The 129,420-nt window shown below is 32.2% G+C and overlaps 7 protein-coding genes across 8 annotated transcripts; 3 read left to right on the top strand and 4 right to left on the bottom strand.

Moving 5' to 3' along the window:
- Window positions 1-7,727: 7,727 nt before the first annotated feature.
- Window positions 7,728-13,692, bottom strand: LOC148619254 (CCR4-NOT transcription complex subunit 6-like). Its single transcript, XM_088577027.1, has 5 exons — window positions 13,653-13,692; window positions 13,057-13,188; window positions 9,732-9,995; window positions 8,557-8,655; window positions 7,728-7,801 (listed from the first exon to the last, which is right to left on the bottom strand). The coding sequence occupies exons 1-5, from the start codon at window positions 13,690-13,692 to the stop codon at window positions 7,728-7,730; spliced, it is 609 nt and encodes a 202-aa protein (XP_088433153.1).
- A 2,716-nt stretch (window positions 13,693-16,408) lies between these two features.
- LOC148619253 (uncharacterized) lies at window positions 16,409-27,117 on the top strand. Its single transcript, XM_088578937.1, has 9 exons — window positions 16,409-16,437; window positions 19,565-19,736; window positions 20,483-20,687; window positions 22,165-22,254; window positions 23,414-23,485; window positions 23,954-24,077; window positions 25,862-25,974; window positions 26,211-26,295; window positions 26,673-27,117. The coding sequence occupies exons 1-9, from the start codon at window positions 16,422-16,424 to the stop codon at window positions 26,855-26,857; spliced, it is 1,062 nt and encodes a 353-aa protein (XP_088435063.1). The 5' UTR covers window positions 16,409-16,421; the 3' UTR covers window positions 26,858-27,117.
- A 2,259-nt stretch (window positions 27,118-29,376) lies between these two features.
- Window positions 29,377-45,280, bottom strand: LOC148619252 (glutamate dehydrogenase, mitochondrial-like). Of its 2 annotated transcripts, none has more exons than XM_088578935.1 (12): window positions 44,763-45,280; window positions 43,179-43,379; window positions 42,625-42,711; window positions 41,958-42,046; window positions 40,985-41,083; window positions 40,587-40,724; window positions 39,658-39,795; window positions 39,149-39,229; window positions 36,049-36,172; window positions 35,574-35,665; window positions 33,111-33,173; window positions 29,377-31,639 (listed from the first exon to the last, which is right to left on the bottom strand). In XM_088578935.1, exons 1-12 carry the CDS (start codon window positions 45,148-45,150, stop codon window positions 31,520-31,522), a joined length of 1,620 nt encoding a protein of 539 aa, XP_088435061.1. In that variant the 5' UTR covers window positions 45,151-45,280; the 3' UTR covers window positions 29,377-31,519. The 2 variants fall into 2 exon arrangements, with proteins under 2 accessions (XP_088435061.1, XP_088435060.1); XM_088578934.1 differs by lacking the exon at window positions 41,958-42,046 and adding an exon at window positions 42,086-42,174 and having other exon boundaries at window positions 44,763-45,245.
- A 2,226-nt stretch (window positions 45,281-47,506) lies between these two features.
- On the bottom strand, window positions 47,507-71,384 carry LOC148619251 (tetraspanin-5-like). The gene is made up of 8 exons (XM_088578932.1): window positions 71,148-71,384; window positions 65,575-65,769; window positions 58,449-58,523; window positions 56,581-56,679; window positions 56,148-56,267; window positions 54,918-54,968; window positions 54,172-54,288; window positions 47,507-51,726 (listed from the first exon to the last, which is right to left on the bottom strand). Exons 1-8 carry the CDS (start codon window positions 71,253-71,255, stop codon window positions 51,643-51,645), a joined length of 849 nt encoding a protein of 282 aa, XP_088435058.1. The 5' UTR covers window positions 71,256-71,384; the 3' UTR covers window positions 47,507-51,642.
- Window positions 71,385-71,416: 32 nt separating this feature from the next.
- LOC148619250 (uncharacterized) lies at window positions 71,417-73,894 on the top strand. The gene is made up of 2 exons (XM_088578933.1): window positions 71,417-71,736; window positions 73,496-73,894. The coding sequence occupies exons 1-2, from the start codon at window positions 71,606-71,608 to the stop codon at window positions 73,788-73,790; spliced, it is 426 nt and encodes a 141-aa protein (XP_088435059.1). The 5' UTR covers window positions 71,417-71,605; the 3' UTR covers window positions 73,791-73,894.
- Window positions 73,895-74,415: 521 nt separating this feature from the next.
- LOC148619249 (uncharacterized) lies at window positions 74,416-107,339 on the bottom strand. Its single transcript, XM_088578931.1, has 15 exons — window positions 107,159-107,339; window positions 99,269-99,715; window positions 98,122-98,262; window positions 96,204-96,395; window positions 93,175-93,317; window positions 92,204-92,381; window positions 89,377-89,524; window positions 87,900-88,064; window positions 87,610-87,703; window positions 85,752-85,946; window positions 85,216-85,269; window positions 84,311-84,368; window positions 81,996-82,142; window positions 80,863-80,937; window positions 74,416-80,256 (listed from the first exon to the last, which is right to left on the bottom strand). The coding sequence occupies exons 1-15, from the start codon at window positions 107,181-107,183 to the stop codon at window positions 79,961-79,963; spliced, it is 2,358 nt and encodes a 785-aa protein (XP_088435057.1). The 5' UTR covers window positions 107,184-107,339; the 3' UTR covers window positions 74,416-79,960.
- Window positions 107,340-121,350: 14,011 nt separating this feature from the next.
- Window positions 121,351-126,460, top strand: LOC148619248 (noggin-2-like). Its single transcript, XM_088578930.1, has 2 exons — window positions 121,351-121,491; window positions 124,859-126,460. Exon 2 carries the CDS (start codon window positions 124,883-124,885, stop codon window positions 125,645-125,647), a length of 765 nt encoding a protein of 254 aa, XP_088435056.1. The 5' UTR covers window positions 121,351-121,491; window positions 124,859-124,882; the 3' UTR covers window positions 125,648-126,460.
- The last annotated feature ends 2,960 nt before the right edge of the window (window positions 126,461-129,420 follow it).

The raw sequence follows: 129,420 nt of genomic DNA, 5'->3' as shown, positions 1-129,420 counted from the left end.
TCCATGACATGTATAAAACATCCACTGAAACCCTTTTTAAGTATGGACAATGCCCTTTCCTATCATGTTTTTAAATTTGATGAATGATAATTTTCATAAACCTGAAATTCCACTGTGCTTAAACAGTCATGCACCTTCCTGGTCAGAAGCACAGAAAGGTTGATGCTCTATTTTCTCTGGTCATCCTTGTCAAATTAAGCTGTCACATATGTTGTTCAGCTATCGGTAGTGTCATAATATCATTACAAAAGGGTTCAATCATTTTTTTTTAAATACCATTAAAGAAACATGCAAAGGTTAAAGATCAATGATCTCTCTGACATGTTATTTTTATGATGTGTGATATTTCATATCTATCAGTTAATATGGCTTCAAGCTGTTTAAAAATATACCTACATAAAGATTTAGACCATAGACTAGTTATCCTAGGCAGTAGAGAGTGAACTAAATGCAACTGTTAACAATAAAGGGATGAACTTTTGATTCTACATTGATACCTATCCATAAACAGTCACTTTCAAGTTTTCATATATAATAAATACCACTGCAGAAATGTTCATTACATGCTGGTGAATATTAATATTTAATCAAAGAAATCTTAACATTCTCAGGCACCTGTAAATATCATGTGGTTAAACTGTCTTTACTGAATGGTCACTGGCTGACAAATATTAACATAGAAAAAAATCTCACTAAATTACTGACCATAAGTACAGGTCAACATACTGGATAATGGGGAAAAAATAAATAATTACATTCCAGATTTATCTGACCAACACCACTATGTTTTTCTTGAAAGTTCACTGACCAATAGACAAATCAGTGATTCACAGACAGCAAATCTTTTATTCACCAAAATTCTCACAAGGCCATTGTTATTTCTTACTATCTGTTGATAATTCTTTACAGGGGTGTCACTTTCAGCTTGTCATTTTTAACTTCAAAATTTCAAGTACCTGTACCAATTCAAGGCTCCACAACGTGTGTCAATAAGCTTAATCAAACAGTAACCTTCTCAATACTTCCTAAGTACATACTTTTCTGACAATTTTGCTTGTTATTGATTTGTTAAAATTTTTTCTGAGCTATCTCACATATGAAATAATTTTATATGGCAATCAAGTTTAAATTCTTACAAAATTTTAAGTAATATAGGCATTGAAAATGACTAATAATTAAACACTATAGGGAACGCTCATCAGTAAAAATCATCAGACGTAACCATAATGGGACTCTAAAATTGTCAAAATTCGAAGAATCATATGAAAAACTTCAAGAATGTGTTTCCCCTTTAGCTAATAGAAAAGATCTTTCTTTCTAACATATATAAATCTTAAATGAGGACAAAAGTGTGGTTGGTGAATGATATCAAGAAAATTAAGATAATTTTACAAACCACATATTTACAATTCAAGCAAGGATGAGATTTAACAGAATCATACAATATAGGAAATTATCAGTGCTACAATTATCAAGACAGTACCTACTGGTTTCCAATAGAAGGAAAGATATGTCAGAATTAGTAAACTTCTAACCACAGGTCTTCGATCATATTGCATTGGTGTATAATGTTAATATTTACTACACATTAAAACTAGAAAATCGTGAGCATTGCTCACTAACTTGATACACCACTCCCCCATTCGATAACATTCACCTTTTGACCTTCATAATGATTTGGATAAAAATAAACAAGTACTATCTTAAAAAAAAAAAGACAGCCCATGCAGTAAAATTTTACTCTAAGTTTCTACATTTCTATCAAGGAAATAACACATGGCATGCAATTTCAAATTTTCAATACCTATTTTGGAACACCAAAAAGTTATCAGTATTTGGCCAATCGGGAAACAGATTGCGATCAGATGACTTGAGTTTCCATAGAAGAGCGTCCGTAAGGTCAAAGAGAAAAAGCGAGTTGGAAAAATTAAGAGGTGATAAATGGGAACACATAATGAAGATTCTATGATAGTTTCATTCAATTTCATTCAGTGGTATAGGAGGAGCAACAAATAAGAGCTGCGTCCCCAATGTCCCCACTTTCACAAATAACAAAGTCCATGTTTTGATTTGTGAAACACTCAAATTGATCCAGATCAATATCTAAAATACGAGGAGCATAATGGGAACATGTAATAAAGATTCTGTGAAAGTTTCATTCAATTCCCTTCAGTGGTAAGAGAGGAGTAACGGAACAACGTGTAACATAAAGAAGGAAGAAAGAAGGACTGACACCGAAATCACTATATACCCACCTGCAAAGTGGGGGTATCATAACAATAAATCTTTTTTTGTTTGTTATTCCCATGAATGCCAATTTCAGTTTCCCAAAGTGAAATCTAAAAATCAAGCAATTATAAATGCAATATTCAAAGAATGTTAAAAGACAAAGTCAAGAAAACAACTACAGAGACAATGATCAACAAACAGAACTGATGGATATTGATACACATAAGACTGATTTACTGATAGATATTGATACACATAAGACTGATTTACTGATAGATAATGGTACACATAAGACTGATTTACTGATAGATAATGGTACACATAAGATAGATAATGATACACATAAGACTGATTTACTGATAGATAATGATACACATAAGATAGATAATGATACACATAAGACTGATTTACTGATAGATAATGATACACATAAGACTGATTTACTGATAGATGATACACATAAGACTGATTTACTGATAGATAATGGTACACATAAGACTGATTTACTTATAGATAATGATACACATAAGACTGATTTACTGATAGATAATGGTACACATAAGACTGATTTACTGATAGATAATGATACACATAAGACTGATTTACTGATAGATAATGATACACATAAGACTGATTTACTGATAGATAATGATACACATAAGACTGATTTACTGATAGATGATACACATAAGACTGATTTACTTATAGATAATGGTACACATAAGACTGATTTACTTATAGATAATGATACACATAAGACTGATTTACTGATAGATAATGGTACACATAAGACTGATTTACTGATAGATAATGGTACACACAGATTTTGATCAGACCTACAACTATTAAGTACACAGGAGGGCTGTAAAACATCCACTTAGAACCTCATGTAGAAGAAAACAATGTAAATTATGAATTTTTTTTTCTTTATCTGGACAGCATCTTTACTTAGAAGTGGACAAACATATTTAAAAAAAAATATTAAAATAGTCTGGAGTTCAGACAGCAGCATTGGGTAACTTCCTTTCAGATTGATAGGACAAACTTATTGATAACAGGAAGGAAGGATTTTATTCATTGTTTACCTGAACTTCCTTAAAAGCAGATCAGGTGAGAAGGTAGACCTGGCAATACTGGAATTATAGGGATGGAGCATTAGTGACAACATCCTTAAAAGCAGTTGAGGTGAGAGGTAGACCTTGTAATACTGGAATAAGGATGGTGCATTAGTGACAACATCCATAAAAGCAGATGAGGTGAGATGTAAACCTGGTAATACTGGAATTACAGGGATGGAGCATTAGTGACAACATCCTTAAAAGCAGTTGAGGTGAGAGGTAGACCTTGTAATACTGGAATAAGGATGGTGCATTAGTGACAACATCCTTAAAAGCAGATGAGGTGAGATGTAAACCTGGTAATACTGGAATAAGAATGGTGCATTAGTGACAACATCCTTAAAAGCAGATGAGGTGAGAGGTAGACCTGGTAATACTGGAATTATAGAAATGGTGCATTAGTGACAACATCCTTAAAAGCAGATGAGGTGAGATGTAAACCTGGTAATACTGGAATAAGGATGGTGCATTAGTGACAACATCCTTAAAAGCAGATGAGGTGAGAGGTAGACCTGGTAATACTGGAATTATAGAAATGGTGCATTAGTGACAATATCCTTAATACATATCTGAAACATAAACGGCCCAAAATTGTTCTGTCAGAAAAAAATACAAGTTATTTGGAAATAATTGTCTGACTTTTAATAAACACAATGGTAAAGAGGGTGTTCTACATAGACTGGCATATTCAAATTTGTCAAGATGTTACCCATAACATGATGGAGGTCAAGATACTGCCCACAACATGATGGAGGTCAAGATATTGCCCATAACATCATGGAGGTCAAGATGCTGTCCAGAACATCATGGAGGTCAAGATACTGCCCAGAACATAATGGAGGTGCATCATCAAAGTTGTTATTTAAGTACAAATTATATAGCTTAGTTCCTCATATGTAAAGCCTATAATTATATTATAATAAGGTGAATGCTGCACTTCAGGTTGTAAGTTTTAATTCTGAAGAACTATTTAATACTACACTGAACAATGGGCAAACTTCTCAATACATTCTAAATGTGCATAGTATCCCCATATAACTCAAAAAGGAAGTTTTGGCCAGAGTAGAATATGACAATTGACACATTGTCTGACAGATGAACAAGAATACTCCCTTGGTTACATGATATGAAGGCTCAGGGCAATCAATCACTGACCTTCATTCAGGTTAATGTCACTATATATTTTACTATTTACAACATGGCTGAATAAATAAACAAAACAATATATAGTAGATATAACACCACATAAGAGAAAAGCCTACATAATAGATGAGGACAATAAATAGCTGAAACATATGACCAGAATACAACTGCACTGCTTACACAAACAGTTAATTATTTAATGCTTATATTCTTTCAAGGGAAAATTATTTAGTGCTTTCACTGAACTTTTTGACAGTATAACCTTATGACCTTACATATATCATAAGAAATAAGTCACTGCATTATATCTGTTAAACATATAAGTCAAGGATAGCTGAGGAGAGACTACATGTAATACATGTACCAAGCAATAAATGCTTGGATATAATCAACAAGGAATTATAATTGGGGGATTTAGCAGACAATCTTGGAAATTTTGTTTGATTTGAAAACAATAATGACTGCAAAGTGACTGTGTTTATTCCCCATAGATCTAGCAATAGTCTATGTTATACACATCTTTATTTGGTTATACCACATTACCTGTTAGTACCTTAATGTTTATTTAACTTTCAGAAAATAAGTTTTAATTATAAGGTCTTTAATTTCATTAATTTCATCCCACCTTTTCATTTGTTTTTGCAAATAAATAACAAATCCACTTATTTCAAACCAACTTTGTGAATAGAATAACACTTGATATAGGTAAAGCTTCATCTTGTGATCTATGAATTTCTAGATTGTAATACATGTAATTTACTCTGAGCAAATAGTATTTAAGACAACATGAGTTAGCTCCCTTACAACAGACATTTAGTTAATAGTTTCTTCTCATATATATATATACACACACACACACACACACACACACACACACGGGCTGATAAATTCACAATTGTGGCTTGCCACATATACACAAGTACATGTACCAACAATGTCAGATCCAATATTGTGCAAATTGAAGTTTACTAAGCTTTTTTGTTAAATTTGTTTTCAGTGACAGTCTAATGAAAGATTTCACACACAATGTTAGAATAGTCATTTGACCATCTATGAGTGATCAGTACAAATATCAGAAAATGCTTAATTGGCAACAAAATGTCTACATAACAAAACATTTTTAACAAATAAGACACTTTAATACCCTGCTGACTAATTTCTAAAATTTGAGAATAAAAATTACTCTTGCAAAATTCTAAGAACCATAAATACTTCATTAATAAGGAACTTTCATAAAAAGGAACAGAATTTCAAATTGTTATATAGATAACAGTGATTTATTTAATGCTCCCCGTGTAATGAATTTTGATAATTCACATTGTGAAATTAATTCTGTTCTTTCACTCTCAGATTTTCTATTGCCAAAACGTCACATATTGGTCCGGTGATCACTAAATTTAAAAATCAATAAATATTGGTGGAAAAGCAATGAATCATTAGGAGAATCTATATAATAAATAGGATGATCAATTTGTTGTCATGAATAATCAAAATATAGTTACATAGGTCAAGAATGCTTTAGGATTTAAGTATGATTCTGCCTAAAAACCAGGCAGGGGGGGATTCATCATATCTTAAAACAATCAATGAAAGTGTATAAAAACATTTTTTAGGTCTTAAAAACAATTCTTCCTATGTTCATGTCCTTGGATCTGCTACTTACCATGAAATATTTTTCGACTGGTTATAGTGTAAAAATTCTGGAGGGAAGTTTTCCAGTACTTTTTCTGTAGTAAAACATAACCAAAATTTAAGTGTTAATATCTCCAGTGGGCAATTTTCATTAATACAGTTTCTATGGGGTCTACCAAAAGATTTGCAATAAAAATATTTGGTATTAAGAAATGCATGAATCACCCTTTATAAGCATCTTCCTGGTTTTAAGGCAGAGCTGTACTTAACATGTGTGTGGAAAAAAAAAGTTCTTCACACTCATTAAATCTGAGCAGTATTAAGCACTCATAATCATATTCTGGTTATTTACTCTTACCAACTAATCATCCTATTATTATACTGTTATTGATTGGTCAAAGTAATGGTAAACCATTGGATGCTTTTTTTAAGTGGAAGACATCAGCATATGTAGCTACCATCGTCAATGAGACATCTAAAACTTAAAGCGGTCATATACGGAAGAACTATAAGATCATACCCATATGTTTTAACATCAATAAAAGACTTTTTACTAAATAATTTCAGGGTAATACATAAAGTTGCTCTCATTCAAATACAACATATAATTAAATATGATAGGTCAAATGGGTCAAATACAATGGATTTATGTATATATCTAGAGGTACCTATAATAAAGTGGTTTATATTGAATGATTATATCACATCAGATTTCCTCTGTGCATAAAAAAAAACAAAAACAAAAGAGGTAGACGTCTATTTCAGTGAATAAAATACATGTACATAGAAAACAAAATGCTACCTGAATAGCTCACCTGTTAGTTCCAATTTCAAAAGCAATGATTTTTAATTTAGCTACAAAGAAGACACAACTGGTTTTCATCTAACAAAAAAAACAAAAACAAAAACAAAAACAAAACAACAACCAAAAACTTTTTGGTAGAAAACTAATATAAATTTAAGTATAGCTTATAGTTCTGGAGATTAAAAAGTGATAAATTGTGATCTAAAAAAGCTATGGTGGCTTTGTTCAAAGCTTGATCAGCATAGTCAACATAATTTTTTATGTATTTATCTAAAGAAAGCTTGTGACCAAATTTGATTACAAGTGGTTTTAAAGGAAATTATTTAATGTAAATAAAAGTAACCTTAATTATAGAGGATGACGGATGCTTTGAGATGGCAACATAGTTCCAAGTGAACTAAAAAAGTTTTCAGTTTTTTAACACCAACACCAACAAAATGAAAGGTACAGACAAGTATATATCATGAATGAGGAAATTCTTTCAGTCTTCACAACCAAGGGAAATGATGAGATGTAGATAAAGGGGGGGGGAGATTCTTTAAACAGTGAAAACAACATAACATAGATCTCTTACAGTACTAGTGAAAATAAAGAGTATACTCGCTTGACTATCTGTATGGCAGTACTTACAAGATGTGTTGGATACTGTAAGGAAAATGGAAGGAAAATATAGGTAAAATGAACATGAAATTATAATAAATACTATTCTACAATTAAAATAAAGCTTTATATATGAGTGACAGATGAAGAAGATTATTTAAGTACAACCTATAGCATATTTGTATACATTTTTTCCTATCTCATGCAATTGTAACTTTCTTGACAGAGGGTTCCTTCTCATACTTTTCATCAATATAGCATATCAATATCAAATCTATTAAAAAATATTGCTATTTAGAAATATTATCATCATTTTTCTTCAACTCATTTTTTTAATCTCGTAGAAGTATATAACAGTTGCATTGGTTTTCATAATCTAGATTTCTTTATTACTGTAGAATAGTATCTATCTAACAAAGTAACAAATGTAACAAAGATCTTTTGTTCTAAGAAAATAATTCTGTAGGTCATGCTAAACATGATCTTTTACAAAGCAATGGTCAGTTTTTACATTGTCATGTATGTTGCCCTATTATACCTAAATAATAAGCTTTTCTTCATGAACAAAAGATCTTTACAAAGTACTTTTGATGAAAATGTTCCTAAGGTATACAAAATTAAAAGATGTTTTTATATGTTGTGTTATGAATTTCAGAACACATCCATGCTTAATTTGAATTTGTCTTAAGCATATCAAGCTACATAAAATGGCCAAAAACTTAACACTTTTGCTTAAAACTGTTCTATTATTCTTTGCTTCAGAAAGAATAATAAAAACATGCAGAGTTTTAAAATGTAATACTAAAGCAACAAAATCAAGGAAATTCTCAATAAAAAGCAACATAACTTGGCAAATAAATGGTTTTAACTCTAGCTTGACAACAAAAACGTGTAACAGAAAAAATTAAAAAACTTTAATGCAGTAATATTAAAACCATGCGAATGATATCTATGACATATTTGACTGTATATCTGTATAATATTAAATACATGTCAAGCTAGGTACTATAAAATACAGACAACACTCACCAGCCAAATTGTCCAGCATGTAACTCAGTAACTTCTGTGTGCCATTGGTAGAGTTATAGAGGTTCATTATCTCCGGGGATAAAGGATTTCCCTGTAAACCTGTTAGCAAGAAAGGATAGAGATAAAAGATGTTTAGTTTCCATAAATAATGCCAGAAAAATTGATTTTCAATAATGTATTTCAAAGTGCTCTACATGGGATAAGATTTGTGTTATCATAAACTAAATAAACTGTGTGCAAGCTCACAAAGAGAACACCCCATCCCCACTTCAAATAAAGTTAAATATATAGCTTGCAACTTCAGTTATCTCCCTTTTGAGTCCTCCACCAGTAACAATGTTCCTTCATGTACATCAGCATATGATGCCAAAATTTCCTATAAAATTTCATCAAAATCCTTTCAGCAGTTTAGGAAGAGTTACCCTTAAAAGAAATGTAGATGGACAGAAGGACAAACTGACAGGGTGATTTTTATATACTCCCCCAAACTTTGAATTCAGGGGTCTAAAAACTTTTTTTCAGATTCATGTACAAATGTATTTACTTCTCAAAAACTATTGAAACTTTATTTTCATTGAAATATGTAAGTCGATTATTTTTAACCATCTTGAAAGTACAAATGTAGTTAAACACTGATATATCTGGTAGTTTTAAGTAACTTTCACTTTATTTCTACAGGATTACTTTCACTGAAACCAATAAAACATTAATATTGACAGTAAGAAAAAAGATAAAAAAAAATTTCTGATATATCTATGAACATTGTAATAATTGGAGCTTTTTTTGCCAATATTTAACAAATTCTGAGATATCTTTGTTCACTACTATCATTGGTGTTATACATGTATATATTCCTAAAAAAAAAGAGAAAATAATTGAGCCAATTTTATAAATCCTTTTTTTTTAATAAATACAAGAAAATTTATTTGAATTCATAGCAGAAAGTATCAGATTTGAGTTCTAAAATGTTTAATGTTTATGTGTCTCTATCTGATACTTTCTGCTTTCAATTAAACAAATCTAGATTGTATTCATTTTGAAAAAAAATAAAGATTTTAAAAAGTGGCCCTTAACTTTTTTTGTAAGGTATATTTCCTGTGCTACATAAAAATCTGATTTGATCTATTGTTATTCCTTAAGACTTCATCTTATATTTTATGTATGAAAAAGCATACCAAGGCTTTGTAGATTGAACAATTTGCCCAACTCATATGGAAGAACTCGCAATGCATTATTGTTAAGTAGGAGCTCCCTCAAATGTGCCAAGTCTCCAAGTTCTGCTGGTAAGCTTCTTAGTTTATTGTATGACAGATCCAGGTGTGTCAGATGAACTAGTTTGCTGACATCAGATGGAATCCGTGATAGGTTGTTGCCATTCAGGTACAGAGAGGTCAGATGACTTAGCTTAAACAGATCTGGACTCAAGTTCCTGACAACTCCTGCAAAATAATTTTCACATTAATTATAACATTGTGAATGAAGTGTGTGCCATGAGGAAAATATATGTTTGTGAAATAACGTTTTTTCTACAAGTAACACGGAAGAGATGACTGAATGTTTAGTAATATGTAACATGAATATACTGCAAAACACATTACCAAGTGATGCATTATAACTATAAAATAAATTATACTAAGTTTCCTTAGTTATCTTCATATTAAAATCCTCAAGTGACATAAAAGTACAAAAGACTGAGATGTGAAATGAGAAATAATCATTCTGGTTAGGTTACAGCCATAATAAATTCACTAAAACATACACAGAGAATAAGAATGCAATGTAGTACACATGTGTAATAAAATCCAGGAAGTCTTTCTTTGAATCTGAGATATGTTTCTGTATCATTTTTATGATTCGCCGTTTCTCCAAACAGAAACAAATGTATCATCACTCCTTTATGTTTCACATGTTTTATAAAAAGAACCGAACGGTAAAATATTAAAATAAAACACTAATTAATTAATAAATACATACTGGTAATCATTTTTCAGATTCATCTAAAAGAAAGGCTTAAGAACTGTGTTATCGAGAAACAGAAACATGTTAGGTTTTTTAAAAGCATATTGTTTTCAAGACACTGAATCATTGTATTTGTAGTATTGTTCTATCATAGATATTCAGAATCATTATCACATGGTAATTATTCCCACAATCTATTTTACAATAATTTTTTTTTACACTTAATGACCCTCAAGTAGGGTATGAAGTATACAATGGGTATATGATTTTCACTTCAGTATTCAACTGACATCTTAATACATTTGAACTTCACTCACTCAAACTTGAACCACAATTACTCAAATGCAATTCAAAGTACCAAACTTTTCTACTTTACATACAATATTTTTAACCCTGGATTCCTCGAACACTTGAACTAACTAGTCAGTCCACTGATAATATATCTCAGAGAATAACCCTTACTTACTCAAAATTGTCAGTCATTTTGTCAGCATGGGTAATAAAAGGTGTGAAAAGCTGAAACCCTATCATTAATCAAAGTGTCATGTTAGGTAATTACAGGTAACTTTCAAGTCATCACTTATTAGGTAGTCCTATTCTTACATTTCGACAATGTTCCAAAGTCGACATGATGAAAACATCGAAGAAAATGACATGAAAACAACAAAGGAACTCAAACTGAAAGTTTTTTTTAAAGCAAACACAGCATTTTTAATGTCCTCAAATCAACATAACCTTCCTAAAGAGAATGAAAAATATCCAAGAACTGAAAAAAAACTTAGGAAGTAAACAATATAGAATGATACTTTGTAGGAAGTAAACAATATAGAATGATTAAGTCAAACTTGGACCAGCAATGAAAACAAATCAGAAATCTATGAACTTCAATTACTCAAACTCCCAATAACATTTGAATGTACCGTATTTTGGTGTATCGCCTGAATATAGCTGAAATATTGCTGCTCGGCAGTAAACCCAAACAATCAATCAATCATATTTTGGTGTGTATTGTGCACATTTTTTTCACCAGGAAACTGACTTCAGAACATGGGGGTTCGTATAATACACCCATACATCCTTTCAACACATTTTTACAGTCCTAAGATCGATCGAAAATTAACGACTTCGAGGGAGTCAACATCGAATCAGAGACAACCTACGAGCTGCCAAAGCATATTTTTTGATTTTTCACGAGTTTTTTTTCTTGACTTGTTACCTCTGTAAACATAGATTGTCAATAAAATCTTCTTGAACAGAATCTGGTTTTAATTTATTACCTCCCAAAAGAACTCAGCAGATTATGTTTACAAATGCCATACTTTTGTTTTTGTGTATCGATTAACTAATGTTGTCACATGGTTATTGAGGCGTTGCAAAGGGTATTGGGATGTCACTGATTATGGTTTCACCAGTTAATTTTATATCTAACAAGCAATTGACATGTTTATTGTGGAGATTAATTAATCATGATGAGGACACAAGACAATTAATTACCGGTATTATCAAAGGAGATTGTAAATTGTTTTGCAATGTGTATATAATTATGTCTTTATGATGTATACGACTTGTTAACAATTTGAAAGAAGTAATTAAAAAACTCACAAGTTTAAACAATTTAATTACTGAATTTCAAATCTTGGGCACATTGCTCATAGAGCAGTAAAATATTTCCTTTGGACAAAGTAGTTGATTTAAAAAAAAATATTGTTATTTACTCATCGTATTGAACTCTACTTCATAGATATTGGATATTCTACTTTTTGATAATATTTGGCTTCCTTTTTTCAGTGAATTAATATCAAAATCCTTATCCAACATAAAAACTATTAATTTTAAACATAAACCCTTTATGTATCCCCGATACACATCGGAGAAAATTCAGCATCTCATTAGATCATGCTTGGCTGAGCTATCAACACACATGCCCTATTTGATGACCGTCTGCATTGTTCGCTCAAACCCCTTAATTGTAGTAAAAACAGTCCTTCTTCTAGAATTAGCAATCTTCAGAAATTTATTACTCTCTATAGAAACCTTTCAAAGGTAATCAAAACATATGTCCAAGCTGACAATTTCAGCTATTGTCTACGTTACGCATTTTTTACCCAAATAGTAAATGAATACACATAAACACGGACAAAACAGATAAATACAAAAAGTGACAAAAACAATATTATTTTTTGTGATAAATAAATACACAAAACAGACGAAATGATCCCTTCTATTTACAAATAAATTAAAGCCAGAAATGTTCTTTGTTCTAACAAGTTATGCTATTTTCACAGTGTACAATACATATATACATCAGTAAAAAGTTTTTTACATCAACTTCTAAAAGAAAAACCACCCCGCGCATTATACACAAATGCACACTATACACACCAAAATACGGTACTCCCTATGTAAAATATGAATATCTGATATTTTAGTCTAGCCAAACTTCATGAAGTTCCAAGTTGCTAAATAGTCTAATTTATATCTGAACATTACCAAAGAGAAAGCAATTTAGTATTTACAAAGCATTATGGGAATATTTCTCACCTGTTACTTCTAACTCATACCACTGGGACTTCTTTCCAGCAGCTACATCTTCAGCAGACATGAATGTATTGGCTCGGTTGGGAACAGGTAGGTCAAGTTTATCATACTTTTCCTTCTTTTGCATTTGATCTCCTGAAAATATATTACAGGAAGTTTGATATATTCAATTTCTACAGTCACAAATATTAGTGTCAAAGGTCCAAGTTTACTTTTAAGAGTGAATGATCCTGAAATTTTCCAAGTTTCAAATCAATAGGTCCACTTAGAGAATCAAAGACAGAAGTTTTTAAAGTTGCTAATCGTTTAATAATCTATGCCACTGATTTTGGCTTGCTTTCAACATCCAGGCCAATTCAATGCCCTATTAAACCCCAATCTCATTTTCACCATAAACCCTGGTGTAGATATGTAAGACTCGGAAAAGTGGTGGGAACGCTGAAGTGCGATGGTTGCATTGTTCTGTGATGGTTAACAATGTAGTACGTTGGGTGTGTGAGGCTAATAAACGAAAGTGCGTTCATTTATATTGAACAAAGACGCAGAAGTGCATTGGTATCCCATTCAACGTTGCAACGAAATTGCACATGCATAAGCACTTATTGCTTGAATCGACTTCTTTTCTGCCTCACTAGCCATTATACAATCATTTTTTACCAAAAAATATATAAGAATGCAAAATCAAAAATAAAGGATCCTGGATTGATTATCGAGTTAAGTAAATTTTAAGTAAATTTTGGAGGGACATTTATATAAAATTGTAGATTTTTCTGTAACTGTTTTAGTATTCCTTAGTGAAACTATAGTAAAAAATGGAAGTAAACTTAGTATTAATTTTGCTTTTATAATGTCCTAAATACATGTAATTGGAAGTATGATATTGAAAGGAATGAAAGAAAAGTTCTTACTAGTTGCATGTAGACTAGTATCCACCTGTATAATCACTTTGTTAACTAATTAAGGCATTTTAAGATTTGCGTATATTTACGATATTAACGGAAAAACATGCGAGTCAAAACATTTAAGCGAAGTACAAAAAGAACTTCAAAATGCACCTCCATGTAATGGCCGCAGCATTTCCACGAAGCTATAGGCAGTCAACAATCACTTCTAACCATCACAGTTCAGCGTGATCACAAACGCACTTCTGTGCGATCATTTTCCAAAGCTTTTTTTAATCATGTGTCATATGTTACTTACATGCACACAATATAAGTAGGAATTTTTATATGTTTTATTGAGATTTCTTAAGCTACATGTGTACCGGTAGGTAACTAAATATTTTGGTGACTGAAATCAGCCTGCTGACTGAACGATTGGCTGTATTATATATTCATCAAATTGAATTTCTAATCTATATTCTATCCCTTACCAAATTTATTACTGCAAAATTAATATATGATTAAGTAAACCAAAACTTCTCGCAAAGCATTGTCCTACTGATTTGTCTTTTTTGGGCAGAACTGGAATACAAAATTTCAGGCAGTGCCATTCTGTTGGAATTCTCATTTTGTTGTTTTTTTTCCCTGGTCCCACTTTATCTATAATGATTTCTTGTTCAAATTATCCAGTCTCTTGATATAAATTGATCAAGAGTATCAATAATCAGGTTCAAAATTTATTACTGAGAAATCAAGACTGAAACTTTATTGACACATTGTAGCGGTCGGTACGAACTTGTCTCAAGTTAAGGAATGTTCCACTAAAATGGAGTTCAGTTATGAAGCAAGAAGATCGAAAGAAACGCTTTGGGTTTTCTACTGAATTATCAATAATAAATTTAACCCATGTCACAAAAACCTTACAACAAATTTGCACGTTTTGTAAACTGGAGTGAAGAATGTTCATTAGCCTTGGGACAGGTGAGCTAAAAATCACAAATTTTAGTGAGCTGAAAGTAAGACTGGTGCAAATAAGTTCCCTTCTCTGGCACAATTTAAACAATTAGAAAAAAGATTTATGGTACAAATGATACATGTAGCTCTATATATTAGTAATTGTGGCAATGTTCAGTACTTCCTAAAAAAAAAAAAAAAACAGATAATTTACTAACATCTAATAAACTATAGATATGAGCCATTTCGTGTAATCAAAGACTTGATTATCTCTTAATGCATCCTACCATCCAGACCTCAACGGCCAACATGCGCAAGGCTTAATCATAAAATGTAACAATAAGGTTTTCAAGTTGGAAGTTTGAACATTCAATTAGTTTTACAGTTGTGCATGTAAATATTAAACAGTAAATTAAAAGAAAATAATGAGAGACTAATTTTAACTAGAGATTTAATTTGTTTTTATTAATACACCTTATGACCTTAAAATGTTACCAAAATATGTAGAAAAGAATGCAATATAATGTTACTGAGTCTAATACATAATGTGATTGTTTAATTTTTATTTTAAATCAGGAAAAACAATGCAATACTGTGTAATTATCTTAAATGATCTTTAATAAAAAAAAATATATAGATATAAAAAATGGTATTCAATGATGTAGGACATTAGAAATACTGCTAGTTAAGTAGTACATATATATTGCTTGTCATTAAAGACCAACTCATAGTCATTCAAAGGTCCATGTACAACTGTATTATTAATTGATAGCAGTAGTCTTCAGTAATTTTAGAGGGAAATTTGTGATGTGAATGGCACATGAAATTAAACCCCTATGTCTCACCTCTTATTCTTAGCAATAAATTTAGACCTTTTATATTTGATAAGTCATAAAGAAGATCCTTTAAAATTATGTTAAACTACAATAAATATGAATGGCAAAGGAACTTAAGAGAAATATTATTAATTCTGGTTTCGTGTAATTGACAGTTTGGAAATAAATTGAATAGAACCGTTAATACCTTAAATATAGTCATAAATGTATGATCTTCTATATTTGGATGGGATACTGAGAATGTAGCCTTTATTACAGCATCAAAAGATTACTCATTTAAAAAAAGTGACACAGAGCTAATCAACGTGATGAACTCAAAAGAAGTTAAACTTTCTATCAAATTCGGGCATATTTCCACTCTCATGTGTTATGTATTAATGGATACTACATGATAGTTTGGATACCTTCATGGATACACTTCAACTAAAGGAGAAAATATGGTTATTAAACCGATTTCTATCAACAGCTGACAAACTTTCCTCGAAGTCTTAACAAAATGGCTACTAATAACCAAACCAATACATAAGGGGCCTTTTAATTGGTTGATAGAAATAATAAATAAATGAAACATTGATGAATAATTTTGCAGCTCTTATTTTACTAATAAAAATCATTTCAATATATTATTTGTCTTGTTGGTCTGAATATTGATTCATTTGAAAATAATTTCTTTCATCATTTGCTGCATTTCTACAACATGGCAGCGTCCATTGGTATAAAATTTTAAAAGTTATAGTCTCATATTTTGGCTTTAAATATATTTTATAGGGTGTTTTTTTTTTTTTTTTTGGCAACACAACCTGTTACTTTCCATCTAGCGAAGTTCCCTTTGGCAAGACTTGTTTAATTGTCGTACTAGACGAAAAAAGCCTTTTAAAGGTGGGGGGTTACTGTTCAAGCAAGGGCAGCATATTATTTACTAAAACTTAGAAGATTGAATCAATACAGCTAAGTTCTGCCAGGTTCTGTAATTCATTTCTAATGAAAAAGAGCAGGCAATGTACTTACATGTTAAAAAAGATTGACATTGATATATAATACATCAATTGTTCGATTTTTGAATGAGAAAGGTCATTTGTCATGATTTGATAGGGGAATTCACCAATCTAATTATTGAAGTTACACTCCTTGAAACATTCACATTTCCCATTTTAGCGTTCATGCATCATTTATCGTACATGTAAACATCGTTTGCGTTCGTTTAAACACATGATGAACGCATGGTAGGAGCTTTTGTTTAAATGCACTATAAGAGCATTCGTTTAAACGCACAATAGAAGCATTTTTTTTGTACTCTGATAATTTCTTTATTCAACTGTTATTTGTATATCTTTCGCTATTATTAATTCAATTTTCTACTTTTTCTCATATCATTATTTGTTAATATTATTATTTTTCATCATACGTCTATTGTGCGTTTAAACGCATGTTGGGAGCGTTCGTATATCGTTTGTTAAAACACATTATATGAGCGTTCTTTTAAACGTATGATAGAAGCGTTTATTTTTGTTCTGTGATAATTTCTTTATTCAACTGTTATTTGTATATCTTTTGCTATTATTAATTCAATTTTCTACTTTTTCTTATGTCATTATTTGTTAATATTATTATTTTTCATCATACGTCTATTGTGCGTCTAAATGCATGCTAGGAGCGTTCTTTTATCATGTGTTTAAACGCATGCTGGGAGCGTTAATATATATCTTTCGTTAAAACACATTATATGAGCGTTCTTTTAAACGCATGATAGAAGTGTTTATTTTTGTACTCTGATAATTTCCTTTATTCAACTGTTATTTTCATATTTTTTGTTATTATTAATTCAAATATTTTCATTAATGCAATTTTCTATTTTTTCTTCTGTCATTATTTGTTAATATTAATTTTCATTGTTTGTCTATCGTGTGTTTAAACACAATCTGTGAGAGTTCATTTTTTGTGCATTTAAACGCATGCTGGGAGCGTTTGTTTATAGTTAACTTAAACACATGATAGGATCGTTCGTTTAAACGCATGATAGAAGCGGTCATTTATCATGTTTTCGGTAAATATTTAGCGTGTGTTTAGGTATCGTGCGTGCGGGAAACCTAAACATCTCAAGGAGTGTACATTCACCTATTTGCATCTCATTAAGTGTCAAAGTGGTTGGCATATAAACAATTAACAATTTTAGGATATTCAAATTTTCAAAAATCATTGATGTTGTTATTTTTATATCTTATATCAAATTCATTGCTTCTGTAATTTTTTTTATTTGGATGCATGACATAATTTTATTTTGTTTGTGAATTTAAAGCTGCATTAGCTGTCATTTTCGTAAATTTTCATTTCTTTATATATATTTTAACTTTGAATTATTTCTACTAATTTGTACTTTTCCTGTACAATTTCATTTGATATCCACAAATAACATGCATTCAATACATGAAATTTGTGTCTATATATTTATTGTCTTGCAAGACAAAAAATCGACCTAGATAAGTTCGTATGCATGCGACGTCTGGTGACCTTAATCCACGCATGTGCTATAAGGGTCGCTTCTTCATAACAAATCTGATTGCAAAGCGAAAGTAGTTATTCAACGGCAAGGAAGACCGATGGACTCAAGCCGTAAAAGAAAAAAGTTTGAATATAACGCAAGGATCCTTTTGAAATTTACGTATTGTGATATAATGCGGCTCAAATATGGTCATTATTTATTTGAAAACTAATCAAGAAATAGTTGAAATGAAATGAAAACAAGACACATGCTTACCTGTGTATCCGTTTTTGTTATTTTTTAGCCAAGGTTAAAGTATTTTTAACCCTGGTGAATGTCCTGTCGGCAATCTTCGGAAGTAATGGCGAAAAATAATCAGATTAGATCAGATCGTAGTAGATTGATTTAGATATTATCTGTCAGAAAGGGGTACTGGTACTATCTTCCTGATGACAAAGTCGATTCATTTAGATATTATTTGTCATAAAGGGGTACTGGTACTATCTTCCTGAAGACAAAGTAGATTAATTTATGTCAGTACCAGTATATGCTATGACTTTTAAGTCGATAAAATTGTAATTTAAATTGTTTTGACTCCGTTTTTACTGTAAATATCCTGTACTGGACCAAAAGGCATCTTTCATGAACTTGTACATGTATGCATGTCAGTGATCACTTATATACTTGCACCCCGAATTTTAGTGGGCTTTAGGTCACACAATTTGTTCTTCATGTATTGTCCTGATATTGTTTTTTCCACAGATTCTTCTTTGGTTTTTATCTTCAGTATTTCTACTTGTTATCTTAAGTTAACAAGAAAGTAAATTCATGCACACAATGCATTTACAAAAGGCACTGTAGTTCTCTTCCTAAAATATTCTTTTCTTTAAAAAAAAAAAGCTCACAATGTGATTTGTATATGAACAAACACATTTTTCTCATGGAATAAAACTTTGAATCCCGTCATGTGAAAATTGTGTGTGTCTGAAGTAAATCCTCTCTGCCTTTACATGTATATCAGAAAATCTTATAACTTAGAAGCCATATACTTTTCTTTCACCAAAATTTAAAGGATCATAGTGGTACATTTTAATAAAAGGATAAAAACAGGTTTAGCAAAAACATGGATGACTTGATAACACCAGTCTATTATATTCCAGTAAATTATATGGCAGTCTCTTTGTTTTTTACCTTCATCTGGCCTCCATGATGCCAGAATGTTATCTTTTTTTAACTTAAAAATAGTTACAAGTAATTGGTGTATCACCTTATAATATATTTTGTTTGAGATTTTTTTTAACAGGCATGTATTTTAGGATATGAGCCTCTATTATTGATTCATTTTTCATTTTTTCTTGTAGTGTTTTCAAAGGTAAATCCTAGTCAGATACTTTGCCGTTGTTTTGAAAACAGAGGCTTGATATCACCTTTTATAACACAGAAGAGATACAAAAACAAAAAACAGAAATTGAAAACAAAGACTGAAAGTGGTGTGAATGACAACAGGAGTCTTATTAAAAAAACAAAGAAAGTGTAAGTATCTTAGTTAGAATATACCAGTGTGTGATTAAATACTATATGTAATAAAAGATTAAGGCAGTGTCCTGAAAGCAGGACGAAACCCCCTCCATATTAAGTCAGGGGTACAAATAAGCTTTTAAAAGTAATAGGTTCAGGACTTTTTCTAATTTCAAGTCAAAGGTTTTCTTGAGGAAAATGAAATGTTCTTAATAGTAGGTCAATCTAGGAGATTGGAGGCTTAGGACTTATGTTAAAAAAGAATTCAAATGACCTGGTTAGAAAGTGAGGGTCCTGGGCCTTGGACCTAACAGTTTTATTTATATAGGTAAATCCAGAATTTTATTGTCGAGGCTTGAGTGTTCTGAATTAGTTTAACTATTTGCCATTTCAGGATACTTCAGATTAGAACATGAATTGAATAATGAATTTTGTTTTATTCCACCAACTCTTTTATTGCTATACATTAACAAGAGTAGAAGACATACAATATACATTTATGTTTTAACCATAAGGGTATATTGCAAAGATGACAATGTGTAATGCTTTCAAATACAGTCAGGTTGGTGCAGATGCAGAATAATGTCCTGGGTAGAGTTTTATGCCTTCTTGTTGCTTTTAAGAGTTTGCTTGTAAATGTTTCAGTATGAAGTGCTGATCTAATCAAAATGCAATAGGGTAGGCTTGACTCAAAATGAAGTCCAGAAAATTTCCAATATTTTCTAATTGTTTTCAGATGTTAATTATTGTAATTTTTTCAGCCATGTAGATAAAATTGAAGTGAGAACTTTTGATGCAGATAAACCTTTGGATGATGTTTGGATCAGTACTGACTACCCTGAACCCAAATACTCACTAGGGGAGGTAATCACTAGACACCAAGAGTATGCCCAGCCTGCAATGTATAATCTATTACACACTAGAATATATGCTGATATGGATATTAACATGAGGACCAAGAAGCAGGTGACATTTTATTCATATACAATTAAAAACTACATGTATGTTTAGTAATGTGTACAAATTAATGACGGAAGTAGAGGGACTATCAGCCTCAGGCTCATTGAAATATCATTCTCTCTTATCATCTGTATTTGCCGGCACATGCTAATCTTCAAGGATATTTAATGATGATAGCAGTTCTGAAAAGTTAGAAAAAGAATACAATGTATTTAAAACTTTTTTAATTCAAATATATTGCTACATGTATATCCATAAAGCTCAGGTCCCAATAAAAATTAAGATAAACAAGTTATGACAAGCAATAGATGCTGTGACAATGACAGTTCAATCACACCACCCGTCAGGGTGTACATTTCAATAATTTGGATGCGAAGACAAAAAAAGGTTTTATGAAATGACAAAGGAAGGATGCAATGACCTTAAATGTATTTTCATTACACACAAATGAAAGAAAAAATATTTATATTTTGTTTAAAATTTTGTACAACAAAATAACACAGTGAAAAGTAACGGAAGGTCAATGGGCAGGACAGTTTATTGTCATGTGACTGCCATTAGAAATTTCACCAAGTTACAGCCAAAATTACTTCAAAAAAAAATCTGAAGAAATATAATTTGATACAAAGATACAAATTTTATTTCCTTCCCCATAATATAGATAAGCAAAATCATACAACAATGTTATACGTTCCCAGTTGATTATGTGGGCTAAATTTACTTTTCTTCTACATGATTTTAAACCGTGATTCTCTGAGTAGTATTTTGTGGTTACTTATAATATTTTAAACTTTTCTACTAAATTAGCCCCATGCGGGTCTGGGTGTCAAAAGAATAGGCCTGTAGTACTGCTAAGTTTGTCGTTAAAGGCAACTAAATAGTGCTCAGAGCCCTGGCCTGGGACTAAGGCACTCTGCCCACAGAGCAACTGGGTAGTGTGCCCCAGGTGGTGGAATGGGGTACCCCTGGCATGCTTCATGCTGGGGTTGTAAGGCCATAATACAGAAAACCTCACCGCAAACCATAGTGGTACACCGTGTTGGGAATGATGTCACGTTCCTCGCACATTAAAGATCCCTTCTGTGGTATTCTCTCGGAGTAAAAACCTTTTGGCTCCGCTGCATGATTTTAAATTGCCCGACCTTACCCACCTCTCCCTGTTTCCAGTGGCAATCTAAATTTGTCGATCCCATTACCCTTGTGTCCCATCCCTTTCTTATGTCATCATCATTTCATGTTAATCGCCTGAATATAGCTGAAATATTGCTGCTTGGGCATTAAACCCCAACAATCAATCCATCAATCTACTAAATTAAGGCAGAGTAAATTTTCAAAAATACTGTTTATTGCATTGTGACCTAAAGAATTACTTATCATAGTTTCAATATACATGTACTTAATTGCTCTTTAAGTTTATCTGTATCTGATAGCTGCATTGTTTATGATTGCATTAGGTAATTGATTCGTTTGTATTATTTTTCAGACCAAGTTTTTATCCATTGTAAAGAACACTATGCCTTTACCCCATGTATTTGACTTAGGTATGAGAAGAAGATGTATAGTTGTATGCCAGGTATGTTGTATATTATTAAAACATTATGATATTATAGAGTTTGTATGGTATCATTCTTTGGTTGGATAACAAAACCTAAAATAAAATGTGTAATTACAAAATGAATATTATTTTAAATGAAATATGAAGTATAATTTAATGGTCACAGAAAGGTTTGGGATTCAATTCCATTCTTAAGATATACATAAAAATAAAAGTGCCTGTATTTATTCAAAGATGAAAAACGTTTAACTGCATTTTTTGGTTGACACTGAAAGTGAGAGCTGATTTTACCACCCAAGGACCAAAAAATTAAAATCATGGGGATTCATTATACTCATGCTCACACTTAACATTTCTCTTCGAATCACCTTTTGATCAATGTAAACCTATCAATTTAATTTTTAATTATGACATCATTAATCTATAACTTAAAGATAGTTTCAGTGTAAAAACAACAGGATAATGTGTTATTTTATAGAATGACTGACACATATGCAAATACAATTGTTATAAGCATTCATTGTTCAAGGATGAACAAACTATGAATTAAAATTGATTTGTGCTGTTAAGTACACATTATTCCTGTTAAGTAGCTGTCTTAGTAAGAATCATGCAAAATCTGAAAAATGTGATACACCCCAAAAAAGGCTACATATTTTCATTTTTGTAATTAAGTTGTTTTATGGGTCTATACTATGAAATGTGTAATTATTCATTCAAATCTGCCTGCTCTTAGGAGATAATCAACATTTAAAATCCAATAGATCTATTGTATTTGGGTGTCATTTACAGCGTTATCTCCCTTAATTTTTAAATCTACAGTGCATTCTATATAATTTTTATCTCCTAAGAACATGGGTTATATGAAAACCTTAATGTTAATTTCTGTTTACTATGGCAATTTAAACAAAATATCAAAAATAAAAATATGTAGGCTTTTTACCCATGAATCACATTTTGCATGATTCTTAGCTGGAGTGCTACTTAAATACATTTAAAATATGTTCAAACATAGGTCATTAGCAAAATTTTTTGGTTAATTACCAGCATTGTTTACCGTTTCCGGAGCCTTGGTCTTGATTATTGTGTACAAATTTGCCTACACCAGATATTCAGAAGAGTTCTATGTTTATCACTTTTGAACCCTAAAATTACTCTGTAAGTTCATTTATTATAGGAGAAAGCACAGATTAAACTAGCAGAAGAACTAGGTGCATACAGGGCAGGAGGACCTGAAATAATACAAATGGTAACATCATCTATGAGAATTGTATTGAGTGTGAAGATCAAGAGACAAAATACAAGTACAATACAGCTCTGTCCAATACAATGTAACTGGTCAGATACATCTACTATGAAAATGGCAATTTAAAATATGTTCCAGTGTTTTTAATTTAGGTTGAAGACTGTAAGGAATGATGATTTTTTTTTCCAACTGCCTTTATCAAATAAATATAAGATTTTGTTAAGGCATCGTGTAATCCTGATTAGTTGTGTAGGAGATTTATTATCTTCTTTACCTTTTAATTCGTTAAGGGTTTCTGTTATTTACAAAATCTTTCTAGTGTGTATAGTATTTTCTTCAGGGTATATTGGGAATTACAAATTATCAAACTATGATAATCTCCCCGAATTCCAATACTTTTCCTCGATTAAAGTAAGTTGAATAAGATTGTATAAAAATCTTGTTTATTCAGGTGTTTATTTTGACTTGCAGATAGAGGATGGCATTATAAAAAAGACAGACTTTGATCACCTCATTTCCGTGCCAGGTTTTGAGAAAGAATGGGGTTCATTAAAGGGAGGAGTGTTAAGAGAAGCTACTCCTAGTGTTGCTAATGGTATGGGAAAGTTGTATTCCATAAAAATAGCTTGGCACATCAATAAAAATCTACAAAAATATATTTATTAGAGAATACTTTAAATTGACCAGTAAGTCAAACAATCCAACCATTTTGATTAGTTTTACCTTGGAATTAAAGAATATTCTTTTGAGTGCAGAACCCCTTACTGCAAAATTAACTCAAGTGTAAACAATTTTGCTTCACTTTTTCATTTGTAACTTAAGCAATCTTCATTTGAGGACAACCAACCAATTAGATACTGTTTCATGAGTGGGTGGGACCAAACAGGAAATTATCAACATTTCAAATAGTGGTTGTACCAGTGAAGGGAATACCTTTGAATGAAGAAAAAAATTCTCTATATGAATAGGGATGCTGGTATGACAATATGTATTTTTTCAGACCATAAGTTGATATTTTTTCAGCAAATCGTCAGCCTTGACTTATCACCCCTTGGACTTATGTAAAGATTTTTTAAGAAAATGTTTATCTGCAATGCATTTCATTAGGTCGTAGTTTCTGTATCAGGTTTTACAGATATACAGAATTGCTTGTTGAATAAAAGTCTATTTCAGTCAAGTAAATTATTTACTGTCCAACTTTTGTTTTGTAGAATTTGAACTTTCAAGCCTATTGGTTTCCCAACCTGCATTGTAAAATGATTTTGATTACATTATATTGATTACATTCATTCATAAGTTTGGGTTAACTGGTCTTTGTAAAACCAAAGCAGCTTAGCTGTCAATCAAACCGGCATTCTAAGATAATTAATCAGCACTGCTAATCCATTTTTACAAATTCTAGAAGGCACATTTACAAAATTTTTCATTGGATCCAGAATTCCAGTAGGTAAAATTTGTAAAAATGTGTGACCTAAATGGCTAATTGTAACTATATTTAAAGGTAACAAATTGTATTGTAATTAAAAGTACCAGGTTATGATTTTTATGACCAATTCATCAAACTAATTTTACACCTGGGTACCCACACACAGGGCTTGCCCCCACTATCAAAAATTACTATCCTGAAATGATATGCTGGGGAAATAACGCTCATACATGTCGGAAAGTTTCGAATTTGTGCAGCAATAAATAAGTTCCTGGTCAGTCCATCCAAAAGCAAGAAAGTCTTGATCCCAAATAAAGTTGACAAAGGAAATTCTTACATTTACAGAGTATCAGAAAAGAAAGAAACCTAAAATATATTGTAAAGAAACACAAGCACAAGTACTCAAAAGGAACAAATGCATGGATGATGCTGTTCTATCAATTAGTTTTCTGTACTTGTCAATTATCAGTGAAGTTTACAACAAAGATTTATATTGACTAATCAAAATAGTGTTTACTAGAACAAGGAATGCCCACTGTCAATATTTACCAGAATTTATATTTTTGAACGACAAAGTTGTCAATAATAGTCGTTCACACCTCAGTTATTTTTGCAGTAATCTTTGTGACACTATGCTTTTGCTATTTGTCCTAGAGACTTGTCAAAACTGCAATATTATCTAAAAGCACAGTAATTTGATGTTTTAGTGGTGAAAAGTGAAAAATAAAGAAGAAAAATGGTTAGTATATACACATAGAGACTCTCTCCATATATCTACATACTTAAGATTCTTCTTAACTCTTTCATAACCAAAGCTTCAAATTACTGAACTATATATAATTTATTAAATAAAATATGAAATTTTAAGTACTGAAAAGGACCAATGGGAGTATTTAGTATTTCTATACTTAACTAAGCATGAATGTTTGTATTTGTTTACATACTGATTACAGGTACCCTTGGTGATGATATAGAGAAAATGATTACCTTCTTCTTACATGGATTGTCATATGAAACAGTTAAAGTCTCTGATCCTGTTGGAAAACTCACTGTCCCATTTGGCCAGGTACGGCAAAATAACTGAATCAAATATCTTAAAGGCAAAATTCATATGGGTATTCAGATTTGATCAGAGACATTTTATCAATTATTTGTGTCATGATTTTACTGATGAGTAAATACTAATTTTTGTAAAGCATAATAAAAAAAATGGTCTCTTGTGCTACATTTTTTTAGACATAACAAAATACTTTTTTTAAAATATTTTATATTGACAGTAGTATATATTTATCTGCTTTACAGTTAAGTATGACCCAAGAGAGCATTACAGAGAATTTCCATGCGATTATCAAAGATATTCATAGTAAAAGACCTGGTGGTTGTCCTGGTATGTTATGTTAAAATCTCTCTTTTTAACAACTAACCCCTTTGTTAGATAAAACATATGAGAAGGGTTTGAGGGGCTACAAGCCCAGATGTCTGACCTCAGGACAAGGTAAACAAGGTAATATGGTATTTGTGAAAATCATGTTGAATTGTTAAATGATGTCAAGTAAACACAAAGTCAGTAATTAAGTAGAGCAGAATGATATGACATGGCACAATTTTACCAAATTGATTTTAACTCACATGTTTAATACATGTATTGCAAATTATATGATATTTAGCATTGCCTATGAGAGACAGAGCTTTCTTTCGTATTCATTGATTTTCTATGACAGTCCCAATTATGAACCCAATGTTTTTTTTTTTAACTTATTTCAGGGCAATTTATAAGTAACTTGACTATCATAGCACCCCCATCGCCATTCCGTTATATTGTTCATGCGGAGGAATACTTAGCCAGTGGGAAGAAAAATGCAACAAAACCTAAAACAGTCTTTGAACAGTCTGTTAACAGTGATAATGATAGTGACACTGAAGAGGGGTTGAAAGAAGGAAGAAATTAGACATCCATGTTATAATAAGTTATTGTAGGCAAATAAAGCTGTATCAGAAAAGTGTTTGTTCAGGCTACCAAGTGTAACATTATCCAAATATACTGTCAATTGGAATATTTTGCCATCTGGTTATTTTGGCAGTTTCCTGTCAAAATGTGAATGTTTTAATTTTGGTGTGTTTAGTTTTGGTACATAAAAATGAATCAGAAGTGTTTTACTTTTGCGTTATGTTTACAGTGGAATCAAACTATTAAAAGAATCTAACAATACCAGGGTCATATTCATTGTTAGGTGTTACCTAGGTAAAACAAAGGGTCAGTTTTATTGCTATGAAGACACATTTTAAGAAAGAAATCTTGTGTTTTGTACAATAGGACTTGTAAGTGTTATTCATGTACATGCATCACATTGTTTTATAGTCTGCTGTATTTTTCAGTCCTTCATTTTTCTCCATTTTATGGTTTTAATTTGAACAAAACTAGTGGTGTCATTTTTACAAATCTCATCTGCAATTTCGATAGGTAGTACTGATATGCCTGAGGGTGAATGGGATGACTATATAGAGTCTAAATCACTCACCTGGAAAAATTAAGAAATCTAGTAGCCACATTTAATCAAGCAGGACAAGATTCGAATCATAAGATAGAAACCCCAATTAACTAGTGGTGCACAGAACATCAGGAATATTGAGTTATCAGTCATTTGGGGAGCTTCGATTCGATTATTGATTTCAATATATCAAGATCGATTCACTCATGTCTTAAAAATATGAAGATTTTATCTTTAAATCCTTCTTTAGAAATCAACAAGTTGCTTTATTGATGACAATTTCACACATTTGCATAAGATATAATAATATCCAAACTAGGTAACGGAAGTATGTTGACAATACGGTTTTATAGGGTCATCCTAATTAAAACTCTTAACATCGATCTGGAAATTTTGATTGTTTCCCAAAACTTCTATTAACATCATTCCTATTAATTTCTACTATATCAATAAAAAGTTTCTTCTTTTTTATCTGTAATTATTTTCTGGAAGTATTGACCTAAAAGCCTTTTTTATCACTCAATAAATCTAAAATGGAGTATGTGTACTAATACAACTTTGATCTAGGAGACTTTACCATTTTTATAAGTTGACAGTTTTTCTCTATTTTGTTTTTTAAAGTTACTACATGTAGCTGAAAACTGCAAAAAAGGTCATTTTTGCACTCCAAGGGCAGTAACTTTGATATGGAAAGGCTCTATAATTTTTACCAATTTAAAACTTTTGTAGGCCTTATCAAAAGGATCATTTCATCATTTCATGTATTACATTAGTTCAGATATTAGTTAAAATCTGTATATCCACCTTGATTTACTAAGAGTAGCCATGTTTTTGACCAATCAAAACCTAAGACACTATTTCAAAAAAAAAACATACTGGTATCATTAAAAATACTGGTGCAAAGTTAGGATCAAATTCCCTCTGTAGTTCAAAAAGAATGTATTTTTAAAAGTTTATAGACAGATCAGGGAGGCCAAGTAATGGCAGGACAGGTGAGCTAGAAGAACAAGATGTTGCATGCTACATCATGCTAAGAATACCCCACTTCAACCAGTTCTGTCAAACCTGGAAAAAGAAACACAGTAGAAGTTATCATGCAAAACCAAAATACCTAATATCTAAGCATTCCCTCAAATAGAAGCAGAGAAATTGTTATATATATTTTCTTTAAGCATCACCTAAAAAATTTTGAATTGGAACGGTAAACAGAAAATAGATTAGGAACCTGGAAAGAGGAAACACGGTACTAATCATCACGTGAAAGCAATATACCCAATATCTTGGTATTAAACCAAATAGAAATGGAGAAATCGAGTAAAAAGATGAAACAGGTGATAGCTATTAAGGGTAGGATTTAAAAATTAATATTATTATACCCCACAAACTAAGTTTTGGGGTATGTAAGAATCACCCTGTCTGCCTGTCCATCTGTTCACATTTCTTGTATTCAGTACAACTCCTCCTAAACTGCTCAAGGAATTTTGATGAAATTTTACAGGAATATTGAACATCATATGTAAATCTAAGATGTGCATGAAGGAATATAATAACTGTTTAAGTGTTTTACATGTTAAAACCTTGAAAACAACTCTTAAATGAATTTTAAGTATAGGTTGGGCATCATATGTAGATGTGCATGAAGGAATATATTTACTGTCCAAGGACTCCAAAGGGAGAAAATTTTATTTATATGGGTTATACATTAAGTGCTTTTGAAATGAGGGGTTTTCTCTTTGTGAGCTTGCTCACAGTATTTCTTGTTTAAAAAAATGTAAGCCATATGTTGTTGACTTAAAGCATATCTATTTTAGAAGTTCTCAGTACTATGTCTTTAAGATCAGGCCATGCAAACTGTGTAGATGATCTAGATTGATTGGCAAAATCTTCATCAAATAAACAAACTCCGTTTATGAAATGTCAAATCATGATAAATATATATATATACATTGCAAGCATGGTAAGCATAAAAATTATGTAAATATTTTTCTGATATTATTTATTACTAAAATCAGCTGCATTGGAAATAACACATTAATTGGACAGTTTCTGGATTTATAGCAAACATATACATCAATAAAATCTCTCACAGCAGGTTCATTTTCAGTAGTAAGAGGTAAAAAAATGCTTTAGGTGACTTTTAAATACATTTCATACAAGTGCAAAAAAATAGTAGTAAAGGGAAGCACATAAATTTGACAAAAACTGATCTAACTTTTTGAAATTATTTTGCAAATAGTTCAATTTTTGTTATAAAATGTAAAATGTGACTTTTTTTTTTACGATGACAGACTTTTCTAGCTTTCATATTGAAAGGTTAACAGTGATACATTTCTATGAACTATTCAGAATAAATAACAAGTAAATTTTTACATGGACTACATCAGTGAAATCTCAATGCTTTTCCCTAAAATCACGTCAATATTGCAAATTGATAGATTTCACAATAGCACTATGTTGTGCAGATAATGGATCAAAACATATTTGAATTTAACACTTCAATCTCATTTAAATATATATAATTACAACTTGAAAACAACCAACATATAATGACAACGGGTAATATTGAGAGAGATAATGAATTAGTATTGACTTAACTACTATACAACAAGGCTTTCTAAATGACTTAAATATTCCAAGTTCAATCCATAATAAACAATAAACAAGTTCTAATAACCCACAATATATTTATATGAAGCTTAAGAGAATCTAATGATGTAAAATTTGTTCTATGAGACGATGGACAAAATGTTTTATCCAATAAGAAAGTGTGTTACCTAGATTACATCAATATATCTGGCATTTACTAAAAAAAGCATAAAAAAATTTAATCAAAAGTAAATGTACCTTAGAAGAATTATGATCACTTTTAACTCTTGTTAATTTGATTATTACTATTAATATATACCATCATCATCATCATCATCATCATCATCATCATGTAAGTGTTGTATAATTTATTTCAAAAAAATAAAACAAACCATTATACAAACACAGCAAATATCATCTTCCCTGAGTGATGCAAGAGCAAAAGGTGTGAGACCTAGAACTAAATGCCTCTATTGATATAAGACACATGTGCAAGTTTCATATCCATCAAGTCAAACATAATTCATGAGGTGAAACAAATTAATAAAGGCTAAAAGCCAGTGAATGGACTGATTATTAAGCCTCTGCTTTCTAAAAAAGATGCATAATTGTATGGGGAAAAAACCTTATCATCAGCACTAATCATAAAATTAATCAGTATATAGAAAAATGTTACATCTAAAAAGTTTAACATTCCAAACTTACAATTCAGTCAGGGATTTGTAACAATATACATGGACAATAAACACAGCATCCTAGGAAAGAGTACAAACAATTCGTCCTTATGTATGGTAGGAAAAAAGGGAATAAAGTATCATTTTAGTGGTGGGGTACAAAGAATGTCCAATCATAAAAATTTATCACACGTATCTTTGATCTTTCAAACATACAAGCCTTTTTTTTTATATAAATACATGTAGCTTATTCACTATAAATGAACATAACAAATCAAGCACCCATGAAATGAAAAAAAAAAAAGAACAAATATAATAAACAAACAAAAAAACTAATATGAAAGGACAGAAGACTATAATTTTCACGTTACTTTCTTAATAAGTTTAATAGGTAGTGATAAGAAATATTTGTTTAGTATTTTTTCCATAATAAATAAAAATATGCCTTTAATAGGTCTTTGATCGTTGCTCAAGTTTACTATAGTCAATTTGTTTTATTTACTATGAATAACATTCCTGCATACACTCATTGCATAATATAATATTATGTTAATATTTCCAAACTGATGTAGAATTATTAAGCTCAAAGTTCAGCTACTAAACAAAAATATCAATAAAAAGCTACTTTAAAGGGGTACCTACATGTACCATTACTAAATATAGATGGAGATTCAAACATAATACATGTAATAATTATAGTGAATCAAAAAGCTAAAACTAAAAACTGATTTAAATTTTCAATAATATCCAATAACAGTATCAAATTACAAATATTGCCCCAAAAATTTATAACAAAAGTAATCTTGATACTCAATGATCATCCATCCAGCATTCAACAGAGACAATTATACTATAGTTAAGTTTATGTAAATGTAAGTCCAGCCTCTTCGTAGACTTTGAAGATTTTTTCTACAGACATAATATAAGCTGCTGTTCTCAGGTCTAATCCAAGGTTATAGCTCATGGCAGTCTTCATTATATTCTAAATAATAGAAACAATCTTGTCTATAACTGATTTCTGTTAATTATTGAAAATTTCAATAACAAGTACCTTTGAAAATGTTTTTTTTTCAAAATGATGCATTTCCTTCTGGAAAACAATTATCTTTATATTTGATTAATCATAAATAGAAAAGTTAATGTAAACAGACATGCTTAGAACAAGGAACAAGATATATATCCAGGGACTAGGACAAGACCACCAAAATAGACAACATAGATAAAAGCAAAGAGACCATGGTTAGAATGGGGAACATGATATAATGATCCAGGGACTAGGACCAGACCTGGAATATAAACAAAACATCATAAATAACACAAAATAACTAAAAAATGAATGAGCAATCTAGACTCCATTTAAAACTGGGATTATGACCCAGGTGTGCCAGTAGGGTAAACATCTTCTGCTTTTCTAGAAGCACCCTATGATTGCTCATCGAGGTAAAAACAAAGGAGTGAACCACAACGTTGTGAACAACATACAGTCGAACCTTGTTAAGTCGAAGTTAAAAGGACCATGCAAAAATGTTCGAATTATCCGAGGTTCGAGTAATACTAGTAGTTTGGTCCATGATTGTTTCTGCATTAGCATCATTTTTACTGAATGGCACCGAGCATTTCAGTGTAATTTGCTGCTTTGTTTGACTCACAATCAGGAGTATCATCACACCATGTGCTCTATATTACTGCGATAAAATTTCAAATTCACTAGCGAAAGGAATGTAGTCGTTACTCTTACTATCGTCTGTTTGATGTTTCAATAAATAGTCAGATACCATTACAATTCATCTGTATTTTTCAAAATATCAATATATCCGATATCACTGTTAGTGTGAATTCTGACTTGTGATTAACAAAATTCGTTTCTTTTCACTACACATGCAATTTTAAATTAATTGAATAAACAAATCAAGTCATAAAAAGTGTCAACAAATTAATTTTAAAAGCCACGCTAATCGTTGTTAAAACACATATTGATCATGGTTTGTAATAAAGCAATCAGTTTTCCGACTAATTAGTTGACTTCAAAACATCAGGGTTAATTAACCTCAAAGTCCTATCGAGGGGACTGATTGATTACCCTTTGAATTATCTGAGGTTTCGATTCATCCGAATTAAAATTGTACTGGAGTAAGTGGAGTTTTGCTGGAACTTTGTAATTAGTTCAAGTTCTCCAAGATTTTGACTAATCCGTGTTCGATACATCGAGGTTCGACTGTAATAAGAATGGATGTGCCAAAGAGACCACAACCCCACCAGGACGAAAAATGTCAGCTCAAGACGACTCATGGGTATTCAATAAATAACGTGGAAACTCTGGTCTAATGGTTAAGATGACTTCTAATCAATATATATAATCATACACTTGTGTCAAAAGTATCGATTGCAACTAATTTCTAAGATAACCATAGGTCACAACAATAAATTTCACTTGTTTTGTTTTAGAAACATACCCTGGCAGATCTCTCCATTGTGTATTCTAATCCTGAGTGTACTATATCCTTCTCTGAAGCTCCCTGTCAAAAGACAAACAGTCGTTACTATAAATAAAATTATTATTTGTTCTAACTGAAGGCATGAAGTATTCATGACATCACTTGTTTATCATACTGACCATTGAGACAGTTATTTTCACAAAATTTCTGTATTACCATTGTCAATTATACATTCTTGCGATCATCTTTACAAAATAAAGACACATTTCTTAAAAAAAAATGAAACCTGTATTAATAACTTCTAGCAATAATTTCCTTTCTAACAGTACTTAACTGATAGAGAAAATTGTCCATTAGATCCAAGTAAAAACACAATAATCGTCCCTACAGGTATGTGAAGTTTTATGTTGTAATGCAGTGTTTTTTATTTATAGTCAGTAATAACAATACAAGCTTGTTCTAGAAAAATATATGTATACTGTGTATCAAATATATACCAAACTCTTGAATCTAAGTTTATACCTGACTTTTAAATAACTTCAAACAATCTACAAGTTGTTGCATTATTTCCATGTAATTTAACAAATGTTAGTACTAGTTTACTAGTCTCTAGAAATAAACAGTGTTTTGCATAAAATGACATTTTTACATTCACATAATGACATGAACATTAGCTGACACAACCAATATAATGAACATGAATTTGGAAGTGCAAAGGTGTAGAGGCATTAGGCTATGAATATTGCCATAAGTATCAGCTTAGTTGTAATAAAATACAAAATGCTCAAAACATAGTAAAATGTTTAAATATTAGGAAAAAGAATGTTTTATGGCATTAGTTCATTGTAATGATGTCATAATGGTGCCACAATTATATGTCATTTAACAACAAGAGGCTCTCAGGAGTCTGAATTGCTTACCTGGTAATTTTTCACCATTCAAGGGCAATAATTCTTACAAGGAGAAGTCTGACAACTTTTATCCCTAAAGACTTTTTTAGGCCTTACAATAAGGATCATTTCAGCAATTGAAAGAATTTGGCTAAACCTAACGGTTTTGGAGATAAAATATGCGAAAAAAATACAGCCTGACCCCTATGTTCTATTTTTAGTAAAAGAGGACATGTTTTTCGACGGATCAAAAATCCGCATTTCAGTTTTATGCAGAATACCCTATGGAACATTCATAACAAGTTTGGTTTCACTTGGTCAAGTAGTGTTAAAGGAGAAGATTTTTGAAAGAAATAACATTAAAAATAGCAAAAAACATTGAAAAGGGGCAATAACTCCGACATGGCTTAATGGATTAAAACCAAAATTTGACCAATGATAGATCTCATCATGCTGAACACTTTTACACGTCCCAGAATTTATCTAAACCTAACAGTTTTGGACATATATTTGAAAAACTACTGTCCAACTCCTATGTTCTATCTTTAGTGACAGTAACAGCAGCCATGTTTTTCGACAGATCAAATATCTCCACAACAGTCCCAAGGTACATTCATACCAAGTTTGGTTCCAACTGGTCAAGTAGTGTCAGAGGAGATTTTTGTAAGAAAATAAATTAAAAATAGCAAAAAACAATGAAAAAGGGCAATAACTCCAACATGGCAAAATGGATTAAAACAAAAATTTGACCACACATAGATATGGTCATACTGAACATTTTAACCCCACTCAGAATTTAGCTAAACCTAACGGTTTTGGATATATATGCAAAAAAACTACTGTCTGACCCCTATGTTCTATTTTTAGTAACAGTAACAGCAGCCATGTTTTTCAAAGGATCACAAATCCCCAAAAGAGTTCTATGCAGGATACCCCAAGGAACATTCATACCAAGCTTGGTTCCAATTGGTCAAGTAGTATCAGAGGAGAAGATTTTTGAAAAATTGTTAATAATGACTACAACAGATGCCAAGTGATGGCAATAGCTAACATGGCCTTAGGCAAGGTGAGCTAACAAGGAGTTGTCCAACAATTTTGACTCAAGAAGACTTTGGTAGGACTTATCATAAGGATCATTTCCTTTGGCCAGGTGAGCTAAAAACTGATGAGAATTGTAAATTTTGATGTTTTTTTTTCCAGACATATTTACACCCAAGTAACTATACATTTTCAAGAATGATAAACTTTTTCATAATGAATTTATGCCCTAAATATTACATTGCTTCCTGGGTGTAGACATCAATTTCTTGGCAAAAAGTACAAAATTGACAGAATATTTGAATTTTGGTAAAGTCCAAGCAATTTTTTTGTCCTTTTTATGCAAGAATTATTGGAAGTCTTTTTAATATCTTTTCTCCTTTGTTATGCATTCAAGTCTCGAAATTCCCAATTATCTCTTTCAAAACTTTATGATTTAGATGTATTTCATGCAAATGAGAGCCTCTATTGCCCCTTTTCCTCTGACATTGCTTGATAGTTTTTTTCATCTACCTCTGCATCAGTTACTGCAAAACCAACAACTCAAACTTACGGAAATTCTCTTTTCAAATTCATCAGATGGTAACACTGGTATGGTGCCTCCTTGCTTGCCAAACTTCCTCTCTAAAGATTTTTGCACACTTTCTGTATTTCAATATAAAGCAAAAATTAATGAATTGTGGAAAGGATTGGGGTAATGACACAAAATACACTACAGGACCAACTTTCATAAAACAAATATATCTCAGTTTGAAATTATTTCTTCAAATTCTTCTACAGCTAAAAATTCAACTAATCAGAATACTTGAAAAAGAAATTTTGATGGAAAATCCAAGAATTTTGAGAAAACATTTTTTTTGTATGAACCAGGCAATAATCCGAGATCATATACAGGATAAAGAGTGATATAGGGTTAATGCATAAATAATATCCTGAAGAATATTCTATATTAACATGAAGGAAAACAATTTGAAGTCCTTGCAAAGGTAGTATTTTAAAAACTGATCTGGTACAGTCAAAAGCCTTACCCAAGAGGTAGTAATTTGAGTCTTTCTCATATTTAAAGGTCAGTCTACCATAACTGACATGGTTCAAGTTCTTTAGCCACTCAAAGTATGATACAGTTACACCACCAGCATTGATATACATATCCTAAAAATTAAAAATTACATTGATGTTTTTCTTAGAAAGTAATACATGTCATAGTAGGGAAGATGTACATCTTCTAGAACATAGTGATCATACTGATGCACATGTTCTAGAATGTAATGATTACATTGATGAACAAGTCATAGAATGTAATGATTACAAGATGGTAATGTCCTAGAATGCAGTGATTACAACAAGAGGCTCCCAGGAGCCTGAATCGCTCACCTGGTTGAATTTTGCCTTTCAAAGGCAATAAATTTAACATGAAGTTGTCCAACAATTTTGACTCAAGAAGTCTTTGGTAGGACTTATCATAAGGATCATTTCAACAACTGAAAGTTTTTTTTTAATAAATCATAGTTTTCAAAATATTGACTGAAAACTGTAAAAAAAAATATCATTTTTCCCCTTTCAAGTGCAATAGTAATCAAGGGAACCAAGGTTATAGCGGTAATCAAAAGAATGTAATCCATGGACAAAGAACCAACATGGAAAACAGACATACACAACAAAGAACATACAGTAACTAAAATCATACATATTAAGTAACAAAAACTCAGACTCCACTAAGAACTGGGAGCGTGGACCAGATGCATTGGTAGGGTAAGCGTCCTCTGCTTTTCTAGAAACACCCGCCGAGTTGCTCATAAAATGTCAAGTCTGGGGTAGACAAACGAGGAAAGGAAAACTATGACCCGTTGAATAAATCAGTTTTCATGGTGCAGATACACCATAACGATCCACGAGTTCATGATGACGACCATAGAACTTCTGTAGTGATGACTTCAATCTTGTAGCAACATAACCCTGTTCCAGAAGCCTATTTGTTATTAGAGTTCTAGTGCGATACAAAAAGTCTGTGTAGTTTCGGCAAGCTCTGGCATAGCGTATGAGTTGTGATATGAACACTCCATACGCAGGTGCTGAAGGGATGTTGCCACAGATGAAGAAAGTTGACAATTCTGAATGGAAAGTCATCACGTTTGTCATAAAGTTTGGTCAATAGTTTTCCTTTACCATCGATTTCTAAGTGTAGGTCAAGCTAAGAGGCTGACTTCACAGTGTCTGTAGTATCTTTTATCTCAAGTTCTTTTTGGTAAATGCGATGTATCAAATCCCCACAATTAGGATTGTTTAAAGATAATATGTCATCTATATAGCGGAAACTGAGATTGAAGGATCTAGCCAAACGATATTCTTTCTTTCTGATCAGATCAGCTATAAAGTCAGCCTCATAAGAGTGAAGGAATAGGTCAGAAAGTAAAGGAGCACAATTTGTTCGCATTGGACCAATAACTCTTACAAGGAGTCATCTGACAACTTTGATCCCTGAAGACTTTTGTACTCCTAATAATAAGGATCATTTCAGCTACTGAACAAATTTGGCTAAACTAATGGTTTTGGACATATATGTGTAAAACTACTGTCTGACCGCTATGTTTTATTTTTAATAACAGCGGCCATGTTTTTCAACGGATCAAAAATCCCCACATCAGTTCTATGCAGGATACATCAATGAACATCCATACAAAGTTTGTTTCCAATTGATGAAATAATGTCAGAGGAGAAGATTTTTGAAAGAAATAACATTATCTAAACCTAACGGTTTTGGAGATATATGCAAAAAAACTACTGTCTGACCCCTATGTTATATTTTTAGTAACAGTAACAGCGGCCATTTTTTTCGACGGATCAGAACTTCCAACATTAGTTCTATGCAGGATACCCAAAGAAACATTAAATACCAAGTTTGGTTTCACTTGGTCAAGTAGTGTCAGAGGAGAAGATATCTGAAAGAAATAACATGAGAAAAGCAAAAATCATTGAAAAAAGGCAATAACTCCAACATGGCTAGACGGAATAAACCAAAATTTGACCACAAATAGATCTCATCATGCTGAACACTTTTACTCACATCAGTATTGATCTAAACTTGACAGTTTTTGGAGATATATGCAAAAAAACACTGTCTGACCCCTATATTCTATTTTCAGTCACAGCAGCCATGTTTTTTCGACGAATCAAAAATCCCCACATCAGTTCTATGCATGATACCCCAAAGAACATTCATACCCAGTTTGGTTCTAATTGGACAAGTAGTATAAGAGGAGAAGAGTTTTGTATAATCATGATATACATGTCCTAGAATAGTATAATATTAGAAATCAATTTCGCGGATATTAATTTTCACAGCTATCTGTTCACCTTGAAAATAGTAAAAATTAGTACACCACGAAAATAACTACGTTTACTACGTTTACCATCAGCACCATGAAAACTGATTTATTCAACGGGTCATAGTTTTCCTTTCCTCGTTTGTCTACCCCAGACTTGACTTTTTATGAGCAACTCTGCGGGTGTTTCTAGAAAAGCAGAGGATGCTTACTCTACCGGTGCACCTGGTCCTTGCTCCCAGTTTTTAGTGGAGTCCGAGTTGCTCATTTACTTTTGTTACTTTGTATGTATAATTTTAGTTACTTTATGTTCTTTGTTGTGTATGTCTGTTTTGCATATCTGGTCTTTGTCCCTGGATTACATTCTTTTGATTACCGCTATAACCTTGGTTCCCTTGATTACTCTTACAGTACATTTTCTTGAATGTAATAATTGCAATGATGTTCATGTCCTTGAATGTATTGATTACATCGATGTACATGTCTTATCATGTAGTGATTGCATTGATGTAAAAGTCAAAGAATGTAGTGATTATATTTATGTACATGTTCTAGAATGTTATGATTACATTACACTTTTTATGCACAAATTATACTGTTTTGCAAACCAAAAGGAATCTAAAATATTGTATGTTCACTGTACATTGGTACATGTATTATGGTGTTAGAATAAATGAAAAATAATTAATGTTATTACTGAAAAGGATCAAAGCATCTTTAAATGGGGAAATAAACCAATTTCAAACCCGAGCCAATAACAAAACATACCAAAAAATCATTTTAAACCAAGCAACAGAGTACTTACAGGGATAACAAGAATGTTTCTGTCTAGGAAGATTTTGTCAGCACCCATTGTGGTTGGTCCATTGGCACCTTCAGCTATAATCTATGTATAAAAATAAAATTTAATTAGATAATATTCCCTTCATTATTTACTCATATCGAATATAAATATGCTTCATTCATACATCATACTTCCGTACATAAATATACAAAGAGTAATTTTTTAAAACAATTAGCAAAGTTTTCACTACTTCAATGAACTTCTATTCTAAAAATCACATACTGCAAACCAATTTTTTACTCATATACTTATTTCCATGTCAATGATGTCAAACAAATTTCACACTGTTTCATTCCACATCTAACTCTCTCTCAAAAATGTATTCTGTTATACAGAGGACTTATTCGCGGTAATTTGTTTTTGCAATATTTTTATGCTAATGAAATAAGCAAAAAATAAGTTGCTTTACAGATTTTCATATGAATTAATTACTGAAACTATAACTAATTTCAAATCAAATTTACAAGTACCTTTGCCTGTACTTGATGTGCATTTTCTCTGGTAAGTTGTCGTTCACTGGCAGCTGGAACTAAGATGTCACATTTTTCTAACAACAAATCACCATCATACTCTGTAGCTCCTGGGAAACCTTTCAATGTTCCATTTTCCTAACAATATATATATACATGTGTATATATATTTTTGCATAAAACAGTGAGATACCATTATTTATTATGAACTCATGAGCTGCATACAATCACATCATTTCTCTTTAGAGAATAAAAAGATGAATTTATTATATATTTACAATATTTTGTAGGTTTATCAATTACATGTACATAATTCTTTTTCTGCATTAAAGTGTCAAACTTTCATGCAATGGCCTTAATAGAGGACAATAACGGTATTTAATGCGAACTGAAGTCATAGCTTAGAAGCGCTGAGAGCCTTATTTTGGTCTAACAGGAAGTCATATCTTTCTGATCTTCCCATACAAAGTTTGGTATTTTTGTATTTTTTTCACTAAAATATTTATTATACGGTATTCAATTATCATTTAAATCCAGATACTTTTTTTTCATTTCCAAAATGCCATAAGGGTAGGCCTTTCTGGCTTTTCCAAGAAGCTTTGAAGTACAAATACTAAGCAATACTGATATCACTAATTAGTGACAAGAAGTGTAAAGAAGCGTAAAGAAGTGATAAAAGCCATCTAGATGTCTAGAAAAAGTAACAATAGGAGGAAACTGTTCAATTTTCATCCTTTTACAAGTTACATCCATCTAATATCAAGTTTCAACTTGTGTAAATTTTCTTGACATTTTATCTAACCCACCTTTGGACTTAATAACATAAACATGTACATATGATAATTTAAGAAGTTAAATACAAGTTGATAAGTAACAGAGATCATAAAATGAATTCATGCAGAGCAATATTATATTTTATATACAATTACAATTTTATAATCTTCAAGCTCTCTGGGACTAATGCCTTCAGGGTTGTATATACTACAGTCTATCTCCTTGACACCAATACACTTAGCTCCAGCTCTGTGAAGGTATCTCATGGTGTGTAGACCTACATTACCAAAACCCTACAATTTACAATCAAATCTTATGTATAGACTTTTAATTTAGATCTTAGAAAAAATTATGTAGTCTCTATTTAAGAGTTTTTCAAGTTGAAAGATTCAATGTATGCAGTTTGGACAGATTCACCTTTACTGGTAGGATAAATTTTTAAGGGTTTCCACCTATTCAGTGTCTTTGATTACAGTCATGATTAATGGTGTTTACAAGACATACTCTTTTTCACTTATGTTTTAAAATAATATTCAACTATCAGAACACTTACTTGGATAATGAATGTTTTATCATTAAACCCTGGAGTCAGACCAATCATACTGGTATAGCTTGCCTCCATAATGAAGTTCTCTATGCCATGAAATACACCCTAAAAAATAACACGATAAATTGTATCATTAAGATATAATAGTCTACAAGTACAATCATCTCTAAAACACTTTTCTTTATTCTTTTGTTGATATCAACTTGCAACAGTGATTTTCAAACCAGAATTTTAACTCCATTTCCGAAGGAAAATATGGTCCAAACTTCCCAATTTTAAGAAGTGAAGATTAAACATCATCACAAGATTTGTAAATGATTAAAATGGAGATATAAAAGATTTACAAAATCCTCTCTTCTCTCTACTGTAAAATAATCACCTCGCTAAGTTTAATACAATGAAAACTGTAATAGCCCTTGTAAAGGTTTTTTTTTTTATTGGAAATTCATAAATACTATACAAAAACCATGTCCTCATGTATATAGATTATTTCTAAAAGTCACAATTTTCACACAGTAGGAAAATAACTACAATAAAAATACAACTATATTGTAAAAAGAAAGTACAGAGGTTTCTATACTGATCAAAATTGAATGAAACAATAACATGAAGTATTCATATACTCCATACATGTATAAAAGTACATTTTTAAGGAAAACATCATTAAATTAATTAAAACTGCTATGCTTGTTGACTGTCAATCAGAAATTACTACTGAACTTCAATTATGTAAGATAATTACTTGGCCAAAGGAACTCCTTTCCAATATAAAGGAATATTATTCTGCAATGATCTGACTTGCAGTGCTTAAACTTTTTAAATGCAACTTGAACAAAACTTTGCAGTTCTTCTAACAAAAGTTTGTAAGTGTAAAATTAGTCCTAAGTTATGACATCACAATACTTTGAATTATTGGGACGTCATAACCTATGACTAATTTCACACTTACATATTCACCTGAAAATTACTCTACACATACCCTTCCAGTAGCTGATGTCCTACCATGAATACCACCCTGTGTGATGGGCTTTCCAGTAATGCAGGCTGAGGAGTTCATGTCATTGTAGCCTACAAAAAAGCAAATATTGTAAGCTGAGTTTTACCTACCCTACCAGTAGCAGAAATCCTTCCATGGATTCCTCCTTGAGATATTGGTTTCCCGGTGACACATGCGTGAGAGTTTATATTGTGATACCCTGTAAAAGGATAAAACAAACATATCCTATTTTAGGTAGTTGACAGGAAAATTTGATTTTCACTGTATGAATATTGAATTCAACCTAAAATCACCTTGTCAGCATAATAAATTGATTTCAAAAATTATTTAAGAACTATTTCATGTTTAAAACACCATAGTTAAAAGTGAGAATGTCAGTGATGACAAATATGAAACTTCATGAATAATAAACTACCATCAGAACACCAGTAGTATGACACAAGCAAATATAAAATATTTGCATAAGAATTAAAAACAATGAGGCATGTGAGACTATTAGGAACTTTTAGTAAAACTACATTAAATGGGTGAAAAAAAAAATTATGCATACATTTTCTAAAGATTTTCCTTACAAGTTATATAATTCAAATTATTACTGTTTCATCTTCATGAATTAAATTTACATTTATGATAGATTTTTTTTACCAACCTAGTGTGTTTGCATATGTATCTGCTATCCAGCTCATTTCTCTTTCACCAGTACCCATATCAGGGGCAGGTACATCTATTCCTGGACCTAAAATTTAAACATAAAGTTTCAAAACCAAGTAAGTTACATTGCATGTTATTTGACACATATCTGAGTTAATAAATAAGTAATTTTAGTGCATAGTCAATATTTCTTTAAATAAACATTTTACTAAATGCATTTTGAAAAGTTAATTTAATGGTATCTAAAGCATAAGTTGTGTAATCTGAAAGGGAATGATGCAGTCCACAATTTACATTTTGTTGTCATGTCTGTCCAATATTTTCATCACTATCATGATTATGGTAAATAAAGAGTAAATAGAGGAAATTAACACTTCAAGAACTGGCAAGAGCCACACAGAGCAAGAAGTGAGATCAGTGATTCCATTAAATTAAATGTAGTTATGAAAATTTCGTTGTAGTTTTTCCTTCATTAATACTGTGGTCTTTCTTAGTGTTCTACATTTTTGTATCTCATATTATCTAAAATATAATTAGAAACAGCAGAAATACCAATGAATCCTTTCTTTGCCAACTCAACAGCCAACCTTCTTGTGATCTTCTCCAACTCTTTCTCTGAATAATCTTGTGGGTTGATCTTAACTCCGGCTTTGGCACCACCAAATGGAACATCAACAACAGCACATTTGTAAGTCATAAGACTGGCCAAAGCTTTAACTTCATCTTCATTCACCAATGGACTATATCTTATACCTGCGACAATGGTTAAATGATAATAATACTCATATATGATTGTACTTTGGTACTTCAGGCACACAAAACCATCACAAATATACCTTGAACATGAAAGTTTGTATGTCAAGATAAATATTTAGTCATGACTTTGCATACAATTAGTTTTTTTTCAGTGCATTATTAATCCTATTTATGATTTACTAATTACCTTAAATAAAAGAAATTTAAACATCTAAACACCTACCAGTGATAATATGGTTATTACTAATATGTGCACAGGAGAAACTTTCAACCATTAAAAGTGAAATTAGCTGACTTAATTGATTGGATATTAATTTCCAAGTCTCTAAAGACTCAAGGCATATAAAGCTAGTACCAATCCAGGTGTGTTCACCTTATACTTATTTTACAACAGGATAGTTTTGCATTAACAAGAACTTGTTTGCTTTCAGCTGCTTGGCATTATATATTTCAGTATTCAATGTAGTTATCATACTTCAAATAATAAAAATATAAAAAGTTCCTAAAGAAATGAAAATGTATCTTCAGCCACTTGTTTTTATCATGTTCTGTCTTTTTAATTGATCTTTGTTGCAGCATTGATTGCAAATTACATTATGATTTTATACTGCATACATTTATTTGTCATCAAATTATTGTACTGAAGTAAAATATCTTTTATTTTCTATGATTTTTTAGTTCTTTCTACTACTTTGATGGCTTAATGTTTTGGGATATCATGCCATGGGATGTGACATGAAAAAGTTATGTAAAAAATTGCTGTTGTAATTGGTTGTCGTGTGAGTGTGTCACATTGTTAATCAAAACTGATAGGTTGAAAGCAAATGTATTGACATTTCTTATGTTGCTCTACCCTAAGACATACTGATGACATCATAAACAGACAAGTGTCATGATCAATATCTATAACTATCAATTTTTTGGGCTAAAAACAATAATCAAATATATAATACAGAGTTTAGGAAGGAAGTTTTCTGTTCCATTTACTGGTCCTTAGCTTTTGTTGTATCCTTTTAAACAAGCAAGGATTTTAGAGCACCTTGTAGACTACTTTATAAAATAAAAATTAATTTGATTTATTTCTCAGTTATATTTTTTGTGATAATGTATTGGATATGACCAAATAGTATAACATGTTCTACATTTATATTATAATGCAAAACCACTTATGCAAAACAACCAAGTGAGAAGGAGAAACAGGATGAAACCACCCATATGATGAAATGTTCCAGCCAATGCAGTATAGGTATTCAACAATTAACAATAATAACGTGGGGATACTCAAAAGAGCAAATGTTTGAAACAGTGGAATAAATAAAATGAATAAGACAAATTAATAACAAAGAATAAAATAGGGAAGGCATTTTAATGCATAATTACCTCCTTTGCATGGCATTCTGTGTTGACTGTGCTGAGCTCTCCAAGCTTCAATAATCTCATACTCTCCATTGTCACGTCTCAATGGAAATGTTATCTCTACCATGTGATTGCAAGGCTTGATAATTTTCAAGATCCCTTTGACCTTCTTTCGCTTGTCTTCTTTAGACATTCTTCCCCTCATGTTATCAACAAGTTTGTCCTCTACAAGAGTTGCTGCTTTATCGAAAAACTTGTCCACAGTTTGAGAAAAGGTCAGACTGTCATCATCGAATTCTGCATCAGTGGAGAACGTACGGCCAGTCAAAATTCTACCTGATTTTGAAAGACATTGGTTAAAATCTGCCTTTAGAGCAGAACGAAAAAATTCACTTGATAAAGATCGCAACATTTTGATTGCTAAATTTTACTGTCCTCGATTACTTCCAACACCAACAGCAACCTGTTGTCGTTTGTTACAGTTGTTTTGATTTGATAAAACGTGACCTTGAAACGGACTTCCGGAGGTGTGTGCCCTGATGATATTAATCAACCAATCAGAATGGAGTAAATATTGCATCATTTCTGTGAGGCAACCGAAGGGAAAATAGCCAATTGGGGACTCTTTAGTACTTCCCACAAAGTCAAACTATCAAAGGTTACTTATTCCAAGCAGTTAAAATAGAAATATAAAAGATAAATCAAGGAATCCAAGGTTCTTTAAAATCCTTGCTTATTCCCTGAAAGATTATTTGGCAAACTTATATATTTATTGTAATGTCCACATAAACTACTTGGAAAAATGAAAAACGTACAGTCTCCTTTATAGTTATGTTTTTCATGATTTTTGAGTTACTGTCTAAAAACTGTGAAATTCCCCATTTTCAATGAATTAAGTCCTCTAACTCTAAATCCTAAAATCACAAATGTCAAAACTGAAAGGGGGTTTTATATCAACGTATCACAAAATTTTCTTTGAAATTGCTGCATCGGTTTATGAGTTGAAGTTTGAAAACAGAAAACCACCGTTTTTGCATAAATAAAGTCCGAAAAGGAATCTTTTAAAATGTTTGTTAAAACAAACAAATAAGAGGCTCCCAGGAGCCTGAATCGTTCACCTTGTTAAATTTTGCCTTTCAAGGGCAATAAATTTAACAAGGAGTTGTCCAACAATTTTGACTTTGGCAGAACTTATCATAAAGTTCATTTCAGCAATTGACAGTTTCTTTTTATCTATTATAATTTTCAAGATATTGGCTGAAAACTTTAAAAAAAAAAATGTGATTTTCACCTTTCAAGGGCAATAACTCTTACAAGGAATTGTCTGGCAAGTTTGATCCCTGGAGGCTTTTGTTGGCCTTATAATAAACATCATTTCAGCAATGATGAAAATTTGGCTAAACCTAATGGTTTTGGAGATATAATGTGCAAAAACTAATGTCTGAACCATATGTTCCATTTTTAGTAATGACAGCCAAGTTTTTTGGTGGATCAAAAATCCCGACATCAATCTATGCAGAATACCCCAAGGAACATGCAAACCAATTGGTCAAGTAGTGTCAGAAAAGAATATTTTTGAAAGAAATAACATTCAAAATAGGAAAAAAATGTCAAAAAAAAGGGCAATAACTTCAACATGGTTTAACAGATTAAAACCAAAATTTAACCTCAGATAGATCCCATCATGCTCAACACTTTATCTAATCAGAATTTGGCTAAACCTCACTGTTTTAGAGATATAAGCAAAGAACTACTGTGTGACCCCTATCTTCTATTTTTAGCAAAGGTGGCCATGTTTTTCTACGGACCAAAAATCCCCACATCATTTCTATGGAGGATACCCAAAGAAAAATTTACACTAAATTTGGTTCCAATTGGTCAAGTAGTGTCAGAAGAGAAGAGTTTTGAAAAATTGTTAGACAATGAAAACAGACACCAAGTGACGGCAATAGCTAAAATGGCTTTTGACCGGGTGAGCTAAAAATGGCTCGCATAAATCAAAAAAAAAAAATTCACCAAACTTTAACAAAATTGGGTGGCAACAAGTGTGAACGGCATCCTGCCTTAATAGACAGGTGATTTAAACTAAACATCTTATAGCAATTTGAAATGCTGAAACATTGATGGGCAGGTCAACTTTCGAGACAATGGTCATGGTAATTGAATGCTATTCACACTTTAAACTGAGTCGAAAAGAGAATACAGGAGTCAAGTGGTACAAAAGTAAGGCCTGTAGTCGTTTTTCATATTCACGGAATGCAAGCCATTTTAGCAAGTTTTCAAAGGGATGAAACCCACTAACACCCGACTACCTAGTTGGTGGTCTCATTGGGGAAAGAAAGAACAGTAAACATTTTTTTTGTAAACAAACTATTTACACTTTGGTAAGTAGCAAGATGGTTTGAAATTAATTATTCAAAAGTAACCAAGTACTTACCGCAGCTACAATAAGTCATATACCAGTATTTGAATTTTAAGTCTACTCCTGTCCATGGCTCCAATCGAACAGTAAACCAGTCTGTTGGGTTGGAAGGTTACTTCCCTTTACTCTAAATTTTTAAAAAACAAAGTTAAAGTTGGGAATATGATAGAGAGCTACCTAGAGAACCATTTATGTCATACAAAAACCAAAATAGATTTGTATTGAAAGTGGAATCTATCTATTTCTTTTAATAGAATCCATAAGCAAGAAACGGACAAAGTGCATTGAAATTATGTATCTTATAAAGTGCATTCTAAAAATCATTTTAACAACAAAAACAACACCATAGTAAAAATAGTTTATTTATTGTCGTTTGAAAATTTTCAAATACAGTACAAGGGTATAACATAATCATAGAAGTAAATATCAAGATATTAATTTTAAAATACAATCTTCAATTATAGATGATAATACATGTAGTGATTTGCTGTAAATTCAAAAACTTATGCATGCATTTACTGGGACTGACATTTTTGACAGGAACTTTGATAGATGGATAAAAATAACGCTTCGTTCAAAGCGTGAATACAACAAAGTCACATGTTTGCAATAAACACAAAAAACGTAAAAAATCATTAACTTAAGGTAAAAACTATATGTTGTTTATTAAACTCACAAAAATAAATATCTCACAACAATAAATTAAATTAAACTCAGTTTTTTGAGTATTTAGTCTACAATTGCACATTCAAAATAGCACTAAAATAAATTTTAACAATAAAGTTTAGATTTACAATAATTCATCAATATTTCTAGACAGTCATCACAGAAACTTATACGTAGGCAAGCAAATAAGACTTTTACAAACTACTTCCTCTGTTTGCTTAGATAATAAACTGTTATCACAGAGAAATGTCACCCCTGTCACATATGGTTGCTGTTATCAAAAATTTGATAGCAACTACAGGGGCATATGCATGAAATAGATAAGGACGTGTAATGTAGTGATGCAAATGCAACTATACAAAAATAAATGCCATTGACCTATCATGATGTATTCATGTTAAACTGACCTATTCAGAAAACTTTTCAAGAAAACCTTAAAAAAGAATTTCAGTCAATCGACTGTGACTGAGGGGCTACTATGATTGACCTAGCACTGAGGGGCTACTATGATTGCCCTAGCACTGGGGGCTACTATGATTGCCCTAGCACTGAAGGGCTACTATGATTGCCCTAGCACAAATGATTCATGTTCAACTGATGTAATCAGAAAACTTGACATTAAAATCTTAACAAGAAATTTAGAGGTCAATAGACTGTGACTGCAGAGCATATGCATGAAACAGATATTGAATTGTAATGTAGTTATGCTAATGCAAATGCCTACTAAATATGATTGACCTAGCACAAAAGATGCATATTAAACTGATGTATTGGTTATCAGAAAACTTAACATTAAAAAATGAACTTAGATGTGCTTTCCAACACTTTCGTCACAGGCAAGAGAAAAATGAAATCTTTATACCTGAAATAAATAATAAAAAATTTTCACAACAATAAGCATCTTATATAAACAATTGCATTTAGCTATTTCATATATTTTTTTAAATAACCAAAGCCTGCTTAATCATACTATTAAAATTTATAGTCTATTTACTGTTCACCTTAAAATTACAGTATTAAAATAGAAAATACAGACAGAGAAAAAATTAATTAAATGAAACAAAGAATTAAATGAAGTTTCTAATGATTTTTCTAGCCCACTGTGATGTCACATCATACATACACACAATGCTTATCTCCCTTGTTATATTAGTAGTAAAACTTGTAGACAGACATTAAAAAATTGACCTTGAATCTGGATAGATACTAATAACCATAAACTTATTGGTGACATCATGTGATTTTCAAATGACCAATTATAAAAGCAAAAAACAAGCATCATATAATTTATAAAAACAAAAAAAAAACAAAACAGAAGATGCATTGAGGCAGCAAATCTGACAAAACAATAACAACAAAATATAGAAATTAGCAAAGTAAATTTCTAAAATAAAAACAGACTATTCACACACCAAGATATGAACAAAATCAATAAAATATACTAATGTGCACCTTGTAAAGCAGGTGTGATTCCATTCTCTGGTGACAATTCTCAAGTAAAGACCTAAATACTTCTGTCATGTGAGTTGTTCAATTTGCAAGGTTAAAAATTTGGGGTTTCTTGCATCATAAAACCTTAAGTCTATCCTAGTATAGTTTATAATTCAGGAAATGATTGAAAATACCACAGAAAAATTGTGACACAAACCATTAAATCATATACAAATAAATAACAAAAGTACAAAAATATTCTGTCTTAAGTAACAAACAATAATATATAAATAACATATAGCTAAGGTGATAGAGCAGTTTGTTACCCCGAGAAAATCAGTCACCCAGGCAAAGCCAAGGGTGACAATACGTTTTCAAAGGGTAACAAACTCTCTATTACCCTCTTATCTGTATCTTATTTACTTTATTATACTGAATGTTTTTTTAGACTGAATCCTAATAATCCTTTTTTAAATGTCTTTCGTTTTACTTACCACACTGACATTGTTCTGTGTTCAAATTTGATATCTATGGGCAAACATTTTGTAAATTAGATCACTTTATTCCAGTCATTTAAATGGACAATGCTCATACACATTAGAACTGGTACTTAATGATTCCAGAACCAGTCAAGAGAGTAATAGATAAAAAAACCTATCACCCTCTGAGACATCAAAATACCGCAAACTAACATAGAGTATAATAAAGAAAATCAACCTGTCAGAGAAAAAACAACAGGGAAACTAGAGGGGAAATACCAAGGAGACAACTACCCATATAATAAAGATCCTCAATACAAGTACTATAACATAAATGATTATTCACCATCCTTCATTATTTAATTCAAACTTATTCTATATAATTAATAATAAACCAGTTTTGTAAACTATGTAAGTAATTGCCCATTCTAATGATAAAAGCCAATAAAAATCAATTTTGGGATGAATATGGACAAACAGGCTCAAAAAGAAAGAAAAAACAGGACTAATTCAGAAAATAGCTCCCACACAGCTTAGTTCAATATGAATTTTTCACTTCAAGAGACTTTTACTTCCATTATTCAACTACAAGATCAGATTGTTTTGACAGTTTAATTAGTTGTAGAATTGATCTTTGGGACAGTTATCTCGCCCCCCCCCCAAAAAAAAAAAAAAAAATTTAAAAAAAATGGAAATTCTAGCTGTGTTTGTAATATATGTTTCTATATCACTAAACTGGTTAATAAAGATGTCATAAAATGTGTTGCATCCTGGTCCTGTATTCTATGCTCAAGCCAGCCTTATATGACCTTGAACAGCTATATTTTGGCCTTGGCCAATAGAAGAGTAGTACTTTAAATATCTAGTTTCTTGGTTTTAGTAGTAGATCACTTTTAAATGTTTCATGAAATTTTGATATTTCATTTGGTAACAACCATTTTATAAATAAACACCAATTCATAAATTTGTGACTTTGACCAACCTAAAAGCACAAACATTGATACCAAATAAACAAAAGCAGTTGAACAGTAGGTTAGTTGTAACGTTTTGATGTATCTATAGAAAAACCTGACTATGTCATTTGAAAAGTAATAGGTTTCTTCTGTGAATTGCTTTTATAATGGACAGAAATGTTAAGTATGTAAATGTATGATTGGACAACTGAGTAAGATAGAATGATGGGTTGGTGGGAATGTAATAGGTGGGATATCAAGATCATTCCTGAGGTATATCTATATGATAACATCATATTCCATTACATGTTAAAATTAAGGAAAGAAACTGAAAATATTTTTCCTTTCCATTATTTTATATAGATTAAACAGTAATTGAAAATATTTTAAATCAAATTGTAAAAACAGTAAAGTTCAGTCAAATAAGGAGACTTGACTGCAAATAAAACAAACTTGCACATGAGAGTTAATTTTAGCAGAAAAAAAAACAAACCAAAATCTGATTTGGTATAACAATACAAGAAGTAAAAAAAAAGACTAGTATCTAAAAAATTACAAGCATAAAGAATGTACTTTCACCCTGTTAAAAAAATCATGAAGACATTATACATAACATTATACTAGCAGCACTTAATTTAATGTAATTCCTATAATATTTCATTCATAATGACAACAAAACTAAAAATGCATGTTGCAGTACCTCACAAATACATTAGATATAAACATGTACAACTGGATTCCTCACTAAAAGTTTGAGATTCTATAAAAGATACACATTGAGTTACAGTGTAAACAGAGATTAAAAGAAAATCAAATTTCAATATAAACATTCATGAGTGTACAACTGTACTTGTAATATAAATGCAGAAATAGTACATATATGACAATAACATACAATAACATAATAGGGCACTTGACACATTCAATTCTGTCTCCTATATCTTCCCTCGAGATCACAAAACTCGATTATATCTCCATTTACTTATCTGAGCATTTATATCACTTCTTAAATTGTGGGCAAAACACAACAAAAGAATCTGAAAAATAAGAAATATGGCATTGTCAGAACCACCCACATGACATTGTCATAACATTGTCAGAACAACCCACATGTCATTGTCAGAACATTGTCAGAACAACCCACATGACATTGTCAGAACATTGTCAGAACATTAAGACATAACCAAGACCACTGGCATGTGGCTGTCAAGCAGTTCAAAAGCTTCTCATTTGAACATCCTTAAATTTTCATCGCAGAAAACTCAAATATACTGTGAAAGTACTTTAATTTTTGGATACCAATTTTTGTGGATTAGAGAAGAAACATGTCCATGGATTCTTGAATTTGATGTTTTCAGTATACACATCGACGGAAATTTCCTTTTCCATGGGAACCAAATTTACATGGATTGGTCCTCCCATGAAAACAACAAAAATTGGTACCCCACGATCAATAGTACTTTCACAGTACACATTATTAAGCTTAAGTAATTCTGATACATTGTATTAATAATCTAATCTAGTATTACTTGTACTTTCTTTACTACACTTTTCACATGTTTTCTCAATGCCATACCCACAGCAACTGATGCCATAACAGATCAACCCTCTTACCTGTACCAATGTTATACACACAGCAACTGATGCCATGACAGACTACCCCTTTCCTGTACCAGTGCTATACCCACAGCAACTGATGTCATAACAGACCAACCCTCTTACCTGTACCAATGTTATACACACAGCAACTGATGCCATGACAGACCACCCCTTCACCTGTACCGCTGCTATACCCACAGCAACTGATGCCATAACAGATCAACCCCTTTACCTGTACCACTGTTATACCCACAGCAACTGATGTCATAACAGACCACCTCCTTACCTGTTCCACTGCTATACCCACAGCAACTGATGCCATAACAGATCAACCCCTTTACCTGTACCACTGTTATACCCACAGCAACTGATGCCATGACAGACCACCCCTTCACCTGTACCACTGCTATACCCACAGCAACTGATGCCATAACAGATCAACCCCTTTACCTGTACCACTGTTATACCCACAACTACTGATGCCATAACAGACCACCTCCTACCTGCGAAACGTAGCTCTAACTATCGCAAAATCAAAAAAAAAAGAGCAAATTTACGATTTCGCAGCTAACCACCTCCTTACCTGTATCACTGCTATACCACAGCAACTCATGCCATAAAAGATCACCCCTTTTCCTGTACCACTGCTATACCCACAGCAACTGATGCCATAACAGACCCCCTTACCTGTATTACTGCCATACCTACAGCAACTGATGCCATAACAGATCAACCCCTTTACCTGTACCACTGTTATACCAACAGCAACTGATATCATAACAGACCAATCCCCTTACCTGTACCAATGTTATACCCACAGCAACTGATGCCATAACAGATCAACCCCCTTACCTGTACCACTGTTATACCAACAGCAACTGATGTCATAACAGACCATCCCCTTACATGTACCACTGTTATACCCACAACTACTGATGCCATAACTGACCATCCCCTTACCTGTTCCACTGCTATACCAACAGCAACTGATGCCATAACAGACCAACCCTCTTACCTGTACCAATGTTATAACCACAGCAACTGATGCCATAACAGACCACCCCTTTACCCATACCACTGCTATACCCACATCAACTGATGCCATAACAGATCAACCCCTTTACCTGACCCACTACTATACCCACAGTAACTGATGCCATAGCAGACTACCCCCTTACCTGACCCACTACTATACCCACAGTAACTGATGCCATAGCAGACTACCCCCTTACCTGTACCACTGCTATACCCACATCAACTGATGCCAAAACAGACCACCTACTTACCTATACTACTGCTATACCCACAGCTACTGATTCCAGAACAGACCACTCGCAATCCTGTACCACTGCTATACCCACAGCAACTGATGCCATAACAGACCAACCCTCTTACCTGTACCAATGTTATAACCACAGCAACTGATGCCATAACAGACCACCCCTTTACCCGTACCACTGCTATACCCTCAGCAACTGATGCCATAGCTGACCATCCCCTTACATGTACCACTGCTATACCCACATCAACTGATGCCATAACAGATCAACCCCTTTACCTGACCCACTACTATACCCACAGTAACTGATGCCATAGCAGACTACCCCCTTACCTGACCCACTACTATACCCACAGTAACTGATGCCATAGCAGACTACCCCCTTACCTGTACCACTGCTATACCCACATCAACTGATGCCATAACAGACCACCTACTTACCTATACTACTGCTATACCCACAGCTACTGATTCCAGAACAGACCACTCGCAATCCTGTACCACTGCTATACCCACAGCAACTAATGCCAAGACACACCACCCATTTACCTGTACCACTGCTAAACCCACAACAACTGATGTCATAACAGATCAACACCCTTACCTGCACCACTGCTATACCCACAGCCACTGATGCCACAACAATCAGATTATTTTCCAACCATTTTTGTCCTTGTGGTATACAGCCTGTTGTGTAAATATAAGATGCCCTGTTATGATCCTATAGAAAAATGAAGATATTTTAGTTTTTTATTTTATTCCAATTAAATCCCTCCCTACAATTGGCATCACATACAGTACCAGTACCACTTTTTGTTGTTTTTATCCACTGAGTGTTCCTTTGAACCTAAATTGTTAAAACAAGTACCCAAATGTTGAACAACAGAAAGAAATTCCTAAAACGATAACTGTCAATCCAAGAATTATGTGGTGGTTTTACGCTGTGGCAGGTTATTTTTGCAGGTGTAAAATTTGGCTTTTTTTAAGCTAAAAGCTATACAAAAAACTTCGGTAATTCTAATTTTGGTGGATGCAAAGTGGAATACTAATAAAATACAGAAGTCTAGAGTAAATATTTTGCACAATTAATTTTTGTGTTTTTAGACAGACCGCTAAAATGTGCCAAAAGTAGCACCCCATGAATATTACCTGCTATACAGTATTTTTCCCTTTTTTTCAAAATTCTTGAAATTTGAAGAGAAAGCAGTTACAAATACTGGTACCTGCTTCATTGAATATTTCATACAGTTTGACAAACAATTGCAAATTTAGATTGAATGAATGTAGTCTGATCAGAATGACTATCTTTAAAAAAAAATGTTAAAACAATTCCTTCATGTTATGACTTACATGGCTTGGCAGCATCATACCATGTCCACATTGAGTATTAACAAATGATTCCTGAAATGAGAAAAAAATGATATTGTCCATGTGCCATAAAACTAAAAAAATACTAAAAAGAAGTAATGAATTCCAAAGACTTGAATTGGAGTTACAGTGGATATTAAGAATATTCTCAGACTTAAGTATTTGTCACGTTTTGAGGTCTGGGATTTTTTTAAATTTTAGGTTACTGCACAAAATCTCCTTACAAATATCTTCCCTACAATCAAAATAGGCTGTCAGAATTTGATTATTTTAGAGATTTAAATTTTTCTACTTGCCCAAGGGAAAGTATAACATGATAAATAATATTCTCTAATTAAAATTTCAATATTTTAAAATTTCAAAGAGTAATCAAGTAATCAAAAGAATGTAATCCAGGGACAAGAACCAGACATACACAACAAAGAACATAGAGTAACTAAAATCATACATACAAAGTAACAAAAGAAAATGAGCAACTCAGACTCCACTAAAAACTGGGAGCATGGACCAGGTGCACCGGTAGGGTAAGCGCCTCCTACTTTTCTAGAAACACTCGCTCATAAAAAGTCAAATCCAGGGTCGACAAAAGAGGAAAGGAAAACTATGACACGTTGAACAAATCAGTTTTCATGGTGTGAGTGACAAGGAATAGTTATTACAGATCAATAATTATGTTTTAACAGTTTGTTACTTTATAATCTTTCTGGAATTTATTTGGATTAACAAATGAACAATAAAGAATATTTTAAGACTTGAAATGATCTTTTTAGCTCTAATATCATTGCTCATTATTTGATAAAACTTTGTTTAAACAAACAAGAAATCAGAAAACTGTTGTTTTCATTCCTGGAATTTTCTACATTGCCACTTGGTTGGTTTTTTTTTTTTTAAATAATTTTTTATATATTATTTGTATAATATATTTTTTGTATTTGCCTTTGCTGTATTTACTGTAAATGTATTAGTTATTGCTGAGAACTGATTTTTGCTATTTTCACAATGTCAAATAAGCACAAAGAGTACCTGTGAAATCAATTCTAATAATTTTTCAAAACTATGAAAAATTGATACTCAGAAAAATATTCATTTTAAAGATTCCTCCTAAATTAATTGAAAAAAAAATCAGTTTGCAGTAAATACAAATAGGTGATATATAAAATTCAATCATTGGAGTCCCCATATACTCAATCACAAAATTCAATTAGTATGTACCCCTTCCTTAGGTAAACAACATGATGATGGTACTCCACAGGCTTCTATACCAGGAGATGAACAGTTAAAATACATGTTTAATTCCCAGTCTTTGAAAGTCTCTACTCCACAGCAATACAACTGGAATTAGAAAATTTATACATCAGTTAAATTATCGGTAAAATTTCTGTATCGCAGTAAAATACAAGATATTTATACTCATGTATCTCAGTAAAATCAAGATATTCATACTCATGTATCTCAGTAAAATCAAGATAATTATACTCGTGTATCTCAGTAAAATACAAGATATTTAAGCTCACATATCACAGTAAAATCAAAGAATTTAGGATCATATCTATGAGATATTAAGGCCCATGTAGCTTGACTTAAATGAAGTAAAATCACAATAATTATACACAGAACAATTTCATAATATAAAAAAAGTTCTTACCCAATCTTCTTGGACCCAGTCAATTAAGTTCTGGAGATCAACATCTTCTCTGTAGTTCACAATCATATTCTTAACCTGAGCTTGAATTTGGTCCTTTACCTTTTACCAAAAAAAAAAAAAGATCAAATTAAAAATTTTTTGTATCACTGCTTTAAAAATAAGTATTTTATAATGATGATGTAAAACCTGTCTAAACTGAACCACATTTGAACTCTAAAATGGTTGGTTTATACAGGTGTTTGGTTTACCAAGGTACACAATACATTTAAGTTTCCACTATATAGATAGGTCTATATTGGGTGCCTTCTCAAAATTAATTGTCAAAAAAACAGGTTTTCTAAAATAACAGGCACTTTAAAACTGCCAGAAATGCACAAATGCTCTACTACCCACAATCAATTTCCATATGACCTAGTTTCATCTTTTTATTTTTAAGTTTTACAAAATTAGACTGGGTCAATTTTGTGTATGAAACAGTGCACATCAATCCCTTCTGTATAGTGCAACCTAAACCGATATAAAGGAACTGTTAAAAGTCTCTGGTTTAGACAAGTTTTAGGATTATTCAGTTGTGTTTAGATAAGTTTCTACGTAGTTTTCTATATGTTCTATAGTGACCATTTTAATATACAGGCAAAATATTTCTTCAGTACTTATGGTAACTGCCCACTCAAATATTTCACAGTTAATATTTACAGAAGTATCCATGATGCCACGGACAATTAATGTAAGGTCACAGTAAAGATTGTTTAAGATGGTTCCAGTCCTCTTTCTTTCTGACTATGTAGCTTCAAAAAGAAGTATTTTACAAGTACATGTATAAGTACTTATGGTTGTCCTCTCAGTTTGAGAAAAAGACAAGAATTCCTCAAACATTTTGTAAAATATCAATTTTCAAATAGGAACTTCTATTAGGATCTTATATTTTTGTACTTAACTGTAAAACAAAATTCAGAACAAAATCATCTGGAGTTTTCCCTCAATTTACACAGATTTCAAGCTAATAAATTGGTTTCCATTTGAGATTAAGAAGGATTTCATGTTCAATTTATAATTTTTAATGGATGAACTTTATTCTCCCTAAATAAAGATAAAAGAAAATAATACATGTAAAGTAAACAAATATTCATTATTCATGAAATTTTTTAATGTTGCAACCTAACTAATATTGCATTGATAAAGAAACGACCTTGAACCTTATTCATACTGCAGCAGCCGAACATTTGTAGTCTCAATAGTTGAACTTCTTTATAATTTCTTGACAAGACTCAAAATTTGGAAGTTTAACAAACTTTCCTTGTTCATCAAGTCACTTCCAAAGTTGCTTTTTTTCAGATTATTTCTTACTGAACATCTCTTAGACAATGAGTGTACACCATTAGACCACTGTTAAGGCGATCTAGAAAAGAAACGTTCAGTAACACCTGAATGGATGAACAGAAAGAGTCATTCAGTGCTGTTACAAAAGATGGTCTGATTCAATGCTATAAAGGATGTCTGCTGGTCATGATCAGCCATAATTGTCAGATTTTGGGACTCTTTTGGTTTTATCCTTTTCATAGCATTGATATTTTACCCCCACTATTCTTTTCACAATTTCATTAAACATACTTTAATATGTTTTTTGGAAAGTTTTTATGAAATACTTGTTATTTCTTCAAAAACAGACAGATAAAACCTCCTTAGAAAAAATCTATGGAAAATCGAGAGAAATTCTTTTAAAATGTTTTTTATCACAAAAAATAAGCAAACAGACCCAACTATTTTTTCTTCTTATATTGTTCTAAAAAGAGAGATTTTAATAGATTTTACAATTGAGCAGCAAACATCTTTTGTTGAACTGCCTGAATTTATATAACCGTGCTTACCCAGTCTTTGTAAAGGAATGCCAGCACTCCACCTACCAACTGTCCAAGGAATATAATTCCAACTACCAAGCAGTACTGAAATATAAAAATGTTATAACAAAATGTTGTAAAACTGCTTCACACTCACAAAACACTGTTTTCTTTATAAAAATCATTTTTTCTTATTCTCACCACATTGAATTGTTGCAGATGAAAGATTCTGAGGTCCCTCAAACCAAGAGAAGCAATGTGAAATCATTTGTGAATTGTGACAATGACTGAATAACATCAGTTTTTTTTTTTTTTTTATAAATTTCTATTCATACATGAATAATTGTTGTCTAGTGTTGATAGGTTGATTTTGACTGCAAGCAACGATATGTAGGCATAATTCAATTACTGTAATATCTACACATTTATATTTTTTGTTTATAAAAGGGCAGTCACTAGTTAAGAAACTAGAAGATGTAATGGACACCAATATTACTGAATTTAGTTGTTTTGTTTTCATTATGCTATAAATAACTCATTCTATGACATCAAGCAACAGTTACTACATTAAGTTACACACGTTGTCGTGTTATGGCACATGTTGTCATGCTTTGCATACCCCCATTTGCTTACATCATTGGCCCAATCTTTATGAAGCCACACACCAAAGTTGAAATTTTAGCCATCCATTGGGAGCTTAGACAATTGTGTTGAAAATGTTGACAGGGAAGGAATGATGGACGGACAAGGTGATTCCAATATACCAACCACTCATTGAGTAAGGCTATTCAAATTATATTGATCAATGAAGATGTCAAGCTTAAGAGAAACAGAATTTACCCAGCAAACCCTTAAACTGTTCCCTATAGTAATTCTAAAATCATCATAGCCAGGAAATTTTAAAATAACAACTGTTCACATGTTGATTTTTTTAAATTAAGAAAAGAGCTTTCCTTGATTTTTGTGTCCAACATGAGCAAACTACCTTCTAACCAGGTAATGACCCTGTGCGGGTCTGGGTGTTAAAAGAATAGGCCCGCAGCAGCACCATAGTGGTACAACATGTTGGGAAAGATATGGCATGCTACATTCCTCACACGTTAAAAAATCCTTCTGAGGTTTTCTGTTGGAGTAGGAACCATTGGGCTCTGCCACAGGAGGTTAAATCGCCTGACCCTACACATGTCTCCCTATTTCCAGTGGCAATCAAAGTCTGCAGACCCCATTATCCTTGTGTCCCATCCCATCTTCATTTCATCATCATTTCATGTTCATTTTATCATCCATTTCATGTTCATCCCCTGGATATAGCTGAAATATTGCTGCTCCAGCATTAAACCTCAACAATCAATCAATCAATCTAACCAGGTTATGAAGGTAGATTATCTTCCTTTAAAAGAGTCAGACAATAATTATATTTCTTCCTGCAAATCTACATACATGTATCATGCCTGACCTTTCTATATTTTCATCAAATCTCCTGAGTGATTAAGGAGTTGTACTCACAAGATATGTGGACAGATAAATGCATGAGCAGACAGACGGACAAACAGACCAGATGATTCTTATACAATATACCCCCTCAAACTTTCAAACTTTCAGATTTTCAGCAATGCTTTTACAAACTCTCCTAACATCACAACAGTGCCTTTTACATAAGTTAACTTATATGAGATTGTTACAAAAATACAATGATACATAAAATAACAAACAGTAGGCTGCACTATTATTTTGAAGATTTAATTTCCACATTTCTATTCAACATTGCCATTTGATATTCAGGTTGTAGTACTAACACTGGGAAAACCTGGTCTATTCAAATAAATAACACTTCAAATCACTTCCAACCAAACAAGTCCATTTTAAAGTATAATATCATTGATTATAGCTCTACACTTCACTCATTTGCCTTTTCTCTCACAGCTATGATTCACAGAGTACTGTATTACTGATGAATCTTACCCTACAGTTCTCTGTGTCATAAAAAAATCCAATTACAGAGTTTACTTTTTTCTCTTTTGTAAAGCTATAATCACTGAATGTAAACATTCTTCTAAATCGATGCATAACAAATATAAAATGTAGTAAAAAAAATATTGCTTTTTTTCTAATATAATAAATCTATTTTAGTAAGAAAATGGGGTTAAAGTTTAACTAATTTTGTTATATCTAAATTCACATGTACACGTAGCTGTAAGGACATTTAAGCTATCATTACAGATGTGAAGAAAATTTCCATAAAATATTGATCCCTGCAGTAAAGTTCTGAATAAGATATGACAAGAGTGAACAGTCAAGCCAAATAAATAGCAACCTCGAGCTCCTTTACTATAATTATACAGATCTAAAAAGTTAAGACAATCATGAAATTACAATAAACAGTTACATGTAATAATGTCTGTAACAAAAGAGTTGCCTAACACATACATGTGTAAATACACAATATACCCCCCATATTAAACTATCAAGAGTTATATATTTATAGAAAACTACACAGTTAAGAAACCATTGTGCTGAATGCCTCAAACATGTTCAATATATCAACAACAACAAAAAACCCATCCAAGTTTGCTACATTTATTGCATAAACTTCACTAATTAATCTCAACAGTTAAAGACATACTTATAAAAACATTTTAATTGTAATAAAACACCTATTGTTATAATATAAACATCTATTGAAATATATTTGTTGGCATTCAAGTAATAGGTAACATATAAAATGTTGGCATTCGAGGAAGACACCACTTTCAGTACTTTTATCAAATATCCATTCAAGATGACAAGTTAATTGGTACCAACAACATGCAAAGAATTTTTTAAATTCATCAATGTTAACTCAATTTACAACAAAAATACAAAGAGCGTCAGACTGACACATCAAAAGAGTGACTTTAGAAACTAACTAAATTACGCCATGTATAATGTACATGTATATCTTCTATGATCGTGGGAGATTGTAAAACAGGCAAACAAAAAATAAAACAAAGTTCTGTTGGCACTGGGGGTTTTGGATTCTTGAGAAAATTGGAGCATGAACAAAATTTCAAAGAATATATGCTGCATAAAAAAAATCTATAATCATACATTTGTATTTCCCATCCTTTCCTTATATGTATTAACTTTCCCATACTTTCCTTATATGTATTAACTACATGTCAATCAATACTACTTATTTCTTAAGTACAAACTGTAATTGATACATTCCTTGTACAATATGCATATCTCCATACGGTATTCTAACACTTCATGGAGTTTCATTACAGTTAAGGAGGAGTAGTGGACAATGCATCAGACCAGGTTTTGCTGAAATATGCCAAAGTTAAATCAACATTTCTACAATTTTTGTTCAAACATAAATTCCTGACAAAATGCAGACCCTGATATGGTAATTTAAAACCCCATTAAGTTTCTTAACAATCCTGCAAGTTGTTGAAGAGTATAGCCCATCAAAAGTTGAAAAGATATTATGGTATCTTTTAAACATGGTGTATGTATAAACAAGAGAGTCCCAGGAGCCTAAATCACTCACCTGGTTAAATTTTTTGCCTTTCAATAGCAACAACTCTGACAAACAGATGTCTGACAACTTTGATCCCACATAAATTATCATAAGGATCATTTCAGCAATTGAAAGTTACTTATTATCAATTTTGACTGAAGATCAGAATTGATATAGCAGTCACCAGAGCCTATAGATCTGTTAGCATCTATGACTATCTCTTACACCACCACAGGAAAATAGTTCCATTGACATACACCGTTAAGGTTCAAATGCAAACACTGAGGTACACTTTACCATTATTTCTAAAATATCAGGATCAATTTCATGTTATTTACACCAATTAACAAAACCAATACACAATTTTAACTTGGTACTAAATATGCTGATTAATTTGGTTTGAATTAACAATGCAGATCCACTTAGAAATAGTTGATATCTAATCCCTTATCAGTACCTGTTGCTCATTTCCCTGCATTTACCTGATAAGACCAGTCTTTACTTTCGAATATCCAATTTGTATACAAATGTTAGACACATAATAGGCTTTATGTTACACCAATTCCCAAATTATTCTATTAGAAAACAGAGGACAACAATGTGCAAGCTATTCCACTAAGTTTTTTGGTAAGGACATAAATAAAACAAAATATCCCATAAATGTCATTTATTAAGTGACGAAAACTCAAACAGTGAAAATAAGTAACATATGTACATTAAATTGGAGTGTCACTGTCAGAGATGAGGCAAATAATATAAAATTGATAATACAGATGATACTCCCTCAAAAGTATACAAAATTCCTTACAACAAATAAGGTATGGCCTAAAAAACAGCCAGCCAATTGTATATTTCTATTAGAAGAAATTGGAAGTAGTAAGGAGAGGAGGTGGGTAATCAACTAAGGATAAATCATAACAACCTTTCTTGATCAAATTGAAGGATGATCAAATCACCAAAACCATCCTGATGTATTCGTCACTGTTTTGTGCATTTCAGAACAGCAACATTTGTAGAAAAAAATGAAGCCTTACTTTGCATAAGACCATTATACCAAAAGAGTATGTTCTATTATTTATGGCCACAGAAGATACTCCATATAAATCCCTCTGAACAACCACCCCCACCCCCCCCCAAAAAAAAAGCAGAATCAAACGAACTAATAACTGACTGCAAAGTCGAAAACAAATTGTGTACCGATCTGAATTTTAATATATTTAAGTACCCTTATCGCCTCAGTTATGAAATTGGAAGGAGAAAAAATAAACATATAACTTTGCTTAGATGGTGTCACAGTGATTTTTACAATGCAATTTTCCCAGGAATGGTGTCTGTCTGATGTGAATGTTATATGAAGTAATCTTCATGGGCTTCTAAGGGACAGTTTGTAGCACATGAACTATAGCTTATCAGCCAAGAAGTAACTGTAGCCAGATGAGAGGTCACAAGGGCAGAACTTATTTCAACGATAGTGACTCAAGTTCGAATGATTTTACAGACAGTTTCAACCTGGAGTTTGCTAAATTGAATTTTTGACTTTTAACAATTTACAACAATCTTGTGTTTAGATGCGTTTGAAGTCTATTACAGTTCTTTCCTTTTATCTTATCTCTATTTTAGCAAAATCACGATTATTTTATGGATAAAAATTCAACAATTGATATAAACTGATTCAGTATATAAGTACTTTGATACATCATAGTTTTCAAGACATTGACTGAAAACTAAAAAAAAAAAAAAAGAAAGAAAACATCATTTTTCACATTCCAAGGGCAAAAATTCTAACAAGGAGTTGTCTGACAACTTTAATCCCTGCAGACTTTAGTAGGCCTTATAATAAGGATCATTTCAGTCTTGAAAAAATTTGGCTTAACCTTATAGTTAATGAGATATATGGGAAAAACTTCTCACTGACCCCTTGTTCTATTCTTAGTAACAGCAGCCATGTTTTTCAAGGGATCAAATATTTCCACATGGGTTCTATGCAGAATACCCTAAGGAATATTCATACCAAGTTTGGTTCTAATTAGTCCAATAGTTTAAGAGTAGAAGAGTCAAAGTAATAACATTACAAATAGCGAAAAAACATCGAAAATGTTTTTCGTTGTATCAAAAATCCCCATACCAGTTCTGTACACAATACCCTAAGAAACATTCATTCTTAATTTGGTTCATATTGGTCCATCAGTTTCTGAGGAGAAGAGTTTTGAAAAATTGATAAGAATGACTGATGACAACCAGGTGTGATAAAAAGGATTTTTTCATTGAATTTTTTGTTTGAGAATATACTTTGTTAACTTTAAACCAGAAGTTAAAATGTAAGTATAAAGCCTTCCAGGTTTCTACAAGTTTCATAAAGTGTAAATTCCTTAACTCTTATTTTACCTTGTACTTAGTAGTTTAGTGATATTTTTTTTTGTCCAGGACTACCATAGACCTATAATTACAGGTCTATGGTAATACCACAGACAATTCAATAATAGAAAAAGACAGAGTCAGTATATAAAACTAAATACAGCCATTACATGAAAATGCCAAAATCACTTGAATGTATAAGGTTCATATAATTTTGTAAATATATTGTAAACTAATTTAAACAAATAATTTTCTGTGGAAAAATGAACTCAGCTTTTTGAAAAAGCTTATCTTGTTATTAATCAATTTTTATTACAAATTACAGGTACCCAGTATTATTAAGCCAGTTCTTCAAACCATAATAGTGTAAAGACCAAGAGGTCAATATTGTTTAAATTTTTCAAATTTCAGAGCAGTTGTATTGAGTTATCTAACACCAATTAAAACTTCAAAACAATGTAACATAAAGATCATCAGAAGTTGCCACTGTTCATGTTAATACAAGAACTTATTAGAAGATCAATATAGGTCTATGATCGCTTAGTCACCTTGGTGATCCAATGATTAATTAATCAAAACAGACATTTAAAACTCTTCACTTTTACTTATGTTTAATCTTGTCTCAATTTTGAGTACCTTTGGGTAAAAAAATCAATATAAACATTACCACCAAATGGTATCTAATATTATTGCTTAACAGTTTACAGAACAATCATAATAAAATGTATCTCATTTTATGTCTGAATGTATTTTCGCAGCTTTTGGAACAAATATTATATATAACTGAGTTGTTTTATGTACAACCAAGGCAATATCAATTAAAATTATTCATTGGAGATCATTGCTTTTGACTTCATACATACATGTACATGTACATTGTACATATACTAAAAATGGATAAATGTATCCACGAAGTAAGCTTAAAAACACATTTCTTGAGAGAGTTTGATAAGTATTACTCAAAACAAAGAGTCATACATTCACATAAAAGTACATGTATAATATAAAGTGATTATAAGCATGGTTTTTTTTTTTATTTTCATTAACTTAACTTATCCACTTAGTAAGACAAATTGTCTGTAAATTACTTTGTTCTATGTACAGTGTATTAACTACATTTAACAAGTTTGTCATACAGAAACATGCAGATTTACTATAATAAGTGTAAAAGTCTACTTTGATCATAGAACAGTGAATCCTTTACACATCAGGAAAGTACATGAGTGTATTTGGCTATACAGGACAAGGAAAATACTATAAACAAATTTACACAGAACTGAGTTTTCAAAATGTACTTACACCTAAAAGAAGTCCAGTATTTTCTCTCAGAGCACCAATACATCCAGCGAAACATATAATAAAGATTGCAGCTCCAACAATAATGAAAAATAAGGCAGGGTCGAATGCAATCTTCGTCAGCCTACCAATGTTATTAAACATGTCCTTCTCAGCCCATGCCCATAGTCCAATAGCTAGACAAACGGCACCAACAAGCTGAAAAATATATTGTACTCAATAAGTGTACATCAAAAAGGAGGTTGATAAGAATTATTACTATTCAACTAATTTAGCTAAAGATAGTACATGTTATAAGCATTAATGTCATCTTAAATACCAGTGTCTAGAATTTCCATTGCAAATGACCCCTGGTGAACTTACATTTACCACCAACTCAAGTGACCCCTCGTAACTTACATTTATCACCAACTCTTGCAAGTGACCCCAGGTGAACTTACATTTTAGATTCTGTTTGCTAATTTCAGTTGTTGGAAAATTACTTTTCATGAAAAAGTTTCTAAATTTCTAGAGAACTCAATTTATGTTGCAAGAAGAAAAAAAATATTACCATTTACTGGACAAAAAATACAGTCATATTATACATTTTAGAGAAATTAAAACAGACAAATTTCCAATTTGTAGAGCCAAATAAATACATTATCAATAAATGTTAAAAGAAGAAGAATATAAACTGAAGATACATGTACAGAAAAGGAGAAATCTATGGACAAAATAAAGCCAGCAAAATGCTTTTACAATTTAAACCAGGGGTTTTTCATTCATTTACAAGATGTTTGAAAAAATGTTAACTTCAATGATTGACACCAAGTGATGGCAATGGCTAACATGGCCTATGGCCAGGTGAGCTAAAACATGAACTAAGGCTCTTTAAGAGGGCCTGCATTGCTCACCTTGTCAAAAATAGTCTTTTAGCTTTGAAGTGCTGGACTCTTGTCCCTTTTATTCACCAGGTTTTCATATCATAAAATTATCATTTTTTTACTCTTCAAGGGCAATAACTCAGAGCTCCAACAATGATTAACAGACCTTTATGAACATTTTGGGATAGGTCCTTCTCACCATGCTGATAAATTTGACCCGATAAAAATTTTAATAAACTCATAGGTTTTCGAGTTATATCCGCAAATCCTCAATTCTTAGTAATGGCAGCCAAATTTTTCGACAGATCATAAATCTACACAACAATTGTTAAGGATATCCTAACAAACATTGATGTCATGTTTTGTTACAATGCATCCACTAGTAATCTCAGAGGATTGATTGATTGATTGTTGGGGTTTAACACCTGAGCAATCTCAGAGGAGAAGATTTTCAACACACAGATGGATTTACATGTTCTACAGAACATTCATGCTAAGTTTTATATCAATCAATCCAGTTGTTTCTGGAAAAAAGGTTTTTCGAAGTTGGCAATGTAAAATTGGGGGGAAAATCCATTTTTGGACCCACAACTGATTCATCCAATAATGGTTCTTTCTGAAAATTTTGGCACAGATCCATTCCATCGTGCTGAACAATTTTACTCCCTGACAGATTTTAGCTAAACCAAACTGTTTTTTAGATATTTGCAAAATTCTACAATTTAACCCCAATGGTCTATTTTTGATTTTTGGAAGATCAAAAATCCCCACATAAGGATTGTTTAAAATACCCTAAGGAATATTCAAGCAAAGTTTGTTTACAATTTATTCAGCAGTTTCAGAGGAGCAGATGTTTGAAAAAAATTTATGGAGAACAACATACACAAAGTGATGAAAATAGCCCACAAAGTCTTTCTGCCAGGTGACCTACAAAAAATGTAATTAAAAGAGCCAAACTGTCAGGTTTGCTACTATTTCTATTATAATTTCACTCAAAACATTTTGCTTATCAGCTATATTATATTGTCAGAAAAAATTAATATGTTTACAGAAAGTTTGACAGTTAAGGCTATTGTCCAATTTAAATGATAGCAGACATTCCCAGGAATTTACATCCTCCCAAGTCAGGGTTTTGAGTCCACCCTCGCTCCCTCAAACCCCTGACATCACTCATTCAAATTTAGTGGGTATCGTCCAGCACCAACTAGTGAGTTAATTAAATTTAACCCGGATCCTAAATCCAATCAAATCACTCGTAATACATGTAGAAACTCTTCGATATAACTTACAAAATGGCTATATACACATAACATCAAGACTCTAAACATAATCTACAGTTTTTTGGTCATATTGAATCATTTGTGACATCTTACAACTATCAGTTACTCATATCATTGTTTACCTTTCCACAGATATTTTATGTCACACCCGGAGAAGCAACCAATCAGAATTGGCTGGACGGTACCCGCTAAATATGAATGAGTGATGGCAGGGGTTTGAGGGAGTGAGGGTGGACTCAAAACCCTGACTTGGGAGAATGAGGAATGTACTGCATTAAAAGAGTAACACTAGTCATTCCATAGAAAACTTAGTCTGTTTAAACAAATATTTGAAGCAGTAAGTATATGTATGTACATCATTTGTGTTTAATGAAAATTATCAAGAAAACACAAAAAATCAGCCTGCAGCTTCTCCGGGCCTTACTCCTATCTGGGGCATACAATGTACATACATTGTATTTCTACAAGACCCCCTCTGACACATTTTTTTTACCCTGTGCAGCAGCCATGTTTTCATTTCGTTTCAATAAGAAAATAAAAAGCTATGACAGGTGCATCATACAACTTTGATCCCTTCAAGACTTTTTATAATACAGATCATTTCAGCAATTGAAAAAAATTGGATAAACCTAACAGTTTTGCGATAAAATATGCAAAAAACTACTGTCTGACCCCTATGTTCTATTTTAAGTCACGGAATCCATGTTTTTCGACAGATCAAAACTCCCCACATCAGTTCTATGCAAGATACCCAAAGGAACATTCAAACAAAGTTTGGTTCAATTGGTCAATTAGTGTCAGAGGAGAAGATTTTTGAAAGGAATAACAATAAAAATACCAAAAAAAGAAACATCAAAAAGGGCAATAACTGCAACATTGCTTAACAGATTAAAATGAATTGATTGATTGTTGGGGTTTAGAGCAGCAATATTTCAGGCGATTAAAATGAAAATTTTTACTGCAAATATACATTCATACCAAGTTTGGTTCCAATTAGTCAAGTACAGTACACCCAAAGAGTATAGATTGACAAACTCCGATTTTGGAGTGACTCCAGGAAATTCCCAAAAATGCCATAAAAATCCAAGAGTGATCTTGGCATACTTCCTCCAATAACTCGGTGGGTGTTTCTAGAAAAGCAGAGGACGCTTACCCACACCGAAGCATCTGGTCTATGCTCCCAGTTTTTAGTGGAGTCCGAGTTGCTCATTTGCTTTTGTTACTTTGTATGTATGATTTTAGTTACTTTATGTTCTTTGTTGTGTACGTGTATGTCTGTTTTCCATGTCTGGTCTTTGTCCCTGGATTACATTCTTTTGATTACTGCTATAAGCTTGGTTCCCTTCATTATTCTTCCTCCAAAAGGCAATAAAATACTCCCAGCTGGGAGTTTTTTATTGCCCTGATTATCCTTTGAAGTACCACCTACATCCTGTCTTACCAATCAGGTGAACATGATTACAATACACAAGGTAATAAAATACTTGAGGTGACTCAAAAAAACATGTACTCCCAAAAAGGCAATAAAATACTCCCAGATGGGAGAAATCACTTCATGGATTTTAGGAGTTTACTCTGCAAAACTCTTTGATCCACTGGACACCAACATAAAAGTAATAGAATCCTCCCTCTCTGGGTGCACTGTAATGTCAGAGGAGAAGAGTTTTGAAAAATTGTTAACAAAGATGATGGATGAGAGGACAGATGACATTAATAGACGATGACCACGGAGCCAAGTGATGGCAATAGCCCACATGGCCTTTGGCCAGGTGAGCTAAAAAGTGCCAAAAAAGGGCAATAATTCCAAAATCGGTAAATTGAATATGGTTTCACTAACCACTTCCGGGTCAAATGGCCACCCCTACGTAGTACCAAAAACACACTGAACCTAGACCTATGCATTGTAAGTGCAAAATTTGTGTGCATTCTGATTAAAAGTAGTCAAAGCTGAGAATGTGTACTTTAAAATCATATATGTAATTTACTACAAGTGTATGAATATTGTTTGCATGTGTGAGTAATTTGCCTCCATGCTGTCAGTTAGAAGAAAAGGTAAAAATGTTGATTTTCAGTATTCTTTATTCAAGTAAATTTTGTGAAGAATTTCTACAGACATCCTACCTTTACAATAATGATTTTGAAAGCCTTATTTTCCAAGCTTTGCAATGGTATGCAACTTAAAGGTGTCATTTGTCCTGGGAATTCACAGTGAAACATTGAAAATTACTTGTTTAACATGTAAAATAATGGAAACATTAGAAGTGGTTAGTGAGACCTATCTTGAAATTTTCAGGGAAGATTGATCTTTTTGACTCTGAGATATCTCAGATTTCTTCTATCTGTTATGGTTTTTGAGATACATGTACATGTATAAACAAAAATCTATAGGGATACTCCTGTGTTCCATTTTTATTAACAGCGGCCATGTTGTTTCCCAAGGGACCATAACACAATTTTGGGAGTACACATGCCAAGGATGATTGTCATCATATTTTATCAAATTCTGTTTAGTGGTATCAGGGGAAAAATTTTTTTAAAGTAAAACTAATGACAGACGACGAAAACAAAAGCTAACATGGCCTTTTAGGCCAGGTGAGCTAAAATGTTAATAGGATGTAGCCCCACTTTGGCCCTCTACAGCCTGAAAATGCTAAATGCTATTTAAAATTTGCTTAATATTCTTAAAACATAAATAAAGAAAGAATTGTCAAAATTTAATGAGAAATAAACCTTCTACATCAATTTGGAATAAACACTTATTAGACTCCATTTATATGCCAGTCACATAATTTTAAGTAGCAAGTTCCCTTTAGCAACAAGTTACAATATATCAAAATCTCTTGACATTTTGTTCACAAAATTCTCCTAATACAGCCAAAATTTTTTTGCAGTTATATAAAAACTTCAAGATTGGGTCGGTTTCATTACATTCAATCATTTTTTTATCATATTGAATCTTTCATTGTAATAGGTTTTTTTGTAGTTGAGTGTTGGAGTTATGGGCTTTCAGAAGAATAATATGTTATAGTCTCAGGCACTTGTCTCTCAAGGGTATAGCCCTAGATACATGTACCTTTTTTTCTGAGACAAGTGCTAATCCCTTTTGGGATTAAGACAAGTGCCTGCACTTGTAGTACAGGCATTTGTTTCAAATATTTTATTTTGTTAACTTCATTTTTATAATGTAAAACAAATGCTTGTTATATATACATGTGTATGTGTGTGTAATGTGCAAGTTTTGGAACATTAATTCCTGTCTATTTATTTTAATCTAATAAAGAAATATTGCAATACATAAACTGATAGAGAACTATATAACTACTAGGAATTTGCAAAAAAAAATAAATACAAAAAAGAAAACAAACAAATTATTGAGTAAACTAAAATATCAAGTTCATTGTTCAGATAAACAGATGACAAAATCTTTTCTTACCCAAAATAGGACATTGAATCCAAACATAAGATATTTTATGACACAGCTGACTTCGGACTTATCTTTCCGATATTTTCGAGGCACAACCATGTGCTTGTTACCATCCATCTTGAAACTAAAGCATATCTCGTTTGTTTTTAAAACCTTTTCAGAAAATAGTAAACAAAAGACTCTGAATCAGCTGCACATCGATTTACAATTCACCGGAAGTAAATACATCAGTATGGTCCTGGTGCTTGAATGAGGAAAACAGACGATGGGAATGTTTTTTTATCAACCTTCGTGTTTTGAGCAATGTCATCAACCATTTAACACACAGTCATTCAATACAAATCATTTGTAAAATATTCGACATGAAAAATTCCTATGTCATTCATCTGATATCTCTTTATTCACATATTAAATTTTGCAAGATAAGTTCCATCTGAGTCAATTATGCGCTTCACGTACTTGCCATCATGGAGAAGTCAGAGGACAAGACGGTGTCCTTGTCAAAAGAAGAAATTGCCTTCAAGTACTTACCCATTGCTGGTGCAGTTAGCTATGAAATATTCTCCTTGAATATAATGAATCCTAGAGAGTTTTCAAAGTAGGTACCCTTCAAACTATCTTACTACTCTATACTATAGTATAGAGTAATCAAGGGAACCAAGGTTATAGCGGTAATCAAAAGAATGTAATCCAGGGACAAAGACCAGACATGGAAAACAGACATACATGTACACAACAAAGAACATAAAGTAACTAAAATCATACATACAAAGTAACAAAAGTAAATGAGCAACTCTGACTCCACTAAAAACTGGGAGCATGGACCAGATGCACCGGTAGGGTAAGCGTCCTCTGCTTTTCTAGTAACACCCGCTGAGTTGCTCATAAAAAGTCAAGTCCGGGGTAGACAAACGAGGAAAGGAAAACCATGACCAGTTGAATAAATCAGTTTTCATGGTGCTGATGGATACACCATAACGATCCACGAGTTCATGATGAGGACGACCATAAAACTTCTGTGATGACTTCAATCTTGTAGCAACATAACCCTGTTCCAGAAGCCTATTTGTTAGAGTTCTAGCACAACACAAAAAGAGAGAAGGGTTGAAGGAAGGGAGGAGATGCACGTAGTTCAATAACATAAAGCACATTTTACATGTGAGTTTATCTTAAATGTTTTTATCAGATATTTTCATTTTTTGGTTTATTGTCCAAATGCGAGATTTTAACAATATCCAATGTAAAGATGAAATATAAACAAAAAATGCTTATGTTATTTTCATGTTATAGAATTAGGGAGGAGGGAAATGTGATAGTTTTATATTATAAAAGCTATGTCCATTTTTACATTTTATTTCTGGAGGATAACTATAAGATTAGATCATTATAAAATTGTACCACACGGAGGCTTGATTTTTGGGTTATGACTTTTACTGCTTACAAAAATAAGGAGTCCAAAAGAGGGTCAGAAAGAAGCATTTCCCTGATTTATGGACAATTACGAGGTAAAGTAAATAGATTAATTGTGCCACAAAGTGGTACAATACAAAAGGACTGAAGGCTGGGCTTGTAACTTGAACCATTTAGAAATGAGGGACTGCAAAGGAGCCAAAAACAAGCATTTTCCATATGCCTGGACAATAACTTTAGTATAAGTGCTTCCAAAAATTGGTATACTACAAAAGGAAGGCTATGATTGATTTTTGGGTCATGACTTCAACCATTTAAGAATGAGGGGACTGAAAATGGTAAGAGAAAAACACTTAATAAGTGTACCACAAGGTGCAATACCTCAAAGGAAGACTTGATTCAATTTTGGTGATTTCAACTGGACCAATTCAGACCTTTAATGTGAACATACAGTATTCTTTATCTGGAGTGTTGTATTTAAAAGATTTTGGAAAATATGATAAGAATAATCTTAAATGAAACAAAGAAGCTTATTAAAAAAAGTACAGAATGGTTATTTAAAAAATATATTTTGGCTTTTAAAAAATATCTCATTTTATACCTAAGGGGTAGTTCTCAGAAGTATAAGTACAAAGGGAACATACTACACGTATAATGTTAGTATTTTATTTTGTTGGGGTGGGCATCTTTCTGCTGTATTCTTTATTATGAATATACATGTTTAAAAGTATGCAGTATGCAGGATTGAATCTGTCAGCAATCAGTCAGTAATCGGTCATCAACCCATTTAAAAGTTGCAGAGATCAGTTAAGGGATTCTATCTTAGAAGTGAGATGAAGCAGACTGTCAACTATATACATGTATATTATCAATTTGTGTGTAAGTTAAACTTTACCCTTTTAGAAATACATGTGCAATTCTTATATAACTTTCTTTTCTTATTTCAGCGCCATTGGAAAAAGAGATATTGTATTAGCAAACTCCATCTGGTTTAATGCACACATAGGACTCGGTCTTTATATGTATAATCAGAAGCATCTTAAATCACTACATCAAAAGGACAGAATCATGTACACAGTTTTTGGTACATGTATGTTTAACTTTGGATCACTGCTATTATGGGCTTGCGCCAAAAATGTCATTCCTGATGTGCCTGTATTCAGAGGACTATTGGGACTTGCATCTGGTGCTGGACTTTTGTATATTGGCAAGAATTATATGGACCACTTGAACTCTTTATGATCCTGGCATTGAACTAGTAGCCTTATTTTGTAGTTGCATCAGATGTAATTTATTAATAAAAAAATTCAGTTAAGATTACTTAGCTGAGCATGATTTGAATAAAAGTTTTCAATTTATTTGAAATAAATGACTCCAATTATTAATTCCGTAAATGAATCAGTTTTGTATTATGTAAAAAGGATCAAACTTCTATCAACGCCTTTTTTTCATCAGATAAAACCATAGTTTAACTTCAGATTTGGATTATCAAACACTTAAACAATGAATAAATAACTTTTTCAAGTAATAATGATAACAATTGGTCATTGCCCCTTGAATTGAAAGTAATGAATTCCTGGGCATATTTTAAGATATGATGCATCTTGCTATATGTTTTTTAGATTTTTCATATTTAAAAACATGTACGTCCAAAGCAAAATCTTAAGTTCTAAGATTAAATTCATTCTGAGTCTGTATGATATGCTTTATCAAAATGTAATTCCAATTTAAGTCCAGAGATAAATCTGGTTCAAGTTGAGTGCTCATACTTGCCCCAACTCTTCAAGGTTTAACATATGTTGTAGTTTACTAAAACAAAAGTACTGTCATTTTATTAGTACTATATATAGATTAAGAACTACATAACAACTGGAGTTGGTTTTATTTTAATCAATCTTTAAGTAGATATCTGAATGTAAAAGAAATAAGTGGAATGTATTTACATTAGTTCTTGAAAAAAAAAAAACATTATGCACCAAAATCATACAGTTCAGTAGCAAGTGAGTGTCAGCATATTTCTTTTGTAACAACTCCACTTTTGCATATTTTACCTATTGAGCATTTCTATATAAAAAATATGTTTTTTACAAATCTGTTGTGCTTAGACCAAAAAAATAATAGTCTTGTTTTCTGGTACCAGCAAGAAAAAAATAGGGTAGGAAGGTACATGTAAGGATGTTATTAAATTTTCAAAACATTTTACATTGTAGGACAGTCAAAATAAATTTTAAACTTAAACAAATTGGAACAGAATATGTTTTGATTTAAATATGACCCAAATAATCACAGAAAAAAGTCTAACAAAATCTTATTTACTTCCTAAAGAAATTAACATTGGAAAGAGGAGATAATTTTGTAAAAATATGTTTTTGACACGTTAGTTTTCCTTTTATTTTTTATCAATTTCATGTAAACTAAAGTAAGATACTTTGATGATTTTTTTTCAATATTGGCTGTTTACCATATTATGCTGCACAAGATATGTAACATTTTGAATAAGGATAGGTATATTCAAATTTTTGGGAAATTTTTAGTAACAGAAAATGCTTTTTTACAGGCACTTCCATCATTTTGAATTTATATTTTTTTTAATTTGTATTGTTTATTTCTGCAAGCTATTTATCAACAGTTTTGCCTTTGTTAATAGAATATTTTAACTGCAAAAAGTACAGTATTTACTTCATCATTTTCATTAAAATTGGAATTCTTTAACTCCTTTATCTCAGAAAATGGTCACAGTTTCTATATCTAAGTTGTTATTAGGTAAAAGCTATGAAAACTCTTTTAAGTTCTTGATGATCCTCTAATCAATGCTACAATATCTACTATAGTCACATTTTATTCATCAGATAAAGCATTATTATGATTTAGCTTCCAATTTTATTGTTATTTCAGTCATTTTAACAGAGTTATCTTCCCTTTACAATGGTAATCGAAATGCTTATTTTGAGGTTTCTGGACATTAGATTTAGTACTTTTTTCTGTGCTTATTTTGGTCATAATATTATAGCTTAAACTTTAATATCTTCAGTTGCAATTTGTTTATACTAAGGGCTTAATTTTGCTAAGGTTGACTGAACTATTGAGTTAATAGGGAAACAATCTAGACATTAACAAATGCTTGAGCCAAAACAGCCATAAAATGTTTAGGATAGGTAGGGTAGCAGGAAACAAGTATATTATTTTTTTTTTCATATCAAATATTAGTCTAAATGCAAAACAGTACAACATATAACAGTCTGCGTTTAACTATACACAAAAATGTATTGTTTTTGACACACAGTGCACTACTTACATGTACTTCTTTCACATCTCCATGATATATAGTTTAGAAACTACACAGAAACTTCTAATGTTAACTTAACAACAATGTATCACTATTTCATTGGTAAAAAGCTTTAAAAGCAGACCTTTAACATTTTTTATGATCGACAAATGACTGCATTGACTGATAATTTACGTACACCTGATTCCAACTTCGTTGGCTGAGTGTTACAATGACGAAAAAAACACTTGTACAAGATTACAAAAATCACAGTAAAAAATTAGTAAAATGTTAGTGTACAACATATTAATATTCCAAAAAGCTATCACAGTTTCATATTACATGGGACTTCTAATTTGATTGACTCGTAAAGCTGTTAGAAACATAGCTACAAAAACATAACAAACAATAAAAAAATGTAGACCATAAAAATTTTTTAAGATGAAAATATACAAGTATAAATAATGAACCCAATACATGTGTGATGTGAATATACTAAAAACTGCTTATATATAGCACGAAACACAACACAGCAGATGTCGTACAAAATATTTTATAGCACATAAAATGATGATGTTCAGGGGATAGAGTTGGTCTATCCTGCATGAAATGACACAATCACCTGATGAATGGCCTCAGGTAGCTTACTGGACAATTGGGGAGATTTTAACTTTCATCCATACAAAGATTTAAATGCCTTTGAATGATAATAAGTTAAAATTTCCTTGTCAATTGTCCAGTTAACTAAGGAAATGCAACAGGTAATTGTCATTAAATCAAAGGCAAACTTGATCCCATGAACATGAGCATTGTATGCTCTGTAACAATAACTAATCCTATACTAATGATTGTATCATGAGGAACATATTATGCATAATGTATACAAGGTGAACAACAGATTCATTATAGTTCTATACCAATGTAGTCCGTAACAGTTATCTGTTACTTATATGACTTAAAAATCCATTTCACTGTAATATGACAATAAAAATGATATCTTGCTTCTGTTGTCAAATCAGTCTATTGAGAGTGTCGATATGAAAATATTGAGACTGAATATTATCCATACTTTTGTAAAACAAATGATACTAAACCCATTAGCAATGACAGCATGTTTATGCCTAGTCATGTTTATGCATTTCAGTAATTTTAAACACCTGACAATATTTCTGCCTATTTAAGGAATATTTTCTATTGTTGGTAAGATTATGGGATATAAATGACTTGGGTTGGTTTATGCTGAATAAACCACAAAGCAGTTTATATTGTACCGCAAACCAACCCATAGTCATTCAAATTCCATAATCTAACCAACAATTGGAAAAAATTCTTACATTTAATTCAAAAACACCAGAAAACAATTATAAAATCACAATGTATTGTTTTTCTAGTATGAAATCCATATTTTTTAACGTGGATCAATCCTGTCAATTGTCAATTAATTGCGCCATTTGTAATTTACACACATGCTTTAAGTGTATTGGAATATCCCATTGAAGTAGTTCCATAATTAAGGGGCATGGCTAAAACACCAAGTTAGCTTATATAAACTATTCAGAATTTCACAAAAATTAAAATAAATACAAATTAAATCTGGATAAATACTTTCATAGTGATAAAAAAAAATGATAAACATGATATCTGAATGTTTTCACTTGCTAAAAAAATTAATATTTTGTCCAATTGATTCAGATCTAGACATTTCTTTATCAATGTCCTTGGTCATAAACCTTAGAACCTTGAAGCTCCTGTACTATATACATGTAATAACTGGCTTATACAGTATGGTATAAATAGACATTGCCCCAGGAACTAATATCCAAAGTTTACAATGGACACAATTTTTATAGGGGATAAACAGCACTTTTGATACAGCAATTTCTAAAACACCCAACTCCAAACCACAGTCAGTATCATTTTTGTTGTTGTTGACAACACAATGACAGAATATGACTGCAAATTCACTTTTAACATTAATTCCTGACAGTATGCACATCCCAAATAAACACCCCATAAAGTTTCATAACAATGCTGCAAGTTGTTGGGGAAGAGTTGCAGACAATACATGAAACCAAATTTTTCTGAAAAATGCCCTTAGCCCAACAGCTATCCAGTGATCTCCCCAAGACCATAAAGCATAAGAATGCCCTGATGCTACATTTTTTTTATCAGGATGCTGTCTGAAAAGAACTTCTCATAAGGTCCAATACAAATGTAATGTTATAATTTTTAGATGCAAGATGCTATTCTAAAAATTTAGGGGTTACCAGGATGCTATCTGTAAATCTTAGGGAGAACACTGCCATTATTCCTACAATTTTTGCCAAAACAAAAATTCCTGACATTATGCACATCCCAATATGGTAATCTAACACGCCATTGAGTTTCATTATAATTCTGCAAGTCTTTACGGAGGAGTTGCGGACAACACATCAGACCAAGTTTTGCTGAAAATCCTTAGTTCAAGTAGCCTTCTCAAATTTTTGCCTGAACATTATTTCCAGAAAGTATGCACATCCCAATATGGTTATCTAACAACCCATCAAGTTTCATAACAATCCTGCGAGTAATTTAGGAGGAGTTGCATACAACGCAAGAGACCAAGTTTTGCTGAAAAACTCTTATTAAAGTTCAACAGCTGCCATTTCTACATTTTTTGGCTAAACACAAATTCCAGACAGTATGTACATCTCCATGTGGTTATATTACTTCCAACAAAGCTTCATAACAATGCTGCAAGCTGCTAAGAAAATAATTCAGACAAACAGGGTGAAACCTATATACCAAACTTCGTTTGGGGGGGGGGGAGGGTGTTATAAAATTGGTGGTATATAAAATAGACATGTCATACAGAAGTACTGAAACCACATACATGTTTCACAATGAAAAACACACAATTTTGCAAGTGAGGGTTATAACGGAATGCGTCTTCCTTGCACAAATTCCTTGACAATAAAAGCTTGTATAAGTCAAAATTTTATCATGTTTCATTAAAGAAACTAAAACTATGAAAGAGAAGAAATCTGAATGGCCAAATTCTTTTCCGCCCTACATTCACTGAAACATGTGACAAAAAAAACTTAGCAAATCTAACTTAAAAATACCTACTGTTACCCAGAAATCACAAGATTAAAATATAAACAAAGTTGTCAAACAAAAACTTCATGTCAATACAGTCTGAAATTAAATCCCATGATATGAATATGCCTATATCAAGCTTCTGTCAAAATATCAATTGGCTACAATAAAAAACAAAAAGGTATGGACGGATAGAAACCATGGTTGCTATATACCTCCCTCTTTCGAAGTATGGGGTGTAATTAATATTGAACTTGAATCATGTATAATTTAAAAAATTTGTATTTAACTTCAAAATCTTTTCATGATTTAGATACATTATTGTTGTTATCCAATAAAATGATACATAAATTTACCTTGAAAAAAAATATCAAACAGTTGAAAAAAATTCTGCAGCTTCATTACATGAAAAATAAAAGACAAACAAATATTTGTCATGATTTACAATAGCTTATAACAAAGAACAGATAATCTAAAATAAAAACAACTACTAAAAACTCTTCCTACTTATAACCATCTTAGTCACACATTGTCATCAGGAAAACAACATAAACAGAAATAAAATACAAATTTTATATCCATGCAAGACTCATAAGAGTATTCTTGGATGTTAAGATTCCATATTATCACCAATAACATAGGTCTTAAGACCAAAGTATTTTCTCAGTTACTGAGAATTATAACATTGTAAGACAAAAATGTCAAAGTATTACGCCATATTGAATCTAGTTATAGCAATTTTATACACAAAGAAGTTTTAAAATGAGAATACGTTTTAAAAAAGATATTATTTTCATAATTTCAAAGCTAACCAATGTATTTGAATGTCCTAAATAGAAAATTTTATCCTGAGATCTATGCACACTTTCATTATTGACTTGCATAAAAAAATCATGTAAATATTGTAGAAAAAAGACCTGTAGTCAATTTCACATAAAGTTGTAAGAGTTGTAATAATTACAATACCAGTAATCACATCACAGAGCTTTTTTCTATCATGATGTCATAACTTCCAATCAATTTCACACTTATGACTTTTTGAGAAACCAAACAGAGGTATTTAAATGTCTTAATAATAACCATTTCCTTTACCTCCCTGATACTCTGTCCATGATTGTTTATCTTTGGGAAGAACTGACACATCAGCTATTGCTTTATCACTTGGAGTCTTGTCAACAGATGTCGTGACTTTTGCTTGTGTTCTACGACTTGGGTCTTTTATTGCTGGCCCTATGCTAGTTTTCTTTATATATGTATCATATAATGTTTCAACATAGCTATATCTACTGTCAATTTTCTGTCCTACCATAGGTATGAGAGATACAATGTCTAATACACCATCTCCATCAACATCACCTACAGCGGCTGTTCAAAAAGAAGAAATATCATAATATAATGAAGCTGATGATTAAATATAGTTTGAATGAGTTGGTCATTGAGTTAAGTATTTTATTTAGAGAGTGTAACAGGTACTATATTTGGTCCTCCTTCATTTCAGAAAATGAAAACGTTTCAAAGAATCCTTAGATTTCAATAAAACATACAAAGGCAAACATTGTGCATTTAAAATTCATGTGAAATGAGCTTCATGCAAAATACACTTAAACTTCACATGAAATTCATGTGAAGGCTGGACTAACATGAATTTCACATGATATCTGTCACAAGTTCAGATGAAAATTGCAAAAAATTCATGTAAAATAATTTTCTATGTGCAGGAGTGGAATCCTTTCAGAAGAATCATTTCCAACCTTAAATATTTGAAGACACTCCAGTAGAATTTGTTATTTGGGATATTCAAAGGGATATGGTCTCATATTTCCTGTCGTTGCTGAGACCATATCCCTTGTGAAGATCCCAAATAACATATAGTATCATCTACTGTCACTGTCACATTGTACGACACCCACTTGAGATACATAATAGATTTGACCTGGTGAATATGACCAGACTTAGCAAGCACCTGCTTACCTGTAGTTCTGTCATCAGGCCTTACCACTATACACATAGATTTGTTTTTTGATGGGTTCTCTAGGTCCTGTGTGCCTGTAAAAAACACATATACACCATCTTTTGTGTACAATGTAGGTAAGTCATTTTCAATTAATAATTAAGTTTTATCCAAAATAACTATTATAAATATATGTGCATGTTTATAAATATAATTAGGTTTACATATAATGAAAATGGATATGGTGAATATGTCAAAGCAACAACAACCCCACTTGGATGAAAATGTCAACCTAAACCAAAAATAATATATATTTGAGTGGATAAATCTTTCATTGTCCATATTTTATTGGTCAAAAAGGTCTTAAACAGTTTTTCAGAATTATGTGGAGTTTCGTTTAGGCAGGCTGTAATTGATGTGTTCATGTATGATGTACATCTCTGTCGATAAGTAAAAAAACTTCTTACATTTCTTCATAAAATTATATGTTTATTTGCGCTTAGCCTTGGTTTCTTTCCTGTGATAGATATGGCATAGTTTTATCTACATGTATGGGATGGCACATCAACATGGGATGCTGCCATATGCCCTCTCTTTTAGTAGGAAGAGAATGAAAGGCAAATTAAATTGCTTCCATTTTTTTTTGCCTTATTACAAAATAACAGTATGGCATGTAAAATTCTAGATCACTTTTTAGGGTGTTCAGTTGAAATTAGTACCTCACCGTGAATGACATACACGTATGTTGAAATGGCAAAATGGGAAAAATCAGAAACATTCATGTTAAGAGCCCACCAATCTGACACTATAATTTTACTCAAGGATCTTTTCTGTATTTGAAAATACCATTATTTGATATCTGCAACACTGGATATGCAAAGAAATGTTTAAATAGAATGTTAGAAAAAAGAAGTTTTTGACAGAGTTATCTGCCCATGAAATGTTTATTTTCAGTGCATTTTAATGAAATTGAAACTAAATTAACCAAAAATGAAATGGAAAATCTTTTCTATTTTCTTAATGATTCTAATGGTGCAAAAAATCAATATAAACTTTTCAAATGGTGCATTTTTCATACCATGCTTCACACACTGCCTGATTCTTAGACATAATGACACTTGAAAAGCTCTTATCACCCTACTAGATAACTTACTGTAATCGTATTTAATGATACCAGTTTCCATCAATACAACAGGGCTATCCATAGTAGTTCTATCAAACAGTAAAACCTCATTTTTTATGTCAATATCATCAGTACAAAGAAAATGTTGACTACTATAATCTTCGTAAATATCGCTAACTGCAAAGAAATTGTACATATATCAGGTAAAAATAACTGCTTGTTAATTTCAACAGAAAAGCCTGATAAAACAAACGTAATATATCTTTGTAAAATGCATAGAAGCTGTAAAAGCATTTTGAGAAAAGAACTAAAGCATACACAAACTGACTGATAATATTGCTTTTTTTTTAAGTATCAAATATTGGTCTCCTATGATTTAAATATGCATTTTATTTGTGTAGTTGGAACTTCCAGATTGATATTCTAAAATAGATGTGATTTATGTCCATTAACAGTATAAACTTGAAATTAATGGCTGGAAGGGGGAAATTAGAAAAAGAGATGTATTTTGAACATATATGATGTTTTGATTTAAAACTAGTTCAATATTAAATAAATTTGTAAAAGAGTGAGTCGTATCTACATAGTACATAAAGATGTCTGATATATTCATTTCTATCAGTAATATTGCACCCACAAGCTTGTGCACTATGATGTCTGCTGAGGACAATATTCACCAATCTATATGTAGAACTCACAAATGTGTCTAGTTCTACAATTAAGACCGATTTCACAAACCTGTCCGGTTCCAAAAGCATGACTGATTTCACAAATGAGTCCAAAAATAAATATGTCACATAATCACAAACTAATGTTCCCAAAAATGTAGACTTCATTGTTGTAATGAATATGCTGCAAATAAACAATGTATGTTCCAACAGACAGGTGAGTCATGTTCACTAAATTTAGCAGATTCACAGTCAGAACATTCCTTCATTAGTTTCTCAGATGTAGGTTTTAGTTTATCAGAGAGAGTGTATTCTACAAGAACCAGTGTTGTAATTGTGTTCTCCTTTTCATTTATTCATTATTTTAAGACAAAGTTATCATGGATTTACAGTTCATTAGTTGTACCTGCACTGTAGCAAAAACAGAATGCAAAATATTTTAGCTATAGCAACCAGTCCTAAGATGTTTTCTAAGGCCATGAACCAACCAATAAACAAACAAAGTTAAATATTTTGCAAATGTTTTTTATCTATTTAAAATAGTTTGTTTATGATTGTTGGTTTACACCCTTAGAACACATTGATGAATATGAACCATGTATCATACTGGTCACACATATACATGGTAAAGATATCAAGGAAATATCATCTCTCTAACCTCCATTAAATTTATAAAAAAGAAATAATAAGTTTTGTTGGTTATTTGGAAATGAGACATGCTTGTGCGATTGAATTCAACATATTTGTGAAAGTGACCGTGTCATAGTAGGAAATCAGATGTTTTGCAATTTCCAAGACATGAATTGACATAACAATATGATCGGGTCTATTTGTGAAATCAGACAACTTTGTGAAAGTGGACACCAATCTGAGTCTCACATGTATGCCATACAATATGTGATTTAAAAATGACAAGTTATTTATAAACTTTGCAAAAATATTTCATGTACTGTGAAAGTACTACTGATAGTGGGGTACAAATTTTCGTGGTTTTTGTTGGTGAGCCAGACAATGAACTTAAGTTAAAAACGAAAAGGAGATTTCCATCAAAGTGTTTACTGAAAACTTCAAAACCACAAATTCAAGAATCCACGAATTTATGTATCTTCCTTGATCCGCAAAAAATTGGTATCCACAAATTAAAGTACTTTCACAGTAATAAACAAATTAGCAGATTTTTGGAGGTGTGACCCAAGAGTTTCTCTGATCAACAAACCACCTGGACACATGACAACAAGGGTAGTAATTGTATTGTATATTATTTTGAAAAGTTATAATGACCTTAATAACAATAAAAATGGAAGGACTGTTATCACACATTATACAATCAACCAACCAGATTTTTTTCTCCTTCCTGTATTAACTCTATACTTAATTTTCAAAGCCTTAATAGTTTTTCATTTTTCATTTCCATTATTATTACAAATATAACAATCCTTATCAATTTGTATTTGTTGTTATTTCTTTAACCAACAAACACTTATTTGATATTTATTTCATAGGTGTGCTTTTAATTTTTGACTTCAGGGTTATTAAAATTTAGTTTTTCTTAAAATTCTAACACAAGTCTATTATTGCTATATAAAATTTGAAGCTTATCCAAGCTCCATACATGAACATGTTGAACAAAAATATATTTCAAAATTAGTAAAGATAATTTCATCAACCAAATCTTACTGCTGTTTGAAGGTGAGTATTCTACATCTGTACCATTTACTATGTGCCGTTTCATTTTCTACAAGTAAACAACAGTAAATTTAATCCAAAAAAATCAAATGATATGAAAAAATAAACAAAATTTTTGGTTCAAGTAACATTTACTTAATGACTTCCATTACAAATACTGTGACACAATATTACAATACATACAGATTTCAAGGAAACTCTGAGTAAAAGAAGCGGAAAAGATCAAAGCCTTTGGCTTGGTGCAGGAACAGTGGAAAAGGGGGAACTGTTTGTTAACAAATGGGCAGTGATCTTTCCTTAAGAATTGAATGTTTCATTTTTGATGTTTCATCTGCTTGTAAAAGCATTTATAGAATGTGCAACCTGTCAACACTTTAATATATACACTAATGAAACATAAAAAATAGAACATTCAATTCTTATAATTACATTTCCAATGTTCCTCTTTTTTTATTTTGATTTTATTTTTAGATATACCATACATAGAAACTAGAGGCTCTAGAGCCTGAATCTCTCACCTGGTCAAAAATAGTTTTTTCAGCTCTCTAAAGCTGGACTCTTGACCTTACTGTACTATTGTCACAAGAATCATTTAATCAATTGAGAGCATCTTAGTTATCTACATGGTTTTCATACAAAAAAGTATATCTCTCATAATCAAATTTCAGCATATGTCCGACACACCATGCTAATCAATTTTACTCTCAGAAGATTTGGCAAAACCCATTCATTTCCACAAATCCTCAATTTTTAGTAGTAATGGTGGTAATGTTTTTAAGAGTTCAAGAATCGGCACACACAGATTGTTAAGGATATTCTAACAAGCATCCATGCCATGTTTGGTTACAATCCATCCTACTAGTTGTCTCAGAGCAGAACACTTAAGTTATAGTTACCTTATGTGGATTACCAAGTGGGCCATGACTTTCACTCACCACACCACCATCAGACTGTAATAAATATGGGGCATAGTCTATGATAAAGCCTTGTTTCTAACATTAATCTTATTAATAGAAATATAAATAAACTATTTAGAGAATGCAAAACATATTCTCTATTGATTTACATTTTTTTTTTAATGAAATGGTATGTTTTTTTCTGGTTGAACCTGTATTAGACAGATAAACAATCAGTTGAAGATAAAGGCTAGTTATATTCAATATTAGAATAGAGAAACAGTACAGAAGATATATATTGATGACATTATGAAAATTCAATGTCTACAATCTTTTTGTCAGAAACAGAATAATTCTCAAATAGATCTAGATATCTGAAATATAACTTTTCATAGGCAGTGTATGAGACATGTTTTTTTATTACCTTGGTCTTAAAGCCTGTTTTTCAGACAATGATGGCACAGATTGTATAATATTAAAGTTTATTACCTAGAAATTATGTTAGTATTTTATTAAATACATCAACGTAGAATTACCTCTTTAGTCCTATTAAGACCTGAATATTTCCCATCCTTCCCAACGGTAATGTGAGAGTTCCTTCCCTTGACTTTAAAGATAAACAGATCTCTTTGTGGCTGATTAGTATGAAGTGTAAGATCAGAAGCCATCTGATAAAATGTGCTATTCATTGTCAATAAAATAGACCCATCTCTTCCATCAACTATGAAGTTCTGAAATTATAGTCATCTAAAGTATTATACAAAATGTATGTTAATCTACGTGTACATTAATGTACTGCCACCATTATTTATGAGCTGTCAAAATGCACAGACCATTTATTTACAAAAGATATGCAGTCAAGACAAAATATAACTTTTCTCTACGATATTACAAAGATTACATTGTTTTGCAACTGCCAGGGTGTTGCTATGATCTTTTTTCTTTTTTTTTTAAATTATTGCTGCATTATAAAGTGTTATGGTAAACTGACCAGGCAAAAACACATACATGTATTTGTGTAAATTTGTTTTACAATCTATTTTAGATTTTTCTAAATTCATTCATTATTACACATATTTTGGATGAGAGTGTGTGTGAAAATGTGTGTGTTTCATTTTTCTATTTATATGTACATGTCTGCCTTCCATCATAAAGGATAATGGTTTATGAGAGTCAAAATAGCTTGGTTTACATTTTCCTAACTTATAATATAGGGCATCATGTACTTTATTTAATTATAAATTAATATGCAGTCATTTTTATTTTATCCTGGATACAAGATTTTCTTATCAGCTGATCAATAAACAAGGTAATGAACTCTAAACCACACCCCTTTTAATCTAATTATTTTTACTAATGAAATACTCCTGTCTGAAAAATATGTGTGTATTGGAATATAAATTCATCATAGTTTTTGCCAAATTATTAAATTGTAAGGAATGTAACTTAAATCTGAATATATTATCTTGTAAAAGAACTTTGATTTCATTCACACATAACACAGTTTATTCTGCGTAAATCCAACCAAAGTTCTTTATACAAAATAATATATTCCAAAAACTAGTTACATTTCCTTAAAAGGTAACTGCAGTGGCCTGTTAAGACTGTTTTTCACAGTGTATGTATATTCAAAAACACTTTTAATATTTCATTAAAAAAATCCTGGGGTTACGGTGGGTAGTCATAAACACATTATTTGACTTTGTCTGGTCTTAAAACAATACATATGATATTTTAAACCTGGGGTCCATATATCATATTAAATATTGACCCCCAGGGTTATTTTACCATAATTGCCCTTATGATATTTTAACCTCCTTAGAAAGGTTAAAATATCATAACAAGGGGTTAATTTATTGCAGCAGGGGGGTTAAAGTATCATAACAAGGGGTTAATTTATAGCAGAAATGAGGTTAAATTGCTGTGAAATTTTTAACCCCCTATTGTGATATTTTTACCCCCTTGTTTAATTGAACTAGCAGTAGGGGGGTCAAAATATCACAGGGGTTAATATATCATACAGGGGGGTTTGGGTTGGGGTCAAATTATTATAAGGGGTGTCAATATTTTGCTATGATACTTGAACACCGGGGTCAATATTTCGTGTGGGGTCAAAATATTGTATGACAACGGTACATATAATAGGGAAGTCTGTTGACTTTTACAAGTCAATCAAATGTAAATATATCTAGGATTTATCATTGTCTTACCCCTTAAAAAACAACTGAAAGGATAAATGAACCAAAGGGATTTTATTTTATTTTTCAATAGGAAAATGAATGAGATCAGCACAACTTTTAGGTAGGCTGGATTTCTTGAAAGACGCATATTTGGCCATGTACCATAACTTTAATGAACAGTGAAGTTAAGTGTATCATCATTATTTAAGAATACCTGTGTATAGGTATACATAGGCCATGTACCATAACTCCAATGAACCATGAAGTCTAGGGTATCATCATCATTAAAGTATCCAGGTGCTGGAGATCTGTAATTAAAATGTCATCCACAACAGCTTTTAAAAACACTTAGCCATGATAAAAATAGTTTCCTTGATATAGGTCTATCATATTTTTTACACTTAGCATCTTTCTCAGACATCATGAAAATTTTGTAAGAAATAATCAAAAGTTAAATATGGGTTATATATGTTTTATTATTATTGCCTAACTGCAGGCACTTACGTATAGGATTCCATATTTGGGAAGTCAATACTCCATTTTTTGGATAAATCTTTCCCATCCAATAAAATAAGTTTGCCATCATAAGCTGATACCATTATATCTTCAGTTCCATCTTTATCAACATCTACAATAACTGGTGGAGTCATGTAACCTTTCTTCACACCTCTAATAAACAAAATAAAAACACAATTAAAGCACTACAATTACTCATATCTTGTGAAATATGAAGTTACATGCATTGTCATGCTACATATATCCCCACTTATACAGGAAGTTGATAAAATCACTTACCACAAATGCCCCATCTTAATAATGCCACACACCATATTTGAAATCAATCCATCCATTAGAAACCAGAGATAATTAGGACAAAAAAATACAGACAGACAGGCAAGATGATTCCAATTTACAGCCCACTTGTTGATTGCGGGTATTAAAACATAAGAATAATTTCCATTTACTTTTTTGTTAAAGTATTGTTAAACAAACTCGATAACTGTTATCCTATTTCTAAAATACAGTAACAGATATCATACCAAAAATAACATATTTATTAGAATGAAATACAAAAATTAATTGAGTGAAACCAATTGAAGCCAATGACTAATTAATCAGTCAAAGACCAATGTCTATTTTCACAGCGTTCGGTAAGCATGAATGTAATTATTAAAAATCATTTAAAGAAAAAATCATTTTCAATTAAAAACTGTTTTTACATGTAATTTTTTAGTGTAACTGAAACTGATAGTAAAATATTAACTGGAAATTATAAAATATGATACATCATAACCCCTTTCTTCGATATTTTCAAGTCCAATACCGTCAGAAAACAATGCAAGGGTCCTTTCCATATAATCAATTACAAGTAATTTGTGAACGTGTGTCAGCAACAAAACATTATATACAATGTAAATAACACATTGTGACAAAAACTGAATCAAGAACAGTATATATTATCATATATGTAATAAAAGATGAGCAGCACTTCCTTCTTGACTACAATAAATATAAAGATTTTAAATTTATCCTCTTGACTAATAAAAAAAAATTATTATAAAAATTATATTTTAACATTGCCTCTCTTAGAAAATTTTTCTACACAACCTTGATTAAGAGTTCTTGCCTTATATTTGTACCTTTTTATAACAATCATTAAAATTGGAAAGATGAGGTTTATGTTGGCCAGCTCATATATCTTATGTATATTGCACACTGTTTAATGATTACAGTGAAGTTACTTCCTGCTTATAAACCCTTATAAGGTATATGTACATTTAATAAAGTATTCTATAACTTATCATCATAAGTCCCTGAAAGTCTGATACCATTTTGAACCATGATTATACTTCTATCAAAAGATTGACTTTCAATATAATTTTTTCAATCAAGTGCATTTTATATTTGGAAAAGAGATACAAGTTCAAATTTGTGCAACAGAAGTGCCTCAAACAAGCCTTCATACATGACATTGAGATACCTTAATACTGTAATCAAACCAGTGACGCCATCCTTCATCAAATGCTGCCAGTCCCCATACTTGCCAGGCACTTGAGGTATAACAGTATTCATAGGTGCATTAGTTACATAATTATACAAATCTGGTACTGAGATCACATACAAATTTCCTGTAAAAATATAAGAAATAATTCAAGTTAGCATATGAATTGACATACACTTCCACAAAAATGTTGTGAATTTAAATACTGCGTATACAGAATACTTGTACTCTGTAATCAGGTGCATAAAATACTCCACAGGGGACAGTATACAACACAAACTCCATGGGGCACAGTACAACTCTGACTCCAGGGAGTACAGTATACAATGCTGACTCCATGTGGTACAGTACAACTCTGATTAGTACGACCAAAGAGCATACAACATTTAACCTTGATACAACTCTGACTCCACAGAGCACAGTACAACTCTGACTCCACTGGGGCACAGTACAACTCTGACTCCATTGGGGCACAATACAACTCTGACTCCACTGGGCACAGTACAACTCTGACTCCACTGGGGCACAGTACAACTCTTGACTCCATCGGGGCACAGTATATGACACTGACTCCATGAGGCACAATACTGACTACGCGGGGCACAGTAAAACTCCACTTGGCACTGTACAACTCTGACTTCACAGGTCACAGTACAACTCTTGACTCCACACGGTCACAGTACAAGTCTGACTACATGAGGCACGTATACTACACTGACTCCATGGAATAAAGTACAACTCTGACTCCACAGGGCACAGTACAACTCTGACTCCACTGGGGCACAGTACAACTCTGACTCCATTGGGGCACAGTACAACTCTGACTCCATTGGGGCACAGTACAACTCTGACTCCATTGGGGCAAAGCATAACTCTGATTCCATGGGGCACAGTACAACTCTGACTCCAGGGAGTACAGTATACAATGCTGACTCCATGTGGTACAGTACAACTCTGATTAGTACGACCAAAGAGCATACAACATTTAACCTTGATATAACTCAACTTTGAATTATGAAATGTTTGACACCGTACAGGTGTCTAACACAGAATGAAAGTTGCCAAAGAACATAAAGGAAAAATGAAATTAGACATTTACTTACTATGGTCCAATATCCAATATCTGACTACAAAGTTAAATTCAGTATATTGAAGAACTCCTGCATAGAATGGATATTGTTGAAATCAAACAAGCTATCACATAGGACCTTAGAACTTACTTGAAATGGGTACAAAATCTTAAATCTAAATAGATGGTTTGACTTAGTGAGCACATCAAAGAACCCTTAAGATTCAATTCTGTTTAAGAGTAATCAAGGGAACCAAGGTTATAGCGGCAATCAAAAAAAAAATGTAATCCAGGGACAAAGACCAGACATGGAAAACAGACAAACACAACAAAGAACATAAAGTAACTAAAATCATACATACAAAGTAACAACAGTAAATGAGCAACTCAAGACTCCACTAAAAACTGGGAGCATGGACCAGGTGCACCATTAGGGTAAGCGTCCTCTTTAAATCAGTTAAACCAGGGTAATTTAAATTTGGGCACTTTGGACCATGAAAAGCCATAACCCAAACAATCAACTCCAACATTCCTTTAGTTGTAGGAATGATTGTACATAATTGTAATACAATTTCATAAGTATCAATTTCAACTTTCATTTAGTTGTATGAATCCTTGAAGTACACTAAAAAAAATCCATGCACTTACTAAGTTATTTCACTAAAATAAAATCAACACTAACAGCCACACCAACTTCACATGAAATGGTAAATGTTTTATGTTTGAATAAAATGATTTTGTCAAAACAAAAATACTGTTGTTAAATTTTAGTTCCTTGATATTTTAGGATGTTAAATACAATGTTAACAACATTTGAAACAATCTTTAAAATAATTTGAGATATATGCTGTTATATAGGCATTCAATTTTCCTGCCAACTCTCATTATCTTGAAAATACAAAAACAACGGATATAAAAATAAATTTTCCATGCAGCAGTCAATCTGACCCATTAGATACACCAACAGTCCACATTCACACAAGAAGCAGTTTTCATAAGAATCATAAAAGAAGTGATGTATGCATTTTAAAAACCCACAAAATTGTTATTAAGAAATAGTTATAAATCACATAACCAGTCTTAGTCTTACCGTCCTTGCACTTTTGAAATAAAAATCATATTTACATATATCTTGCATGAAATAAGCACTTTGCAAGAGTTATCATTCTTGATTCGGTTGATTTAAGTGGGTATTAATTGTGTGGTTTTCTCAATAATACAGATCTACAGGGAAAGGGCTATAGTTATGAAATAATATGGCAAGCCTAAATAAAACAAGTACTATCTTAAAAAAAAGATAGCCGACGAAGTAAAATTTGTTCTTTTTACTTTTAATTTTCATCAGGAAATAACGCATGGCACGCAATTACAATTTCCTTTTTCAAACCCCACTAAGTTATCAGTATTTGGCCAATCAGGAAACAGAATTCTGATCAGGTGACTTGCGTTCCCATGGAAGAGCGTCTTTAAGGTCAAAGGGTAAAAAGCGAAACTATACTGACTGTGTCGGAAAAAACACCATTTGTTTGATGGGTTATTTTGCACCAAGAATCACCCCTTCCATTGGCAGTATGTGATTTTATATGGATTGGTGGTAAAAATTATAATTTAGCATAAAATTACACCATTAAGATGCATATTAAGTGATACCATGAGGTTCTAATATAATCTGACCTGGAAGAGTCTTTTTGTAATAAAATGTAAATTGACAGCCATTATCCAAAGTAATTATAATACCTGGCACAGTTTCACCACCGGAACCAAACAATATATACTGAGACCCATCTTTTGTTTTATACATGACTGGTGACATGTAGATTTCTTTCTTGTGTGGAGCTGGTAAGAAACGTGAACCAATGTTTTCTCCAGTTCTCCCAGAAAGTACAATCAGCCTTCCTGACTTTCTATTGTGATCCTGTGATATGATAAATCATATGTAAAACATGTTTTTATAAAAATAATAGTAAAAGAGGGCAGAACAAAATCTTACAACATTACAGTGAAGTATTAAAATCTTTAGGGATGAAGATATATGACTAAGAATTATAAATTGTAAAGTGTTAACTTCAAAGCTCTATTAGATTCCCATCATGCATATTTCTTTCAGTAAGTTTAGATAGAATAAATATGTTTAACTCTACTTGTTAGTAACATTTGGCATACTGTATTAGGTTTTTTATATTCTAAACATATACTACATACCCATGTAAACAATTCATCTATTCACAGCACAGTTGAGCCCTAATATTTTAACACATGCTTTCATGTAAACTATTACAAGGGTGATCAAGTGATCAAAGACAGCCCTGCATACAGAATTTTAGACGTAAAGAAGAGACTAACTGATAATGTTTTTGGTAACCTTATAATGGAAAATACAATGCACATCATAATAGAACTTAACTAGCATATGATTATGGTCCTCAATTAAGTATTTGACTTTGGAGAGTTTGCTTCGAGCAATTCTTTACTTGGAAACCAAACATTTGATAGAGGAACAAATACAGACACTTGGATGAAAATGGACATAAAATACTTTGGACTTGTCCAGTAGAGGTTTAAAAAGGTCATTGACCCATAATAAAATACTTCAACCTTAACTACTTTTAAACTTATTTCCTTCAGCATTGTAGGGTTTATTGTGGGTTAAAGTGCCCCCTTTCATAAATTTCAGGACTTGAGTTCCGTCAGTTTATTTATTTACATACACTTGGCTCTTTTGAGGGATCTCCGCCATTGGTGAGCAGTACTTCTGGTACCCCATCTTTATCAAAGTCTGGTAAAGCTAAAGCTTGGTAGATGTTCCAAGTAGGTTTTACAAATTTGTCATTGCCAAGCCATAATATATTTCCTGAAAATATACATGTTTTGTACTGTAATGTCTATACATAATTTTTGGTATACATGTATTTCCTTGGTCAAATCAACTAGTTTAAGAAAAAACAAGAAAGATTTAATAAAATCATATTGATTTTACTTTTTAATTTCTTCAATTTATGTAATTCCATTTTAATTCCATGGTAAATAAAACTTTTAAAGACAAAACATTTTAATAAAGTTTTCATCTCAAACCTCTGTACACACATACACTTGTACTCTAAATTCTAGAAATTAATACTTTATTTTTTCACACCTAATGTTGTCATAGTCATAGAACTAAAACAAACATTTTGTTGGTATAGATTATTTCATTGAATAGTAATTGCATTACAGAATTGTAGAAACTGAGAGGAAGAATGGTTGATTGATTGGATTGGATTTTCCCCGTGGATGGAACACGAGCAAAATAAGGCTGACAAATTTTGATTGCCAATGGGAATAGGGAGAGGAGGTTAGGGTTTGGTAATTTAGCCTCCTATAGTGAATCCAAGGCTCCAACTCTCGTGGAATACAACAGCAGGGTTCTTTACCATGCAAGGAACTGATATTTTTCCAAACTGATGCACCACTATGGTTTGCAGCCAGATTTCTGGTATCGCACCCAAATCAGTGAGAGGCAAGGATAATGAAGGGCAACAATAAGCTTTACAGCTGGCTTATCTTAAGTGTTAGCTAAGATTGCAAGATCTCATCAAATTATAGCCAGTAGGACTTATCATAAGGATCATTTCATCAATCGAAAGTTTCATTCTATCTATTACAGTTCTCAAGATATTGGCTGAAAACTGCTAAAAACATAATTCCTTACCTTTCAAGGACAATAACTCTTACATAGAGTTGTCTGACAATTTTGATCCCTGAAGACTTTTGTAGGCTTTATAATAAGACTCATTTCAGCAATTGAAAATGTCATTCTATCTATCATAGTTTTCAAGATATTGACTGAAAACTGTAAAAAAAAGTCATTTTTCACCTCTCAAGGGCAATAACTTACATTGAGTTGACTGACATATTTGATCCCACACAGACTTTGGTAGGCCTTATAGTAAGAATCGTTTCAGCAACTGAAAGATATTGGCTAAACCTAACCGTTTTGGAGATATGTGCAAAAAATACTCTGACCTATATGTTCTATTTTTAGTAACAGCAGCCATGTTTTTTCATAGATCAAAAATCCAAATTTCGTTTTGTTTAGGATACCCTAAAAAACAAAATAATGACTTTCATTTCTGTACAAAAGTTTCTGAGGAGAAGATTTTTGAAGGTAATAACATCAAAAACAGAAAAAAAAACATCCAAAAAGGGTAATAACTCCAACATGGGTCATTAGATTTTCACCAAAATTTTACCACAGATAGATCTCATCATGCTGAATACTTTTACCTATGTCAAAATTTGAATTAACTAATGGTTTTGCAGATATATGCAAAAATTTGCTGTCTGACCCCTATATTCTATTTTTAGTAATGGCGGCCATGATTTTTCATAGATCAAAAATCCAAATGGTCATTTTGTTTAGGATACCCTAAAAAAAAAAATACCAACTTTCATCGAATTCTGTAAATAAGCTTCTGAGAAAAAGATTTTTGAAAGTAATAACATCAAAAATAGCAAAAAAACAAAAAACAAAAAGGGCAATAACTCCAATACAGGTCAACAGATTTTCACAAAAATTTGAACACAGATAGATCTCATCATGCTGAATACTTTTAATCTATCTAAGTTTGGTTAAACTTAACACTTTTGGAGATATATGCAAAAATCTGCTGTCTGACCCCTATGTTCTATCTTTAGTAACGATGGACATGTTTTTTAACAGATCAAAAATCCAAACAATCCTTTTGTGCAGGATACTTTAAGAAACAATCATCTTAAGTTTCATTCAAATCCATTCAGTAGTTTCAGAGGAGAAGATGTTCGAAGAAATTGTTAAAGACAACAGACGACGACAGATGCCAAGTGAGCTAAAAATGTAAAAACCACTTTGAATTAGTAATTTTTTATCTATTTTTTTCCAAGAATGCATATGTACATGAAAATTGCAAGAAATATATTTTGTAAAAATGTTGCTTATACAGAATCTTTTGTCTTGCAAAGCTTGATCACGTGATTTCAATGAAGATATACTCCATAATCAAAGATATAGACTAAGTCATAATAAAATTACTGCAATATACAACATTAGTGGACAATAAAAATTCTGAATGTGCTCTACCAATAAGTTGATAGCAGAAACCTGCAGTGTATAATCCCTTCTAGAAACTCTGGGTGATGTGGTGAATGATATTTTTATCATCATTTCTTGTATTTTACAATATCTTAAGGCCAAAATTATGTCTCAATGTCTCCACTCCCTCATAAAATTGGTCAATCTGTTACAATATTATCTAGTTAAGTTTTCTGTTGTATACAAGTATGGTGTATTAATGTGTTTGCTTGTGTTGCTATTGTTTAGTTTACTTGACCAAAAACCAAAAATAATTGTTATCAACTTAAACATAGATTTATAGGGACGGAGTGTCAACAACATCCAGTATATGTAAAGGCTCTGAAACATGAATGGGTCAAAATTGTTTCTGTTCAAACAGGTGTATGTAATGCAGAAGTAATTGTTTTAACTTAAAACACAGGCAGAGAGTGGGTGTTATAGTAAGTCTCAATTATCCAATTTGGTAAAGACATCAACAACATGGTGGTGCAACATAAACAAAAGCATAATTTGAGTATAAATAGCTCCGTCCCACATAAACAAAGACAAAATCATACTATTTTATAAACTGAAAGTACTGCAGTGGGTAAGGGATTTAACTACTGGGTAAACACTATCTGATTTTGAAGGAAATGAAAAATAGCAAACCTGTCTTTGAATCAACAGCCTGCAGTGTACTCATTCTTCCTGTAACAATACAGTCATTTTGGCCGTCTAAATTTACATCAAAATCTTCACAGTTTATGAATATAACCTCTAACTTTACTCGTGTCTCCCATATAACAGATCCATCAGTTCCCTTCAAGGCTAAAAGTTGTCCTACACATGGATATTTTCGGTCTGAAAAGATTTAATTATAATTTATAATTAAATTAAATCTTTGTATTTGATTAAACATAAGTGCAAATCAGATTTTATAGGAGAACATGTTATTTAGCCATCTTAAAAGTCCAGTACAAAACTTTCTGATCAATACTTGTCATAGCATGTTGTGTAAGTGAAATGTTCCAAACAGACCCAATAAGATACTGTTGGGGATGGTTTAATTCTGATGCCTTATTTAGGACTTCTTATTTTTGTTGTGTCCTTTATAGTTGTTGTATCTAACATGTTCTGTGTCCATTGTTCTGTGATTTGTCCTAAGATTTTGTTTTGATATTTCTACTTGAACTTGATTCATCATAACACAATGTAAATATTTTCTGAAGATTTTCACCAAAATATCATTTAAACAAGAGGCTCCCAGGAGCCTGAATCCCTCACCTGGTTGAATTTTGTCTTTCAAGGGCAATATTTAAGAAGAAGTTGTCCAACAATTTTAACTCAAGAAGACTTTGGTAGAACTTATCATATGGATCATTTCAGCAATCGAAAGTTTCTTTCTATCTATCATAGTTTTCATGATATTGGCTGAAAACTGTAAAAAGGGCAAAAATTCTTACAAGGAGTCATCTGACCACTTTTATACCTGAAGACTTCTGTAGTCCTGATAATAAGGATCATTACAGCTATTGACAGAATTTGGCTAACCCTAACAGTTTTGTGGATTTCTATGCAGGATACCCTAAGAAACATTCATACCAAGTTTGGTTTCAATTGGTCAAGTAGTGTCAGAGAAGATTTTTGAAAGAAATAACATTAAGAATAGCAAATAACATTGAAAAAGGGCAATAACTCTAACATGGCTTAGGTCTCACTAACCACTTCTAACGTTTCCATTACTTTACATGTTAAAAAAGTAATTTTCAAAGTCTCACTGTGAATTCCCAGGACAAATGACATCTTAAAGCTGCATACCGTTGCAAAGCTTGGAAAATAAGGCTTCCAAAATCATTATGCTAATGGTACGATGATAGTAGAAATTCTTCACAAAATTTACTTGAATAAATAATACTGAAAATCCACATTTTTACCTGTTCCGCTAACTGACAGCATGGAGGCAAATTACTCACACATGTAAACAATATTCATACACTTTTGTAGTTAATTACATATATGATTTTAAAGTACACATTCTCAGCTTTATTTTGACTACTTTTAATCATAATACACACAAATAATGCACTTACAATGCATACGTCTAGGTTCAGTGTGTTTTTGGTACTACTTAGGGGGGTGGCCATTTGACCCGGAAATGGTTAGTGAGACCTTAACGGATTACAATGAAATTTGACCACAGATAGATCTCATCATGCTGAACACTTTTGCCCAAATAAATTTAGCTAAACCTAATGGTTTTGGAGATATATGTGAAAAACTACTGTCTGACCCCTATGTTCTATTTTTAGTAACAGTGGCAATGTTTTTCGAAAGATAAAAAATACCCACGTCAGTTCTATGCAGGATACCCGAAAGAACATTCATACCAAGTTTGGTTCCAATTGTTCAAGTAGTATCAGAGGAGAAGATTTCTGAAAAATTGTTAATGACGACGACGACAGACAGCAAGTGATGGCAATAACTCAAATGGCCTTCGGCCAGGTAAGCTAAAAACTGAATATAGAATTATGGCTTTTTGAAAAATGTGTCATTAATAATAATAGCCTCGGGTCCCTAATAAACTTACTTGCTTCTTTACAGATATCTTGGATTGTCTTATTAGTTCCACCAACAGCTTTTGCCATCATGTCATTTTCAACAACTCCAACAATAATATCTAATATTCCATCACTATCTACATCCATAAGTCTTACACAGGATTCTGTTCCTATAAAATAAACACCAGAGATTACCTTTCTAGTTAATGTCTTTTGTTTTTGTCGACTGTGATTCTGTCTGTACATGTAAAGAACAGGGTAAAATCCTCAACATATTTCCTCAAATGAAATTAGTTTGGTTCATGTCTGAGTTGGGTAAGAAGATGGATGAATCAAGCATGTGTTTCCCTAAAGTGTGATTGCAAAACACAATTGTACCATCTATTCATCAAATAGAACTTTATACAAAAAAATATGTTAACTTTGAAATAATCACTCTTGAGTTACAAACAAATGTAGGCAATGAATCACTGACCTAGTTACTCTAATAAAAATGACCAATCAAGTAACACAAACCTCATAAATTAACTTAAATAGAAACACAAACAGACTTTAGTGTTAAATAAGTCTTTATTCTTAATTGAAAAACAGTCAAATTGGCTGGCCTTTCTGTCAATGAAATAATGCTTCTTAAGTAAGTTAATATACAACCCCAATCTACAGCAGAACAATGTGGGGGACCTGAACAGTGGGGTTGCTATAGACCTAAATATAAAAATGAACAGGCTCAAAATTTATTGATTTATCTAAAAGGCATACTGTTCCAATGCATGCAAGAAAAAGTGCTTTTATTTGTGGGTGGAGCTTAAATTGATATTCGTATATATTGTATATATCCACTGTCCTGTACTGGTATAAACAGAAACCTGTTGGATAAAGTGTTATACATGTACCTACATTTTGGATAGACAACTGACTGCACTCTGCTCTGAATTTTATTCATGTTATCAATTTCTTTAAAACCATAATATTTCACTCTTTATAGTTTTATGTCACAATATAATTATTACAGATATTTCAAGCTGTGACTTCAGTTCACTTGAAATCAGAGATGAAAACATTGATAATTCAGCTAAAATATCACATTAATAACTATAAAATCATTCTATTGATAACATGATATCAATATCTGAAGGTTATGTACTTCACTAAAAAACTCCTGGCATCTATACTTACCATGATTGTCCATTTTCTTTTTCCAATCTCTTCCTGGTGGATGAGATATGTGTTTTACCGTTTCACTGACACTTCTAGGGGTTGTATGTATTATAAAAGGCTGTTTCCCTCCATGATGTACTGGTACTGGTTCAGTTGTATTAATTAACTTGGTGCCACCTTCACCACTGGCTGACCACCTTACTATTCCTAATACAGCTATTACAACACACAATACCAAGATACACCCCACCCAACATACAACAGTTCCAGTTTTTGGGTCTGGTTGTATGACTTTTCTTTGTGGTTTAGGTCTTTTTGTTGGTTTCCCATTCTGAGGTGGCATGAGTTGAAGTTCGATTTTTCCATTTTCCACATTATGTCCATAGATAATATCTTCTTCTTCTGAATCATCACTGAGTGAGGTCAAAGGCACTTTAGAATACTGATCTAATTCATAGGCAAATCCTGAAATAGTATAGTATATATACTTTGCATTAGTTATGGGTTATTAGAAGACTTATATTGAAAACTGGATGTAAAACAACAATGATTCAATCAATCAATGTACTGAAAAATTACATTCTCTTGAGATGAACAAGTACATGTATATACCACTATTCATAGAGGAGAAAAAAAGAAAGTATTGTCCAACCAAGAAGTATAATAACAGAGCACTAGACAACTTTTCTGCAGCAATCAAGACTAGCTCTGAAAAGCAAGTTACTGGTACTCTTGACCTTCATGTTAAAACATAGACTAAAATGTTTAAAACCAGATACACATGTATTTATAATTATATTTTTAAAAAGTTCTTCTAATCAAACTAATACTTTCTTACTTTGAAGTACCATTTTGCAAAAAAAACTCTTCATTCATACAAACCAAGCAATACTATATACATGTATCAAAATACATTGCAAGATGGTAAGCCAAGCCTTAGATATTTTAAAACTTGGGACAGCTGGGGAAAGCTCAGGTATGGATGGTATACTGACAAAAATGACATACTGATCAATTAAATTTGGCTGAGTGCAGCATGATACGACTGCAGCCTGTTGAACTCTGTTCACTTGGGGAAAGTATGGACACAGTATTACTTTTTGACACACTTAAGCATAGGGACTTACAGTTTATCATTGACACAATAATTAACTCATTTGGATACAAATTGCACAATGTCTTGAAATTTTAAGTACTGGAAAGTAAAAGTTCTGCTTTCAGGGGTCTTTCTTGCATCACTTTGTACCCCATTATCTCATAGCTGGTAACTGATAGAGAAAATTTATTAGCATACTTTCTAAAGCCATTGTAAAGAGGGACAATTTACAAAAAAAATCATTTAGTGAGATGAAAGTTTTATCAATACAGCCTTGAAAATGAAGTTTCTGTCCACTTTGATCCCTTGTTATTCAAATAGGGTGAGAAATATTCCAATACTGATTGTAAAATACAGACAAGGAATCTAATGACAAAAAAAAATCAAAATTGGACCAAAAATTAAAAAAAAATGATTTTTAGGATATGACCCCACTACATGTATGACCCCATAGACTGTTCTATTCTAAATCTGATAAATATTCTCATCACAGAATTTTACAAGAAACACAAAAAAAAGAAAGAGAGAAAAAAAAAGAAAAAAAAGAATTGTCATAATTAAATGAGAAATAAACCTACATCAATTTTTAAATAAAAAAACAATTTTACCCCTTTTAGACCCCTTCTTGCAGAACAGTAGGGGCCAGTAATCCAATTTTAAATAGCAACCTTCCTATAGCAAAAAGTAACAATATATCAAATTTTCATGACATTTGGTTCACTACAACTTAAGTTATCACACAAAAATGAAAAAAAGTAACAACATCTACAGCATCATAACATAATATGATTGCAATGTTTGTGGTCATATAAAAACATTTCTAATTATGTCACATGGAATTTAACACACAGGAAAATTGAAGCATACAAAAATGTATCATGCTAAACATATGAAAAAAATATGTTTTGAATGTAGATTAAATAAAAACACATAAAATCATGTGTACATGTATATAGCATTTAGTAAAAAACAAAGTCATGTATGTTTCCATATATGCTTTCTTTAATGAAAACCATATTCATTTCTAACAAGTTTGACAAAAAAAATATTTTAATATTGTGCTATTACTGTTTGCATAAAAATCAAATATTTCAATACTATTTCTACAACATACAAGGTTTGAATTCTGTTTCTTAGTTTAGGATGGCACAAAGTCAGAAAATAGCTTGCCAACAACCTCTAGCATTGCTGGAACAATTTCAATACAAGTCCTATACATACATGTAGATTTTTATACTAGAAATGATAAATTCCCCATGTTTCCTAGACAAATATACATTTCTTATCATATCTACAACCAATAGAAATGGTGAATATGTAAAACGAACAACAACCTCACCAGGATGAAAAATTCAGTTCAAGGCTGTGTACATGTATCTTTGTCTTGTTTCATCATATACAAATGAATATATATTTTTTAAAACTGCAAGAAAGATGCTGCAAGGTTGTAGAATACATAATTCACAGCCAGTCATTACTCACTTTGATGCCAATATAATCCAAGCAGATCAACAGCATAAATGACGGAAGTGCCACTCTTGGGAAAGCCAGCTTATCAAAACCATGAATGATCTATCATAGGTACTCAACTCAAAACAGCAAATTGATACTGTCTAATTGGATTTCAGCAAGGCTTTTGATAGTTAGTGTAAATGAAAAACTTGTCAAGAAACTTGTATGCTTTGGAGTCAAAGTACCCTGCAATAGATCAAAAGCTTACTTGCAGAGAGACACCAAGCTGTGGTTGATGGCATTTCATCTAGGCCTGCTCTAGTAATATCAGGAGTACCACAGGGTACAGTTCTGGGACCGATGTTATTCTTGGTTTTCATTAAAGACCTACCATCCAAAGTCCAGTCAAGTATACACCTGTTTGCAAATGACTGCTTTATGTGCAGACACATCAAAATGAGAGTGACACTATCATCTTACAAGAAGTCTTAGACGACCTTTGGCAGTGGGAATGTCATTGGATTATGAGCTTCATTCTAAACAAATGTGAAGTAATCTGCATAACTAAATGACAGAAACTCACCAAAGCTGACTGCACCATTCACTTCCACAATCTCCAGATTACAGACTATGCTAAATACATGTACTTGGAAGTTACAATAAACAGCAAAATCTTATGGGGCCCACATATCAACAACATATCCATGTGAGATGTTTTCAGAAGCCTGAACTGCTCACCAGGTTCATTTTTTGTCTATCAAGGGCAATAACTTAAACAAGGAGTTGTACAACAACTTCATACCATGGAGACTTCTGTAGGCTTTATCATAAGAATCATTTTATAAAATAGAAAGTTTCTTATTATCAACTGTAGTTTTAAAGATATTGGCTAAAAACAACATTCTCACCTTTCAAGGGTAATAACTCTAACAAAGAGTCATCCTTAACTTTAACCAAATGGTGACTTTAATATTCTCCAAGCTGGAGAAGGAAAGTCACATTTATTTTTCAGTATCCCTTTTAGTTTTTAAGAGGCTCTACACACACAACTAAAATACTGCAATTTCATTGGTCACATGGAGCCTCTCGATACAAGTCGTTTCTGCCACACTACCATCTACCCCATACCCACTTCAGCCATAGTTATCTTGGCCACAATATATATCTCTTCCATACATTTTTTAAATATTATATGCTATATGGTTATAAATATTACATAAATTTGTATTTGAGTTAAAAAAAAGAGTATGACTGTGGTAAACTTATAAATATTAAATAAAATAATAATAACTGATTTAAAAAAAAAAGCAATTTACATACATTTTGTACATTTGTAAGTAGAAAAAAAGATGAATAAAAAATTGATGAACATAATTAATTAATTCATTGTTAAAAACTACTGAGAAAGAAAACACCAGTTTATTTTTAAACAAAGAGAATTTATGGAAGAACTTAAACAATTACCCAAGCTGTGTACTCAAGCTGAAAGGGTGGCAAGATCAGAAAATTTCTATTACTTTATTAGGACTCATATTTCATAACTATTTACAATATACATGTACCTAAATGACAACTTTTTGTTTTCTGCAATTCTTATTCCACACTGAATAATTTACTATGTCTTTTCTCTTTTTCCAACACAGTCGGTATAGCTTCGCTTCAGTGGCATTTGAAAAAATTATTATCGAAAATTGGAATTGCATTCGAAGAATCTTTATCGGAACATTAAAAATTGCATGCCATGTGTTATTTTCTTGAAACACACGTAGAAACTTAGAAGTAAAAAAGAACAAAATTTTACTGCGTCAGCTATCTTTTTTGTTCAAAGGTAGTACTAGTTTTTTTTTATATTATGTCTTGTTGCTTATGATTGATATGTTTTGAAAATGCTATAGCTGTTTATGCCGATGCAATAAAATTTCTACTTCTTTATAAGCTGTCTTAGAAGTAATTGTTTTTAAGTTTCTTTCAAGTAACATAAAAAGGATCCCAAAATGCTAATCCACTATTCACCATTTGGTTTGGTTGTGCTACATGCATACGGCTTGCGATTAAAGATGACAGAAAACAATTGTATCAATAAATTACAGCAACACAATTTTTTTCTTAAAAAAGTTTAAATAAAGATCAAATTAAGAAAACTGTGTAATTTATTTTTTTGCCCCGTGCAGGTCCGGGTGTTAAAAGAATAGGCCTGCAGCAGCGCTAAGCTTGTCGTATAAGGCGACTAAATAGTGCTCAGAAACCTAGCCGGGGGCTAGGCGCTCTGCCCACAGAGCAACTGAGATATGTGCCCCAGGTGGTGGAATGGGGTACCCCTGGCGTGTTGCATGCTGGGGTTGTCAGGCTATAATACGGAAAACCTCACCGCAAACCATAGTGGTGCATCGTGTTGGGAAAGATGCCACGTTCCTCGCACGTTAAAGAACCCTGCTGTGGTATTCGATAGGAGTAGGAACCTTTGCGCTCCGCCACAGGAGGCTAAATTGCCCGACCTTACCATCCCCCCTTTTTCCAGTGGCAATCAAAATTTGTCGACCCTATTATCCTTGTGACCCATCCATTTTTTTCATTTCATGTTCATTTTACCATCCATTTCATGTTCATTGTCTGAATATAGCTGAAATATTGCTGCTCGGATGTTACAAACAAACAAACAAGTAATTTATTTTTAATTATTGATAGCTGGATTCTCTCTAATGTTCTTACAACAATTCCATGATGATCAGCAAAAATTCTCCCCAAATTCATGTTCCAACTTTTTTTCTGTATACCAATTAATCAGCATAAATTTATAAATAAATGGTATAGTTTGTTTCCCGGGTTCTCTCATATAAAAATTTTCATGTAAGTTTAAGGAATGTGACTTCTGTAAGTGTAAAAACATAATTAGCTTTTTTTTATTGAATTTTGTTATTCGTAGTTTCCAGCATAGAACTGTAATTAAATTTAATTACAGGCCTATGTCATTAGTACGTAATGATAATTTATCATTAATCATGTAGGTAATTTGATTATGAAGCCTTTTAATTATCATGCCATGTGCAATTATACGTTTATTTAATTACAATTAAATCATATAATTATCTACCAGCATTGTAATGTAAAAATTACAAGGCAACTTCCTTGAACTCTAGGGACTTTCAATCATTTTGCTTAAAGCTGCTTGCAAGAACCAATTATATTACTTTCAACAAATACCTTTCTAGAATGCACATGATTAAAAAAGGTGAGCCTTGTCCTTATGTAACTGTGGGGATGTGGAAGACCTCAAGCATTTTCTTCTTATCTGTGCATCTCTTGGGCAAATAAAAGCTTTTTTTTTAATTTTTCAAAGAGTTTAAACTTTTATGAAGCTGTTGCCCAGTGCAAAAGTTGTATTTTTAGTTGGTGACATTGGTTATACTTTCAATGATAAAATTGAGTCTTTTCATCAAATTTATGGGAGGTAATGATGTATAAATTGTGATTTGATATAACATTCAAATACAAAATGTGTTTAAGCAAATACATATGTAACTTTTGACCCAAGAACCAAGTCTTATCTATTTCAGCATTATATATCTTTCATTGCTATATTTTTCTGTAGGTATTGTTACATGTTTGATGCAAATCATTCTTAAGCAGAGATTTGCAGTTTGTATATCATTGGTACTATATATTTATGTTATTCATGTATTTTCCTTCACTTCCAATGTCTATACTTAACGTGAAACGATATTTTTTACTCTAATAAATCTATTTTACCACAAAAGAAGCTTGTTGATAATATTAATAGTGAGCACTGCAAAGCGGTATGAGCTCTATGGTTATTACATGTACTTTCTAAGTTTCCCTTAAGGTACCTAAATATACTAACGAAAAAAGTCATGTTCCGGAAGTAACAAAAAGTGACTGTCCTTACAGCGAAAACTCATCATTTCCTTCAATCAAACAAATAAAAAAAATATAGGTTAAGATTACGTTTCAGTAATAATAAATTTATCTTTTCTGATAGTTTTCAAGTCTTTTTCTATTTTTTTTTACTTATTCAAAGAAGTGAATATGATGTTTTTAGAAACTTAGGGAAACATGTGGATGTACGTATGTGTATCTCCGCTGTTCCACAGTTGCTGTTGTCAAGAACCTAACCCGTCTTGAAAAAAAATATAACTGTGATTGTATTATCCAAATAGAAGCGCTTTTCTAAGATAGGAAAGGCAATCACTGTCTTGTTTGCAGCTGTCAGTTACGTCTGAATTTTGTTTACGTTACATGATTTGTGTAAAACATTCCCACCATCCGTGGAGAACTGTAATATTTCCGGTATCTGTACAGATAAATCTGACTGGCCAATACTGAAAAGGATGTTGCTAGAGATGCTCTTAAGGGTTAAAAATGTGAAATATTGCTAAATGCTATAAAGTTATAGTTAGAGCTAGCAATGGGAAAGGGGGGTATGGGATTAGGATTTTACATGTTACTCATTCATTGAAAAAAAAACAATGCCCCCATTATTTACCAAGGCAGATGTTCAAATAAAAATATTAGTTTCGCTTGCTGCTTAAATATAAATAAAAATATTGCACTTTCGAAGCAAAAATTTTCATCCCCCCCCCCACCTTTTTGCAATGCCCTTTATTATTTTTACGAGTCTCGCACAGACAGCACATGTATGGTAAAGCTCATGGTGCACACTGATTTAGGCAATGCCTACTCCATATTATCTTAAATGAAGAATGGACTATAACCGAAAAGTACTGTGGCCAAAATGTTCTATGGCCGTAATGACTAGAAAGTGAGTCTGCGGCTCTGAGTATACAATTTGTGTATGCAGAGACACTGCCTTTCTACAAATGGTGTACATGTACATATACATGTAATTTATCCAGTTTTTAAACAGGCTGCAACATGCACACTTTTCTAACTAGTAGCAACTTGTGTGGGTATGCACCAGAGGTGCCCTGTACAGTAACAGAAGAAAGAAGAAAATGTCTGCTTTGTTATGTGCAGAAACTATCACAGGCACAGCCCAGCCACAGGAGCAAATTTATGTCACAGGCAATTGAATTTTAGTAACACTGAAATTCAAATGACTGTGATTATGTACAGTACATTCTGTAGATCATATAATTATGCGGTCTTGAGAGGTTAATTTGTATGTTGCTTGGTCGCATACACGACAGATAAAAAAAAAGTTACGATAATCTGGCAATTTTAATCGTCTACTTGTCATTAGCTGCGAAATCGTAGCTCTTGATCTTTTTTTTTTTTTTTTTTTTTTTTTTTTTTTTTTGATTTTGCGATCTAACGTTAAGAAAATACAAAAAAATAGTTCGAGCTACGTTTCGCAGCTAACTTGTCATAAGACATGATCTTACCTTTTTTCCTGAGAGAATTTCCCATTTTCTTTCAATGGCGATAGCGTTTTTAATCTGAGATTCTTTACTGGTCTTCCATGTTTCGATCTAAGTGTGTTCTTTACTGTTATAACTTCCTTGAAGAATTTGGGAATATTTGTTGTCATTTGAAACGTTTTCTAACCTCTACCTGAGAGAACTACCGTTTATAACAAGAACGACAATGAGGTAGAGACTACAGTTACACAATTTTAGTAACTTGAGAATAGAAAATTAATAAATGAACAATCATTTGTCATGATCAAGTTAACGCTCTGATTCTGAATTTTGAGTCAATAAAAAAACGTATAAGGCATGCAGCCTGTCCTCCTACTCACATATACATGTAGGTTAATCAGAGACCTATAATTAATTGATTTAATTACTGCAGGGACTTTATATTCATGCAATCATGGTCTCAGTGTCGTATTAATTTTCCCATGTGAAGTGCATATTTTTAGGATTTTTTAAAAAAATATATGTAAATTGATTCAATAAAACTTTCACTTATGTAGCATTTCTAAAGAAATGTGAAAAAAATAATTCCCGCAAAGAAAATAGGGTGAGTCCACGAAGATCGGACAGAAAAGTAGTCTTGAGCTATAAATAGCCATTTTCTCTACTTTCACTTTCGTTTTGTACTTATCAAACCAACCTTTTCAGTGGAACATTTTTATGTTATGTTAGATTTTCTTTTAAAAAAGTTTTTCATCTTACAGTGTGATGTTTGCTCTATTTTATAAGTCATTGTTCACATCTTTTGACAAAATATTACTTTGTAAAGAGGCAAAAAGAAAACCTCATTAGTGATGTCACATTCACTAATTTGCATATCATTAAGTGTCAGATATGTTGGCAAATAAACAAATGAATAAACAATTGGAAAGTTCATGGTTAGAATCCCAATTTTCAAAACTTTATAACTGTATTACTTTATATCCAATTTTGGTTCTGTGATATGATTCATTTAGATAAAATAATTCCTATTTTGTACGTGGATTAATAAATCTTTTACTTGAAAAATAAACTTGTAATGATATTTATTTGTAAACCTCTATTTTCATATGACGTTATAATTAAAATCTCATGCACATAAAGTCTAATTACTGAATATTTATTTAAAAATTAAAATGGATAATTACTTGCAATTTTGGGAACCAAACGAATTTTTCAATTATCTTAAAAAAATTAAAAGTTATGTTGATTTAAAGTTGATGCCCCGTGCCACACAATGGATTTTTTGCCAACCAAAACCAAATGACATCACGAAGAACTCCTATATTTTTATAGCATCCATGTTTTGACGTACCCCGCTCAGGGATATGCAATGCGATACTGGTGCCTCATGTACACTCCCTGATTACAGGTCTATGATTTAATACAATGCAATACTCTATTATAAGCGCTAACTCATTTACAGTGCATGGTTATGACCTATACAGCAGCATACAAATATTACAATAAACATAAGATGGATATACTGTTATATCTTAACTGCAATATCAGCCACTGTACTGTTAATTCAAAATAACTATTAGTTATTCTCAAATAGTTGTTTATTTAGCTATTTAAAATGGGCATTCATTTTAGATAAAGATCTAATTTCGTAAAGCCAGGAATCAGTTTATTTATTGTATCCATTATATGTTGTGGGCTTATTTCATAATGAGTACAATGAAGCAAGACATGTTTTTCATTTTCAATATGCCCAGAGTTGCGTACTGTACATAAACGTTCTGTAATAGGGATATTTCTATGCCGTCCCTTTTCTGACAGTTTTTTTTCACGTGATCTTTTTTTTTTGCAATAGCAGCACGCTGTGTTATGTTTAATCTATTAATTAGTGTGTAAATGATACACACAATTATGTCAATTTGAAAGATTTTCTATATTTAAGGAAATGGATTTTTTGCTGGATTAAGCTCCGAAGCATTGTCTGACGTTACAAATTTACTCTAGACGCAGCAGCCAGCCGCTGACTGAGACAATGCAAGAATCTTGCAAAGTCGGGAAAAAGGGAATGATTTTACGGAAGGATTTAAATAAAGCATATGATTAGCTACTTCTTTTACGCGACATTATCCGATTGTAAGACGGCGTTTGATCTGAATAAAGTCCGAGAATTTCAAAAGGCCTATCTGCAGTGGTTAGTAAGAGAGAAAACGAACGACTGCCCCTACGTGGAGATTAGGACGGGCCTTAAAAAAAATTCACGGTAAAAAGTGGGAGACTGATCCAGAAATCTGTAAGAGCGGTTTCATACTATGATTAGCTCAATTTTTTTTTGCCCACCCCAAGAAACTCCTTCATAATCCTAGGTTCGACCGAATACACATTGTTAACATTTTGAGTTAGCCGCTGCCTATCTATAATTTGGGTCATCCATGGCATGAATGGAAATATATTCTTATATATTTATTTCTTTGATTTATTTACAAACTATACGCACACATGCGGTTTTATACTAAGTTCAAGTAGACACAAAGATATTTTATTTTATCACATTTTCATTGCCTTTATTGACAAATATTCAAATACAAAAGAAATAAATAAATAATAAATAAATAATTGGGGGGGGGTGGTACTTTGCTCATGATTTCTAACTCGATTTATCTGTATTTCTGTTTAGTATAATTGTATCGAGATGTAGCAGAAACTTTTAGTATTATCGTACCGAGCTGTAACAATCACTTTTAGTATTATAGTATCGAGCTGTAAAAGTAACTTTTAGTATTATCGTATCGAGCTGTAGCAGTAACTTTTAGTGAGTATTTAGTTTATTTTCATCAAACGGGATCCAATTTCACATGTGCAGTGGTGGAGATAGCATTTTTTTTATGTATTACAGGAAAGATCTGTAAAAAAGAAATATTATCTGGAATATAAACATATACCAACGAAAGGCTGTGGTGTCACGGAGGTTATTGACTTTAGTCTATACCCCTCCTCCTCCCAAGTCAGGGAGCGAAGGTGGACTATATCAAAACTATAAGGATGATTTTTCCCATAGACTTCTATAGTGAAGTATATATTTTTAGAATTTAAAAATATATATATATATAAAAGTTCAATAAAACTTTCAATCATGTGGCAATACTAAGGACATGTAAAAATCTTATTATTTGCAAAAAATAGGGGATGTCTACTAAGACCGGGTAGAAAAAGTAGTGTTGTTCTGCAAATTGCCGCTTCCTATACTTTCACTTTCGTTTTGCACTCATCATACCCACCTTTTCAGAGGAACATTTTTTATGTCATATTGTGATGTTTGTTCTATTTTATAAGTCATGGTTATAATATTTTTTTTTACCAAACATTAGTTTGTATAGAGACAAAAAGAAGACCGCTTTATTTTAATTAATACCCTCCATGATTTGAAATGCAAGACTGGTACCTCCGTATATGTACAATCTTAATACCAGTTTTAATAAGAAGTGCGGTTGCGCAAGTAGCTAAATTCCCGGGTTATCAATTTCATCATGTTTCAAACAGCTTCTAATTAATCCAAACTTGATTTACCACTGTACCCTTTTTGTCAAAGTTTATCCTTTTTTTTTCACTTTAATCAGCCTCATATTTTGAGAAAGCCAATCTACATAGATTTGTTTTTCTTCCTATAATATCTAACATTCAAAAGATTATAGCATAGCTTTCATCGGAATATGAAATTATAGTTTTGGCAACTAAACAATCTTGATAAATACATTAAATATTAAACCTTGCATATCATCTGGTATAATGATAAACGCTTTAAAATATGATAATTCGATTCAAAGACGTGTCTGGCTGAAATGGTTTGGATTAAAGCAACCTCTTCGAACATACAACCAACGAACAAAATATGTGAGTTATGCACTTAAAAGCACGACACTAAAGTACTGAGGATGGTCCGATCTTTTAACATTTTATCTGAGCTTTATATGAAAAACTGCAGTGCTGCACTGAAGTACATGATATACGTCCTTAATTTTTTGGTGGGGGTGTTTAAATTCCCGGCTAAGAAAAACTGAAAGATAGCTTGCCTTCCTTCTAGAAGAACAGCAATTGTTGGCATCACCCTACCGATGGAGTTTTTAAATACTACGTCGACTTTAAATCTGCAGAGTCTGTGGGATAGATACATGGTTTATATAAGACCACTTTCTGCAACACGGTATTGCTTTATAGTCTGCAATGATATGTCATGCAAAATATTCCTTTAATGTAAACATACAGTATGATTTTATTTTCAACCATTAAATTAGATTCTTTTATTCTCTAAACACCATTACAGTACAGAGAAGACAATACAGTTAATACATAAATATTCAGCGCATGACAATTGTGGAAACTATAATAAGATAACAGAAAAAAAGATTAAGTAAATAACATTTTAACAAAATTTGACAAATTTCAGATAGTGGTATTGTAGAGGACTAATTTGAATGGTTTTAAATAGATAACCAAATAATGGAGGGTTATGAAATCATGGAAAGTTTTGGTTAATCATTAGCGTAATAATAGGACAATTAATTGGAAAGAGTGAATCAAGGGCTTAGCTAGGCCTGTTTTATTTGTACGCAAAATTACGACGAGGGGTCTGGGGGGGGGGGTCGTTCAAGGCCCCCAGTGTGTCATTGCATAAAACCTTTATTTCATCTTTAAAATGTGTGTTTTTATTTTTATTACTGCGTATTTGCGTATAGGCAGCTAAGCCCCTGTGAATAACCAAAATATGATCGCGAGTGCCGAAGAACGCCTACAATTAATGAGTGTGCGAAACTTGTTCCGCGCACGAGTCAATTCGTTATGCAATCTTGGCACGAGTGATTATATTTTGGTTATTCACGATAATTAACCAACTGATTGTTCTATTTATTTTATAAGTTTTCTCTCTTATTTTATGCTATTTTCACCATAAAATACAAATTTTGTGAAACGGCGGATTGATACATATTGTGATGTTTTCTAACGTTTTGGCAGGAGAAATGGAGAAGTTACCTAACTTATTTCATAGTGTGAACTATCGAAAATTTTTACACAGGGAACATTCGATAAATCAGTTCTATCTATATAATAAAACTTATTTCTAACACATGGTCGATTAATTGAATTTTCACAACGTTCGATGAATTTATAAAAGTATGACGGTTAGAGTTTTGTAACCTACCAGCGAATGAACTAAGGAGACCAAATAAAAACGCAAACATTATTTTGGATAATACAGAGGAGTCGATGATGGCATGCTGTACATGTTTAATTCATCTATAATAACAACCAGTAAGAAACTTAACAACATAAGATCGTAGCATGTTAGAGCTGACAGAGCCCTTTTGTCAGAAATCTTGTGGAAGTGTATATATAATCAATATCAATAAATAATTAAAAAGTAAAATTATTCATTCCTGGTCCTACCAAAAATAGACAAAATAAAGGCTCCGTGTTCCGAGACAAACAGTTACAGGAGGCAATGCGCGAAAATTGTATCAAGATTTCATGGTTATTTTTTCCCAAATTTTAGTATTGCGCAGATAAATCCCTTTTATGAATCCAATCCCCAAAAAAGAACAAAAAAAAAAAAAGAAACATTACAGCAATTTATGATAACAGATATTAGTCACAACAAATACAACAGTTTTACTTGGTGTAGGCATGCATATTGAACATAGAAAGTTTGTGTACGGTGTAGTTTGAATTAACCGGCTAAAAGATGCCATTGATTAGCAGGGTTTCCTCAATATTTTGTCTTGAATCTAGTTAAAAGATGTACACATGTCATATGAACGGCTTCCACTTCCCTTTCCGGTGCAATTTCTAAATGATTGATTGTGATAACAGGGGTTTAACCATGAAGTAATTGTCAATATGACGTCATTGTCATTTTTTTTAAATAGATACTTTCATTCCAGTCAACAAATTATAATCAAAAAGGATCAGCTTAATCTAAACTCTTGATATCAAATTGAAGTGAACTACCAGAATTTATATTAAAGACGTAGACTGGCAAACCCTTTAATCTTGTTGATTAATATTGCAGATACAGCTGCAGATTTTTGCACCAAGTTGTGAAATTGAACAGAATTCCATTCTTGGTTTAAATGTCCTCAATAAATTGTTACACCTTCGTTTTATTCACACGAGTTACCTTTTTGTAAAAGGGAACCGCTGAATATACAGTTAAATGAAACCGTGAAACACACAACAACACTGAACAACCAGGGACGCACAGTATATTAAGGTATTGTAAAGCACATCATGTTTGTGTATATTATGAAGGTGACAATGCGAGGTTGGGCTGAGTTCTGTTGTTCTCCATTGATACCAAATGTAGGTATATCACATCTAACCTCATTTAAGTTCAGCGTATTTCCATTTCCATTGTTTACCCTTGACAAAAATTCTGTGTACAGTGGTTTTTTTTTAATGAATGTTTATGGTCAATTCAAACGTAAAAGAGTAGGAAATCCATTGTGTTTTTATCGAACCCTTAATCATTTTAATTACGAGTTTTATCTGTAAAACAAAAATGTGGAGGTGGTATTTTAAAAATTTACAACGATCAGTCATGACCACAAAACGGAACAATCATTATGCACTCCTGGTACATTGTAACTTGTCATTGATTTGTTGTTTTTATGTCCCAGGCTACGAATTGTGCTCCCAGGTATGATTAGTGTTCCCAGATACGGTACGTATTCCAGGTAATGATTAATATTCCTGTCTGATTAGTGCCCCGGCTATATATACATGTAATATGTGTTCCCGGCTAGGATCAGTATTCCCCGTTGTAACCAATGTCCCCAGTTATGACAACTGTTCCCGCTGTAATAAGCGTTCCCGGCCATGGTTAGTCCTCTCCTTACACTTTGGTTATTTCTGCTTTTTCCTACTACTCATATTTAATTCGTGTGTATATAATGAATAGAAAAATCTTTAAAAAAACAACAGTAATAATTTGACAGTAGTTAAAACCATACAAAACAGAGAAACAACCCAACCAAAAGCAGTCTGTGTGTCTTCAGTGAACGGTGAGAAACTTACTGCTTAATAGCGTATAACAGTTTTTTGTTGTTTTTTTTTTTTTGTGATACATTTTAATGCACGCCTGTATAGACTAGGGAATATTTCATCTCCAATAACACGATGATACATATGATAACCACCCAAAATTTATTTGCACTAAGTTCTTACGCAGTGAGGACAGTCATTATGTATGCGCATTTCTTTTAATTTTGTTAATTTCATACGATTTTAAAGTGATCCAGTAACAGCAAGATTTAGATCTGCTTTGATCTAATCTTGTTATTTTACGGCTGTCAGAATAAACCAGTAAAGCTTTCGTGAACTTTCTGTTTATTTGTGCTGTAAATTACCTTGAAATTCTGTCACAGCCGGTATGATATCCCAGTTTTAAATATACGGACTGATCAATTTCTTGGGTGAGCGATTATGACGGAAAAAACTTCGTTGGACTGATCTGTGTATGCACATGTTTGTATGAGGTCCAGGACATGCTTATAAAATTAAGTTTGTTTGTTTGTTTGTTGGGGTTTAACGTCCGAGCAGCAATATTTCAGCCATATTCAGACGATGAACATGAAATTGATGACAAAATGAACATGAAATGATGATGAAATGGAAAAAGGATGGGATACAAGGATAATAGGGTCGACAAATTTTGATTGCCACTGGAAATAGGGAGAGGTGGGTAGGGTCGGGCAATTTAGCCTCCTGTGGCGGAGCCCTATGGTTCCTACTCCGGGAGAATACCACAGTAGGGTTCTTTAACGTGCAAGGAGCGTGGCATCTTTCCCAACACGGTGCACCACTATAGTTTGCGGTCAGGTTTTCCGTATTATAGCCTGACAACCCCAGCATGTAACACGCCAGGGGTACCCCATTCCACCACCTGGGGCACACATCCCAGTTGCTCTGTGGGCAGAGCGCCCTAGCCCCCGGCTAAGGTTCTCAGCACTATTTAGTCGCCTTTTACGACAAGCTTAGCGCTGCTGCAGGCCTATTCTTTTAACACCCGGACCTGCACGGGGCTATAAAATTAAGGGAGGGTGGTATAACAATCACAAATTATAGTTATTATAAATATAAAATGTTCGTAAAGTATTCTAGTTTAAAAAAAGAATAAAGACAGTATGTTTTAAGTCAGCGGGAAAAAAACAATATTTGAATATTGTCCTAAAATCCCCAAAAACTTTAAAACCAGTGTAAGAAATTAAAGCGACAACAGACATATTTCTCCGCACCATCTTAAGAAACGTCCTTAAAACTTGACGCCAGTGTTCATCAAAAGAGTACAAAAACAACAATTCAAGTAAATATTTGCAATGTTTCTTGTAATGGATTTGTGCAAGCCCTAACCAGTTTAATATACTCTCCAACTGCTGTCGTATCCACCATGGACAATGTGAAACTAATCTCTCAATTTCACCGAATCATCTCTCCAAGGCCGACACAACAGCACCCAATCCCCGTCTTTGTAACAGTTAAGGTAAATAAGTGTAACTGTTGCATCCGTTAGTATGCAAATAAAAGACCTATATGATAATGTGACAAAAAATGTTGAAAGAGAAAAAATTAGTTAATATTATGTTATATCATAACTTATCATTGAAGCATCGACCTTCAGTTGTCGGTTAATTATTTATCAGATAATTTAACGAAGCAAGGATTGCACAGTATTAAAATAGTCATGAGACTAGGATGAATAGTAGATAAAGGAGGTATATACTTGGATAAACCACGAGAAATACACTAAAAACTCAAAGAATAAAAGAAACTATAAGAAACAACGAGCAACACTAAAAAGAATTCACAGAAACCGGAAGAAGCACATTGAAACTAGCATTAACAAACACAAATTAAAAATCACGGAACCATAAAAAAACAAAAACAAATCTTCACAGAAACCACGAAGAAAATCTTACGTTAAACGAAAACTAAACGTTAGAAAGACTATCAAACACTATTAAAACTCACAGAAACCATAAATAAACATCTCACAGAAACTATAAAAAAAAGAACATACTAAAACTCAAAGAAACCACTGGAAACACTCGCATAATTCTGAAAAAAAACATGATTAAAATACCTACAGACACCATGAGAAACACACAAATACTCACAGAAACTATTAGAGAAAAAATACTGAGAGTAAACATGAGAATTACACCAAAAATATCTCACAGAAACCATAAAAACAAATCAGAGAAACTATGTGCCAGACACAATAGAAACCACGCACAAATACTCACATAAACAACTCAAAGAAAGCACAAGGAACACTCACACACGCGCGCACGCAGCTACTCAAAGAAACCACCAGAAACACCATCATCCCAAGTCAGGGTTTTGAGTCCACACTCGCTCACTCAAACCCCTGACATCACTTATTCATATTTAGCGGGTATCTACTGAGTTACTTTAAATTAACCCGGATCCAAAATCCAATCATATCACTCGTAATAGAAACTTTTCGTTATAACTTACAAAGTGGCTACACATAACGTCACTTTTTTAGTAAAGACTCTAAACAGAATCTACAGTTATCATTTTTGCTCATATTGCATCATTTGTGAAATCATACAACTTTCAGTTACTATATCGGATCGTCCATTACCTCGTGTTATTGTGTACCTTTCCACGGACATTTATGTTAAATCGATTTTCATTGGTGCTTTTCACCCGGAGGAGCAACCCATCAGAATTGGCTGGACGATACCCGCTAAATATGAATGAGTGATGTCAGGGGTTTGAGGGAGCGAGAGTGGACTCAAAACCCTGACTTGGGAGGATGCAGAAACACCAAAAATATGAAACTAATACAGAAATTAGTAACCCAAACACAATAACAATGCACTTTGGGACGAGTTGAGACGGTATGATTAAGTGCCTTAAACTGACCTTTAAAAGTATTTGGTCTCATGCGAATTTCTGTGATAAATTTTGTGAACTGTCGACACACATATGATTTGAAAATCTAAAATAAACTATGAATTTATGTATGCTGTACACCTGTTTCGAAGAGGTAATAGAATTCCAGTATGACATTCAAGTTTTGCTTTTTGTTTTGCTTTTACATACTTAATAGTTCTTCTGTCGTCATTAAGTTTTTTATATTGAAAAGTAAGCATATGTTTTTATTATCATCAGATCGACAATGTTACTTCTACTCTTCTATATCGATTGCACGTTAGCATTGTTATTTACCATCAAAAATAAATCAGACAAAACAAGCACCAATTAATGATTTCATATTTCATATTATAACAATACAAAGTATTATTGTATCATACAGTGCAAAATAATGTTAATTGAATCTGATTCCTATGTAAGATGTAAAATGGTATGCTACACGACTTACTGTATAAATGACGAAAATTCATTTTAGAAAAAACTGCAACTATTTTCCGATGTATTTATGAACGACATAAAACAGCACTCAAATTTGATAGCTCCATGCAATGGTACTTTAATGGTTGAGCATAGAATTAAGTGCTAACAACTTTAGAGTAATTGCTTCCAAAATAAATCCATCTTTATTTTTACGAACAATTGATGACAGTGCTGCTGATTTCACGCCTAACATGCGCATGCTGATTTCCAAAATACGTACCTCTTCTTCTGACCTCGGCGATTTTCGATTCTACACGGACCATTGTGTAACGTTAAGAATAGAGGTAAATAGTTCATACTTTAACAATAAACATTACACGTGCAGTTTGACGGACGTTCATAGACATACTCCAGTTTGCTTAGTCTAGTTGCGCTCCCGTTTAGCGTGTTGCCCGTTGTTCATACTGTTTAACTAGTTTCTGTTTCACGGTACAGATATTTTGTTTTAACTTTGGTTTCAAAATTAACTTTCATACTATTTAAGCCTGCGAATTTCCTTCAAAAGTTTAATTATAATGATATCTATCATGTGATCATGACATGACATTTTTTTCTTAAATATTCATTAACAAACCTTGTTGTCTATTTTCTATATACGAAAACAAAAACAGATCATATCCTTTATGAGAGCAGAGAGCTATTAACTACCGCATCTAACACTTATACCTTTTAGTGAACACAGTGATGCTCATTTATTTTGTTCTCTATGTATTGTAGACGTCGTAAATTCAGTCGATTTAGCTTGTTTTTTATATGTGCTTTAAAATTATCAATTATTGTACTTGGTAATAATATAATTTCTTTTAATTTATAAGACAGAGTAATCAAGGGAACCAAGGTTATATAATCAAAAGAATGTAATCCAGGGACAAAGACCAGACATGGAAAACAGACATACACAACAAAGAACATAAAGTAACTAAAATCTACATACAAAGTAACAAAAGCAAATGAGCAACTCGGACTCCACTAAAAACTGGGAGCATAGACCAGGTGCACCGGTAGGGTAAGCGTCCTCTGCTTTTCTAGAAACACCCGCCGAGTTGCTCATAAAAAGTCAAGTCCGGGGTAGACAAACGAGGAAAGGAAAACTATGACCCGTTGAATAAATCAGTTTTCATGTTGCAGATGGATACACCATAACGATCCACGAGTTCATGATGACGACCATAAAACTTCTGTAGTGATGACTTCAATCTTGTAGCAACATAACCATGTTCCAGAAGCTTATTTGTTAGAGTTCTAGCGCGATACAAAAAGTCTGTGTAGTTTCGGCAAGCTCTGGCATAACGTATGAGTTGTGATATGAACACTCCATACACAGGTGCTGAAGGGATGTTGCCACAGATGAAAGGAAAGTTGACAATTCTAAATGAAAAGTCATCACGTTTGTCGTAAAGTTTGGTCAATAGTTTTCCTTTACCATCGATTTCTAAGTGTAAGTCAAGATATGAGGCTGACTTTACAGTGTCTGTAGTATCCTTTATCTCAAGTTCTTTGGGGTAGATGCGATGTATCAAATCCCCGAAATTAGGATTGTGTCTGTAGTGTCCTATTTCTCAAGTTCTTTGGGGTAGATGCGATGTATCAAATCCCCGAAATTAAGATTGTTTAAAGATAATACGTCATCTATATAGCGGAAACTGAGATTGAAGGATCTAGCCAAACGATATTCTTTCTTTCTGATCAGATTAGCTATAAAGTCAGCCTCATAAGAGTGAAGGAATAGGTCAGCAAGTAAAAGGGCACAATTTGTTCCCATTGGAATGCCGACCGTTTGTTGAAAAACACGTCCTCCACACTGGACAAATATGTTGTCGATTAAAAATACCAGCATTTTGTAAACATCTTCCTCTGTATATTTGGAATTATTTCTTACAAAGTATGAGGAATCTCTACCAAGAATTATATATTTGTATCTAGGTGTACCATCTTTTTTGGAAAAACAACTATGTATAATGTTTTTAAATCGGGATTTTAACTGAGTATGGGGAATAGAATAGAATAGAAAACTTCATGAATCGTTTTATTGTGACGCCAAAGACGTCGCGTGTTATTCAAAGTTTATTTTTAAAAAGCAACAAATATTGCTGCTGGGGAAATTTTGATTAGGCCCGAATGCCTGCAAAAGTGAACCAACCCTTTTCACATGGCTAAAATAGGAATATCTTGTCTCTTACATGAGAAATATACAACTTATTTTCTGATGTGCATTTTCTGTTGTACATACGTATGGCAGATGATAATTGACCGCATTTAGTGTAGTGTGAGTAATTGAAACAATTTGACAAATTTCCTATCAACACATGATGCATTTGAAGTGAACAAAGTTTGAAACTACATAATCACAAGAGCCAACATGTGCTGTTCAGTTGTAAGGTGATTTTTTGTACATCTATGACAGATATGCATTCCTAACCATGTGTTTGATGCAGATGCACTTTCCTCAGAGAAATAAAATAAAATTAATAGCATATGAAAAGCTGCAATGAATAGATCAACAGATACGAGAAAAATGTTAATATCCTGTAAACTTTAGCATAGTTTTTATATAAAATAACGTCATAGCAACAGTATGACAAGAAAAAAAACTCACTGGAACACCCATGGTATTGCTTATATTTCATTTGAATAAATAATGATTTTATAATGCAATAGAACGAACACTTTACAACTACTTGTCATATTTTACATGCATTTTAATTTTGTAAATCATTTGGTGAATAGTAAAGAAGTTTTATTTTTAAGTTATGACCAAAAAAACTCTAATTCATTAACATAACAGGGTTATACATGAACTTCAGAACTTAAGTCGAAATACCAAAAGTCCTGTAGAAACAAGTCGAAACACCAAAAGTCCTGTAGAAACCAGTCATGAAATCTAAAATGTATCTTGTGTCAAACTCATAGTTAGGAAATAATGTGGCTTATTTGGTAGATGTTCATAAAAAAAGCAGAGGAACATTACCATGCCGGTACAGGTGGTATATGCCCAGCAATTAGAAAGTCATTTAATCCTAGTTTTTAGCGTGTCCTCCAGTTTCTGTACGCTGTTTCCGTAAATATATGTAAATATATTTTTGTCTTGATTTATAATTTCTAAATCTTCAGCGTTCTATTTTTTTTCTGACCGGAAAGCTCGAGAATAAGTTATGTGAGTGGTTAAATGGCTTCAATTAGGACATCTACAAGTGAGACGAAGAAACAGTACTAAACTATGAGATTTTGATATATAGCTGGTTCGTGCCAAATATCTCTAACAACCGCTGTATAACTTATTTTCAACTTACCTCCTTATAATTTTATATAATAATATGTTCCCAGGATATATGAAACTCGTATCATATAGAAATATATGAGGTCCCGGTGTTTTTAAGTATGTAAGGGACTTAGGAAGGAAATGCAAAATGGTTGATCGCTGATAACAATGTTTTAAGGCAACTGAACGTGTTCTATTCAAAATTTCCTGGTTTAATTTGTTATAGAGGTTATTACGTTATCCAGTTATTGTGTTGACAGACTGTCTCCTGACAGGTATTCCAGACACAAACTGGAATTCACTATTGCTATGTTTGTTATTTTGGAAGCAGATTGTATGCATACTTCTGTCTTTACGATTAACTATTTTCAATTAAACACTTCTAAGATTGATTATTTTATACTTAATTGACTTATGTGGTTGTCTTCAATTGTTCAGCACCAGATTAAAAGATATGATATTGCTAATCAATAGAACAAAGGTTTGGATAAACTGTTCTGCTTCATTAATCAGTACTTGGCAGCGACAGAGGATCCAGACGAAACCATCTTCGCCACAGTTCGATAACTTGACGCACACGGGTGTAAACTTAGTTGTGAATTAAAGATGCATAGTTAATGCACATTATGTAACACAGTACTAAGGAGCTACTGCACATCCTGAACAGGTAGGAAAAAGTTATAATACATTCTCGTCTTATATGTTTTAGTATTGATTACTTCTATTTACAGCAAATGAATTTATTCTTGCCACCAATGTATCAAAGTTAATGACATCTCAAACTATATGTTTTATGAAATTTTAATTTCAAGAAGTATTTTCTAATATGGTTTATGTATTCCAGTCGGAGCTCATCAGTCAACCAACTCTGTTAAAAGATATGTACCGTAAAAAGTCTATAATGTATTAATAAATCGGCAAATCTTTATTTTTTTTTAATGGTTTCTGACCCAGCATTGTGTATGTTTGATATTTCGAAACATTGTTTTCGACGATGTTACATAATCTATTAACTGAGGAGAAAATAGGGATAAGTTGACTGTTGTACAAGACAATAATAACTTGTTATACTAAGTATAGCACAAGCGTTTGTTGTGGTACAATTCTTTAAAAGTACGCCTGTTTTGCATGATTTTGTTAAACGCTAGTTTCCAAGGAGTAACGATTAACAAACGGAAATCAAGCGACAAAAACCTAACAAAGAAATCAATTTACTTCGAAAAGAAACATGCATTGCACGGAATTGCGGAAAACGGCCTTCAAAATAGGAAATAAATACGTATCAACAATCATGGGGTACTTATTATTATTATTTGCTTCAATTTGCGGAGACCAATGATGTTGTTTTTCTATGTGTTTTTGTTTTTATCGTTTTTTTTTCGACCAAGATACATCACGAAACCAGATTGCACCAAAAACCATCAATCGATAATGTAGTAAGAAATGTGGATTTTTGAAAGTTATTAAACCGGGACTTTTGTAGTAATAAAATCAGGGAAATACGTGTAGATTGATTTTATAAAATAAATTTGGTCAATGAGAAAAAAAGGCAGACAGATTTTTTTCTGATAAACCAACTAGCAAACAGCCAGACAGACTGACACAAGCAAAAATCCAATTACTTGGATGTTAAAAACAAAATTAATTCCATATTCTATTATTTATAATGACAGAGATGGGAGTAAGATTATAACATTCTGCTTGTAAATTATACAAAATAATAGTCTAGGTTAAATTCTGTGTAAAAACTTGAAACTTATGCAAAAATTAAGACGATATTTAAAATTAATTATTCTATGTATTAAGATGCATAGTGTCAGCATCGTCTTTCACCCAAGCTCTCCAGTTTTATTTCATTCAGTTTAAAATCATGTTTTATAATGTAAACTAATGGAATTTATGTTATGGTCTAATTACATCCTTAATTTTTAATGTTCTCTTGATGCTGTACGGAAAATTGATATACATATAACGAGAATAGGTATAGTGTACCGAAGTATTTATCAAAGAGACAACAATCCCACTAGGATGAAAATGTCAGCCCAAGGTCACCAATTGGTCTTCAATAAACCATGGGGAAAGCTTCATACCACAGGGCAGGCTGTAGCTGCACCCAAAACATCATTATACACGGATACAGCAAAAGGGTTGCCCTTTTATACTCGAGTAACATAAAAAATAAAGGTGAAAACGAAACAAGACATACAGAGGCCAGAAACTCCTTACTTGGGACAGTCGCAAAAACAAAACGGGGTTAAAACACGTGATCACAACCCTCCTACCTTACAAATCTGGCCACTTTGACAAAAAAAAAATTACACAATTAAACACACCTTAAAATAGTTCAAAAAGATTTGAGTCCTTTGTTATAACGGGAATAAAGAACTGAATATAAATTACACATATGTGTAAACTAAGGATTACTAGCAGGATTAACCCTAAAAAAGTTATGTCCTCATCATATGTAAAATCAATCCCTATACTTCCCATGCGGGTTGGAGAGTCACGGTACATAATAAATCATACAATAAGGCACAATTCATGTCATGCCAAAGACTGCTTTTAAATTTCTATGTAAAGATCATACGAGCAAATCAATGTTAATACCCAAAAAATGCCATCCTTAACGATTTGACAACAATGTCATAACTTTATCCCTTACGAGTGAGCATATTCAATGGTTTAGTTAACTGATTGGGTGAGTATCGAGCTTTCCGTGCTTCGTGTAGAATATTACCGTAAAACAAAGGGTGAGAGATACATGCATGTATTGATCCTTTAGAAGTACATCTGTATTTGAGTGTGAGTTCCTTGAATCCGTTGAACAATTTTATGAAATTCAATGTTTTAACAAGCTTGTGATATCGAAAACTTTGATGTAGTAATTTCTCGGGTATACAAAGATTCCTTTCGTTAAAACCTGAAACACTGTTACCAATACGGGCAAATCGAACCAATTATGATATGTAAACACCATATGATGGTGACAAGGGGACGACACCATCTAAAAATGGATAGTTGACAATAGGGAATGGAAAATCCATTTACTGAATTGGTTTTGAAAATGACAGTGAAGGAGTTTTGTTTGTATGTTCATGTTTATGTTTTGTTTGTTTGTTTGTTTTTTATTTTTTATTTTTTTTAAATTTTTATTTATAGCATGTTAAGGTTCGTATGAAGTTGGAGTAGATAATTGCTAAACGCGTTGAAAGATACGGGTTTTGTGGTTCTTTGAAAAATCAATTTACTCATCAAATTGAAGAAACTTTGACCAAAAGTAAATAATAATGTGAAAAGAAAAGAAAAAGCTGACGACTTTTCGTAATTTAAATGTCTAAATAGAGTAATATGACTCAATATCTCGCGGTTTAACGATGTCTTGTGTGTATGATCATGTTTTTTTTTTTGTGCAAATGAGCAAGGAATAGAAAAAGAATAGGTAAGGTAGATATCAAAATTCTATTTGTTAGCCCTATTCCATATAAAAGATCTCCCCTCCACCATTTCCATCAACTCTTTAATTATTTCATGTGACCACAATATTTGATCAGATTTTGCTGACCGTTGTCACTCCAAAAAAAAAAAAAAAAAAAATCAAAACCTCTGACAAAGAAAACGTGTCAACGGGGTCTTAATATCGACATGAATGCATTTCACAAGCCAATTGAAGAAATTACTGTTTTTTTTTTTATTTTGCATTGATTAGTTTTAATACCTTTCTTTTTGGGGATTTCATAAATTTATTTCAGAATGACCGAATCTTTATTTCCATACAATCAGTTACGTAACTCAGGTATTTTCTAATATCTCCTTACAAACAATTATTCAGGTGTCAACTCTCATATATATTGTAATAATTATCACGTGGCACCAATTCAAATACATCCTACCGAACTTTATGCAAAAAAAAGAAAGACATTCTATTTATTTATGCCCTCCTGTTTCCGAAATGGTTCTCCAGTGTTTACTAAAGGATCAAATACTTACTATTATGCATTTGAATGATAATGCGCTGAATCTTTTGTATATTTCAGTTGGAAAATGATTTAGTCCTCAAAATGTTAGATTTACGAGTTATTATACCAGTCTTGTTGGTTGCTGAATCCGTCTGGAGTTACAAATATGGCAACTTAATAGATGCAAATTTTTTTTCCAACAAAATACATGGAGGAAACAGAAGAGACAGAAAATGGACAGATAAAACAGTAGACAAAGACATTCAAATTCCTGGATTTCTCAAATTTAGTCCAAAACCCAATGACTTAAAATTAAAACGACTTATTAAGAAACTTGGAGACGACTTTAACGACATGTGGATGTCCATTGAGCAGCCAATTGACGCAGATCAAAATGAAATTACCATTTCCGCCAATGAGATTGATGACAAGCTTCTAAAGGACTATGAAGCGCTAAATATGACGTTAACTGATGGCAACAATCTCATTACCAATATATCTGACAGGACTTTAGAATTGTTTAAACGATGGCTTCTGTTACATGGAACGTGTACAGTACGATTCGAGTGGACAGACATAGGAGGCCTATTTTGGCCAAGATGGATAAGAAAGGGAATTTGTGCAACTGATGTCTCGTGCTCGTGGCCACCTGGAATGAATTGTGTGGCCACAGAGCATGAGGTACTGCATATTCTAAGATGGAACTGTCGAAATAGAAAACGTAAGGGACACAAAAGAAGGCGTAATAAAATGAGAAATGACATGAAGACCAACAGAAAACGTCGGCGTGAACGTTATGGTGGAATGCGGTGTCGATGGATAAAGATTCCTTATACTATAAACAATAAATGCGTTTGCTCATGTTAAAGCAACAACACAACACACGATTATGAGTTATTGTTCTAGTGTTAATTTAACCTTCCATTTTAAAAGTGTTCTACTCTATTTTTTTTTTATTATAGAACTTACCAATGACAGAGGCATTAAATCAATATACAGGACGCGTGTAACGTAATATCAACAAATAACCGAGACTTTCTCATCCAACGACAGCGTGGGGATGAGATGGTATCAAAGTTTTGAACTGAAGAACTGTCTTTGCTTTAAATACACGAGACTCTTATGTGTAGACGTTCCACATACAGCATATCTTGTTATGTAGTAGTCTTTGTAAGAATCATGCAAAATCTGAAAAATGTAATACACCCCAAAAAGGCTACATATTTTTATTTTTGTAATTAATTTGTTTTATGGGTTTATACTTTGAAATATGTAATTATTCATTCAAATCTGCCTGCTCTTAGGAGATAATTTATATTGAAAATCCAATAGATTCTATTGTATTTGAGTGTCATTTACAGAGTTATCTCCCTTAATTTTGAAATCTACAGTGCATTCTACATAATTTTTATTTCCTAAGAACACGGGTTATATGAAAAACTGAATGTTAACTTCTGTTTAATTTGGCAATTTAAACATAATATCAAAAAATAAAAATATGTAGGCTTTCAACCCATGGATCACATTTTGCATGATTCTTAGCTGGAGTGCTACTTAAAAAGCTATTCAAAGCTACAAAACTAACATCTTATTTAAAACTAGTTGTATTCGTTTTGAAATTATTGTATTTGAAACGTTTAATCATTATGCTTAATTATTTTATGAAGTAGTTATATACTATTGCGTGTTTTAATCAAAACGGCGATATATGTTCCACGTTAGTACAACCATACTTAAGAGAAATACAAACTGAAGTATGAAAAGGGATACGAAGTAACCAATTAAAAAGGCGAACTGAAAATGACCTAAAAATTACGAGCAGTTACGATTACTTTTCACATATCTCTACAAACGACAAATTTTGTAAAACCATATTAGTATTTTTTTTAAAAGGTATTTACATTATTCACGACGGTTAAAAAAAGTAAGCATTCCTTAAGTTATGTCAAATTCCAAGATATTGGAAAATGCAAATTGAAACATCATGAAAATCGAATAAAACACAGACGAAGCTAGAGGATACTTATTTGTTACCCGGAATTTAACCAGACAATAGGTTTATGGAACAGTTGCTCCGGTAAGGTGTGTGCTTTTTAAAAACACCTACTGTATTGCTGTTTACAAAAAATAATGGAAACGTGGAGAAAAAAAGTACAAGAAGTGTATAAAACTTCGACAAGACATTGAAGACGTTGGAATTAACATATCAAGATATGAATATATACAGGAGGGGACGGAAAATAATATTAATGGTGGGAAGTCGTATTTGTGGTAGGGTTAAGTTCTTATAGATACTAGTTCATCCGACATCGTTTATTGTCCAACGCATGCACTAATTATTTGATTTATTTAGACATCAGGGTCATCACATTTACTTTGTGGATAAGACGCTATATAAACAGGGTTTGGTTTACCATTGGTTGAACTGAAATTCTACAGTCGTCACAATTTCCTGATTGACCGCTACAGAGTTACTAAGTATGACAAATCCAATCTGTCAAAAGTAAGATGAGTTTTCTCAATGAAATATTTGAAGTAGATAACACACCTTTTTTCTAAATTGTAAACGGCCAAAAAATGGAACCTTGTTGTGAAAAATCGTGGACAAGCACTTCAAACGACAACATATGAGGCAAAGTCACACATAAAACGAAGGTATAAAATAATACACACAGAAACAGGCAGTCAGTGCGAACCCCACTTAAACAGGGGTGAAATCTGATAGCCAAGAAGCGTGAGCAGACCTGGTTTATCTGAGACCACATATCACCAGTGAATTAAATATCAAACTTTAAAGTAGTTCAACCACTTTAGTCAGGAGCAGGGATAACCTGTCTGCTACAACTCTCAGATATTACAGGAGCAGGCATAACCTGTCTGCTACAACTCTCAGAATTCTACCTTTATCTTTTTCCATTCTATTTAGACAAGTTAATTCGTGGCTACTTCCGAAGAATGTTCGCGTTGCTGGTAAAAAAAAAACTTTCAGAACATTTCTCTTTTATCATTCGTGCAATCGTAAGCTTGACAAGTCATTGTGTTTTGGTGATTAGATAAACATAATCGTAGAAATATTTACGGAATATTCTTTGTTTACATATTATTTGGAGTACTTGTATCAGTACCAAACCGACTTAATGACGTCACGAGCCAATCGGAAGCTATCGGTCAAAATCAATAAAATATGACTGATGTTCCTTCAGGTAGGAGAGTTCTGCAAGATGGCTACTTACATTTCAAGGATTTCTAACTTTGCATAGCCTTGGGCATTTTATAAAAGCGCATTTTGCATTAAAGGTTATTTATTTTTGTTTACGTGGGTATGATTTATCATAAGAGCCTAACTTAATGCAAAGGTGCTCTCTCCCTTTAATTAATAATAATACAAATATATTAACTACACACAATCCTAATTTCAGTGATCACTTACACTTGATCTACCTTTAAAAAAAGCAACTTATGCACATTCTTCTGCTTCAGACTTAATCTTAACCTTTACATAAATGATGCAAGACCTTTGAAAACGAAACTGTATGAGAAACGTGAATGATTTTGAACTTTTGAATTGTCAAATAAGTTTCTTAGACAGTGACGATTGACCAATATGAAGTTTCTATCTCACAGATGAGACAAGACATCTTCAGTTAGTCCACGTCCTATCTCACAGATGAGACAAGACATCTTCAGTTAGTCCATGTCCTATCTCAAAGATGAGACAAGATATCTTCAGTTAGTCCATGTCCTATAGTATTGATAACCTACTGAATTCGATGCTCACCGTATTTTACTTACAATGTGATGAGTGCCGCTGACGGAGCAGCACATGCGTACCATTCAGGAGTACTTGATGTCACATCCAATTCTTGTTATTGTGGGAGTTCATTTTGTAAATTTTGTATTTGTTAATCGACTTTGTTTCATGTATTTACGATCAGCCATAATTTTCATATGCTTCGGTATTTTTTTGCCATTATTTCGATATTCTTCAGCAGTTTGTGTCAAATTGGTGTAATGATAGACTTAAGGGTTTGAATGAGCTAAGATTTTAAAAAGAGTGGATAGGAAAAACTAATGCAAACGGATACTTTACATTATCCCTGACGAGGAATACATTTCCGCAATTGGATTGGTAATACGTCATTAAATGTGCAGAGAGTGAGTTGATATTTTATATTTTCCATTGCTTGAATCTAATATGGTCGCTCTGCTGTACACCCATGAAATATACAAGAGGGCATATCCTGGCTTTGTATCAATTATAAAATACCAGCTTTGCCAGTTAGTAAAAAAAATTAAAAAGTAAGCAAAAATGAGTACTTAGGTATTTGAACGGACATCAGAAAGAAGTTCTACGCATACAAAAAATATGACAAACAGCCAGGAAATGAGCAAAAACTATTGCATACTGAATTTTGATTAAGCTTGAAAACGCCAACATCAATAATGAGCTGCTTCTAAGTCTTAAATGAAACACCATTCTTGTTACATACCACATCAAAGAACATTCAATTACAATGGGTGGTCCGAATTTAGCAAGGGAAGACATATACAAAACTTGAAAGTTTGACAGTTAACCGATACATAAGCAAGATGCTTAATTTGGAGAGTATGTTTAAATCGTTAGCGAGGACAAATCGTAG

This window comes from Perna viridis, chromosome 4 (assembly GCF_037379345.1).
Source record: "Perna viridis isolate PV_CMFRI_1.1 ecotype Kerala chromosome 4, ASM3737934v1, whole genome shotgun sequence".
In the NCBI taxonomy this organism is placed as follows: Eukaryota; Metazoa; Mollusca; class Bivalvia; order Mytilida; family Mytilidae; genus Perna; species Perna viridis.
The sequence above is the reverse complement of the archived record's forward strand: the minus strand, read 5'-3'. Positions and strand labels throughout refer to the sequence as shown.

Excerpts from the sequence above, each read along its gene's own strand:
- LOC148619254 (XM_088577027.1), bottom strand. The coding sequence starts at position 13,692 with ATGGCTAGTGAGGCAGAAAAGAAGTCGATTCAAGCAATAA. Across the intron at positions 13,189-13,652 it reads GAAGTCGATTCAAGCAATAA|GAGATCAAATGCAAAAGAAG; the intron begins GTGCTTATGCAT and ends ATATATTTTCAG. Across the intron at positions 9,996-13,056 it reads GTATGAGTTAGAAGTAACAG|GAGTTGTCAGGAACTTGAGT; the intron begins GTGAGAAATATT and ends ATTATTTTGCAG.
- LOC148619248 (XM_088578930.1), top strand. The coding sequence starts at position 124,883 with ATGTTAGATTTACGAGTTATTATACCAGTCTTGTTGGTTGCTGAATCC.
- LOC148619250 (XM_088578933.1), top strand. The coding sequence starts at position 71,606 with ATGGAGAAGTCAGAGGACAAGACGGTGTCCTTGTCAAAAGAAGAAATT. Across the intron at positions 71,737-73,495 it reads AATCCTAGAGAGTTTTCAAA|CGCCATTGGAAAAAGAGATA; the intron begins GTAGGTACCCTT and ends TTCTTATTTCAG.
- LOC148619253 (XM_088578937.1), top strand. Across the intron at positions 20,688-22,164 it reads ACATGAGGACCAAGAAGCAG|ACCAAGTTTTTATCCATTGT; the intron begins GTGACATTTTAT and ends ATTATTTTTCAG. Across the intron at positions 26,296-26,672 it reads AAGACCTGGTGGTTGTCCTG|GGCAATTTATAAGTAACTTG; the intron begins GTATGTTATGTT and ends AACTTATTTCAG.
- LOC148619252 (XM_088578935.1), bottom strand. The coding sequence starts at position 45,150 with ATGTTGCGATCTTTATCAAGTGAATTTTTTCGTTCTGCTCTAAAGGCA. Across the intron at positions 39,230-39,657 it reads CACATCAAGTACAGGCAAAG|ATTATAGCTGAAGGTGCCAA; the intron begins GTACTTGTAAAT and ends TTTTATACATAG. Across the intron at positions 33,174-35,573 it reads AATTTGAAAAGAGAATTTCC|GGAGCTTCAGAGAAGGATAT; the intron begins GTAAGTTTGAGT and ends GTCTTTTGACAG.
- LOC148619249 (XM_088578931.1), bottom strand. The coding sequence starts at position 107,183 with ATGGGAAATTCTCTCAGGAAAAAAG. Across the intron at positions 99,716-107,158 it reads AAATTCTCTCAGGAAAAAAG|GATTTGCCTATGAATTAGAT; the intron begins GTAAGATCATGT and ends ATACTATTTCAG. Across the intron at positions 93,318-96,203 it reads GGCTGTTGATTCAAAGACAG|GAAATATATTATGGCTTGGC; the intron begins GTTTGCTATTTT and ends GTATATTTTCAG.
- LOC148619251 (XM_088578932.1), bottom strand. The coding sequence starts at position 71,255 with ATGGATGGTAACAAGCACATGGTTGTGCCTCGAAAATATCGGAAAGAT. Across the intron at positions 56,680-58,448 it reads CATTCCTTTACAAAGACTGG|GTAAAGGACCAAATTCAAGC; the intron begins GTAAGCACGGTT and ends TTTTGGTAAAAG. Across the intron at positions 51,727-54,171 it reads TGGGTATAGCAGTGGTGCAG|ATTCTTTTGTTGTGTTTTGC; the intron begins GTAAGGGTGTTG and ends CTTATTTTTCAG.